Raw genomic sequence first — 144,179 nt, 5'->3', positions numbered from 1 at the left:
GCTGGATCAAAGGGTATGCACAGTTTGATAACTTTTTGAGCATAATTCCAGATTGCTCTCCAGAATGGTTGGATCCGGTCATAATTCCAACAACAATGTATTAGTGTCCCAGTTTTCCTGCATCGCCTCCAACATTCCGCATTATCTTTCTCTGTCATTCTAGCCCATCTGACAGGTATGTAGTGGTATCTCAGAGTTGTCTTAATCAGGGGTACATTTTTACAAGTTACCTCATCTGCTAAAATGATAGTAGTAAACTTCCAAGGTTACTTTTGGAGAGAGTAAGATGAGATGGTACAGGCAAGGTGCTTTGAAACTTTAAAGTACAACTAAATATATTAAATTAATGTTAACAATTTCTTATATGTCATATAGGACTCTTTGGGCTATGGCTATAGAATGGAAACAGCCTCAGAGGGTATGGAAGTACCATCATACATGTCACATCTTCTGAGATGTTAAAATCTTTGAAGAAGAATTTATTGTCCTTAGATTTGCTTCTTGCAGTGATTTTGGTTATGAAGGACACTAAGCATATTGCACTAATTCAGCATTAGATGACAGAATAACAAAAATGAAAAATAACATATAATGTGCTGCCTTTCATTACTTGACCTTTTTCTTGTTTTGGATGATGGCAGTGATTTTTCTTAGTATTTATTAATTCTATTTTTACCCAGTAGAGTTTCTTTTGGTTCTCTCTCCTAATTACTTTATGCCTGAGAAAGAGCAGCATCAATATCATTCAGATATGAAATCGCCTCTCATTTCACAGAGTTCAAAAAGATTTCCCAGCCAAAAAAAAACTAATTACAGTGAGTTTGCAAGAGGGTCTCCGTCTTCGTTAGAGCTGCCACTATAATTATTTCCCCAGTTACTTTCTAATTGCATTCGTTTTTATTGTTGACAAATTCAGGAGCGAGCAGCTCAATTATGGAGACGGTTTATTGATTGTGCTAGTGTCTTTATTATAAAGAATTAGCTGAACTGTCAGGTTTTGCCTCAGCTCCTCTTAAGAAGCATTCACTGCAAGATTCAGACCTCCCAGTATCAAATAAATTGTTCCTTTTCAATGCATTACCTTAAAATGGTTCTTGGGTTATCTACTGGAAATACTCTGATGCAATGGACTACAGCTACAGCCCCACAAATGCATTTTGGGATTTTTTTGGTAGACACCATCTGTCACTGTGAAACAATTCAGTAAGATGCTTTACTACAACACAAAAACAATTAATCATTTTAACTTGCTTTAAAAATGCCAGTCCAGAAATCGTCTTTTTATTCTGCAGGTGAATGTATTCTGAAAAATCCTTGATTGAAGGAAGAAGAAGACGACTGAGATTGATAGAAAGGTCCACCTGAAGATCAAAAGAGATAAGGGGTCTAATCCCAACTCTACTCTTACTGCCCGTGTTACTTTATATAATCACTCTTCCTCTCTGGGTCTCAGTTTCTCTTTATATAAAGTAAGGGGGCTAGACAACAATCTCCAAAGCTCCTTTCAGCTACAAATATATGTTTGTAGAGGAGAGTTTCCCAATTTGCAAAATAATATTGTTGGAATTATGATATGATAGAAAGTGTTCTATCTGGAGCTAGATAACTAGATTTTTGAATTTTGATATTTGACATTTGTTACCTATGTGTCCAGGATCACAAAGCTTCTATGTATCTGAGGCTACATTTGAATTCAGCTCTAACTTCCCAAACTGAGCTCCATCCACCGTAGTTCCACTAGCTGCCCTTAGTTAAATATCAGTGACTCCATATAATTTCTAGGATAAAAAACAACATCTTCTGCTTAGCATTTAAAGTCTTTGCTGGATGCTAGCCACATCCAGAGAAAGAACTATAGAGTCTGAATACAAATTAAAGCAGATTATTTTCACCTTTTTTTGGTAGTTTTTTTTTTTTCTCAAGGTTTTTCTTTAACCACATAACTAATGCAGAATGACATTTAATGTATAACCTATATCAGATTATTTGCCATTTTGGAGGAGGGAGGAGAGAGAAGGAGGACAGAAATGGAGGGAGGGAGAAAAAATGGAAATCAAAATATTATAAATGTTAAAAAATAAAAAATAAATAAACTCTGACTCTGGTTGCAACCTACCTTCCAAGATATACTTTACATCATTTCCCTTTCCATACTTCTTAGCCCAGCCAAAATGGTCATCTTGCTCGTCCTCACACATGACATTCTACCCTCTGTTTCTGAGCCTTGGCAATGATTATTCCCATGCCTGGAATGTTCTTTTTTACCTTTCTTTTAGACTCAATCCCCTCCAGAGTTCAGCTCAGGCATCACCTCCAATATGAAGACTTTGCTGATTCCCCCAGTGGCCAGTGCCCACTTTTCCCCCCAAAATTGCTTCATATTGACTTGGTATATGTTTTGTGTAAACAATATTTATATTAAGCATCTCTCTGATAAAACATAAGTTCCTTGAGGACAGAAATTTTTATTTTTGTCTTTATATTCCCTATACCTAGCCCAGTTCCTGGGACATAATGGACACAATAAATGCTTGTTGCTTGGCTGATTATTCTTGGGCAAATTGGTTTAAACCTTACAGTTTTCTCATCTGTAAAATGAAGAAATAGACTAAATGATCTCTATGTTCCCTTATAGCTCTAAATTTATAACCCTATAAATCGATCTCTCTCCCTCTCTTCCTCCCTCTCTCCCTCCCTCCCTCTCCCCCCTCTCCCTCTTTCTCTCTCCTTTCCCCCTTTCTCCTCTCCCACCCCTTTCAACTTTCAATCTTCTTGAAATGCATCCTATATTTCCATTATTTTCTAGATGTTACAAAATGGCTTTTATACCCCATCATTCTGCTATAACTGCTCTCTGCTAATTGCCAAATCCAAAGACTCCCCCCTTTTAACTTTCTTTACCTTTTCCCTCTATTTGACACTATCACCTCCTATTATTCTGTCTCTGTCTGTCTGTTTCTCTCTGTCTTGCTTTCTCTCTCTCCCCATTTTCTCTCAAAGCTTAATATCATTCATGGCTTAAACCATCAGTCTAGAGAAATAACTCTCAAATCTTTAAATTTAGGTCTCTCTGAGTTCCAGAAACATATCACCAACTGTCAATGAGAAATAGAACTAAACTTGGAGTCTGAAGACCTAGGTTTGAGTCCCAGGTTTGCCACTATTAGCTATGGGCCTTCGTTTTCCTTTTTAATAACTTTTTATTTTTCCAAATAAATGTGAAGATTTTATTTTTTTATTATCATAGCTTTTTATCTATAAGATATATGCATAAGTAATTTTTCAGTACTGACAGTTGCAAATCCTTTTGTTCCAACTTTTTCCTTCCTTCCCCTCATCCCTTCCTCCAGATGGCAGGCTGACCAATACATGTTAAATATGTTAAAGTATAAGTTAATACATGTAAAGATTTTAAAGGCAAAGAAATGGAAGAAAAAGTATGATATGCGAAGATTGGCAAGTTGGCAAGTAACACTGGATCACCAAGTCCATACAGAGACATAATTCAAAGTTCTCAAAAATCTAGCCCCAGTCCATTTTTTCTGACATCATCTCTTAATGTTCTCCTACAGTCTTAGCACATAGTCCAACCAAACTATACAATTCAGTGTTTCCCAAACAAACTGGGATTTCCTATACCAGTTCCTTTTGCCCTCAGAAACTTACTATCCTTTCATGCCTAACTTCAACATAACTTTCTCCATCTCTAATCCCCTTAGCTAAACATAATTTCTTCCTCTGATTAACTCCTGTTGTATTATGGGTAGTGGCAAGGATACTTTCCTCTATGTAACTTCAGGGCAAATTATAAATGAAAGGGGGGAAATTGTAATTTTTTAATAGGATCATAAAGCTTTAGCCTTGAAAGGAACCTTAGAGAAAGATCATCTAGTCCAACCCACTTATTTTATAGTTGACAAAGCCCACAGAGGAAAAACAATTTGCTCAGGGTAGCACAGTAATTAGATAGCAGAGCCAGTATTGGAACTCACTGTTTCTGTCACCAAGGCTTTTTTCTATTATACCGGGCTGCTTCTTTAATTACTGAGGTAAATTAAGGAAACATATTGATGATTACTAATTACACATATTTTTGTAGCTTTTCTCCAAGATAAAATTTTCTAAGTTTAGTTGAAATTGTGAATTTTGTACTGTAGCACTATAAAGTAACTTGAATAATTTTGTTAAAGATCATCTAAGTGATTTGGTAGAGGTAACTAACAAGGTTCAATCACTGGAACAGATGAGGCATATAACATAAAGAAGCAAACAAACAGAATAGAAGAGCATTTGATAAATCCCCCAAAATACATCTATTAGGGGAAGGGCTCACTATTTGAAAACAACTACTTGGAAAAATAGAAAGCTGTTTGACAGAAATTAGGTATAAATAGACCACTATCTCACATCATATTCCAAAATAAACTACAAATGGGTACATAATTAAATCAAAGAAGAGACATCATTTTTAAAAATAAGAGGAGCAAAAAAAATTACCTTTCAGATTTCTGGATCTCATGATCAAACAAATTGGGGGGGGGGAGAGAGGGAAGGAAGATCATAGAAAATAAAAAAAGATAACTCTAAACATATTAAATTTAAAAGGTTTTACACAAATCAAACTAATGCAGTTAAAAGGGGAACAAATGATTGGGAAAAAAATCTTGTCAGCAAATTTCTCTGATTAATATCTTATATCTAAAATATATAAGGAACTGATTTAAATGCATAAAACTAAAATTTGGACTCCAAAAGATAAAGGATATGAACAGTTAATTTTCAAAGGGAAAGAGCCAAGTTATCAATAAAAATATAAAGGAAATACTCTAAATCATTAATAACTAGAGAACTGGAAATTAAAACAACTCAGATTCTACCTAATACCCATTAGAGTTGCTGATGACAAAAAAAAATACAGGAAAATTATAATTATTGGAGGGTTATGGATCTTGGTGAGAATATGAATTTGTTCAGTCATTCTAGAAAGAAATTTGAATCTATGCCCTCCCCCCAAAATCACTGGATTGAGCATATCTTTTGATCCAACAAAAGCACTATTAGACCAATACCCCAAAGAGATCAAAGAAAAAGCAAAAGGACTAACAAGTACAAAAATATCACAGCAGCTCTTTTTTAGTAGTCCCAAACTAAAAACTAAGGGGAATACCTAATCAGATTACCACATATGAATGCTCTAGAGTATTATTTATTGTTCCATAAGAAGCAATGAAATTGACAGTTTCAAAGGAAACTGGCAAGAATTTTATTGACTGGAGTAAAGTAAGCATAACTAGGAAAAGAATTTCTATAATAACATTCTAAAAAATAAATTTGAAAGACTTTATAATTCTGATAAATGCAGTGATAAACATGAGTTCAGAGGAATGAAAAATGAAATTCACTACCCACCTCTTGTCAGAAAAGTGACTGACTTAAGAACAAGATGAGACATATAATTTGAGATACAGCCAATGTGGAGATTAATTTTGCTGAATAATATATATTTGTTTGGAAAAAAATTTTTTTCTTTGTTAAGTTGGTGCAAGGGTAGGGGTAGGGAGAGATAATAAATGCTTATAAAAACAAATAAATGAGTATCTCAAAATAGATACATTAACTGCTATGTAAAAATATCTGTAATTGTATGATTTCTTTAGTTTTTCAAGTCTTACAACTGAAAAGCTAGACTCAGATGGGTTCGGTGCGCCCAAAATGAAAATGTCTGTCATCTCATAACAGTATACTTAAAACTATAAGCACGTGGTGTAGAGAGACTGAATAGGGTCTTATAGAATAGATATTAGAGTTGAAATGGACCTTATTTACATATGAAAAAAACTGAAGGTTGGACAGTTTAGCAAATGTCACAGCTTAGAAATCTATTGTGATTTACTGTTTCAAAATCACAAAGACAAATAAAGAATACAATATGAGAGTTGACAGAACACAAGATTTGAAATCAGGAAGAAGTGGATTCATATACTACATATATCACAGCAGCAGAGGCAAATAATCGAACTTTTCTAAGCCTCAATTTCCTAAACTACAAAATGGCAGTAATGCCTGTATTACTTATTTCAGAGAGTTACTGGGAAACTTTATGGGATAATACACAGAGAAGGTGTCCCAAAAGTTTTAGTACAGCTTTAAGCTTTAAGAGCTTAAACTGTATTATACTAAGACATCTGGGATATCCTATATATGTAAAGTCCTCTATAAACATTACAGTACTATAGAGATGTCAGCTATCATTATTATACCCTCTTCCTTTGTGCTGATCCAATCATTAGGTTTCCATCTGCTATAATTAGCTACAATTAGTGAATCTCATTGTTTACCTTTTCAAGCTTTCACCCTGAAAAGCTAAGAAAAAGGCTCAGGGCCAGGGAAAGGCCCTGGGAGTGAGAGGATAAAAGCCTTTCTTTAGAAAGACAAAAATGAGAATGTTATTCATTTTCAGGTGAAATAGTAGAGCAGCAGGATTGATGGCTTTTCATTTGGTCCAGAATGAAACTGACAGGCATTCTTCCATTTAGATTTCTCAAATGAGACTGTGTGTATCTAAACCCCATCCTAGTCTGTTAAAAGGTTTATTCAGCACCTTTTCTAAAAACCCAATGCATTGTCAACAAATTAGGCCAGATAATGAGGTGTTCACATCAGGACTATTTTACCCTAATTCTGTTTTTTTTTTTAAATGGATTAAAAAAAAAAACCCTGTGCCTTTCTAATTAAGTCAGTTCTTTGAGACAGAAAAGAAAGATTATAATAACTTAGTGAGATGTTACCAAAAAAAAATAATTCTGAGGCTCTAAGTAACATCCACCAATAAGATAATGTCATTTTACTGAGACATTTAAGACATTAATTTTTTCAACCTTTCAAAAACTCTGTTTCCTGAAATTTTCTTCCCTAATGAATTTAAATTATATATAAAAAGCAGAGAAATTGCTTTCTTTCTATCCTAAAAAAAATTATAGTGAATAGATTCTTTCTTAACTTACCTTGTTATCTTTAAATGGTTTATCTTGCTTGGTATAAAACAAGATAAGCTTTCGGAAAAGCAGGTTAACAATCTACTTGGCTACTGAAGGCTAGTTCTTTTTTCTCATATACTTCAAGCAGTTAAGATTTTATTCACAAGCATCCTCCTTCTACTAACAAAGATGACAACATCCCTGTGACTTGGGTGGTTTTTGTGGAGTTGTTATTGTCAAACAATTGGTCACTGTGGCTGACCAAGTGATGAGTCTTGCTGAACTTTAGAGCAAGGTTGGTTCATGGATAATAGATTTAAAATGTATCCCTGGGCCTCTAAGAAGCAAAACTAGGGGAAAAATGTGGCAATTACAAACACAGTTAGATTTGATGTCAGGAAAACTGGGCTGCATCCACAGGTCATGGGTTCCTTTTCACTGAAGGTCTTCAAGCAAAAGCTGGATGACCACTTGATTGGCATTCTTTTGTGAATATTAAGTGAACTAAATAACTACTCTGGTCCCTTGCAACTGTAAGATTCTGTAATTATGGACCCAAACTCAGAGCCTCTACTTGCTAGACTCAGCCAGAACATGTACTTCTCTGATCTAGCCTTAGAAAATTTAAGCTTACATTATACCATGACAAGGTGTCAAACGTGAACTTCAGGGGGAATGTGTCATATTACCTTTGGGAAGCAAGACTTTGACTTTGTCATTCTGAGGATACACAAAAACTCACAGATGATAACTAGACCAAAAATACTGTAGTATCAGTGAAGAAGGCATTACATACATGGAAGAAGCTGATCCCACAACCCCAGACTAGGACTTAGTTTACCCATGCAGACTACTAGGTGGCACAGTGGCTACAGTGTGGCAGGGACTTTAAATCCAGCCTTGGACTCTTACTACAAAAGGGACCTCTGTTTGCCTCAGTTTCCTCCTCTGTAAAATATGGATAATAACAGCACCAACTTGCAGGATTACTGATGATTAAATACTTGTAAAGTGCTTAGTCCAATGCTCTGAATTTAGTAGGTAACATATAAATGTTTATTTTCTTCACCCAATTCTGCTCCAAACGATCTTGAGCCTTAACTTTACCAAAGTAACATTTCTCTTTAAGGGAATTTCAAAAGCTTAATTAATGTCTCTTATTGAAAGAAGACCAAGAACTACAACTATCTCCTCCCAGATGCTGTACATGCCTAATCAAACAAGGAGAAAGCCCTGGGAGTGAGGTAAAAGATGCATGTTGGAATGCTTCTCTCTGTTTAAACTATCCTAAGGCAATCTTCTTTGGCCAAAGTCACCAATAACTTGCCTATCTTCTTTTGCAGGGAATATACTTTGAAAGCACTCCTTTGCAAAGAAATTTAGAAATATGAGAACAAGGAGAAAGGAAATCTTTACCATTAATTTGCTTTTTACCTCCCAAAGTTGCCTGATTCACTTTTGAAACTAAAAGCACCTTTCTCCTAACCAACCGTACAGCCGGGAAAAACAAGTTCACTCTTCTTTGGGTCCAACGGATACCCGTAGTTCAACACAACTGCCACAGAGAAAGGCCCAAACAACCACTGGATCTCCTATAATCACTTTTAAATGCCAACCAAAGATCTAGAAATTGAAAGTTTAAACTTAGGATTCACTTTCCTATACCAATAAAATGTCTTAATCTCTATCTAAAATCTTTTGAACAAAATATTTCTTGCTGAGCTTAATATATTCAGGATGCCCCGGAGCCTGGCTTCCAAAATGCAGCATAACCTTTTGCAAAGCCACAGTTGGTAGAAAGACTGAGTTAGCAGGATTGTGGAGAGGGGCTGAAAGCATGGAGCTACCATGCTTGGAATGGCAGCGTAATAAGTAGGAAGCAAGTGGATGCAATTGCAAAAGAAAATAGGCCTATAACTGCTGCATCAGAAGAGTTTTTTGGTCACACAGAGAAGTAACAAGGATGTCCACAGAGCTAACATCTTCAGTTCAATTCAACCAATGTTCAGCTGGCACTTTCTATATGAAAAGGCACTGTGCTAGGTACTTGGGACACAAAAGCAAATCATGACCTTAAAATGCAGTGAGGGGGAAAGGGAATTGTAGGATGTGGAATTTTTCAACCAAGGAAATCCCAAGGCTCTCTTCTACTCCAGGGGCTCCATTATGATTATATAAGTGCTTTAATAATCATAATGGGTTACTTACAGAGAGACTACCTGGGGTGGCTGCCAAATAACTCATTGGATCTCTGGTGCCCACCATACAGTGAGAGGAGGTAGTTAGACTATTCAGGGGATTCTCACAAAAGACCCTTTAAAAGTCTCATAGTAATTATAGAAACCAAACAAAAGGAAGAGGATTCTCACTACAGAGCATCATTACATATGTCATTAGGGATTTGCATTATACTTATCAAGCACTTCTAGTTCTGGGCCTGCATCTCAGGGCTCAGGTATCATACCAGCACCCTTGGATGACTGCCTAGATACCCAAAGTTATGTGGTAGATACACTAAAGATTATGTTCTAGTCATAATGTCCATGTAACAGCTTTCACCCCCTCTTTGGAATGTCTTTTACCACAAACACATATACAAATAATTATGATATACAGAAGACTGTGAAAAGCACAAATGTATCTGTGAATCATATGCATAGGTAATAGCTGAATTAATGGGTGATGATGAAATCACAAAAATCCAGGGAAGCTTTCAAACAAGTAGGAAGAAAACTAGGAGAAGATAGTAGCATGAAACCCCAGAGAGAAGAGAGTATGAAGGAGCATTCAAAGATGGCAGAGAAGTCAAGAAGTATTAAGATGATTAAAGTCCATTATAATTGGAAATTAAGACATTACTGGTATGGTTGGAGAGAGCAGTTTCATCTGAAAAATAAATTCAGAACACATGCTGCAGTAAACCTCCTTTAAATTCAGTAGATGGACAAGGCTGACTTGGGAAGCCAGAAACATTCTGCCTTAAGAGACAGCAAAGGTTATAAAGCACCTGTGAAAGCACTACAGTCACAGACATCTTGTTTGCTAGAGCTCCCAAAGCTCTGCTCTTTTAACCCTGTGACTTCAGCCCCTGAAACCATTCTATAGCCTTCTAACACAACGTGTCACTCACCCTGGCCTGTTGACCAGCTTCCTTGATTATATTCTTGCCTTGTTTACTGTGCTTAAAGCTGGACTGGACACTGCATCACCCTTAGCTGCTGCACTGGCCTAGTATTCAGGGCCTTACATTACTTGCAAAAAAAGCTGCGATTCTCACTACATACCTCTCAGATTGGCTAAGATGACAGGAAAAAATAATGATGAATGTTGGAGGGGATGCGGGAAAACGGGGACACTGATGCATTGCTGGTGGAGTTGTGAACGAATCCAGCCATTCTGGAGAGTGATCTGGAATTATGCCCAAAAAGTTATCAAACTGTGCATACCCTTTGATCCAGCAGTGTTTCTATTGGGCTTATACCCCAAAGAGATACTAAAAAAGGGAAGGGGACCTGTATGTGCCAAAATGTTTGTAGCAGCCCTGTTTGTAGTGGCTAGAAACTGGAAAATGAATGGATGCCCATCAATTGGAGAATGGCTGGGTAAATTGTGGTATATGAATGTTATGGAATATTATTGCTCTGTAAGGAAAGACCAGCAGGATGAATACAGAGAGGCTTGGAGAGACCTACATGGACTGATGCTAAGTGAGATGAGCAGAACCAGGAGATCATTATACACTTCGACAACGATATTGTATGAGGATGTATTCTGATGGAAGTGGATTTCTCTGACAAAGAGACTTAACTGAGTTTCATTGGAGAAATGATGGACAGAAACAGCTACACCCAAAGAAGGAATACTGGGAAAGGAATGTGAACTATTTGCATTTTTGATTTTCTTCCCGAGTTATTTTTACCTTCTGAATCCAATTCTCCCTGTGCAACAAGAGAACTGTTCGGTTCTGCAAATATGTATTGTATCTAGGATATACTGCAACATATTTAACATATATAGGACTGCTTGCCATCCTGGGGGGGGGGGAGGGAGGGAGGGGAAAAAACGAAACATAAGTGATTGCAAGGGATAATGTCGTGTAAAAATTATCCTGGCATGGATTCTGTCAATACAAAGTTATTATTAAATAAAATAAAATTAAAAAAAAAAAGCTGCGATTCTGTAGAGCAATTTGGAAGTATAACCAAAGGGTTATCAAACTGTGTATACTCTTTGATCCAGCAGTATCTCTACTGGGCCTGTATCCCAAAGAGATCATAAAAAAGGAAAAGGACCCACATGTACAAGGCAAGGAGCTGGAAACTGAGTGGATGCCCATCAGTTGGAGAATGGCTGAATGAGTTATGATATATGAAGGTAATGGAATATTGTTGTTCTATAAGAAATAATCAGCAGGATAATTTTAGAGAGGCCTGGGGAGACTTACACGAACTGATGCTAAGTGAAATGAGCAGAATCAGGAGATCATTGTATGCAGCAACAATGGTTAAATGAAGAGCACACTGTCCTGAATGTCAGGGGACCTGAGTTCAAATTCCAGCCCTATCACTAATTTACTGTATGTCCTTGGGCTACTTCCTTTCCCTCTCTGAAACTCAACTTTTCTCCTTTGTGAAATGGTACAGTAATTCTGTGACTGGGTTCTAATCACCTCATTAGTAGTTCTTGATTTTTTGCAATATTGCAAAATGAATTGTTGTTAGAAGCAATATATTAGGCTGGTGCTGTATTTGAGGATCACTAGTGAACATGGATAGGTCGATCTTTCCTCAGCAAGCTAAAGTAGAGGGCTGAACAATCATACCAATTTAAGGGGGAAAGAGGATCATATGATACTTCAGGGCTGGTGAGGAGAATCAATCCCTGGCCTGTAACTAACAATTGTGGATTGCCTAGTTTCAACTCTGGGGAAACTTTACTTCTCAATAGAGGAAGTAGTTTTCCCAGTTTCATGACTATTAGCTCATCAGCCCAACCCAGAATCCTGGAGAAAGTTGATAATTACAATTGTTAAAGCTCAAAGTCAAAGAAGTTCTGAGAAAAAAGAAAAAAATTGTTGTTTTTTAAAAAATTTTCCAATGTACAAACATTAGTAAGGTATAGAATTGGGTCATTTATTCTTATACAATAAAGGGAATACTAACCTTAAAAGAATCATAGTATGAATTACAGAATTATTAGAACAGAAATCAGTAGCTTAATTTATTACTATTAGTACAATCATTAAGGAGGCTAATATTCAGTCTCTGTTGGAACATAAAAATTTTTGCAAGACTGATAACGAACCACATTGCATTTCACTTCTATTGCCATTGTCTGAACAAGCAGCTGAGTTTGATCTCTCTTTTTGATAACCCAAAGGTTACTTTGTACAAAGCCTGTCCTTTCTGTGACATTAGCCCATTCCTGCCACGGCTTAGGCACTTTCTCCCTGTGTCACTCGATGCTCAGGTATCAGGGAAGGGGAAGACACCAGTTGCCATTACTATAAACCTTTTAATGCTTGTCAAATTTTTTATAAAGGAAGGGGGAAAAAAGCCAGGAACCTGGTCTAAGCCCAGCTAGTTGAGTCTGTGCTCCTTGAGTATACCTTAAGACCTTACAACCACTATGTCAGGGTAGAAAAAGGAAGTTCTTCTCTATCCCTCACTAAGATCACATAATTTCATATGGTGAGCTGCATTTAAGAAGGAGCAACTCAGGAACTACCTCTCCTTTTATCAAATGCAGCCCCCTTCCCACTGTTGTCAGATATGGAAAGGAGTTAGGGGAGGGGGAGAAATAGGACCAAAGGCCCATTTATGGTCTATCACTTGATTCTAAAGTGTCAAAAAGCCTAGCACTATCAGACTTCAAACTATTCTACAAACAGTAATCATAAAAACAGTATGGTACTGGTTAAGAAATAGGGCAGCTAAGTGATTCAGGGGATAGAGTTCCAGGCCAAAAGGCAGGAAGACTCATCTTTCTGAATTCAAATATAGCCTCAGACACTTACTAGCTGTGTGACCCTTAGTAAGTCATGTTCATCTGTTTGCCTCAGTTTCCTTACCTGTAAAATGAGTTGGAGAAGAAAATGGCAAATCACTCCAGTATCATTGCCAAGAAAACCCCAAATGGGATCACAAAGAGTTGGACAAGACTGAAATAACTGAACAAGAAATAGGGAGGTCAATCAACAGACCAGATTAGATACACATTGTAAAGAAGCAAAGCTGCATAGTGGCCTAGTGTTCCATAAACCCACAGATTCCAGCTATGAGCAAGGACTCACTATTGAACAAAAACTTATGGGAAAACTAGAAAGCAGTCTGGAAGAAACTAAGCATAGACCAATATTTCATACAATGTAGCAAGATAACATCCAAATGGGTACATAAATAATTTAGAAGAGACAGGAAGAAATTACCTGTTAGATCTCTCAATAGAGGAAGAGTTCAAAGAACAGAGAGGATCACCAAAGGAAAAAATGGACAATTTTGATTAAATAAAACTAAAAAAAATTGTTAAAAAAATAAATAATGCAGCTAAAGAGAAGCAGGTAAATAGGCAGAAAAAATTTTGCACCTACTTTCTCTGACAAAATCCTCATTCCAAAGATATATAGGGAACTGATTCAACTCTAGGAGAGCGATAACTATTTCCAATTTAAAAATGGTCAAAGTATACGAACAGGCAAGTTTTCAAAGAAAAACCATATGTTTTCAACAGCCACAAGCAAAAAATGCTTCAAATCACTGATTAGAGAAATGAAAAGTAAAACAATTCTGAGGTTCTACTTCATACCCATCAGAGTGAAAAGTTGATGAAAACAAAGGAAAAACATAAAAGCTAAAGGGTTCAGGAATGGGGATGGAGGCAGAAAAATCAATTAGGCATAAAACTGATGAGAGCATTCTGGAAAGCAATTTCTATGCTCCCAAAAGTTCTTAAACTGTTCATGCTGTTTGACCCAATGATACAACTGATACCCAAAGAGATCAAATTTAAAAAGGACACACATGCACAACAAATATTTACAGCAGTTCTTTTGGTGGTGGCAAAGAATTGGAAACTAAGGTAATACCCATCAATCAGGGAATGACTGAACAAGTTATGGTATATAAATGTGATAGAACGGTACTACACTTTAAGAAATGATAAAGGAGATGATTTCATAGAAATCTGGGAAGATTTGTATGAACCAAAGGGTAGAACCAAGAGAACATAACAATTCCATAATAGTAATGTTACTTTAGTCAATAACAACATTATAAAAACAAAAAACTTTGAAACATTTAAGAACTCTTATCAAGGTAAAGATAAGTCGTAATTTTGGAGGATTCATGATGAACCATGTTATACATCTCCTTATAGAGAAGCAAAGGACTCAGAGTACATATTTGAGACATTTTCTAGATATGACCAATGTAGAAAGTAAAAATTTTGTCCTTTTCCTTTGACTTGTCTACATGTGACCAAACCAGACTTTTCTCTCTCGCCTTTCAGGAACTTGTGTCTGTCTTAGAAAGATTATAAACCCTAGTCTAAATCTTCTACATCCTACTTAATAAAGCTGAAGACTACAACAGCATCTTTATTCATGCTAATTCTAAAACCCTAAAAGGTCCCCCAAAAATGAAAAAAATCAGACAAGATCAACTGTTTACTGCTTTTTTTTTAATTTAGAAGATTAAAAAAGAATCTTTCTTTCCTCATCCAATACCAAAAAAAGAAGAAAGCCTCTTGAGCTGCTTTTTTTTTAGTATTTTAAGATCCCTATGAAAGTTTGTTTTGTTTCACGCTTCCTATTTCTTCTTATAACTTCTTACAATTTCTTTTTCAACTGGAAGAACAGAAAGATGAGAAGAAAAATGAATTTCAATTAAATAAGAAAAATTTAATGAAATGAGGAAAATAAGACTTTCCTTATTTACTATCAATTTACATAGCAATCACGTAGATCAAATGAGATAATGTATGAGAAAGTGCTTTGTAAACTATAAACAAAAAGAATCTTAATCTCAATGTGACTAAAACATTCTCTCATTTTTACCACCCCACCCCCACCAATTCTGCCCTATTACTATTGAGAACACCTCTATCCTCAGTCATTCAGCTTCACAATCATAGTGCCATTCATGACTTCTTCCACTTACTCTTCCCACATATCCAACCAATTGCCAAATCTTATTATTTCTATTTCTACGACATCCTTTGGATGAGTCCCCTTCTTTCCATTTACAAGACATTATTTCTCAACTGAACTATTGCAATAGCCTCCAAACTAATCTCCCTACTCCCAAGCCTCTCTTCCCATTAATTCAACCTTTACTACACTGCCAAAGTGTTTTTCCCCCTAAGGCAGTGACCTAATCATGGCACTCCACTCCTCAACAAACTTCAAGAGATCTCAATCACTTCTTGAACCAAATAAAAATACCTGTTTGACTTGTAAAGCTCTTTATAATCTGGCCCCACACAGCCTAGACACAGGATGCTCCATCTCCCATCTCTGCCTTTGTAAACTGACTGTTTCCCATGCCAGGAATGCCCCTCTCTTCAGCTACACCTTTTAGTCTTCCTTAAAGACATAGGCCAACCACCACATTCTGTAGAAGGCATTTTCCAAAGGCCCTAGATACAAGTGCCTTCACTTTGAAAGGTGTCCTATATCTGCTCTGCTAGCATTTTGTATATATCTATATAGGTCTAAGTCTCCCTCAGGAGAATATAAACTTTTTGAGGGCAGGGACTTTTTTTCCCTTATCACTTAGCACTAGGTTGAACAAATAGTATTGATTGGACTTTCTGATTGGTAGAGTCTAAAGGACCCTTAGAAGCCATAGTAGTCTTACTCCCTCATTTCATAGAAGAAAAAGACAGAGTTTGCACAAAGTAACACAGTTAATAAGTAGGAAAATCTGGAGTTTCAATCCAAGTCCTTCAGAACCAATGCACTTTTCACTATACTACAACCAGATTTTTATTTAGGGTGAGGAAAACAATTTTGCTCCACAGCACCAAAATTCAAAGACCATCAATGGAAACCTCAGTCCTTCAGCAGCCAGAAGCTATCTGACATAAGCATCTAGTGAGAAATAATAAGCTAAAACCTCCTGACCAATGAAAGAGTTTTGGGGTTTCATCTAGCCCATTCCCATGCCAACTGCAACACTAACATTACAAAGCAAAAAGATATGATTCTATTTTCCTGGCAAAGGGAAAACACCCTTGATTCTTCTCCATGTGAAAACAGGCCTTCTGCACTGACTACTACAGCACATTCAACATGAGGACTTGGCACAGCTCTGTTGCAGGATACAGGCTGTTTTCTGTAAAAGGGTTATTACTGCAAACACAAGAAAAATAAATTAAAATGCCAAATAAAGGAAGATATTAGAACCTCTGTGGAGCCATCTTTAAGAAATTCAATATTCTAAGATATTTTAGTTCCCCTGTATCATTTATAATCCAGACAAAGCAATATCCAGGAAACATCAGAAGTATAATTTGTATGCTAATTATCTTATAGATATTCAAGGCTTTATCATGTTTATTTTTATCCTATTTCTTGAGGGCTACATTTTAATTCTTCTCCCCAAAATGGGACCAAAACACAAGTATCCTTAAAAAGTTTTCCTAAATTCTCCAAAACCACAGAATCAGGGAAACATCTTCTCATTATTCTTACCTGGGCAAGTCCCCTCCCCTTTTGGGGGAAGGAAGGGAGGGAGGAAAGGAGGGAGGGAGGAAAGGAGGGAGGGAGGGAAGAAATGTGTTCTAATCTATACTCTTTTGAGTCCATCTGCTCTCTATCTAGAAGTGGATTGCATATTTCATCATGAGTCTTTTGGAACTATATGGGTTATTGTACTGATCAAAGTTATCTTTACAATATTTCTGTACTGTGTAAATTGTTCTCCTGGTTCCCCTCACTTAATCTTGCATCAGTTCATATGGGCTTTTCCAGGTTTCTCTCAAATCATCTCCTTCATCATGTCTTTCAGCAAAATACTATTGCATCACATTTCACACAACATAATTTGTTCAATTGTTCATAAATGATGGGCATCCCTTCAATTTCCAATTTTTTACCATTACAAAAAGAGCCACTCTACAGGGCATGAAGAATTACAAAGTTGCTTTGATTTGCATTTCTCTAATTATTAGCAATTTAGACCATTTTTTTCATATGCTTGTCCAAACTATATAGTTCCTCCATTGAAAATTGCCTTTTCATATTCTTTAATCTCTCATCTATGTAAATAATTTCATTTCCTTGCAGGGTATTTGTATAGTGTCCAACTTTCACAGGTACACAATGATGAGGTCAGCACAGTGGCTCTGTGGACCTTCAGTTTGGTGGTTAGTCTAATACCTCTCCTCTCCCACATTTTTCTTCAGAGCCTCCCATACTCTGAGCTAGCTCTGGCAATGTGTGTGTCGACCTCATTGTCAATGTGGACATCCTTGAAAAGTACATTGCCAAAGTAAGTGAACTTATCCCAGCATTCAACACTTCTCTATGTACTGTATTTAATGGTTCCACATATGGGTGGTGTATTGTTGTTCAAAACCCAATCTCTGCCGGAGTGATATCTAGTTTTCCCTGAATTTTTGTCAAACAATGAATCTCTTCCTTTGGCAATTATGGTCTTTGGGCTTATCAAACACTATGCCACTGTATTTGTTTACTTCAATATGTATATAACTAATCTATTCTACTGATCAATCTGGTTTTTTTTCTTTTTAACTATCTTTCAGATATATCAAACTAGACATCCAATAAGACATCTTATATCTGTTACGTCTAAAACAGAAGTCATCTTTTTCTCTCAAATCCTCCTCTTCTATCTACCCTTATACCAAAGAAGGCACTGAAATAGGGGAGACAGCAATGATTCTGAAGCCCTTTTGACCTAAGAGGACTCTCAACTGCAAATGATTGTAAAAGTCCTCTGGCCTAGGAATTTAAGTGCTCTGTGTTATAATTGTGAATAATTGTAAAATGTAATATCTTCCCTTAGGTTTTAGGGATGCTATATTAGTGAACCTGAAGCCCTCTGACCTTGCTCTAACAATCTGTCAATTATTTCAAAATCTTCTGGCCTTAGAATAGTCCTACAAACATTACTGTCAGATAGATAATCTGTTGGTCAGCAATAACCAAGTTCCAGAGGCAATAGCCAATAAGCCCACCCATGAAACTTACCTGAAAGCCATAAAATTAGCAAATAAGTAGCATGAAGCTTTAATACAATTCTGTATAAATCTATCCCCTTCTCTCTGGTTGCTTTCTAAATTCTCTTGGAAATGGCCCACTTGTAATGGTGTTATGATTACAATAAAACTTTGTCCCCTGACAAGGAAATGGGTTCAAACCTGCAAATTCTTTTGAGACATTCTGTAACACTGGTCTGGGTCCCCAAACTCTTGGGGTCTCCCCTTCCCAACCTCAATAGCACTACCCTCCTCCCAGTCACTGAAGCTTCCAACCTAGGAGTCATCCTGGATTCCTCACTTACCTCTCACCTCTCTTACCCTCTACCCCAAATCCAATCTGTTGCTAAAGTCTGCCGTTTGGACCTTGGCAACATCTCTCAGATAAGCTCTCTTCTCAGTCCAGGTTCTTACCAACTCATGCCTAGATTATTTCAATAGCCTTTGGGTAGAGTCACCTACCTCACGTTTTTCCCCACTTTGATTCATCCTACATTCAGTCATTCCACGGATTTTCAGATCATATCACCTGAATAAATTCCAGGCGCTTTCCATTGTCTCTAGGAGCAAATATAAAATGCTATGTTTGTCATTCGAAGTCTTTTTATAATACAGCCTCCTATTTTTCAAGTCTTCTTAAACTTCAGTCCCTGACATGTCTCTTCCATCCAATGACACTCCAAATCTTGGCTCCAGGCATTCCCCATATTTGAAACTCTCCCTCCCCTACTCTGCCTACTGACCTCCCTAGTTTTACTTAAAATTTTCCCTTCTCCAACACTTCTTAGTTCCACTACCTTCCCTCTGTTATTCCTATCTATCATGTATTCACATCTTGCTTCCACTCCTTCATTAGATTGTAACTTTCCTGAGATCAGCGGGGACTATTTATTATCCTTTTTTGTATCCCAAACATTAAGCACAGTGCCTACCACATAGTACCCATCGAAAAAATGTTTAGTGACTGATTATTTAGTTTTGGATTTTGAATTTGTTGTTTTTCAAGTTTTTTATTGCCTGCCCAATTCAATGATTTATTCTTAATTCTTTCTCTCTTCTTTTAATAAAAATGTTTAGAGATATAAATTTTTCCCCAGAACTGCCTTGGCTGCATTCCACAAGCAGCTAATTATATATATTGTCTCAATATTGTCATTTTCTTTGATTGTAGATTATATTGTTTCTATATTCTTTTAATCATCAGCACTCCATAATTATGTTATTTATTCTCCAATTACTTTAAAATTCTTTCTTTAAAGGCTCTCTATTGAATATAAATTATGATCCTAAATTATGTTAATATTTCTGCTATTCTACATTTTTGGTAAGATCTTTATGTTCTAATACATGGTTAATTTTTGTGAAGAGTAGCCAGATGGCACAATTGGTTCGGGAGTCAAGAAAATCTGAGTTTAAATCCAGCTGTGTGACCCTGGGAAAGGCAAACAATCTTTTCTTGCCTCAATTTCCTCAACTGTTAAATGAAGATAACAATTGCATGTATAAACTTAAAAAATTTTTAAAGGATGTTTTTAATCCTACATTTTGTTAAAAAGTTTAATTTCTTTGAAACTATTACCACTCATATGAAAGAGTGTTCCAAATCATTATTGATCAGAGAAATGCAAATTAAGACAACTCTGAGATACCACTACACACCTGTCAGATTGGCTAAGATGACAGGAAAAAATAATGATGAATGTTGGAGGGGATGCGGGAAAACTGGGACACTAATGCATTGTTGGTGGAGTTGTGAACGAATCCAACCATTCTGGAGAGCAATCTGGAATGATGCTCAAAAAGTTATCAAATTGTGCATACCCTTTGATCCAGCAGTGTTTCTATTGGGCTTATATCCCAAAGAAATACTAAAGAAGGGAAAGGGACCTGTATGTGCCAAAATGTTTGTAGCAGCCCTATTTGTAGTGGCTAGAAACTGGAAAATGAATGGATGCCCATCAATTGGAGAATGGCTGGGTAAATTGTGGTATATGAATGTTATGGAATATTATTGTTCTGTAAGAAATGACCAGCAGGATGAATACAGAGAGGACTGGCGAGACTTACATGAACTGATGCTAAGTGAGATGAGCAGAACCAGGAGATCATTATATACTTCGACAACGATATTGTATGAGGACATATTTTGATGGAAGTGGATTTCTTTGACAAAGAGACCTAACTGAGTTTCAATTGATAAATGACGGACAAAAGCAGCTACACCCAAAGAAAGAACACTGGGAAACGAATGTGAACTATCTGCATTTTTGTTTTTCTTCCCGGGTTATTTATACCTTCTGAATCCAATTCTCCCTATGCAACAAGAGAACTGTTCGGTTCTGCAAACATATATTGTATCTAGGATATACTGCAACATATCCAACATATAAAGGACTGCTTGCCATCTAGGGGAGGGGTGGAGGGAGGGAGGGGAAAAAATCGGAACAGAAACGAGTGCAAGGGATAATGTTGTAAAAAAAATTACCCTGGCATGGATTCTGTCAATATAAAGTAATTATTAAATAAAAATTTTTTTAAAAAAGTTTAATTTCTTTCCATAGGATTATACTTAATTTTGCCTGATAGGTTCTCTTTGGTTGTAAAGCTTTATCTCTTGCCTTTGAAAACATCATGTTCCAAGTTCTCCTCTTCTTCACAGTAGGAGAAATGGAATGGTTTGGGGGCCCTCCTTAAAAGGACTCCAGGGTTCTCGGATCACCTCCTGCTGTAGGCTGTCTAATGTGCTTTCCCACCCCCCTACCTCACCCTAGGCTCAGACACTACCACTTTGCAAGATGCCTACCATTACAAGGACTGCCTTTCAGAGACTATTCAGACCCAGGATCTTCCTTTCAAAGGTCATTCACTCAGCAAGATCAGTCCTGGGATAGGGTCCTCTGGTTATTTTTCCCAGAGTGCTGTGCAAGCCCTACCTAGAGTATCCTGAGGCTTCTTCCTTGTTTTCCTGCAACTACAGGACTCAGGGAAGTCCTGAGGGTGTGGTCAGTAAAGGGATCACTGGGACTGCCACTTATGCTCAGCCCTCCATGCCACCTGGGCTCTCAACCTGCATCCATGGGTCCCTTTAAGGATTTCAGGGGTGGGTATGGAATAGAGAAGAGATCCTTTCAGTCTCTTAGAATGGTACAGTTGATCACTGGAATATTTACAAGAGATATGAGATCTGGTATTTTAACATCCTAACACTAGTTTCCTCATTTGCAAAACAGGAGTCTTAATAGAACCTACCTCCCAGGGTTGTTGAAATGATAAAATAAGAGAACATTTGTAAAGAGTTTAGTACAGTAATTGGCATATAGCAGGTGCTCTATAAATGCCAGCTATTATTAGTATGAGGAGAGTGGTATCTTGATCAGAAAAAGTAAAGTTATTGAAAGACAGTAAGTTTAATCAGGGTCTTATAGAATTTGAAGTATTGGCAGGATATCTACATGGAGATATCTAAAAGGGAGATGGAAATATGGCACTAAAGCTCTGCAGAGACATCCATTCTGAACATATAGATTCAAAAGGCATAATCATAGTCAAAGGTATGGGCATAGATGCAATTACTGAGGGAGAGAAAGAAAAGAAGAAGAACAAAGGCAAATCTTGACTCACATTAAAAGAAAAAATTCTAATAAGCACAGTGTGTATTTATATGTCAAAATCATAGAAGATACTTTGAAAGAGGTAACAATGAAAAAATTTTTCACTGACCTTGTAATTCATGATAAATAGGAAAAGCATAAAACGGGGAGATGGATATTACCCTAACAGCTCTTCCAATGTCATGGAGGATGCCTTGTGAAAAGCTCAAATAAGACAGCCACTCCCTATAAATGATGAAGTCCTTCAGATGTCCCTGTTTGCAGATGATATCTTGCTTATTGCATCTGATCCTAGAACATTGCAGAGACTCCTGAGATTGATAATCACTCAGAAGATATCAACCTAACAATCCCTACAGGAAAAAACCAATTACATGAGAAATGCTTGTTGTCCTAAGTATGATGTGCAGCTGAATGTGAAGCCCTTAGAGCTCATCCATCATTACATATATCTTGGACAGACACTGAAAACAGACAAAAATGAGCCCCAAATTGGACATCAGGAAGAGAGCCAGCTGGACTGCTTTTAGCAAATTGCATATTTCTTCAAATAACCCTAAGTTTCTCCCTGAAATAAAGCTCATCTTTCTCCACACTAGTACTCTTCTGATGAGGATGATATATGACTGAATCACTAAATATTGTATACACCCCCAAGAAATGAAGTTGACTATTAACCAAAAGGCAATGATGAGGCAGGAACACAGTGAACCCGAACTGGCTATAACCCATTATAAAAAATTTATATCCTATATGAAGGATAGACCAGGAGAAACAAAAAAACAAAGAGTAAAGCATGTCATCAGAGAAGCATATGTCCAGAAAAAAACAGACTGGTCTGTTTTTTACATATGTGTATGTGTGTGTGTGTATTTGTGTATGTGTATATATGTATGCATGTTTATATATATATACATATATATATATGTATATTATACATACAAATATAACAACACTAAGAGATAACTAATGGATAGACATGTGTTTGATCTATACCCACATAATATCATAGAGAAAGACTCCCAATGTGAAAGTGGTATAAATTTCTCAGAATGGATTTACAGAAAAACAAAAAAGAATTAGAGTGAACGAGAGTAGATGGATTGCAAGCTGCATTGTAGGAGGAAATACTCTCATTGATGAGATGACAGAACTATGTTGAGTATTGGTACACAAACAATATTTCAATGGATCAGTCATCTCATCAATGAGAGTGTTCCCTCCAATGCCACAGATTATGACCTGCAATACCTGCCTAACCTGTGCCATGTTTGTCCATATCCAAAGTTCTCAGCCTAAAGGGATCAATGACACACATATGTATCTCTCGTGTTTGTTATTCAATCAGCCCCTCTAATTTTTTACTTAAATATTTTTTTGATGGCATCACATATGGCAGAGGCCTCCAGATGTTCCTGTTTCTGGATGACTGGCTACATCAAACCACCAAACACTATAGTCTCCTAAATTCGCTCCATAACCATTTCAAGATAGTTTAACCTAACTACCTCACAGGAAAAATCAAGTAAACGAAGAATGCCTATTTCCCAGAGTATGATGTGCAAGTGTAAGCATGTGCACGCACACACACACACACACACACACACACACACACACACACAGTAATAAATATAAACTGCTTTGCAAATCTTAAAGTGTTACATAAATGACATTGTGTGTGTGTATATGTGTCTTAGACAAGATACCACAAACAGACAGTGAATTGGACCCAGAATTGAACAGGAAGAGAGCAGGTTAGATTTCCTTTGAAAATATGCAACATTCTCATAACAACACTAAATTACTCTCTGAAACTAAGATGCACCTTTTTAATATCAGTATTCTACTGGTGTGGTTATATAGCCATGAGTAATAAAACAAAATATTCTCCAAAGAATTTAAAGCAAGTATTACCCAAACAGTAATGAAGAAGTGCATGATGAATATAAGTAGGCTGCAAAACCTTACAAACAAGGAATCAGAAAGGAAAAGATGGTATAAAGGCCAGGTTATATACTCAATTTTTTTTTCTTCATGGAAGAGAAGGTTGTGGGGGTTTTTTGTACATGATAATCTAACTATATGCTTCCATTTCCTAATTACACCTCTTCTTTATACAATTAAGATGCCAGGATGTGGTTAACGTCTACCATTTGGCTTATCTTCCATTTGCTGTCTGTCTTTTGAGGTAAGAATTCAATACTAACTTCATCAACCAGTTTTTCCCTTTGTTGTTTATTCCTATGGCAAAACAGGATAATAAACCTATTTTTAAATTTCAAAAACTGTCAAACATTTGGAATGCATGGCAATTGTAGTTGAACGATCTATGAAGACTAAAAACAAAATTGTAATATTCAGTTTGATAATAAACTAACAATCCCTTCCCTTGGAATCCTCCAATAGTTCAATAGCTGATCTTTCAATGACTATCCCATTAATAACACAGGCCACAAGGCCAAAACCCAAAGGAAATTACCTTATACCCTGATACAGTTCTGTCCATGAAGCAACCCACAATTGGGTTTTAACAGAATTGCCAAGCCCTGAAGCAATGTTTAGTCAGACATCCTCTAAATTATGAGATAAATGGAGATGAGAAAATCCACAATATCCCAGATAGTGGGCAGTATCAATTACTCCACAATGGACTGCTCTGCCCCGTTCTTAACTTATAACTTTCACCCCAACTCTTTACTCTAACCAAAACCCTAACCCAATACTCTAATCCAGCCCAAGACTAGACAGAATACAGATGGGACTTTGGATAAGATTTTAAATTTGGATAATTAGAATTTTCCTACAAATTCATGGGCCAGGGAAACAAATTGTATATATCAGACTTTTTTGCTTCTTATTAAAGTTCAAGAGTCCATGCTTATAAAATGCCTGTTCCCAAAAGATAGGCCTCTCTCTCCCTATGCCCCCCCATAAGAAAAACCTAAACCTACTCTATTTTCTTTCCTTTTCAATTTTTGAAACTAAAGTTTATTTTCGCAGCATCATCAATTTAGAACCTTAAAGTAATTTCAAAAATGAGGATCATGGATTTGGAGCCAAAACACAACTGAGAAGTCATCTGATGCAACTCTTCATTTTAAAGAGAAGAAACTGAAACCAAGGAAAATTATGTGATTTCTCCAAGGTTAGGTACATGGCAGAGTCAGAATTTGAACCTAGGGCCTCTTTTTATTAAAGTTTTTTAGTTTCAAAACATATGCATGGATAATTTTTCAATATTTACTCTTGCAAAATCTTGTGTTCCAATTTCTGCCCTTCTCCCCACCCCCTTTTTCTAGATGGCAAGTAGTCTAATATATGGTAAGCATGGTAGAAATATATGTTAAATCCAATATATGCATACATACTTATACAATTATTTTGGTGCACAAGAAAAATCAAATCAAACAGGGAAAAAGATAAGAAAGAAAATAAAACGCAAGCAAACAACAAAAAGAGTGAAAATGCTATGTTGTGATCCACCCTCAGTTCCCACAGTCCTGTCTCTCTGGGTATAGATGGCTCCCTTCATCACTAAACAATTAAAACTGGCTTGAATCATCTCATTACTGAAGAGAACCATGTCCATCAGAATTGATCATTGCATAATCTTGTTATTGCTGTGTACAATGATCTCCCGGTTCTGCTCACTTCACTCAGCATCAGTTCATGTAAGTCTCTCCAGGCCTCTCTGAAATCATCCTGCTGGTCATTTCTTACAGAACAATAATATTCCTTAACATTCACATACCATAATTTATTCAGCCATTCTCCAATTAAGGGACATCCACTCAGTTTCCAGTTTCTTGCTACTACAAAAAGGGCTGCCACAAACATTTTTGCACACGTGGGTCACTTTCTCTCCTTCAAGATTTCTTTGTAACCCAGGTCCTCTTATTGGAAGTCCAACATTTATAAGTTAACCAAATTAGAGATTGCCAACAAACTATGACCATTATTCACACCACTTTGTTGCCATCTTCCTGTACGGCATGATATGGCACCAGGTTTGCAGTAAAGGCCTGCCTCTCATGTGAAGAATAAAAGTGTTAGGTCCTGCCAGAGTTTGGGCCTGATTATCTGCCACTATGGTAAAAGCTGGAAAGTCAGCCTTGCAGAGCCTGCTTTGTGTTATGTGGAATTTTCATGCCAGAAGGTTGGTTGGTTTGTTAGGGCTTGGGGAAAAATCTGAAAAGCCCAGCAAGTTTTTTTCCCCTGGAAAGAAGCCCCCAGAATAAACATATAATTAAGTTGTGCTTGTTGTTCCTTGAACTCTTGTCCCTAATGCCAATTATGTTGTCTCCATGAAACTAGATCTGAATAGGGCCTTTGGAACTTCCTAATCAGCAGGAAGGCCAATGCCATAAGCTACATACATTGAAGTTTCATCTTCACTTATAACTGTCATAAATAACTTTATTCAGCAAGTAAAGTAAAAGCAAATGGCATTTGAACTCTTTGACACAGACTTCAAGGCCTTTCAGTACCTATATAGCCTTTCTAGTCTACTATCCCCCTTCCTAACTGAATTACTTGTTGCCTCTTGAACATATTCTGCTCTTCTCCATATCCATATCTTTTTTTTTTTTTAACCATTGCTCTTTCCACCTGGAAAATCCTTCCTCCCATACACATTCTAATTTAACCATCCTTCAAGGCTCAGTTCGAGAGATACTTATAGTAGTAGTAGCTACAATAATAATAATTTATGTATCATTTTAAGGTTTGCAACATTGCAAAGCAGATGTTACAATATTATTACCCCTTTTTAATAGCTGAGGAAACCAGAACTCAGACAATGAAATGAGGTACCCACAGGCACATAACATATCCCATTGAGCTTTGTAATATTGTCATTTGTGTCCAGTTTCTTCTTCCCTATGGGAATATAAAGTTTGCCTTGATTTCAGGGATTACATGTTATATAAAGGACCTTGAATGCAAGATTAGGGGTGTGGAATGGATGTATGCCAAAACGAACTGAAGTCCACAACTGGAGGCAGACTAAGGGTATATGCCATATTTGAGAACAGGTAGATCTTTTGGCTCCACTTTTTTTGGTAACTATTTATTTGGTTTACTATATGGGGAGGGGTAGTCCTAGAAAGAGAAAAAGGAGGGACAGATCAATGAAGAGAAGTGAATGGCAACAAAAGTAGCAACTGACTAATTAAATAGCAGCAAAATCAGTGACACAAAAGGGGAAATTCAGGAAAAAGAAAGGAGTCCACTGTTTTTGAGGGGAACTAATTTATACCTAGGTGGAATACATTTTAAAACATATTTACAGTTATGTTTTCAGAATTATTTCCATCAAATATATTGACTCTCAAGATTTTGTTTCCAACTGAAACTTTGTTAAATTGCTGACCTAAATTTCTGGATTTTCTTCCCCTTCCAAAGGAAGCCTGTTACAGAAGAAAGGTGAAAATATCATCATTTTTCTTCTGCCCATAATGGATCCTCAAATTCTTTGGGAAAAATATGACTTAACAAAGGACTTAACAACTTTCACATGAAGAAACTGAATCCATGTCTAGTCATATGAAAAGGAGCTCTAAATCACTCTGAGGTACCACTATACACCTGTCAGATTGGCTAAGATGACAGGAAAAGATAATGAGCAATGTTGGAGGGGATGCGGGAAAATTGGGACACTAATGCATTGTTGGTGGAGCTGTGAACTGATCCAACCATTCTGGAGAGCAATTTGGAATTATGCCCAAAGGGCCATCAAACTGTGCATACCATTTGATCCAGCAGTGTTTCTACTGGACTTATATCCCAAAGAGATCTTAAAGGAAGAAAAGGAACCCACATGTGCAAAAAATGTTCGTGGCAGCCCTTTTTGTAGTTGCAAGAAACTGGAAACTGAGTGATGCTCATCAGTCGGGGAATGGCTGAATAAGTTATGGTATAGGAAGGTAGTGGAATATTATTTTTCTATAAGAAATGATCAGTGGGATAATTTCAGAGAGGCCTGGAGAGACTTACACGAACTAATGCTGAGTGAAATGAACAGAACCAGGGGATCATTATACACAGCAACAACAAGATTATATGATGGTCAATTCTGATGAAAGTGACTCTTTCCAACAATAAGATGACTGAAGTCAGTTTCAATGATCTTGTGATGAAGAGAGCCATCTACACTCAGAGAGAAGACTGTGGGGACTGAATGTGGATCACAACATAACATTCTCACTCTTTTTGTTGTTTGCTTTCACTTTGTTTTCTTACTCATTTCCTTTGTTTTTTGATCTGATTTTTCTTGTGCAGCAAGAGAATTGTATAAATATATTTATACACATTGGATTTAACATATATTTTAGCATGTATAACATATATTGGATTGTTTGGCATCTAGGGGAGGGATGAGAGGAAGGAAGGGAAAATCTGAAACACAAGGCTATGCTAGGGTCAATATTGAAAAATTATTTGTGCATGTGTTTTGAAAATAAAAAGATTTAAAACAAACTAAAAGAGTGAGATGATTCAGGCCAGTTCCAATGGTCTTGTGATGAAGAGAGTCATTTGTACCCAGGGAGAGGACTGGGGGAACTAAGTGTGAATATTTTTACTTTTTTGTTGTTTGCTTGAATTTTGTTTTCTTTCTCATTTTTTTTCTTTTTTGATCTAATATTTCTTGTGCAGCATGATCATTGTGGAAATATGTATAGAAGAATTATACAAGTTTAACATATATTGAGTCATTTGCCATCTAAGGGAGAGGGTGGAGGGAAGGGAAGGAAAAAAAATTGGAACACAAGGTTTTGTAAGGGTGAATGTTGAAAATTATCCATGCATGTTTTGAAAATCTAAAGCTTTAAAAAAATTTTTTAAATGAAAATGTGACAAATGTATAAGCCACACTATAATATTATAATAATACAGATTCCTAAATCTTTTCTAGTTTGAATGGAATAAAAAGAAGATTTAGACAATTAAAACCACGACAACAGTTCTATCATCTAAGAAAAATTAGAAAATAGGATAATAGATTTAGAGCTAAAGTGTCCTAATCCAACCTTGTTTTACATCTTACAAATGAGATAATAGAAATCACACAGTAATAGTGAACATGGGACTTGAACCCTGACCATAGGAACACAGAAGTGAAAGGATCCTGAAGTCCATATAGTCTGATGCATTCATTTTAAAGATGCAACTAAGGCCTGAGAAAATGAAATAATCTGTGCAAGGTCATGTAGGTAGAAAGTGTAAGGAGTGGGATTCAAATCCACATCTGACAACAAATATATCACCCTTTCCACTACAAAATATATTTCAAATTAATAGAGAACCTCTAATCCCATCCTCTCATTTGATAGGTTAGAAAACTAGGGTATAGGGAGTTTAAGTGATTTGCCCAAGATCACATAGGCCTGGAGTCTGGAAGACTCATCTTCCTCATTTCAAATCTGGTCTCAGGCAGTTTCTAGCTGTGTGGCCCTGAGCAAAACACTTAACCCTACCTGCCTCAGTTTACTCATCTGTAAAATGAGCTGGGTCAAGAACAAACCACTCCTATATCTTTGCCAAGAAAACCTCAAATGGGGTCATCACAAAGAATCAGCCATGACTGAAATGAATGAAAAAGTATATAGTAAGCATATGTTTCTATTTGTCTTCCAAAGATACTTTAAAGAAATAAATTTTGGGGAAGATAGCACCATATAAGACAGTGAAAAAATTCCCAAATCTGTCCTACAAAGGTACAACTACAATTTTTCCATTTGACCCCCACCCCCTTGCCATTTTAAGTTCAGAACACTTCCCATAGCATGAAACTGGTCAGCTCTGATTCTTTATTCTTAATGGTACTAAGACCCCCCTGGGTGGCCCAAAGTACTGCATTAACCAAAGTCTGGAATTCAGGGGCTCAGGGCGACCCTGTAGAAGGTTAAAATTATAATGTGCATTCACTTTTAGTTTTTGTGTCATTTCAGTCATGTCTGACTCTTTGTGACCTCATGTGGAGTTTTCTTGGCAGAGATACTAGAGTGATTTGCCATTTCTTCTCTAGATCATTTTACAGATGAAGAAACTGAGGCAGAGTAGAGTGACTGGCCAAGGATCATACAGCTAGGAAGTGTTTGAGGCCAGATTTGAACTGAGGTCCTTCTGACTCCAGGGCAGACACTCTATCCATTGCTCTACTGAGCTGCCATCATTGCATTAGCGCTCACCCAAAACTAGATGGACTTCCTTTACCTGCTAGGTGTCTATATTCTATTTCACCTCTAACAGATTTAGCCCACTCATCCAGTGGTTTGTACCTATTTCCTCCTAGTTCCTGCATCACAACCCATCTCCACCAGGGATGAGATTGAGCTCAGCCAGCACGGTCTGCCAAGAAACTCTCTAGCAAAATCCAAGATACTTCTCCACTATTCAGCTTTAAAAGGGTACAGCCACAGGACTGTGAGTAAAGTGAGCATGACCAAGAGAAGAACTTATCAACGACTATAATAATGTAAAGGAAAACACATCCGGGAGACCTCAGAATTCTGCTCGATGAAATGATCAATCTGGACTTGATAAGGCTAAGAATGAAATTTACAGCCAAATACGTGAATATGTTGTGCTTGACTCTAACTTGGATATAAGATAGGAATTGTAGGGGGCAGCTAGGTGTCGCAGTGGATAGAGCACCAGCCCTAAAGTCAGGAGGACCTGAGTTCAAATCTGGCCTCAGACATTTGACACTTCCTAGCCGTGTGACCCTGGGTAAGTCACTTAAAACCAATTGCCTCAGCAAAAAAAATAAAATAAAAAGATAGGGATTGTATTTGGGTAGGAGGAGAAAAAAGTCTTAAGGGAGGAGTACTAGGGGAGATGATAGGGTTAAGGACTGCATGTACAATTTCACTGGCATTAGAGGGACACCTTACCTCTGCCAAATGCAGGTCAGCACCTTCTGTGCACTTTACAATCTTTAGAATTATCTAGAGCATTGAGGAAGTAAAATGTCTTGCCTAAGGTCTCAAAGAGAGAATATTTCAGAGGCAAGACTTGAACCTCAGCCTTTCTGCCTTCAAGATCTGCTCTCCATTCATTATACCATGCTGCCTCAAAAAAAAAGAACCAAAAAAGAACATCAAAAAAAATTAAATATATGAATGTAGGAGATAGTTCAGAAGGGGACTCTGATTAGCAAGACAATTTTATTACTATTATCTTAAAGTTAATAAACATTTTAAAACAAATTGGATGTAACAAAAATTCTATGCACTACTCCCAATATGGGACATTCAATTCTTGTATTTATATCTCCTATCATCTGAAATAAAAATGTATATAACTTAAAAAATTCCAATCACATGTAGAATGCCACAGCCAACCCAGAGGGATGCATTCACACTACTTATACTGTTGAACAACAAATTGTGCATACACAAAATAGACACAAGGAGAATACAGCCAGTACTGCAACTAAGCACTGCTCTGTTCTGGCATATTCTTTATATAGCCATCTGTCTGTCTGTCTTTCTGTCTCTATCTCTGTGTGTCTTTGTGTGTGTGTCTCTGGGTCTCTCTCTCTCTCTTTCTGTCTCTTTGTCTCTTTCCTTTGTCCCTCTCACTGTTCCCCACTCCTCCCTGTTCCCCCTCCTTCTCTTTCCCCTCTTTCTTTCCTCCCTCTCCCTCCCCTCTCCCTCTTTCATTCTTTCCCCCAACCATATGTTGGCTAGCTGAGAAAACATACTCAGGATGTGCTGGTAAATGTTTTAGCAACTGGTTCTCTGAAAAGAATTACACATATACACAACACACTTTTAAGTTTAATCAGCATCATTAACATTTTCTCTATGGCTTTCTTAAGTCTAGACAAAACAAATGAAACAATAAATGAAGCATTTGCTGATTTTCAAGGTGTAAATGCTCACACTGAAAACAACAATCAACTAGAGCCAGCTGCACAACCTTGAATATACCAGCACTGTCTCTAGCATTTTTCCTTATGAGCCACAGTCCCTTTTGCAGCTTCAATGAAAGCTGATGTTGCCAGGTAGGATCAAGTACCCTATCTACTTCATATATACCACTAGACTTCATCTATATTCCTTTCACCCTCTCCCCTTTTTCCATATGAACACTACCAATCTCCAAAGTAAAGTGATACTTTATCAGAATTTCATCTTACATGATATACAACCATCATTAATTAGATTTAAAAAAAAAGATAATTGGTTTCCTCCCATGAAAATGCATATAGAAAATGATGAGCCAATTAACACCATACAAAGTACACCACTTTAGGACTTCAAGCAAATTTGTGCTTCAAATCCTGATCAAACTCACCTCCTCCAAGTAGCCTCCTTTCCCTAATCCCAAGCAACAAAACAGGAACCTACCCATAATGCTTCGTTTAATTATACCAGACATCATATGATCTGAATTGTGTAGCATAAATGTAGTTAACATCTTGGCTCCCCTGTGCTGAGGGCTAAACAGCTGCTTAAAGTACAACACCATGCATTCCCTGAGGCAAAACACACTGTTCTGAGATTTCAGTTAACTTGGAACGTGGTACATATCATTATACTGGTCAATAACTGCCTTAGTCAGATAGCCTAATTAACTCCATTTCGAACTCTGCTCACTGTTTTTATTCTAGCCTTTTCAACATTTATATTCACTCAACAAGCATTTGCTAAATACCAATTAGAGAAAAAGCCAAGGCTAGAGAAAAAGCACCATTGCTAGGTGGTGCAATGGATTGCCAGGCCTAGAGTCAGAATGACCTGCGTTCAAATTGCTCTCATGTATTTACTATCTCTGTGACCCTGGGCAAAGTTATCTCACCATGTGCCTCAATTTCCTCATCTGCCAAATGAACTGGAGAAGGAAATGGCATACCACTCCAGTATCTTTGCCAAGAAAATCCCCGAATGGGGTAGTAAAGAGTCAAATAGGATTGAAAAATGACTGAACAACAAGAGAGAACCACAGGCACAAAAAGCTATCTACCTCTGTTTGTTGCCAGAGGAACATTTCAACTTATCGTTGGATCTTCATATTCAAACTTAACTATCAGAAGCAAATCTACAAGAGTCCATGAGACATACAGTGAGGCTTAGGGTTATGGGTCACTTGAGTTCTGGGATTCTAATGATAAGACTAATAATGATGGGACACACACATTTCGTGTAACATCAGTATGGCCAGTCCCTAGGAGTCAAGGGCCACCAAACAGGCTGAAAGAGAAGCAAAGCAGCCTAAAGCCAGAAATGGAGCTAAAACTTCAATGCAAATTGGCAGAAGGGTTTAGTGGCCCCTGTACTTCCAACCTGAGAAGGTTGGGAGATCCAGGCTCAGACAATAAGAACAACAACAGTCGGTGCTGTGTAGGGAAAAGAAGAACGAAGGACCCAAGTCAAGAGATCAAAATTCAAGTCCTAAAACTCCTCCATTTTGTAACTGTGGACAAGCCTGGAGTCTCTCTTTCCTATCTATAAAGTAGAAACACCCACAGGAATGTTTTAAGGGAATTGTTTTGTAAACTATAAAGTTCCAAAGAGACATAAATGGTTCTATTACTTGCTTTATGGACATTGCAAACTCCTCTTTACTCTCTATTCAGCTTGCTGTTCTATAAACTTTAATACTCTAAGAAGAATCACTTCTCTTTCAGAAAAAAAAAAAACTAAGTTAAAGCTGAGGTAGGCATTTTGCAATGTTTTCACTATTCTTAAATCCAATAAAGAGCAGGCTACAGGGTGTGTGTATATACTGGAGTTCAAAGAGAAAAACTAGACAGCTTCCTCACTCCTCCAGACAGGTTCCATGATTTTGTTTGCTGTGACTGTACATCAAATATAACCATACTCAAATGGAAGTTTTCAATCTGATATTGACCATGAATGGTGGGTGGATTACCAGCTACCTAGTGTAAACTTACATTTCCTCCAAGGCAAATTTTCAGGAACTGATTGCACAAACTGAATTTCATGCCATATCTGTCAAGGAGAGAAGATGTGTTGTGTAGACTTCCTTCATATAGTTCTAGTGTATATCATCAGAGGAGGAGAACAAATAAACAGTCACCGTCCTTTCTTTAGTCATTGCTATGGAAAAATCACATGGCTGTGTTGAGTACTATAAATCTGACACCAATAAGAACCATGACAAGTCCTGGCAAATGGTATCTTAGACAAAGCATTACTGAGAATGTACTTCAATGGACCCAAAAATGAGGGGAAATGTGTGTATCATATCCAGAAAAGAAGGATCTGGTCCATGAAAGTCTGTACATATCTTGCCCCAGGCCTCCACAGCTCAGAACATCTTTTTCATGTCTTACCTCCCACTGCTGCTACCACTGCATCCTTCCAGCTGAACATTGTGGCTGTCCTGGCTGTGCCAGCCTAATGAGTGAAAGGTGACCATGTCTAGGCCAGCACCACTCATCTAACAGATTCACCTTACAGACATCTTCCCTCTTTGCCAAAGTGAATGGACTTCCACCTTTTACTTGCTGCTGGGGTAATAATGATCAAATCAACACCACCATTGTTTCTGAAAAGAGTCGGCCACCTGATTGCTCTATGTCTCTACTCACCGTCCCTGTGCCTTTCCAAATAACAACTTCTTTTTATTACAGCTTTTTATTTTCAAAATATATGCATGGATAATTTTTCAACATTGATCCTTACAAAACCTTGTGCTAGCCATGATGTTCAGGAGCATCCATCAATTGGGGAATGGCTGAATAAGTTAGGGTATATAAAAGTAAGGGATCATTGTTCTATAAGAAATGATACACGGGTTGATTTCAGAAAAGCCAAGGACTTACATGAATTGAATCTGCGTGAAGCAAGCAGAACCAGGAAAACATTGTGCAGAGTAACAACAAGATTATGTGATAATCAACTAGAATAGACTTAGCTCTTCTTAGCAATTCAGTGATGCAAGGCAATTCCAATAAACTTTGGTTGGAAATGCCATGCACATCCAAAGAGAAAACTATGGAGAATGAATATGGATCAAAGCATACTGTTTTCACCTTTTCTTTTCTTGCATTTTTTTCTCTCGTGGTTGTTTCCTTTGTTCTGATTTTTCTCTCCCAACATGACTAATTTGAAAATATGTTTTTAAAAATTGAATTTACATGTATAACCCTAAAAATAAATAAATGAAAATGAAAATGAAAAAAGACCACGCTCCAACAGATTGCAAGATAAGAAAGGTCACTTTTCATCAGGCAAGTTGATAATGACAATATCTGATGATGCAGCAATGTACCACCTGCATGGTCTGGCCCTCTCCCTCAGAGAATCAGACTATATAGCCACCTCACGGTTCCAAGAGCTAACAGTGAAGGGTTGGGATGTTTTCCTCTACTGTCTCTGACTCAAACTGCACCAGCTACGTTTTCTCCCTTCTCTTTGTTAAGGGCTCCAAGAACACCCCGATTTCATTTAGCCATTTTACTTCTGGTTCTGAGTTTGCATCACACAGATCAAGCAGTCGGACACATTGTACTTTGATCCCAACATTGTGATGTCATTTGTACTCTAAATATGAAGAACAATTTGTTGTCTATAATTTGATAATGGGTTTTGTATTACCCATTAATACAAGTAAAAATAAGATGATAATTTTCATTGCATTCTGAGCATGTGTTTACTATCAATGAATACACCACACAGTGCAGAGGGACAACAGGGAATATGCTGAGCAACAGCCATAGATTTAACCATGAGCCTATATTGAAGTTCTCTTTTTTTCTCTAGAGACTCAAAGAGGGGTTTTTTACTTGTGTGTTACATGGTTCATCTAGAAAAGGCAGAGAGACAGCATCAAATAACAGATAGAGGACTGGACCTGGAGTCAAGAAGACTTGATTTAAATTGCACCTTCAATGCAGTACCAGCTGGGGGCCCGTCGGCAAGTCCCAAGGCCAGCAAACCTTAAACAAGTCACTTAGGTTGAGTTCTGCTTGGTGGGAGATCTATTCATAACAATGAAATGAGAGGACATGGAACACTGATATATCTAGCATCACATAGGATGAAGAATGGATAGCTTGCAATCTGTTCCACTAGAGGAAATACCTACATCAATGAGATCAAAGAACCCTTGAATGAGATACTGCAGTATTTCCAAGTATCTTCTCTGTTAGGCTTTCAGTTCCTTGAGGGAAGTGACCACGTCCTATCTTTCTCTGTAATGTCACATTCTCAAAACCCCCAGCATCCAGCCTATCATAGAAACTGCTCAATGGCTACTTGTTGGTGAATGTTCAAATTGAAGGACAGAAAAAGAGGAGAGAAACTGAGCCACGCTCATTGCAACTGTAACCACATACACCATAATATTTTGAGTCCAATATAGAAATTTTTCCTATTATCATGTATATGAATGTTTCAAATGCCAGTGTCTTAGCTATGGATATAATACTCCTCACACCTTATTCTCATAATTTAGTATGAATGATTTTATAGACTATAAGAAAAGCACAAAACCTCTTATATTTTAAATGAGCTCAAGAGCTCTTAGTACCAGAAAAATCACCTCAGATAAAAATTAGAAAAGGGAAGAAGTGGCCTCATGGGATTAGAAAAGCTAAAACCATCTTCATTTAAGTAATGACATTTTCCCCCCTCAATGTTCTTTAATTAACAATTGTTCCCAGGGCATATATAGTTGAAGGCCTATGATAGGTGAATAAAGATGACCACAATTGTTATTGGCCATAGTGACAATATAAATCCGGGCCAGAGTTCTGCTGAATTCTTATCTCTTAATGTGACAGTTGTTATGTTCAGGCATCAAAGGATTGTGGGTATACATGCATATAGATATGGGGAGAAGGGAGTTGGTGGGGTAAATACTTCCATCTTTCCATCTTATAGTTAGAAACATGGCTCCTACTTCCCAAAATAATGCTTGTTCTTGAATTCTCCTCCATCCACTGAAAGTAACCATTAATACCAGCCTTCTGTTGTCATCAGGATTTGTTTACTTCAGGGATTACAAAATATTAGTGTAGATGAATCACCACTAGATGTTGTGGCAAAAACAATTTGAAATCTATCAATAATCAGTCTTTACAAAGCAATTCAAGGGATTTTTTGCTTTTTCTTTTTCAAACAAACCATTTCTCTGAAGGCATGGGAAGAGATAGAGTAGAAGTGTGCTTTAACACTGATGACAAGGGAAAATGACCTTTTATACAATGGTGGCTAGCCAGAAGATCATGTTCTGATATATCCTGTCTATGTCTGGTCAGCTACATGAGTCCTTTGAGTCTTGCTTCCAGGCATGTGATGGCTCAACACTGGGAGAAATTTATATTTTGGCATAACAGTGTAAGCCTAAGTGAACCCAATGTCCTCTCTCTTCTCCATGCCATGACTCAAGTGTATGGGGGGGCAGGGTGGAGAACAGAAGTGATATATTAGTTAGGAACCAATTTCCAGACAAGGCATTTTGAATTTGACTTTTCCATGAGACAAGGAGTCTCTAAACTCCTCGCAATAGTGTTAGGGAACAGATGGTACTCTGTTGCTCCAACCCAATGATGCTTTCACACAGAGTTTAGACTCAGCTAGGTGAGGTGGAGCCTAGGTCCTTGACTGCCTTTTCTACTTTGTATTTCTTTTCCTAAGTAGTTGATTAAACACTGCTTTCAGTGTGGATGTGTCTAGTCTTGAAGGCAAGTGAGTTTGAAAAGACCCACAGGTTGGAGCTAGCTGGTATCCTAGAGGATGCCCACCAACAAAAGTATTAGGGAAAGGAATAAGCATTTACATAGTAACTACTATGTGCCAGTCTCTATGTTAAGTGCTTTCTACAAATTTTATCTCACTTGATTCTCAAAACAACACTAGAAGGTAGGTGCTATTATCATTTCACAGATGAGGAAACTGAAGCTAATAGAAGATAAGTGTCTTACCCAGTGTCATACTAAGTATCTGAGGCCAGATTTGAATTCAGATGCTCCTGGCTTAGGATCCAGCTCTTTATCCACTTATACCACCAGTCATTTAATATAAAATGCCCAATCAATAGTGCTGCAAACTTCTTTAAATTCTGATTATGTTTAAGGACTGGAATTTCCACAGATTATAACAGTAGTTATAGTTTAGTAAGTGAATCTGACTTTAGTAATTCATTTAATGTGTACTGTCTTATGTTTACTATTTCTTAGATTTGTAAAAATAAATTACCTTTGTCAAGTCTGATTTATATCATACAAGAATAGTTTTCTACTTTCCTTTTTTGCTGATATCCTAGATATCAGTCATAACCTAAGATAGAAATAAAATTGTCCCTGGGTTGCCAGTCAGGGTTTAATAAGCTAAACAATGTGAAAAAAGGTAGCTTCATCCCCCTGCCATTCATTAAAAACAAGGATCCCTGGGACTGAACCCCATACAAACTGGATATTGAGATACAGAATAGGAAGTAGGACCAACACCTAGCTCCTATGGACTCAGGATTTCTGCATAGTTAGTTATGGACTTATGATATTACACTGTATCAGAAAAGCCAAATTTGGTCCACAGCACAGAATAAGATAAAAGAACAGAATAAAGGGATTAAACATTTATAGAGCATCTACTATGTGTCAGGCACCATGCAAAGAACTTTTTTTAATTGTTGTTGTTTGTCCTTCATTCTCAAAGATGACCAGAACATCAGGGAGGTGGTGCCATGGCATGCAAGTGAACTGAATTTAAGTTAGGCAGGAGTGTACAAGGTCACCAACTTTACTTTCCCCTCCAGAAACATCTGGGTCCAATGGCCAGATATAAATCAAGACCACTGGAGATGGCCCTGGATGCAATGGGAGACCCTGGCTTTTTTAAACTAAAGTCTTCAACAGGCATCAGTGTGACTGAAGCTACACCCATTTAGTGATTAAGTCTGGGTAACAAAGAAGTATAGTATGGCCTCTCTTAGTCAAAAAATATCAGTCTAGGAGGGGAAGATCTTCAGGGTTTCTGGACAACACAGAAACAATTGCTCTTTACATTCACTGAGCCAATCAGGGCTCAAACAATGACCACTGGCCAATCAATGAGAAACAGAGTGATTTGGGTTTGAGGCAAGGTTCTTAAAAAAGTAATCTAGCCTGTAATCCCCAAGATATCTTGGGAGGTTTTCTGAGATCAAAATTTACATTCCTTTAGGCAGAGCACCCACAGCTAAGCTTATGATATCCTATGTGGACAGAAAGAAGGGAAGGGAGAGAAGGAGGAATGGAAGGAAGGAAGAAAGGAAGGAAGGAAGGAAGGAAGGAAGGAAGGAAGGAAGGAAGGAAGGAAGGAAGGAAGGAAGGAAGGAAGGAAGGAAGGAAGGAAGGAAGGAAGGAAGGAAGGAAAGAAGGAAGGGAGGAAGGGAGGGAGGGAGGGAGAAAAAGAGGGAGGAGCTGTGTTTTCCAGAATGACTAGTGTTGGAATTTCTCCATTCCACAAGGCTGAATCAATAGCCTGACAAGTATTTCCACAGCCAGAATAACCTGTCTGGAAGCCATATCTAGATTGTTGCTATAGACCTATATCAACCCAACATATAAGAAACATTTAAAATACAATCTTTTAAAAAATAATGTGCAGAGAATAGAGAGGGGAATTGTCATTCTGGTAGAGGAAGAAAGTCTTGCAAAGAGAAAATGGTGGCTTGGGATTAGAAGTAATTTACTGTTCAGTCACCCAGAGATCATGATGGATCATCACCTTCAGCAATGAACCTATCAGCTCATCACATGTAGCATGGTTTATGGGATCTACTACAGAAACTGATGGTATTTAGAATGGGATTCCTGGGCCTCCTGAAATAAAGGTGTACTGGCCAACATAGTTAAAAGGCTATCTGCCTTTGAATTTCCATCAAAAATAGGACCTGGAAGTCCACTATGTGAGTGGACATGCAGGATATAAATCTTTCCTGGATGCTTTCTCACTTGCTCTTGAAGTTCCTTAAAGAGCTGATATATATTAGAAGCTGCAAATTTTATTTGGGCTGTGGCAATGCTTTGTAACACACCTACTGAATAGGCTGAATCAGATATTATATTTATGTCGCCTGGGTAATAAGTGAGAGCTAGCATGATCGCATATAATTCGTTCTGCTGAGTGGACTGAAAAGGAGTTCTGACTACTCTTTTTACGGTTAAATCATGAGAGTATACAGTACAAATATTTTGTTTGGCTGCGTCTGTAAAAATAGTTGGTCTTTCAAGAGGAACCTTAGAAACCTTCTCCTCAAAAATCCATTGCCAATTATGCAGTAGTCTGGTTATCTTTAATGGAGATCCATGTGCAAAATTTGGAGCCATGGCCAATAAAATTTGCCACTCTGGGATGGTTTCACAGCATACATTAATTTGTGCATTTGTATAAAAGGTGTATATCTTGTCAGGTCTTGTCCCAGATAATTGTACTGCTCGCTTAATGGCCTTTAATAGAATCCTAGCCACAAGCACTGGGTAAGGCGTTAGGCTTTGTTCTGGTTGTGCTGGGAGGTTCACCCACTCTATCACACTGTCTCCTTGATGAAGGACTGCTATGGGTGCTTCTTTCGTAGCAAAAACTGATATTTCCAAGGGTTTTTGAGTTACTCTTTCAACTACATTGGATAAAGCCAGTTCAACTTCTCTCAAGGCCTCTTGAGCTTCTTTTGTAAGTCGGTATGGTGAATTTAAAGCAGTGTCTTCCCTTAAAATGTCATATAGAGGTTGCAATTGATTGGTAGTTAAACCTAATACTGGATGCATCCATTGGATATCTCCTATTAATTTTTGGAAATCATTTAAGGTGTTCAAACTCTCTGTTCTTAAGGACAGTTTTTGTAGTGTAAGTGCCTTAGGATATATTTCATATCCTAAATATTGAAAAGGAGCATGCCTTTGAATTTTTTCTGTAGCGATATGAAGTTTGTAGTATCTTAGCGTTTCTATGGTTTTTTGTAAACATGCTTCTAGCATTTGTTCCTCAGGTGCACATCCCAATATATCATCCATATAATGTAATAGCATAACTTTTGGAAATGCTTTTCTTATTGGAGCAAGAGCAGCAGCAACATACATTTGACACATAGTGGGGCTGTTCTTCATTCCCTGTGGCAAAACCGTACATTCATATCTTTTATAAGGCTCAGCTAAGTTAACGCTGGGCACCGAAAAGGCAAATCTCTTCATATCCTCCTTATCCAGAGGAATGGAATAGAAACAATCCTTGATGTCTATAACCCAAAGAGGCCATTCTCTAGGAAGCTGAGTAGGAGATGGAAGTCCAGGCTGAAGAGTTCCCATAGTTTCCATCTGTTCATTCACTTTTCTTAAATCAGTGAGCATCCTCCATTTTCCTGATTTCTTTTTTACAATGAACACTGGGGAATTCCAAGGACTTAGAGAAGGTTGTAAATGCCCTTGTTCAAGCTGCTCCTGTACTATATCTAATAAGGCCTGAATTTTATTGCTACCTAAGGGCACACTGGTGTATCAGTTTTCCATTGGATAGGAACAGGTGAAAGTGTTGGCAGGCCTTCAACAGCAGTCCTGCTTAAAAAACCGAAGTACTCATTTTTAACCCCAATTGTTGTAAAACGTCTCTTCCCCACAGATTGATGGGGAGTTTTTCAACTATAAAAGGAGTAAAAACTCCTGTTTTGCCTTCAAAAGTCCATCTCATAGGGGCAGCACTAACTTCAGCTGCTATTGATCCTCCTACTCCAGACATATAGGTGTCTGCTTTAATCTTTGGCCAGTGACTGGGCCAATTGGCACCTCTAATGACTGTACGATCTGCACCTGTGTCTACCAATCCTTCCAATGGTAGGCCATTTATATAGATAGTGAGCATAGGTCAGTCAGCCGTTACAGCTGCTGTCCAGTATATTCCTGGATTTTGTGGTCTGGAGTCAGAACCTGGGTGACTATCACCAGGCTGCTTATTAGGATTCTGTATGAGTAAACCTGATGCTACTACGTCTCCTGGGTGATAAGTCACACATTGTCTACCTGTATTAGTGACTGGGATATTATCTACACATTCCCCAGTTTCCCACATCAGTGTGTGGATGGACACTGTTTTGTACATACAAGGAGGTGAAATGGTCAAGCCTCCTGTGCCTGGAGGTAGGGGATCCATAGGCTGGAGAAGAACAGATTTCACCTCTCCAGGGGGTATCTCAGTTGTCCCAGCTGCATACAGCTCTATTCTCCCCAATTGTAATTCCCTTCTGCCATCAGGTTGCTTCCTGGCTGGTTGACTGTGTAATCCCCTTCTCCCATCATATGGCTTTCTGGCTGATTGGTCATGTCTGGGTACTGGACTTCTAGGCCCTCCCTGGGTGCACCATTGGCTGCCATCATGCCCCAAGTGTTTTTTGCCTTGGGCCCTGGGGCTGGGCCCCTCATCCCGTTTCCCTGAATCCGTCTGCATTCTGAGGCCCAATGGAAGCCTCTGTTGCATTTTGGACATGGGGTTTGGAGTCTTGTTCTCCCACCTTGTTTTCCCATTCTATCTCTATACCAACATTGAGCTTTCAGATGTCCTACTTTTCCACACTGAAAGCATCTACGAGTCTCTCTGGAAGTCCCTTGCCAGGAGCGACTCTGTCTTCTCATGTTTGGATTTTGGGAAGTCTGCATCATAGCCTGGGTATAAAAGGCACCTGTGCCCACTGTGGCACAGTGTCTTATGAGCTCCTCTAAAGGAGCATCCTTGTGCAGTCCTAGTATAATTCTTCTGCAAACCTCATTAGCATTTTCCTTAGCAAGTTGCCTTATCAAAATGTCTGTTATTGCATTTTCTCCATTTGTTCTTGTGATAGCTGTCTGCAAGTGTCCCACAAAGTCAGCAAAGGGTTCATTTGGCCCTTGTGTTATTTTTGTGAAGGCTCCCCCCCCCCTTGTCGTCTTTATTGTGAAGAGAAGCCCACGCTTTGATAGCATTATCAGCAATTTGCTGATATGCTGCTACAGAATAACTAATTTGTGCTGCAACATCTGCATAAGGACCTACACCTGTTAGTAGGTCACAGGTGATTGCAGTATGAACTCCACTTTGACTATTTTGTTGGGCTTGTATCCTACAGAGCTCACTACATTCAGAAAGCCACAAGTAGTTCTGTCCAGGTTCTAGGCATATTCTTGCTATAGATTTCCAGTCATTAGGGGTCAAGATTTCAAAAGACAAATTTTGTAATAGCATCTTAACATAAGCTGATGTAGCCCCATAAAGAGTGCAAGCTTTTTTCAGGTCTTTGAGGATTTCTATATCAAAAGGTGAGTATCTTCTACTTTCTTGACCTGAAGAATTAAACTGTTGAATTACAGGAAAAATGTGGTGTTGAAATTCTGATACATTTTTCCCTTCTTCTCTGGCCTTAATTAGTCCCTTTTGCAATCTACTCATAGGAGCAGCTGGATGCTGGGGGGGAGGTGCTGGATGCTGGGGGGGAGGTGCTGGTGCTGTCACTGCCCCCCCACTACCCCTCCTCCCTCCATCCCGGAGGGTGGAGTTGATGGAGGAGAGTCAATTACCTGCTCCTCAGGTGGGGCTGAGGCTGCCTCAGATTCACCCCGCCCTTGAGCCTCACTTAAGTCTCCCTGCCCTGTGGGGATATGGCCATTAACCTGTTCTTTATCTTCCTCCTTTATCTCAGGCTTCCCCCTTTGGCTATTCCTAGAGTTTTTTCCTTTTCTCCTAGCATCTGTATCGTATTGTATAAATAGAATACTTCAATGGAAACTGAACGAGGACCGTTTTCATTGTTATATGCGGAGATCTGTTGACCAACCAATGCCCAGTTTTTTAGAGAGATTTGCTCTTCCTCTAAGAACCAAGGGGAAGTGCGTTTTAATGTAGCCAGAAGTCTAGCTGCCTGTTCCCAAGTTACAAGTAGCCCTTGATCTTCTATCAGCTTAAGCAGGCTTTCTATAGCACCACTCCTGGGTGGGTCTGGGGTTGGGGGGGTTGGGGTGGGGGATGGAGAATCTTTACCTAGGATCTGTCCCATTTCAGCCAAAAAAGGTTGTACTCACTCACAGTTCCTGGTCACTGGAGACTTCTTCAGTGAAAGTAGGGTCCTTGGTTCCCACGCTTGGGCGCCAAATGTTATGAGTTCAAATGTTGGAGTTCTTGTTCTTCTCAAAACACAGGGCGTAGAGGCTTAGAGCCCTCCGAATATCTCCAAATCCAAAGGTTCTGTCCTTCAGCCTCTGCCTCTGCTTTCTTCAGCCTCCAACCAGCACAGAGATGGAATGTCTCTCTTGTCTCCTTCTGGGGAGCCCAGCCACCAACTACAGTGGTGTGAGATGAAGATGAATCTGGTTGTCCACTGAACTCTCCACTCGTAGCTTCTTCCTCTGTAAACTCTTCGTCTGCGACCAGCCAGCCAAGAGGAAAAATGTATTCTGCCATAGATCCCTCATTGCTGGCCTTTTATCTGACTCTTCTGAGAGAATGGGATTATGGGTTTTCTCCCATAGTGCTCTCTGGCCCAACGAGCTTTAAGGGAGGTGTGGACTCCCTTGAAGTTAGAAAGTATACTTTGTGAAGCTAGCATACTTGTGGACTCCAATGAGTAAAGGTGTGAACACAAGCCTTGTATTAATTAGTTCTACTTAGTACCTTGTTTCAGGTTCTGGCCAAAATCTTCTTGTAAGATTAGATCAACTCTAATTAGTTAGCAGTTAGTAAGGATTCCAACAGGAACCACATTTCGATATTCCTATATCTCAAAAGTCCCACCAATATCACACCTGCAGGTAGAAGTTGGTACCTTAAAAAAATCGTCTGAACATGCTAGTTGCACCACCTCTTCTACTGTATTTGTTTCCATGGTCTCATGAGACATTCTCCAGCCCAAAGTCTTATCTCTTCTAATAAAAAAAAAAACTTTTAAATAAACCATAACTTTGGGGAAAGTATTCCTTAATTTCTTCATGTACTTAGTGGCCTCTAAGAAAGTTGCATATATTAGTGGTGTTCAAACATTAATGATACTGATATGCTAATTGAGTTCAACCAAATGGCTTTGTTTTCCTGTTTATCAGCATGCCATATTCTTTAAAGATTGTTATTGCATTCCAAATAAAACCTGCATATAACTATGATTATACCCAGTTATTATACAATCAGTTGGTGATCAATAATGGTCTGACTAACTGATATTATTTCCCAGTTCAGTCAGAGGTTCACATTGAGTAAATTATTCCTCAACAATACATCAGTAACTTCGCAAAGTACATTAGCCCTTCAGGTCACTAGAGCACCTCTTAGTAAATGATTATGGAAGACTCCACACTTGCCAGAGTAATCTGGTACCTACATCACAAACGGATTAACTTTCTGACTACTTGAGATGCTAATGAGTGAACTGAATACAGTTCTATAATTCTTATGGATTACAGGCTATAGTATTCCTATGACCACAATCTACAAAATAGGTGATCAAGAGCTAAACAGGCATATAAGAGAGTCCCCATACAAGCACTTATTAAACAAACACCTATTATGTGCCAAGCACCAGGGATGCAAAGAAAGGCAAAAGGCAGTCCCTAGCTTCAGGGAGCAGAGTTAAATGGAATAGACAACATATCAACAACAAAAAGATATACAGAAGATCAACTGGAGATCGCTGCAGAGGGAAGGCACCAGCATTAGGCAGGCTTGGGAAAGGCTTCTTACATAAGGTAGGATTTTAGCTAAGACTTAAAGACAGACAAAAAAGACAGGTGGCAGAGGGGAGAAGAGAGAGAATCACAGGCTTGGAGGACAGTTACTGAAAATCAGAGTCAGGTGATTCTGGTCTGGTTCTAAGAAGAACAAGGAAGCCAAAATCACTGGTCCAGAGAGTACCAGGAAGGGAGAAGACAGAAAGCAAGGATTTAAACAAAAAACAAAGGATTTGGTATTTGATCTTGGATGCAACTGAGCCATAGGAATTTACTGAAGGCGGGGAGGTGGCTATATAGTTAGATGTTATGGTGGCAGTTGTTTGTACTTTAGGAAAGATCCCTTTAATAGCCAAATGGATGATGGACAGGAATGGGGAAAGACTTAAGGGAGGGAGAGCAATCAGAAGATGATATCTAGCTAATCTAGGCACGAGGTAATCAGGGCCTATACCCAGGTGGCAGCATGTTCAAAAATTTGTTGCTGATATGATTTTTATTTATTTTTAATTTTTTTTTAATTAAAGCTTTTTCTTTTCTTTTTTTTAATAGCTTTTTATTTACAAGTTATATGCATGGGTAATTTTACAGCATTGACAATTGCCAAACCTTTTGTTCCAATTTTTGCCCTCCTTCCCCCCACCTCCTCCCTGAGATGGCAGGTTGACCAATACATGTTAAATTATAAATTAAATACAATATAAGTATACACGTCCAAGCAGTTATTTGCTGTACAAAAAGAATCCAACTTTGAAATAGGGCACAATTAACCTGTGAAGGAAATCAAAAATGCAGGCAGACAAAGGTAGAGAGATTGGGAATTCTCTGTAGTGGTTCCTAGTCAGCTCCCAGAGTTCTTTTGCTGGGCGTAGCTGGTTCAGTTCATTACTGCTCTATTGGAACTGATTTAGTTCATCTCATTGCTGAAGATGGTCACGGCCATCAGAATTGATCATCATATAGTATTGTTGTTGAAGTGTATAATGATCTCCTGGTCCTGCTCATTTCATTCAGCAACTGATATGACTTTTAGAGAAATGTTTTACATAACTTCACATGTACTTCTCAATGGAAGGGAGGAGTGTAGTGGGGAAGGAGGAAGGGAGAGAATCTGGAACTCAAAATTTTAAAAACAAATGTAAAAAATTGTTTTTACAAGTAACTGGGAAAAATAAAATATTAAAAACTGTTGCCAAGAGTACTATGAGCTCAAAAAAGTTTGGAGACCACTGTGATCAAGAACAATGAGGCTCTTGGGATTATTACTTGTAGCTACCGTTGGATGTTCCCAAGGATGGCTTGTCTTGCCTTCCTGGACTTCTAGGACAGAAGTTCCTTTACCATGAACTGATCAAGTTAAAAAACAAACAGCTAAAATTCTCTTCTTGCAACAAGCATTGGTCTCTCTCATTTACATCTGACTAATACTACAGTGTGACCAAATGTCCTTAGCACCTTCAAATGAAACATTCTAGGATATACAGAGTAGTAGCACATAAACGAACTTTCTTATCCACTCTCTCCAGAATATCTATTTCCATTATGGATTTTTTTGCATCATATACAAAGACCAACCCTCTTTTTTTCCCCTGTATAAACATAGCAACGCTAAAGTCTATTTACAGCCCTGTTACAACTCTGGAAGAATTCATCAATAGATGGCTAAAATTCTCCTGAAGAAATAAATTAGAATTTTCATTCTATGCTAGGTTTGTTTTGGTGTTTCTTTCTCATCTAAATTTCAGAAATAAAATCATGCCTGTAATGCCTTCACTGAGCCAGATCAGAACCTCCAAAATCTATACCAGTACCAGTCTCTTCAATGCCAGATGTGGCAAAAAAATACAGTATACTTACTAAACCAAAAAGGCTTTTACTCTGTTGCTAAGAAAGCTTTCCTTTCCCCATTATCTTTGGCCTTAGGCAGGCAGAGAGAAAGCAGGATAAAGAAATTCAATGATTGATGACAAATAAGGACTTTTAACCCAGAATCTACTGAAGAGGAAATCAGTGACAACAAATCAGGATGAAACTAACGAAACCTTTTTTTACAGTGGAACCATTTATCTCCTTAAGAGATTAGTATCTAAGCTCAGATGAACCAGTTAATTCCTTCCCAAATATGTGTTTGTCATGATGAAGGCACAGCCTTGTCGACCATTTCTGAAGGAATTATATTATTAGAGTATACTTATGTTCAGGAAATAAAACAAATTGGCACCAGTCCATGGAAGCAGAAAACAATTTTCCCAAAATGCAGTTTCACTGGTATTACTGGATAGGCATAGTATTGGTAAATATAACCAAAACATTCTTTGACCCTACAGACAATACAGTGATCAAACTTTCTATTTAGTCCTTAAAAAGAGATAGACTTTAAGGAATATTTCATTTCAAGTGAAATAAGAACTTCTAAGCTAATAGCATTTCTGGAATGAATCTATAGCTTCCTAGACTCTTAAAATCAAAAGAGAGAGGAGCAATAATCTTTACAATTTCAGCAATGGTTTTGTAGGAATGATAATCCTATATTAATAAAAGTTATTTTATGAAAAATATTTCCATTCTTCCTTTAATAATATCAAAATACAATGATAAATAGAAAAGTAAATCTATTATCTTATTTCAGCTCTTTATACATTCATTGTATAACTCTACAGTTCAACACCATTTCAATGAGTCAGCTCCAAGGAGGCTTGCTATAAGAGGTGAATTAATCTAATTGTTCTGTCAATGCTTCTACATTTTATGTTAATATTGGAAAGCTTTTTCCATGAAAGTATCATGTTCTTTTTCCATAGGCTGACAAATCTTTTGAGTAAGTAAAAAAAATTTGACCCAAAAACTGTGAATGAATTCAAACTATTTGAATTTCTGAGCTCTGGAACTATTGTCAAATGGCAACACTGCTGATACTGCAATGGAATCAACCTCCTTATTCCCAAATTTCATCAGATGGTGCACTAAGATGCTCTATGCCACAACTATCTTTCTATACCTAGAACCCCATTATCAATTATTTCTCCCCAGCAAGCCCAAGTCTTTGCTCATTGGTACCTACTATAGGGTTCAATAAATCTCACATTCATCTTCACCTTTCCAGTTCTTACCACCACTACCCTCTTTCAAGCTGTCATTACTTCTTCCTCCTTGACTACTGTAATAACCTCTTAAAATAAATGATTTTCCTGCTTCTAGACCTCTCTCTCCAAATTATCTCACACCACTTCCCAAGCAATCTTCCTAATAGATCATTCTGATTATGTCACGCCCTTACTCAAAAAAACATCAGTGGCTCCCCACTGCTTCTAGGATAAAATATATATTGCTAAATCTGGTACTCAAGACTCCAATATACAATTTGGTTCCAACCTACCTTTCTAGTCTTATTTTACAGGACAGTCCTTCACCTAACTGACATTTCAATCAAAATGGACCATTCATTGTCCTGTGTTTTCATTCTGTCTTCTCCTTTCTCTATGACTTTGCTCATGAATAAATGAAAATTAATGAAAACTTTTTATTAAGAAATTGATAAGTACCAAACACTACACCTAGTGATGGTTATACAAATAGAAAAGCAAGAGAGTGCCAGCTCTTAAGAAACTCCCATTCTACTGGGGGAATCAACTCATTAGATGTCCCTCATTAAATTTGACAAATATTAATGACCTACAAAGACAAAAACAAACACTTTTTGCCCCCAGTGAGTTTACATTTTACTGTAATGATGACAATACATGAATAAAAACTGATAGCTTTTGAAGTTGGTATCCATGTCTAGAAAGGTCCACTTAATGAAATCCTTTCCTTCAAAATTCAAGGTGGATAACATTTTATTTCTTTAAAAGTATTTTTTCCAATTACATGTAAGGCTAATCTGTAACATTCTTTTTAAAATTCTAACTTTTCTTCCTCCTTATCTCCTTCCTCCATCCTCTACAAGACAATAAGCAATTTAATATAGGTTATATATGTGCACTCATGTAAAATATTTTCAAATTAGACATATTGTAAAAACTACCAAAAAATAAAGAAATTGAAATAGTATGTTTTGATCTGTATTCAGACTTCATCAATTCTTTCTCTGGAGGTGGAGAGAAATTTTCCATTATGAATCTTTTGGAATTATCTTTGATCATTGTATTGCTGTGAAGAACTAAGTCAGTTGTAGTTCATCATCATACAATGTTGCTGTTACTGTATACAGTGTACTCCTGGTTCTGTTCACTTCATTTTGCAGCAATTCATGTAAATCTTTCCAGGTTTTTTTCTAAAATCTTCCAGCTTGTAATTTGTTATAGCACAATAATATTCCATTACATTCATATAACACAACTTGTTCAACCATTCCCCAATTGATGGGTATCCTCTCATTTTCCAATTCTTTGCTACTGCAAAAAGAGTTGTTATAAATATTTTTGTAACGTTAGCTCCTTTTTTTCCTTTTCTTTCTTGCCTTTTTTTTGCTGAGGCAATTGGGGTTAAGCTGGGGTTAAGCAACTTACCCAAGGTCACACAGCTAGGAAGAGTTAAGTGTCTTGAGTGCAGATTTGAACTCGGGTCTTCCTGACTTCAGGACTGGTACTCTATCCACTGTACCATCTAGCTGCCCCACCTTTTTTCTTTTATAAGACCTCGTTGGGATACAGACTTAGTAGTGATACTGCTGAGTCAAAGGGCATACACAGATGGACTGCCTATTGGGCATAGTTTCAAATTGCTCTCCAGATGGTTACATCATTCAAAACTTCACCAACAATACATTAGTGTCCCAATTTTTCCAGACTCCCTCCAAAATTTATCATGTTCCTTTTCTGTAATTACAATTTACAATTACAATTACAAATTACAATTTTCTGTAATATGAGCCAATCTGATAGGTGTGAGGTGATACCTCAGAGTTGTTTTAATCTTCATTTTCTAATCAATAGTAATTTTCATATGATTGTAGATAGTTTTGATTTCTTCATTTGAAAATGGCCCGTTCATATCCTTTGACTATTTATCAAATGGAGAACAACTTATATTCTTACAAATTTGACTCAATTCTCTACATATTTGAAAAAATTAGGCTTTTATCAGAGACAATTACTATTAAAAATTGTTTCCCAAGTGCATTTCTTCGACAAAGAGATCTAACTCAGTTTCAATTGATCAAGGATGGACAGAAGCAGCTACATCCAAAGAAAGAACACTGGGAAATGAATGTAAACTGTTTGCATTTTTGTTTTTCTTCCCAGGTTATTTTTTACCTTCTGAATCCAATTCTTCCTGTGCAACAAGGGAACTTTGATTCTGCACACATATATTGTATCTAGGATATATGGTGACATATTTAGCATGTATAGGACTGCTTGCCATCTGGGGGAGGGGGTGAAGGGAGGGAGGGGAAAAGTTGGAACAGAAGTGAGTGCAAGGGATAATGTTGTAAAAAAAATTACCCAGGCATGGGTTCTATCAATAAAAAGTTATAATAAAAAAAAAAGAAGGTGGTATCTATTTATTAATGTGGCAATGGACATGCAATAAAAATCTACTTTCATTGAAAAAAAATTGTTTCCCAGATTTCTGCTTTCCATCTAATCTTGGTTACATTGATTTTGTCTGTGCAAAACCTTTTTTTTTTTTAATTTAATATGATCAAAATCATCCATCTTACATTTCAATACTCTCTATTTCTTTTTTGATCATAATTCTCTTCTCCAAAGATCTGACAAGTAAACTATTCTTTGCTCTCCCAATTTGCTTAAGGTGTCACCCTTTAAGTCTAAATCACATGGGTACCTTATTTTTCAGTAAATTGTCCCTGCTTAAACTCCCAAAGTAAATATGATCTGTTGCTCTTCAAATTTCTTACTTTGCTTTGTCTCTATTCTTTCTTTATACTTCATCACATTTTGCTAAGGATAAACTATGCTCTCAGAAATAATTAGCAAAATGATACAGGAAATTAACACAAATATGTAGAAGCAAAAACCATTTCCCCATAGAGAAGTAGTCAAAGGAGATAAACAAAGAATTCTCAAAAGAATACTTTTAAACTATTAACAATCATCAAAAAGAATGTTTCATTTGATAAAAATATGGAAATATGTTTTTGAAGAAATGCAAACATTTAACCTATATTGAATTATCTGCTCTCTAGGGGAGGAAGAAGGAAGGGAGGGAGGGAGAAAACTTTGGAACACAAGGTTTTGCAAGGGTGAATGCTGAAAATTATCTTTGCATATATTTTGAAAAGTAAAAAGCAATTATTATTTAAAAAAAAACTGCTCCAGACAACTAATAAGAGAAATTCAAGTTAAAATAAACCTGCGGTTTCAGCTTAGATTCAAGAAACTGACAAAACTAATATCAGAAGGGCTAAGGAATATTAAATATACTGAAGATTCCTCTGTGAATTGATACAACAATTCTGGAAGACAATTTGGAATTATGTTTTTGTAAAAAGTACTAAAATGTTTCTATCCTTTGACACAGGGATGGATCACTAAATGTATGCCCAAGAATGTCAGGGACAAAGAGAATGATCCTATGTACAATAAAATCTTCATAGCAGTATTTTGGGGGTTAACAAAGCACTGGAAACAAATATGATGATTATCAACTGAGAAACTGCTAAACAAGTCATGGTACATGAATACAATAGAATTTATTTCATCAAAAGAAAATGGAATGGGATGTCACTTTCCCATAAGAAAAAAAAATGAATATAAGTAACTAAAGGAACTACGGGAAGATTCATATGAACTAATTCCAAATGAAGTTAACAGAAGCAGCAAAACAAGCAATATACACCAACTAAAATAATGTATAAGGAAGCAACAACCACAAAAATCCTTGACTCAGCACTGAGTAATTAGAATAACAATGGTTGGCATGGAAAAAACAGATGAAAAAATACACAGCCTTCCTTTGACAGAGAAGAATGACTGATTGTGGAACACTGCACAAACTGTCAAATTTGGTAGATGTGCTGGTGAGTTTCACTAAATGGCTTTTTTCCCTTCTGTAATTTTTTTTTGTTATAAGTGTTCAGTGAGTATGGATATAGACCACTGAATCTGATTTCAATTGCTGGGGAAAACGTAGACCAGGTCATGAAAGAGATAGTTGATAAACATCCAGAAAGTCAAGTAGTGATTACAAAGGACTAGGAAAGATTTATGGAAATAGATAATGCCAAACCATATCTGTTTTCTTTCTGACAAGGTTACTAAACTAGTAGATTGGGGAAATGCTACAGATAAGAGTTAGCTTAAATTTTAGCAGAGCATTTGATAAAGTATTACATGTGATTCTTGGGGAAAAGATGAAGAGATTTGGACCAGATAATAGTAAAATGAGATGGATTTGGACCAGGTTGAATGTGACTGGACTCAAAGTGTCATAGTTAAGGATTTAATGTCAATTTGGCAAGAAGTCTGCAGTGGAGCCCTGGAGGTTTATGATTCACCCTGTTCTGTTTAACATTTTTGTTGATGACTTGGATAAAGGCATGGATAGCATGTTCATCAAATGTGCTGGTGGACAAAGACAGGAGAAAGAATTAATACACTTGGTTTCAGAGATTTTGATATACTAGGGCATTGGGATGAATCTGAGATAATGATATTCAATAGAAACAAGTGCCAAGTCTTATATTTGGGTTCAAAAAAAAACTAAGTTCATTAATAAATTCAATCAAAATGCACAAGTTTAAGATTAGGGGAGGCACAGCTAGATAGCAATCTGTCTGAAAAAAAATCGAGGAGTTTTGGTGGACTATCAGCTCAAAATGATGCTGAAATATGAGAGAGTAGCCAAAATAGCTAATGGGATCTTGGGGTGAATCAAAAGAACCATTACTTTCAAGACTGAGGAGGAGAGAGTGCTTCTGTAATCTGCCCTAGTCAGATTAAATATGGATGTTTGTGCTCAATTCTGAGGACCAGTTTAAAAAAGATACTGTTAAGCTCAAGAGCAACCAGACCAGAGCAAGAAAGCAAAGCGATTTGGATTTACTGCCATTTGAGAATAAGTTGAAGAAAATGGGTTTGTTTAGGCTGAAGAAGAGAAGACTCAAAGGGAACATAATAACTAGCCAGAATTTATAAAGTGCTTTATAAATATGACCTCATTTTATCATCACAACAATCCTAAGAGGTAAATACTATTATTATCTCCATTTTATAGATGAGGAAACTAAGGTGAACAGAGGTTAAGTGACTTGCCCAAGCTCACAGCTAGTAAGTGTTTGAGTCTTAATTCGAACTCTTCCTTGTGTCTTTATGTGTCTCTATCTACCTCTGTTCAATTATATAAATGACTATGTCCTGGAAAAGTAATTATATGTGTTCACTTTGTCCCCAGAGGGTAGAACACAAAGTCTGCAGAGATGATACTTTTTGTCAAGAAAAAACTTTTTCCTAATTAGAGTTACCCAAAAGCAGAATGGACTATTTCAGGAAGTTGAGGGCTCTTTTTAATCACAGATATTCATGTATGTTAGAGAGGGGATTACTTTTGGGTATGGCTTAGATTACTTGATCACTGGGGTTTCTGCCAATATTACAATTCTGGAATACTTAAGATACCGAAACCTCATTGAAAGTCATCAGCCTTGTTTCATCTTGATATCCAACACTTAGCACAGTGTCAGGAATATAGTAGACAGTAAGTGCTTATCTACTAAACTGAAGATCAAGAGATTCTATTGTTAAATGTTGTCTTCACAATACTAACAGATGGTAGTGTCATTCTTATACCTGACTCAAAGATGAGGAAACTGAAGGTCAGAGAGGTTACACAGCTAGATCAGTGCCAGAGGCACGATTTGTGCCCAGGTCTCCTAACCAAGTATTCTTTTCAATACACCAAGCTGCCTCTCTTCATGTGCTAATCACCATGTAGGGTGGCACAGCAGCAAGTGAATGAGGCAAAGTGGCCAAGAGATCAGTTCAGTTGTGGGATAAGGGTGACATCCAGAACACACATAAGGAATAATGGAACGAGTAATGAGATTAGGGGTCAGAGGACCTGGATTTGCATCCAAATCTGTGACCTCTGTTGCCCTGGGAAAATAATGATACTTCTTAGGGCCCCAGTTTCTTCTGCTATAAAGTAATGGGGTTGTGGGTGCAGTTGTACGCAGACTAGATGACCTTGAAAGTTCCTTCCAGATCTTAAACTATAAGCTTATTATTGTAACTTATCCTACCTCACTCAAAAAAAGTTGGTTTCTTTGGTTATTAAAGTGGGATTTTTTAAATAATAAGTGATACGAAACCAAATGGTCATGCAACAAGATTTACAATTACATTTTCCTTTTCCTTTATGGTGAACAGAAACAGAACAAAATGCTCATTTTCTTTTAGAGACCCATTATTTACCTCATGTGGAGTATTGGGGAAAGGGGCAATTTTATGGTTCCCAAATTGAAAATTAAAAGATAATGAAAAAGGATGATGTTTCTAGATTTCACATCAGCTTGTATGAAGGATACTCTATATAAATCAACTAGCTCATTTCATGTTGTATAGTAATCGAATTGATTGGAGAAGCAGTCAGAATTCATTAACTGTTTGCTCAATTATCATATTCATAAAATACTATATTAATGTCTTAGTGTTCAGGGGAAAACCGTCCAAACACAACTGATATATTTTGGGAAAGACATTGATGATTTGGAACACAAGCAAGAAGGTGAATGCTCATGAGCTTATACCATATCATCATTGACAAGGAACTAGGGAGTCCTCAGCCACTAAAAGAAGGCTTAGGAGTCGCACGAAAACATTCTCAAAGCATCTGAAATCAGTGATCTTTGTGTTTGGAGGTAGACATTATAAATAACAATCATCTTTCCACAAATTTTCCCCTGGTGCCACTCTCAGAGACAAAATATATCACCATAGGTACAAACGAGTATACCATTTGATAAAAGACGAAACTACATATTTGACTATAACTACTAACCCCTGTACTTTTTGAAGAAAAAAAAAGATCTCCCCCCCAGAAGTCCTTGTTGGAGTTGGAGGTATTTAGAGAATATGGAGAGGATAATCTGTTTGATAAAAAGAAAATCTTATACTTCCATTCTGAAAATCAACCTCACAAGTACAGTTGGAGAAAGCATCATTAAGGGTCTACAAACTCAATATGAGTCAGGGTGATATGACAACCAAGAAAACTCATGTATTTGAAGGCTATATTGAGAATCTTTGCACTCAGCAATGACCTGGATAGGTGGAAGCAACCTTAAGGAGCAGGTAATCCAATCTCTTCATTTCATAGAGCTGATGTTACTTGGCCAAAGTCACATAGAAAAGTATACTAATACAATCTACAACAGTGGTATCAAACTCAAAAATACACATCCATACACAAGGATCTCTGAAGGCCACATATTTTTAAAAATGTAACATTATCTATGTTTCATTGTATTTTAGTTATTTTATTAAATATTTACCAATTGGGTTTTAAGATGGTTCAGGCCACATGTGGCAATGTTGCAAGCTGTGACCTTCTCACAAAATATTATATTGTTTTGTGTCACATTGGCATTAGCTATTCTTCTACTTGGTTCCAATTAAAAGAAAATTTTAAAACTTCCCCTTCTCCATAAAAAAATCATAACATGTGAATACCAATTCAAGAAGTTATGGTTGTTTAGGCTAAAGAAGGAAAGACTTAGGAGAAAAATGGGAGCTGTTTTCAAGTGTTTAAGTGGCTGTGGTCACTTCAGAGGAGGAATACTCTTGCTTGGCTGGGCCCCAGACAACTGAATGATGGTAGAACTTCCACAGAGGCAGACTTCAGTTCAATGTCAGGGAAAATATCCTAGCACATTACAGCTATCCAAAGTGAAATGGGATGCCTTGGCATTGATTGGTGACCTCCAAGAAAATACTGCATGTATGACCACTTCAAGGGGAGTCAGAGAAGAACTCATTTATCAGGCATGGACTGAACCTGGATGATCGCTGAGGTCAATTAATCAATCAAGATGTATTACATGCCCATTATGTGCCAGGAACTGGAGGGACAAAGACAAAAATCAGTCCATGCTTTCAGGGAACTTATATTTTATCTGATGCCACGATACAAACCTATAGCAGTATATGAAAAACATACCCCAAATTCAAACTAGATACAGGAGTAGGGGGACAAGAAGCTGGCAATAAAAATCAGGCCAAACAATATGTAGAAAGTGACAACTGAATAGAGCTTGAAACTAGGGACATGTAGGAGTAGAGATAAGAAGGGAGGGCACTACAGGTATTAGAGACAGCATTACAAAACAAGGACATGGGAGATTCCTTCTAATAATGAGATTCTGTGATGTTGTGCTTTATTAGTGGCTAAGTTTTATACTGAGGAGAAAGGATGGGAATAATTATTTATATAGTACCTACTATGCTCCAGGCATTGTGTTAGAAATATTATTGCATTTGATCCTCATAACAACTCTATTAGCTACTACTCTCCCCCTTTTTATGAGCAAAGAAACTGAGGCAACCAGAAATTAATTGACTTGCCCAGGATCACATAAAATTAGTAAATATCTGAGGTCACATTTGAACTCAGATCTTCTTAACTCCAGGTGCAATTTTCTATTCATTCTACCACCTAGCTGCCACTGTAGTTTGAAATATGGCCATATTGCCCAAGATGCTTCTTGGTTTTTTTCTTAAGAACGGGATCATTGGATGATAGAAAGAAGTGGGAGTGACTCTCAGTTCTCTGGTTAGTGAAAGAAGGCCACGTTAAGAAGATGTGAAGTTTAGGAGAGCTAGGAGTCCACAGAGGCAAGTCAAAATCCTGGAAAACTCCAATTAGAGAGGAACAGAAGTTGTCAATGAGCAAAACTAGAGTTGTCACAAGCCTTGACTCATGGCAAGCCCAGTCAGCTGCCACATCTTTGGATATTTAAAGCACCATCTCCTTTGGCTTTATCTGCTCTGGGAATCTGGTCGATTGACAGTTTTGTTTCCCAGTTCTTTAAACCCAGGTTGTAGAGAAACTTAAGGGTAATCCACATCCTTCAGATGTAAGGGTCTTCCAGGATACCTTAAGAAATTGTGTTGGTTTCTCAGGATCAGCCTCCATTATGGGGATTATCAACAGGGGCTGAGAAGAATTTCAGGAAAGAAAACTGAGTTTACCAGAAATTTTTCTTTTCTAATTCCTTGATTCTTTACTAGTTTAGTTGTTGGTTTTAATTTTTAGAATGGGCATACAATTACCTGGTATGAGATATCCAACAAATCAGCAAAGTTAATTTACAAATTTAATACCTCAAAACACTTTTTTGCATAACTTATCCTTATTATGTTTCTTTTAATGGTTGCAGCGAGGCAAATTAGCAGATGCACTCCAGCTGTTGTCTGCACCCAATAGCCAAATCAATACAACAAAAGTCAACCTAATATACAAATTCATTAAACATGCCTGGAACTCAAATGAATTAAAATTATAAACAACGCAAACTGCCACAGAAAGCTATACAATAACAAGAAGTGAAATACATAGAGTACTTTAAAGTTTTGTAGATGGGATCTAATTTGAACTTCATAAAAGCCCTAAGAGATCAGTACTAATATTATTATCCCCATTTGACAAATGAGGAAACAAAGTCCAGAATTTAAGTGATTTGTTCATGATCACAGAGCTACTAATTTTCAAGAGTGAAATTTGACTCCAGAGCATCTCGATTACAAGTCCAAAACACTACTCACTACTACAAGAAGGTAGTCCTTATGGTAGATACACAAGAAAGAAAATGTAAAGAAAATAAAAGGTAACTCAAAAGGCTTCAAGCAGTCTTAAGTTTGTTGTTCAGTATTTTTCTGTCATGTCCCAAGTCTTCAAGATCCCATTTGGGGTTTTCTTAGCAGAGATAATGGAGTGGTTAGCCATTTTCTTCTCCAACTCATTTTAAAGATGAGTAAACTGAGGCAAACAGAGTGAAATGAATTGCCCAGAGACACTCAGCTTGTAAGTGTGTGACATTGGATCTGAATTCAGGAAGATAAATCTTCCTAACTCCAGGTCCAGTGCATTATCTATTGCAGGGCTACCTAGCTCTCAAAGTTTTAAAATATTATGTGTTTAAATCTCACTCAAACTTTTGATACACCTAAATATGATCAGAAAAAAGATTTGTAAAAAGGAAAAAGCTTTACACTCTATTGGGTTGTCCCTTAAAGAAAGATGAATAAAAACATGAGCAAGAATAGCATGGGATTAGAGGAATTACTGGAGGGGATACCCACACTGAGATCACGAACCCTACAAAGTATCACTTCTTAAAGACAGAGACTATTTTTATTTTGTTTGTTTGTATGCCTCAGGTACCTCGAATGGAGCCTGGCACATAATAGGAGCTTAATAAATGATTTTTGAATATATATGACCCTCCAAAGTAACAAAGGTATTGAACCAAATCCCCCAAAATCTGGGATTTCCTGTTACAGATGCATTTTGTTTTCTATGCCATGTAATCAGTGAGAGAACACAGATTGGGAACATTTTCTTAAGCAAAGCAGAAATGTATTTAGTAAATAAGGTCTTTGGCATCCAATTTTCCACATGATTTATACCTTTAGAATAAAGCCCTTCATGGAGGCGATACTTCTAAATAAATCAAGGCTGTTATTTCCTCCTATGTGCTTAAGGACTAAGAAGAATTTATATTAACTGTGCATATAAGACTCAAAAAAATTGGATAGTTGGGTAAGTCACTAAGATGTGTTGGCCTATGCCAGGCAGAAATTAAGCCACTAAAAGTTCAAAAGACACTTGGAGGTTCTAACAATATTTACAATGAAATATAGGTTTCTCCACCCTGGGGTCTTGAAATCTAAAAAAAAAACATTTTTGAATAACTGTGTTCCAATAGAATTGGTTTTCTTTGTAATCCTAAGTATTATGTTTTAGCCATGAAAAATATTATTCTGCAAAAGGGGTCCCTAAGTTTCATCAGACGGCCAAAAGGGCCCATGATGCAACAGAGATTAAAAGTTCCAGCTTTAAGAAGAGATACCTAAACTGATCCTTGAAGAAAGCAGGACCTTTTAAGTGGTGATGGCAAGGAGATTCTAGGCTCAGAGACAGGTATGAACCGAAGATGTTCATTTCCCTCTATGTACCAGATAACAGTAAACTTAATTTAATTGAACAAGAATTTAATTGATGCCTGTTATGTGCAAGGTACTTGGAATATAAAAACCAAAGGTCCCTGCACTCATGAAGTTTACTTTCTTTTGGAGAACACAACATGTACATAAATAAACAAATGCAAAATACCCTAAGGAGAGAAGAAAGCCCTGATAATTAGGGAGCTCAGAAAAGGCTCCCTATAGAAGTGCCTATATATATTATATATAATAAGCAGCCTGGTGATAGTCACCCAGGTTCTGACTCCAGACCACAAAATCCAGGAATATACTGAACAGCAGCTGTAACGGCTGACCGACCTATGCTCACTATCTATATAAATGGCCTACCATTGGAAGGATTGGTAGACACAGGTGCAGATCGTACAGTCATTAGAGGTGCCAATTGGCCCAGTCACTGGCCAAAGATTAAAGCAGACACCTATATGTCTGGAGTAGGAGGATCAATAGCAGCTGAAGTTAGTGCTGCCCCTATGAGATGGACTTTTGAAGGCAAAACAGGAGTTTTTACTCCTTTTATAGTTGAAAAACTCCCCATCAATCTGTGGGGAAGAGACGTTTTACAACAATTGGGGTTAAAAATGAGTACTTCGGTTTTTTAAGCAGGACTGCTGTTGAAGGCCTGCCAACACTTTCACCTGTTCCTATCCAATGGAAAACTGATACACCAGTGTGCCCTTAGGTAGCAATAAAATTCAGGCCTTATTAGATATAGTACAGGAGCAGCTTGAACAAGGGCATTTACAACCTTCTCTAAGTCCTTGGAATTCCCCAGCGTTCGTTGTAAAAAAGAAATCGGGAAAATGGGAGGATGCTCACTGATTTAAGAAAAGTGAACGAACAGATGGAAACTATGGGAACTCTTCAGCCTGGACTTCCATCTCTTACTCAGCTTCCTAGAGAATGGCCTCTTTGGGTTATAGACATCAAGGATTGTTTCTATTCCATTCCTCTAGATAAGGAGGATATGAAAAGATTTGCCTTTTCAGTGCCCAGTGTTAATTTAGCTGAGCCTTATAAAAGATATGAATGGACAGTTTTGCCACAGGGAATGAAAAATAGCCCTACTATATGCCAAATGTATGTTGCTGCTGCTCTTGCTCCAGTAAGAAAAGCATTTCCAAAAGTTATGCTATTACATTATATGGATGATATATTGGGATGTGCACCTGAGGAACAAATGCTAGAAGCATGTTTACAAAAAACCATAGAAACACTAAGATACTACAAACTTCATATCGCTACAGAAAAAATTCAAAGGCATGCTCCTTTTCAATATTTAGGATATGAAATATATCCTAAGGCACTTACACTACAAAAACTGTCCTTAAGAACAGAGAGTTTGAACACCTTAAATGATTTCCAAAAATTAATAGGAGATATCCAATGGATGCGTCCAGTATTAGGTTTAACTACCAATCAATTGCAACCTCTATATGACATTTTAAGGGAAGACACTGCTTTAAATTCACCACACCGACTTACAAAAGAAGCTCAAGAGGCCTTGAGAGAAGTTGAACTGGCTTTATCCAATGTAGTTGAAAGAGTAACTCAAAAACCCTTGGAAATATCAGTTTTTGCTACGAAAAAAGCACCCACAGCAGTCCTTCATCAAGGAGACAGTGTGATAGAGTGGGTGAACCTCCCAGCACAACCAGAACAAAGCCTAATGCCTTACCCAGTGCTTGTGGCTAGGATTCTATTAAAGGCCATTAAGCGAGCAGTACAATTATCTGGGACAAGACCTGACAAGATATACACCTTTTATACAAATGCACAAATTAATGTATGCTGTGAAACCATCCCAGAGTGGCAAATTTTATTGGCCATGGCTCCAAATTTTGCATATGGATCTCCATTAAAGATAACCAGACTACTGCATAATTGGCAATGGATTTTTGAGGAGAAGGTTTCTAAGGTTCCCCTTGAAGGACCAACTATTTTTACAGACGCAGCCAAACAAAATATTTGTGCTGTATACTCTCATGATTTAACCGTAAAAAAAAAGTAGTCAGAACTACTCTTTATATATATATATAGAAACAATCCTTGATGTCTATAACCCAAAGAGGCCATTCTCTAGGAAGCTGAGTAGGAGATGGAAGTCCAGGCTGAAGAGTTCCCATAGTTTCCATCTGTTCGTTCACTTTTCTTAAATCAGTGAGCATCCTCCATTTTCCCGATTTCTTTTTTACAATGAACACTGGGGAATTCCAAGGACTTAGAGAAGGTTGTAAATGCCCTTGTTCAAGCTGCTCCTGTACTATATCTAATAAGGCCTGAATTTTATCGCTACCTCAGGGCCACTGTTCTATCCACACTGGTGTATCAGTTTTCCGTTGGATAGGAACAGGTGAAAGTGTTGGCAGGCCTTCAACAGCAGCCCTGCTTAAAAAACCGAAGTACTCATTTTTAACCCCAATTGTTGTAAAACATCTCTTCCCCACAGATTGATGGGGAGTTTTTCAACTATAAAAGGAGTAAAAACTCCTGTTTTGCCTTCAAAAGTCCATCTCATAGGGACTTGGAACCAAGAACCCCCACTGAGACCAAGCTGGTCTGAAAGACTCACCAGAAAGCTAGCCAAGCCCCAAGAGAAGGAAACAAGAGATTCATTCCATCTCTGTGCTGGTTGGAGGCTGAAGAAAGCAGAGGCAGAGGCTAAGGGACAGAACCTTTGGATTTGGAGATATTTGGAGGGCTCTAAGCTAAACCAGCTGTGTTTTGAGAAGAACAAGAACTCCAACATTTGAACGCATAACTTTTGGCGCCCAACGTGGGGCCAGGGACCCTACTTTCACTGAAGAAGTCTCCAGTGACCAGGAACTGAGTGAGTACAACCTTTTTTTGGCTGAAATGAGACAGATCCTAGGTAAAGATTCTCCATCCCCCACCCCAACCCCCCCAACCCCAGACCCACCCAGGAGTGGTGCTATAGAAAGCCTGCTTAAGCTGATAGAAGATCAAGGGCTACTTGTAACTTGGGAACAGGCAGCTAGACTTCTGGCTACATTAAAACGCACTTCCCCTTGGTTCTTAGAGGAAGAGCAAATCTAAAAAACTGGGCATTGGTTGGTCAACAGATCTCCGCATATAACAATGAAAACGGTCCTCGTTCAGTTTCCATTGAAGTATTCTATTTATACAATACGATACAGATGCTAGGAGAAAAGGAAAAAACTCTAGGAATAGCCAAAGGGGGAAGCCTGAGATAAAGGAGGAAGATAAAGAACAGGTTAATGGCCATATCCCCACAGGGCAGGGAGACTTAAGTGAGGCTCAAGGGCGGGGTGAATCTGAGGCAGCCTCAGCCCCACCTGAGGAGCAGGTAATTGACTCTCCTCCATCAACTCCACCCTCCGAGATGGAGGGAGGAGGGGTAGTGGGGGGGGGCAGTGACAGCACCAGCACCTCCCCCCCAGCATCCAGCACCTCCCCCCCAGCATCCAGCTGCTCCTATGAGTAGATTGCAAAAGGGACTAATTAAGGCCAGAGAAGAAGGGAAAAATGTATCAGAATTTCAACACCACATTTTTCCTGTAATTCAACAGTTTAATTCTTCAGGTCAAGAAAGTAGAAGATACTCACCTTTTGATATAGAAATCCTCAAAGACCTGAAAAAAGCTTGCACTCTTTATGGGGCTACATCAGCTTATGTTAAGATGCTATTACAAAATTTGTCTTTTGAAATCTTGACCCCTAATGACTGGAAATCTATAGCAAGAATATGCCTAGAACCTGGACAGAACTACTTGTGGCTTTCTGAATGTAGTGAGCTCTGTAGGATACAAGCCCAACAAAATAGTCAAAGTGGAGTTCATACTGCAATCACCTGTGACCTACTAACAGGTGTAGGTCCTTATGCAGATGTTGCAGCACAAATTAGTTATTCTGTAGCAGCATATCAGCAAATTGCTGATAATGCTATCAAAGCGTGGGCTTCTCTTCACAATAAAGACGACAAGGGGGGGGGAGCCTTCACAAAAATAACACAAGGGCCAAATGAACCCTTTGCTGACTTTGTGGGACACTTGCAGACAGCTATCACAAGAACAAATGGAGAAAATGCAATAACAGACATTTTGATAAGGCAACTTGCTAAGGAAAATGCTAATGAGGTTTGCAGAAGAATTATACTAGGACTGCACAAGGATGCTCCTTTAGAGGAGCTCATAAGACGCTGTGCCACAGTGGGCACAGGTGCCTTTTATTATTTATTATTAGATCAACTCTAATTAGTTAGCAGTTTGTAAGGATTCCAACATCTCCCCCTTTCTTTTGTTTTGGAACATAGGATAGTCATGACCTCCCTGATTTCTCAAGGAGGTGAGAACCCCACCTAAAAGGTGATTACGCCTTCCCTGACACCTCAGGAAGGGAGATGAAAACACCAAAGGAAATAGGAAGTCAAATCAGATTAGCGGGTTTCTGAAGGGGCTCACTTGAAATAGGTACACATAAATCCATGAATATGGGCCAGAACTTTGAAATGGATATACATGGTATACGTAAATCCATCAATATGGGAGGCATTATACATAATTTACAATAGCACATAGCAATATAACACAGGCTAGTCGTAATGTAACAAATAACATGAATCATCCTGAAAATTTACAAATGTCCATAAGTCCTAGAAATAGTCCATAAGGAATCCATTGTCCATTAGTTCTTGTGCCAGGAATCTAATAATTCCTGTAAGCCCTGAAGTACTGCAAAAAGTCTCATCAACAATTTTTCATCTCAGGGAATCCAATGATTCTTGCTGGTTATATATATATATATATGTTTATATAAATATATATGTATATATACATATATATCATATATACATATATATATATACATATATATCATATATACATATATATATATACATATATATATATATATATATATATATATCAATCTTTCCTGGATGCTTTCTCACTTGCTCTTGAAGTTCCTTAAAGAGCTAATATATATTAGAAGCTGCAAATTTTATTTGGGCTGTGGCAATGCTTTGTACCACACCTACTGAATAGGCTGAATCAGATATTATATTTATGTCGCCTGGGTAATAAGTGAGAGCTAGCATGATCGCATATAATTCGTTCTGCTGAGTGGACTGAAAAGGAGTTCTGACTACTCTTTTTACGGTTAAATCATGAGAGTATACAGTACAAATATTTTGTTTGGCTGCGTCTGTAAAAATAGTTGGTCCTTCAAGAGGAACCTTAGAAACCTTCTCCTCAAAAATCCATTGCCAATTATGCAGTAGTCTGGTTATCTTTAATGGAGATCCATGTGCAAAATTTGGAGCCATGGCCAATAAAATTTGCCACTCTGGGATGGTTTCACAGCATACATTAATTTGTGCATTTGTATAAAAGGTGTATATCTTGTCAGGTCTTGTCCCAGATAATTGTACTGCTCGCTTAATGGCCTTTAATAGAATCCTAGCCACAAGCACTGGGTAAGGCGTTAGGCTTTGTTCTGGTTGTGCTGGGAGGTTCACCCACTCTATCACACTGTCTCCTTGATGAAGGACTGCTATGGGTGCTTCTTTCGTAGCAAAAACTGATATTTCCAAGGGTTTTTGAGTTACTCTTTCAACTACATTGGATAAAGCCAGTTCAACTTCTCTCAAGGCCTCTTGAGCTTCTTTTGTAAGTCGGTATGGTGAATTTAAAGCAGTGTCTTCCCTTAAAATGTCATATAGAGGTTGCAATTGATTGGTAGTTAAACCTAATACTGGATGCATCCATTGGATATCTCCTATTAATTTTTGGAAATCATTTAAGGTGTTCAAACTCTCTGTTCTTAAGGACAGTTTTTGTAGTGTAAGTGCCTTAGGATATATTTCATATCCTAAATATTGAAAAGGAGCATGCCTTTGAATTTTTTCTGTAGCGATATGGAGTTTGTAGTATCTTAGTGTTTCTATGGTTTTTTGTAGACATGCTTCTTGTATTTGTTCCTCAAGTGCACATCCCAATATATCATCCATATAATGTAATAGCATAACTTTTGGAAATGCTTTTCTTACTGGAGCAAGAGCAGCAGCAACATACATTTGGCATATAGTAGGGCTATTTTTCATTCCCTGTGGCAAAACTGTCCATTCATATCTTTTATAAGGCTCAGCTAAATTAACACTGGGCACTGAAAAGGCAAATCTTTTCATATCCTCCTTATCTAGAGGAATGGAATAGAAACAATCCTTGATGTCTATAACCCAAAGAGGCCATTCTCTAGGAAGCTGAGTAGGAGATGGAAGTCCAGGCTGAAGAGTTCCCATAATTTCCATCTGTTCATTCACTTTTCTTAAATCAGTGAGCATCCTCCATTTTCCCGATTTCTTTTTACAACGAACGCTGGGGAATTCCAAGGACTTAGAGAAGGTTGTAAATGCCCTTGTTCAAGCTGCTCCTGTACTATATCTAATAAGGCCTGAATTTTATTGCTACCTAAGGGCACACTGGTGTATCAGTTTTCCATTGGATAGGAACAGGTGAAAGTGTTGGCAGGCCTTCAACAGCAGTCCTGCTTAAAAAACCGAAGTACTCATTTTTAACCCCAATTGTTGTAAAACGTCTCTTCCCCACAGATTGATGGGGAGTTTTTCAACTATAAAAGGAGTAAAAACTCCTGTTTTGCCTTCAAAAGTCCATCTCATAGGGGCAGCACTAACTTCAGCTGCTATTGATCCTCCTACTCCAGACATATAGGTGTCTGCTTTAATCTTTGGCCAGTGACTGGGCCAATTGGCACCTCTAATGACTGTACGATCTGCACCTGTGTCTACCAATCCTTCCAATGGTAGGCCATTTATATAGATAGTGAGCATAGGTCAGTCAGCCGTTACAGCTGCTGTCCAGTATATTCCTGGATTTTGTGGTCTGGAGTCAGAACCTGGGTGACTATCACCAGGCTGCTTATTAGGATTCTGTATGAGTAAACCTGATGCTACTACGTCACCTGGGTGATAAGCACCTATATATTTACCACGTGGTGGTAAATTCATCATTAGACTTGGAATCACAAAGACCTTCAAACCTTGCCTCAGAGAGGAGCTATGTGGCATTGGACAAATCACCACTTCTGTCTCAGTTTTCCCATCTGTAAAATGGAGATAGTAATAGCTCTCACTTCCCAGGGTTGGTGTGCAGATCCAATGAGATAGTGATCACACTTGTAAAGTACTTTGCAAACCTTAAAATGTCCTATAAATCCCCAGTATTATTATGGGCCATAGCACCTGGGCTGAACCTTTTTATGCAGCCAAGGCTGTGAACTCTGAGAACGGTGCCCTACTAAACACACACAGAGCACACATTCAATCAATAAATCAACTAATTAGAACTGAGAATTCAAGTCTAATGTCTCTAAGAGCAATGAGCACAGCTTAATATATAGGTGTTCAATATAAACAAACACCAAGCAGCACGTCTGGTGGGGAATGTATATACACAAGCAATAAGGTTTGGCTCGCCTTCTATATACACCCTACCCTCAAAACGTCACATCTTTTTTCAAAAGGACTAGCTTTAAAGTAAGGATATCTAGTAAGACCTTGTAAGACTTTAGGAAAGCTACTTCTGTGGGCCTCAGTTTTGGTCTCTCTAAATTGGATGATTTCAAAAGATCCTTCTAGCCCTTAGACAGTCTAGTCTGTTTTCAGATTCTGAATCTTGGCTCATGTTGATCGATTAGTGCCTCTCCTCTTTTTAGGGGGAAGAGATAGTAACCAAACCCCATTATTAACATTCGATTGCAAATCCTACAAGAGATTTGCCTGGCTTTTGCAGACTTCATTTATGATAGACCATGTACAATATGAGCCCTTGGAAAATAGTCATCGGTTTCTGCATTATATCTGAGTTTGTCTATTAATTCCATGTTCTGTTCACATAAAATGCTTTCCCCAGAGTGCAGAATCTTATTCCAGGTGTATTTGGTAATAGCTCAAGTCATCAAATGATCAGTCAATATAAATTACTATTAGTAAATTACTAATATTAGTATTAGAATATTATTTCTGGTTGCCTCAGTTTCTTTGCTCATAAAAAGGGGGAGAGTAGCAGCCAATAGAGTTGTTATGAGGATCAAATGCAATACTAATTAGTAAATTAGTATCAGGATCATTTAAAGATCTGCCATTTGATTATACAGGTCAGATTTTCAAAATAACTCCATTTAAGAACCATAGAAACTTTGTTGGTGCCTCTAGAAAACTACTTTTGTGTATTGCTGTAATTATTTGCTTATGCACTAAGGTAACTATAACTTGAGCTGGAATAATTGAAGTTCTATATAAATCCTACCTGGAAGAATGCCAAAGGTCAACCTTTTTAGATTGGTCCCCTGTACATACAGGGGTGGTAAGATTTAAATTGTAACTGATTAGTTTTTGTATCTATAAAAATTCAGAGATGACTGAGCATATTACAAACTCATTGCAATGAGTAATTTGAATAGCAAACATTCATCCTGATGACCATTCTTTGTTCCACACTTCTACCTATTAACTAGTATCCAGGTTGTATTAAGACTTGGCAAAGAGTGGGCTCCAGTGTGTCTTTTATTGTGGCAGACCCTAATGTTATATTTTTTGCTGAGGCAATTGGGGTTAAGTGACTTGCCCAGGGTCACACAGTTAGGAAGTGTTAAGTGTCTGAGGCCAGATTTAAACTCAGGTCCTTCTGACTTGAGGGCCTGCATGCTATCCACTGTGCCATCTAGCTGCCCCTCCCCTGATATGTTCTTAAAAGTGTGACTATCCTCTGAGAGGTCTCCATTGATTATTAACCCTTACAAGGTGTCGCTGAGCATCTCATCTTCTTACTCTGCTTGTTTCCTGAAACAGCTAAGTGGCACAGTGGAAAGAGTGCTGGGCCTGAAGTCAGAAATACCTGAGTTCAAATCTAGCTCGGATATTTACTAATTATGTAACAAATCAATTAACCTTTGTTTGCCTCAGTTTCCTCACCTATAAAGTAGAGCTAATAATAACATCTACATTTGTTATGAGGATCAAACGAGGTAACAATCATGAAATCACTTAACACAATGCCTAGCACATAGTAAGCATTATAAAAAGTATCAAAAATTGGTACTAAATTTATTATTACATCTAATGTAATGAGCAAACAGAAATGCTGCAGACCCAGGGACTACAATGGAGCCACCAGAACAAACTTCCATAAATCTGTTTTGCTAAACTTGAGCATCAGGACTTTTTAATTAATACAAAGCTATCTAATTAAGAAAGTGTAAAGCATGCTAAATCTCCCTGATAAAAATGCATATCATCTACCTTATGTCTTCCTGAAAAAGATAATCAATAGTTGAATTAATGGGAAAGATTAAATAGCTGCAGAAATAGTTTGGAATTTAACTGTTTTGAAAGATAAAGTAGTTGGTAAATAGAAGAACAAGAAGATAGAGCGTTTTCTTTTAAAAGCTTTTTCAGAAAGTTCAGGAATACATAAAATCCATCAATCTGTCATCTCCTAGCTACACTGATATATTAGCAAAGCTCTGTAGAGAGACAAATAGAGCAAATAGAATCAAATGTGTGAACCTGGCCTGAGAGTAGAGCTTTGGTACTCTGTGTTCTATAAAGCAACTTAGATTAGCAGTTTAATTATTGAGTTGGCTGAGGTTTCCCTAATTTGTTTTGCCTCTCTCAGTCTGGATAGTGCTCCTGATAAGACTACAGAGCTCATGCAAGACATTCAGAATTCGTGTTTCATCCCATGATAGTCACCTAGCTAGAGATAATGGTAAAATCTAGTTGACCTTCTCACTCATCAGTGCCAGCCCCATAGGTAGAAGAACCAGATCGGAGGAATCCGATCCAATTCAATAAAACAAAGTACCAGAAACACAGGTTAGATCATATGTCTATTGGCTGTCCTAGATAGAGTGTGATCAGATCAGATGACATGATCAGGCCAGACCATGTTCCCAGAAGCAGACAGTGATGACAAGAGGACACTCAGGCACCAGGAAGGCTGGGTAGAGCTACAATCCAAGCAACTGTACCTAGAGAGATACAAAAAACAAGGGGGAGACATTTGGGTAAAACATATTTTTTCTGAGGAAGATGGACTTACATGGGAATTGCAATAAAATATCTAAAACATGTTTCAAAGTACTTTATGAATGTCATCTATTACTATTATTATTAATAAATCAATATCATAATGGGAGGAGACTAAGCTTCATGTCCAAGGAACAAACACACCATCAGAGGATAGGAAAAGTCTGTCTCACTGTGGTGAGAATGGAATAGAGTCCAGCATAGGCTTTACCTGGAAAATCAGCAGCAGGGCTTGAGGGCAACTGAACCAGCAAGTAGCAGCTTCTAGAAGTCTCAGACTGCTGGTAAGGAAGTCAAATAAGTGGTCAGAAGGACTAATTATTATTTTACTGTTTATTTGCTTGTTTATTGTTATATTTATATTTATTTATTTTATCATTATTATTATAGTGAACTCTTCGCTTGTACTGGGAAAGGGACTATGTTGCACTGATCATATGTGGTTCAGGGTTGTAGTCCCAGGGTGAGGAGGAATACTAGTACACTACAGTGTGCAGGTGATGGAAAGCAGGGACCCTATTCACAGTTCCAGGGTACAAAACCATGCTAGTGCACAGGCCAGAAAAGCAGTAACCACACCTCTTCTGGAATTTTTTTTTAATTACAGACTCCCAAAAAGAGTTCTAAAGACAACAGCAACCTAAAGATTGAGATAGTTCCCCTTCAACTTTGAGAGCAGGGCCTACTTTGACTTAAAAGTCAAGAAATAGTCTGGGAGAATGAGCAAACAACCACCACCAAAAACCCTGATTATAGAAAATTACTATGGTAATGGGGAGGAGCAAAACACAAACTCAGAAGACAAAAAAATCAAAATACCTACTTCCAAAATCTCATCCAAAACTGGATTTGGTCTCAGGCCCCAAAACAACTTTTTGACAACCTCAAAAAAGATTTTAAAAATCAAATAGGAGAGAGAGAGCAAAAATAGGAAAAAGGAATGAGAATGATGCAAGAAAATCATGGAAAAAATACAAACAACTTGGTAAAGGAGGCTCAAAAAATACTGAAGAAAATAACACCTTAAAAAAACACAAAAGCCCAAATGGTAAAAGGCACAAAAACTCACTGAAGAGAAGAACTTCTTAAAAAGCAGAACTGGCCAAACAGAAAAGGAGGTACAAAAGCTCACTGAAGAAAATAATTCCTTACAAGTTAGAATTGGGCAAAGAGAAACTAATGACTCCATGAAGCATCCGTAAACAATACAATCAAGTCAAAAGAATGGAAAAAAAAAACAGACGAGAAGGTGAAAGACCTCATCAGAAAAACTGAACTGGAAAATCAAGAAGAGATGATTTAAGGATTATTGGGTAGAGCACTAGCCCTAGAGTCAGGAGGATTCTGTGTTTAATTCTGGTCTCAGACATTTACTAGCTCTATGACTCGAGGCAAGTCACTTAACCCCTATTGCCTCCAAAAAGAATCATTAGGCTACCTTAAAGCCATGATCAAATAAAGCTCCTAGATATAGTTCAAGAAATTACCAAGGAAACTCCCCTGATATCTTGAAACTAGAGGGCAAAATATAAATTGAAAGAAGATACCAATCTGCTCTTTAAAAAGATCTCAAAATTCAAACTCCCAGAAATATTATAGTTAGGTTCCAGAGCTCCCAAGTCAAGGAGAAAATACTGCAAGCAGTCAGCCAGAAAAGAATTGAAATATGCAGTCAAGATTTAGCAACTTCTACATTAAAGGATCAGAGGACATGTAATAATATGAGGGGCAAAGGAGATGGCATTACAACCAAGAATCGCCTACCTAACAAAACTTAGTATAATCCTTCAGGGAGAAAATGGATATTTAGTGATATAGAGTTAAGTGAATAGAAAAATTAAATTTCAAATATAAGACTCAAGAGATTAAAAAAAGACAAAGAAATCAATTGGGGAATGACTTGTATTCTTATAAATTTTACTCAGTTCTCTCTATGTATTTGAGAAATGAGGAAAGAGAAATCATAAAGGATTCAATAAGGTGAAACTGTTTACATTTCTACATGGAATAATGATACTTGTCAATCCTAAGCATTTTATCTTTATTAGGACACTTAGAAAAAATATACACAGACAGAGGGCATGAGTATAAATTGACTGTGAAGGGGTGATATTTTTTAAATAAAATTAAGGGGCAAGAAAGAGGGAGACCCAAGAAGAATAGGGAAGGCAGAGGTAGAATGAGGTAAATTATCTTGTATAAAAGAGTTTTTACATTGGAGGGGAAGATGGTGAGTAGAGACAACACTTTAACCTTACTCTCATTGGAACTGGCTCAAAGAAGGAATAACATATATACTCACTTGGGTATCAAAATGTCTTACCCTACAACAGAGGTAGGAAACCTATTTTCATCCAAGGGCAACTTGGGTATTTATAACATCATTCACAGGTCATACAAAATTATCTATTTGTAGAATTCAAGCAGTGGGAGGTTGTTGTATCTAGCTTTCAGCTCATCATTGTCTGCAATCGTCTCAGCAAATGATTTTGCCAGTCAGATGTTACCTATCCCTGTCCTACAGGAAAGTAAGAGGGGAATGGAAGGAAAGGGACAATAGAAGGGAGAGCAGATATGGGAGGCTGTACTGAAAAGAAAAAACAATTTTGAGGAGGAATAGGGTGAAGAGAGAGAACTAGAAGAATAAACATGGAGAAATAGGACAAAGAGAAATAGTTTGTAACCATAACTGTGAAAAAAAAAGTTTACAGTAAGTTTCTTGGCAAAGGCCTCATTTCTCATAAAGAGGACTGAGTCAGATTTATAAGAATACAAGTCATTCCCCAATTCATAAATAGTCAAATGATATAAATAGGCAATTTTCAGGTAAAAAAAATATAAGCTATCTATACCATATGAAAAAATGCTCTAAATCATTATTGATTAAAGAAGTACAAATTAAAACAACTCTGAAATACCACATCATACCTATCAGATTGGCTAATATGAACAAAAGGAAAATGACAAATGTTGGAGGGATATAGAAAAAACGGGACATTAAAAGCATTGTTGGTGGAGTTCTGAACTGATCCAAACATAGCAGAGAGCAATTGGGAACTGTGCCCAAAAGACTATAAAACCATGTTTATTTATGCTTAAACCAAAGTTATTACCTTTGACTCTAATACCATTATTAGATCTGTATCCCAAAAAGATTTAAAAAAAGAAAAGAACTTATATGTTCAAAAATATTTATAGCTCTTCATGTGATGGCAAAAAAGTGGAAACTGAAGGAAGGTCCATCACCTGAGAATTGGATAAACAAGTTGTGGTATATGATTTGATGGAATGATACTTTGCTAGAAGAAGCGATGAGCAGGATGCTTTCAGAAAAACCTGGAAAGACATATATAAGCTGATGCAAAGTGAAATGAGCAGAAGCAAGAAAACCTTATACAAAGTAACAGCAATCTTGTATTTTAACCAACTGTGAATGGCTTAGCTCTTCTCAGCAATATAATGATCCAAGACAATTCCAAAGGATTTATATTGAAAAATGCTATCTACCCCCAGGGAAAGAACTAAGAGAGAATGAATGCAGAACAAAGCATCCTTTTTTTTACTTTATTTTTCCTTGGGGCTTTTTATGATCTGTGTTTTCTTTCATTACATGACTAATATGAAAATATGTTTTGCATGACTGCACATGTATAACCTATGTCAAATTATTTGCCTTCTCAATGTGGGAAGAGGGAAGGAAAAAGAATTTGGAACTCAAACTTTTTTTTAAAAGAATGTTAAAAACTGCTTTTACATATAATTGAAAAAAATTTTTAGAAATATATAAAAAAGGAAAAATCAAATAAGTCAACACTATTTTGTATCCACAGAAAAGATTAGAATACGACTTCCGGCCAAGATGGCGGAGAGGAAATACACTTCTGTGTAATCTCCGTGTTTTTCTCTCACTATTCATTTCATTTCATGCCTCTGAATTAATGCTCGACTGAAAAAAAAACCATACAATTACTTACCAAGAGAAACCATCCTTGAGACTCGTCAAGAAAGGTCTGTTTTTGCGCGAGGGCGGGGACGGTATTTGGAAGCAGTCTGCGGGCAGCAGCGGCAACCAGAGCACAGATAGCAGTTCAGAACCGGGTGGAGCGGAGAGGGGGTAGGACGCGATCGCAGCCGTCTCTGCGGTGAGAGCTTTGCTATAGGAGCAAGTCAGCAGCCCAGCAGAGAAGCTAAAAACACCGGGGGTGAAGAATACAATCCCAAACAGCTGGAATTTCTCGGGACCTGGCCACCCCTCCCCCACAGTGTCTTAGCCCGCTGGGATCTCAGAGCGCTCGGATCTCAGTGCGCAGGCGCCATAGCACAGTAGGACCTGTGCCTCACGAATACCCTGCCCCTCCCCCAAAGAAAGCAGCCTCCATTCAAGGGGTTTTTTTTTTCCTTCTGTTTCTTTGATAGTTTGTCTTTGATAAATAGACAGAATGAGCAAGAAACTGAAAAAGAATTTAACCCTGGACAGCTTTTATACAGATAAAGAGCAGACTCCAAACCCTGAGGAGACTAAAAACAAACAGTCCCCAGGTGAATCCCCGAAGGAAGAGACCTTATGTCCCTCAGCACAGATGAATCTCATGGAGGAAATTAAAAAGGCTCTCACAAGGGAGCTAGAAGAAAAATGGGAAAAGGAGAGGGAGGCTCTGCAAAAGGAGAGGGAGGCTTGGCAAAAGAGCCTGGAGAAGTCAGTTAAAGAGAGAGTGGATAAAGAAACCAAATCCTTGAAAAATAGGATTAGTGAACTGGAAACAGAAAACAGCTCTCTAAAAAACAAAATTGGCGAAATGGAAAAAAATTCCACAGAACAAAAGAACTCAATTGGACAATTAGAAAAAGATCTTAAAAAAGTGAGTGAAGAAAATACCTCACTGAAAATCAGGGTCGAACAATTGGAATTGAATGACTCGAGGAGACAAGAAGAATCAGTCAAGCAAATCCAAAAAAATCAAACAATGGAAAAGGATGTGAAATACCTTCTGGGGAAGACAACAGACCTGGAAAACAGATCCAGGAGAGACAACCTGAGAATCATCGGACTTCCAGAAAAGTATGATGAAAAAAAAAGCCTGAACACTATCTTCCAGGAAATTATCAAAGAGAACTGCCCAGAAGTCATAGAAACAGAAGGTAAAATAGACATTGAAAGAATTCATCGATCCCCTACTGAAAGGGATCCTAAAATCAAAACACCAAGGAATATAGTGGCCAAATGCCAGAACCCTCAGGCAAAGGAAAAAATACTGCAAGCGGCTAGAAAAACCCAATTCAAGTATCAAGGAGCCACAATAAGGATCACCCAGGATCTGGCAGCATCCACATTAAAGGATCGAAGGGCCTGGAATATGATATTCCGAAAGGCTAAGGAACTTGGTATGCAACCAAAAATAACTTACCCAGCGAGATTGAGCATCTTTTTCCAGGGAAGAAGATGGACATTCAACGAAATAAGCGAATTTCATCTATTTCTGATGAAAAAGCCAGAACTTAACAAAAATTTGATCTACAAGCACAGAACTCAAGAGAAATCTAAAAAGGTAAAGATTAATCTTGGGAACTATATTTCAGCTGTAAAGATGTATAAAGAATACATGTATACCTTGTTCTAGAAACTAGTTGTGGAAAGGACATTGTACTAGAAAAAAGGGAAAGTGGGGGTACTACATTTCATGAAGAGGCAAAGAAAACCTAGTAAATCTGAGAGAAAGAATGGAGAGGAATGAAAATAGTGAGTATTTTACTGCTTTCAGAATTGGCAGTAAGAGAAGAATTTTAGACATATTCAATCTATGGTGAAACTTCTCCCACCTCATTGAAAAGTGAGAAGGGAAAAGTGAAAAAGGAAGGAATAAGCTAAGTGGAAGGGAATACGGTAACTGGGAGGGAAAGGGGTAAGTTGGGGGGGGGAACTCTAAGGGGGGGGAGGGATACTGAAAAAGGGAGGGCTGTGAGAAGCAAGGGGAGCTCACAAGCTTAATACTGGGAAGGGGGGTAAGGGAGGGGGTAAGGGAGTAAGAAGGGAGAAAAGCATAAACCGGGGTTAACAAGATGGCAAGTAATACAGAATTGGTCATTTTAACCATAAATGTGAACGGGGTAAACTCCTCTATAAAGAGGAAGCGGTTAGCAGAATGGATTAAAAGCCAGAATCCTACAATATGTTGTATACAGGAAACACACCTGAAGCGGGGTGATACATGCAGGTTAAAGGTAAAAGGTTGGAGCAAAATCTACTATGCTTCAGGTGAAGCCAAAAAAGCAGGGGTAGCCATCCTGATCTCAGATCAAGCTAAAGCAAAAATTGATCTAATCAAAAGAGATAAGGAAGGGCACTATATCTTGCTAAAGGGTAGAATGAATAATGAAGAAGTATCTATATTAAATATATATGCACCAAGTAGTGTAGCATCTAAATTCCTAAAAGAGAAATTAAGAGAGCTGCAAGAAGAAATAGACAGTAAAACTATAATAGTGGGAGATCTCAACCTTGCACTCTCAGAATTAGATAAATCAAACCACAAAATAAATAAGAAAGAAGTCAAAGAGATAAATAGAATACTAGAAAAATTAGATATGATAGATCTCTGGAGAAAATGTAATGGGGACAGAAAGGAGTACACCTTCTTTTCAGCAGTTCATGGAACTTATACAAAAATTGATCATATATTAGGACATAAAAACCTCAAACTCAAATGCAGTAAGGCAGAAATAGTGAATGCATCCTTTTCAGACCATGATGCATTGAAAATTACATTCAATAAAAAGCCACAGGAAAGTAGACCAAAAAATAATTGGAAACTAAATAATCTCATACTAAAGAATGATTGGGTGAAACAGCAAATTATAGACATAATTAATAACTTCATCCAAGAAAATGATAATAATGAGACATCATACCAAAATGTATGGGATGCAGCCAAAGCGGTAATAAGGGGAAATCTCATATCTCTAGAGGCCTATTTGTATAAAATAGAGAAAGAGAAGGTCAATGAATTGGGCTTGCAACTAAAAATGCTAGAAAAGGAACAAATTAAAAACCCCCAATCAAACACTAAACTTGAAATTCAAAAAATAAAAGGAGAGATCAATAAAATTGAAAGTAAAAAAACTATTGAATTGATTAATAAAACTAAGAGTTGGTTCTATGAAAAAACCAACAAAATAGACAAACCCTTAGTAAATCTGATTAAAAAAAGGAAAGAGGAAAATCAAATTGTTAGTCTTAAAAATGAAAAGGGAGAACTCACCACTAACGAAGAGGAAATTAGAGCAATAATTAGGAGTTACTTTGCCCAACTTTACGCCAATAAATTCGACAACTTAAATGAAATAGAAGAATACCTCCAAAAATATAGCTTACCTAAACTAACAGAGGAAGAAGTAAATATCCTAAACACTCCTATCTCAGAAAAAGAAATAGAACAAACTATCAATCAACTCCCTAAGAAAAAAACCCCAGGACCAGATGGATTTACATCTGAATTCTATCAAACATTTAAAGATCAATTAACTCCAATGCTAAATAAACTATTTGAAGAAGTAGGGATTGAAGGAGTCCTACCAAACTCCTTTTATGACACAGATATGGTACTGATACCTAAACCAGGTAGGCTGAAAACAGAGAAAGAAAATTATAGACCAATCTCCCTAATGAATATTGATGCTAAAATCTTAAATAAAATATTAGCAAAAAGATTACAGAAAATCATCCCCAGGATAATACACTATGACCAAGTAGGATTTATACCAGGAATGCAGGGCTGGTTCAATATTAGGAAAACTATTAACATAATTGACTATATCAACAACCAACCAAACAAAAACCATATGATCATTTCAATAGATGCAGAAAAAGCATTTGATAAAATCCAACAGCCATTCCTAATAAAAACACTTGAGAGCATAGGAATAAAAGGACTTTTCCTTAAAATAGTTAGGAGCATATATTTTAAACCTTCAGTAAGCATCATATGCAATGGGGAAAAACTGGAACCTTTCCCGGTAAGATCTGGAGTGAAGCAAGGTTGCCCACTATCACCATTATTATTCAATATTGTATTAGAAACACTGGCCTCTGCAATAAGAGTCGAGAAAGAGATTAAAGGAATTAGAGTAGGCAATGAGGAAACCAAACTATCACTCTTTGCAGATGATATGATGGTATACCTAGAAAACCCCAGAGATTCTACTAAAAAGCTATTAGAAATAATTCATAATTTTAGCAAAGTAGCAGGATACAAAATAAATCCCCATAAATCCTCAGCATTCTTATACACCACCAACAAAATCCAAGAGCAAGAGATACAAAGAGAAATTCCATTCAAAATAACTGTTGATAGCATAAAATATTTGGGAATCTACCTACCAAAGGAAAGTCAGGAATTATATGAGCAAAATTACAAAAAAGTTTTCACACAAATAAAGTCAGACTTAAATAATTGGAAAAATATTAAGTGCTCTTGGATAGGCCGAGCAAATATAATAAAGATGACAATACTCCCTAAACTAATCTATTTATTTAGTGCTATACCAATCAGACTTCCAAGAAAATATTTTAATGATTTAGAAAAAATAACAACAAAATTCATATGGAACAATAAAAAGTCGAGAATCTCAAGGGAATTAATGAAAAAAAAATCAAATGAAGGTGGTCTAGCTGTACCTGATCTAAAATTATATTATAAAGCAGCAGTCACCAAAACCATCTGGTATTGGCTTAGAAATAGATTAGTTGATCAGTGGAAAAGGTTAGGTTCACAAGACAGAATAGTCAACTATAGCAATCTAGTGTTTGACAAACCCAAAGATTCTAAATTTTGGGATAAGATTTCATTATTTGATAAAAACTGCTGGGATAACTGGAAATTAGTATGGCAGAAATTAGGCAAGGACCCACACTTAACACCACATACCAAGATAAGATCAAAATGGGTCCATGACCTAGGCATAAAGAACGAGATTATAAATAAATTAGAGGAACATAGGATAGTTTATCTCTCAGACTTGTGGAGGAGAAAGAAATTTGTGACCAAAGATGAACTAGAGACCATTACCAATCACAAAATAGAAAATTTTGATTATATCAAATTAAAAAGCCTTTGTACAAACAGAACGAATGCAAACAAGATTAGTAGGGAAGTAACTAACTGGGAAAACATCTTTACAATTAAAGGTTCTGATAAAGGCCTCATTTCCAAAATATATAGAGAACTGACTCAAATTTATAAAAAATCAAGCCATTCTCCAATTGATAAATGGTCAAAGGATATGAACAGACAATTTTCAGATGAAGAAATTGAAACTATTACCACTCACATGAAAGAGTGTTCCAAATCACTATTGATCAGAGAAATGCAAATTAAGACAACTCTGAGATATCACTACACTCCTGTCAGATTGGCTAAGATGACAGGAAAAAACAATGATGAATGTTGGAGGGGATGCGGGAAAACGGGGACATTGATGCATTGTTGGTGGAGTTGTGAACGAATCCAGCCATTCTGGAGAGCGATCTGGAATTATGCCCAAAAAGTTATCAAACTGTGCATACCCTTTGATCCAACAGTGTTTCTATTGGGCTTATACCCCAAAGAGATACTAAAAAAGGGAAGGGGACCTGTATGTGCCAAAATGTTTGTAGCAGCCCTGTTTGTAGTGGCTAGAAACTGGAAAATGAATGGATGCCCATCAATTGGAGAATGGCTGGGTAAATTGTGGTATATGAATGTTATGGAATATTATTGCTCTGTAAGGAATGACCAGCAGGATGAATACAGAGAGGCTTGGAGAGACCTACATGGACTGATGCTAAGTGAGATGAGCAGAACCAGGAGATCATTATACACTTCGACAATGATATTGTATGAGGATGTATTCTGATGGAAGTGGATTTCTCTGACAAAGAGACTTAACTGAGTTTCATTGGAGAAATGATGGACAGAAACAGCTACACCCAAAGAAGGAATACTGGGAAATGAATGTGAACTATTTGCATTTTTGATTTTCTTCCCGAGTTATTTTTACCTTCTGAATCCAATTCTCCCTGTGCAACAAGAGAACTGTTTGGTTCTGCAAATATGTATTGTATCTAGGATATACTGCAACATGTTTAGCATATATAGGACTGCTTGCCATCCTGGGGGGGGGGGAGGAGGGAGGGAGGGGGAAAAAACGAAACATAAGTGATTGCAAGGGATAATGTCGTGTAGAAATTATCCTGGCATGGATTCTGTCAATGCGAAGTTATTATTAAATAAAATAAAATTTATTATAAAAAAAAAAAAAAAAAAAAAAAGATTAGAATACTATCATCCCAAAAAGTAGGGGAGGTCAAATTGCAACCAAAAATGGCATACTTTATAAATGTGAGCCTATTCATCAAGGAAAAACTTGAATGTGCAATAATAGTGTGACATTTAAAGTGTCTCTGCAAAAATGACCAGTCAGGAGCAGAGTGTTCAAACTTCTAAACATCCCCAAACAACAGAAAAACAAGAAAGGTAATATAGCTACCAATAAAAACACAAGTAATGAAATGAATTACATCATTGCTGGAGACCTGAAAAAGGCTCAAAAGAAGAAGTTATCTATTAGTTTAAAAAAGATACAAAGAAACTATTAAGAGATTTATTTCTAAAAGAACACAAAGGAATAAAAGTTGAAAGTGGAATTTAAGGAAATAAAAATAGTGGTAATAGAGGAATAGGTCTTAAAAACCATGAACTCATTCACGCTCACTTGTATGTATACACATATGTTGTGCACATACAGACATATATACATACATGTGTCTACTTTGGAAGTTGAGGTAAAAAAGGGGCCATATGTGTGAAATTAATGAGAATAGAAACTTGACTGACATAAAAGCAGAACATTTGTAGGGATGAAAATCTTCATCCTTGGGCCTCCATGAATGCTGCAGAATCAACCTTCCTGTTAGAATGTACTTTGTGAGCAAAGTGTCCTAAAAGATGAAAAGTTGACCAGCATTATAGTTATATACTAAGGGAATGATAGATTTGGATCAAAAAGTCCTCTGGTACATTGTACAAGTCTTACAAAGTAAAACCTGAACCCAGTGAATGACCAAGTCCTGTAGCATATCTTTTCTGGTCGATATCTATCACCACGACTGGTTTTAGCAGCTCCCTAGTTAGAGCAGGAACTGGGACAGAAGTAAAACAAACTGTGGGAGGGAGGAAAAAGCACTAACTGGGTTTAGAATCTGAAGAACTTTGTGCCAAACTCGGCTCTGGAACAAGTCATTTCACCTGTGGGTTGTAGTCTCAGTTTCCTCTCCTGAAAAATAAGGGGTTAGGGCCAGATGAGCCCTAATGGCCCTTCTAGCACATGATTATCATTTGCAGAAATATAAAACTCCATCAGTTTTATGATGATTCCAAAAGAAATATTTAGGGAGTGAAGGGAATGATAATCATCCAGGGGATCCACATGGAAAATTGCCTTGAGGTTTTCTTTCACAGGCCCAGAAAGAAAGGACTGAAACCACAACCAAGAACTAGCTAAATGTGCTTGGTGAAGGCAACTGTGCAGGCTGAGCTGATTTTATTCCCGGGGAGATGGTAGGCCAGGCTAGCAAAGGAATGATTTGTATAGACATGTGGTAATTAACAAGTAGGGAAGCAATTTCCTTGCTCAGTCTCAGATCTGAATAGCATGGAATACAGATGAAATATCTGATAATACAAAATATTTTATTGTCTAGAAACACACAAACATTCAGCAGATTTCACTGAGCTAATTGCGGTCTCATGAAAAACATTAGTTTGTACATGGTGATGGTTGTTTGTCCTTCATTCTCAAAGAGGACCATGACACCAGGGGGGTAATGGCCATGACATGCAAGAGAATTGGATTTAAGTGAGGGAGGCTGGGTGAGGGCACTTGTCTCACTTCCCCCCCTTCAAAGCCCTCTGGGTCTAGGGGCCAGATATGGATCAAAGATGATTGGAGATGGCCATAGGGTAAGAGATAAAGAAGGTGCAGGACAAGGAGCAAGGTGAATGTCTCAGAAATGTATGACAGCTTCCATCATGCTCAGAGCCCTGGGATAAATTTCTGCTCTAGCTCATGACTACACAGTCAGGTCAACTCAACTCCACGAGAGAGTTACAAGACCAATATTTCTGGATGAACCAAGGCAACTTTACACCTGATCACAGAGACTGTGACAATTTATTTCATCAATGGCAGCCAGGGAGATAAAGGGGCAATCCATGGAAATTGATCAGTCTCCAACAATCAATGCTAAAGCAAGGATCTGACAGGGCTGGAGCACTGACTCGACATGCCACTGTGCCCATCCAAATCAATGTTGACTATGCTTCCCCTATTCCATTCCTTCAGTGTGGACCCACAACTTTTTGGATGACTTGTTAAAACTTTTGTGCAAAGGAAAGGGTGCTACTGGCCTTAGCATCTCAAAATTGCAGCTCTGGTACCCACTTTGCCACTTTATTAACTACATGACCCCTAAACAAAGCTCTAAGCTTTCTTTTCTTCTTTTTTTTTTAAATTTTATTTAATAATTACTTTATATTGACAGAATCCATGCCAGGGTAATTTTTTTTACAACATTATCCCTTGCACTCGTTTCTGTTCCGATTTTTCCCCTCCCTCCACCCCCTCCCCTAGATGGCAAGCAGTCCTATATATGTTAGATATGTTGCAGTATAGCCTAGATACAATATATGTTTGCAGAACCGAACAGTTCTCTTGTTGCACAGGGAGAATTGGATTCAGAAGGTAGAAATAACCCGGGAAGAAAAACAAAAATGCAGATAGTTCACATTCGTTTCCCAGTGTTCTTTCTTTGGTGTGTAGCTGCTTTTGTCCGTCATTTATCAATTGAAACTCAGTTAGGTCTCTTTGTCAAAGAAATCCACTTCCATCAGAATATGTCCTCATAGAATATCGTTGTCGAAGTGTATAATGATCTCCTGGTTCTGCTCATTTCACTTAGCATCAGTTCATTTAAGTCTCACCAGTCCTCTCTGTATTCATCCTGCTGGTCATTTCTTACAGAACAATAATATTCCATAACGTTCATATACCACAATTTACCCAGCCATTCTCCAATTGATGGGCATCCATTCATTTTCCAGTTTCTAGCCACTACAAACAGGGCTGCGACAAACATTTTGGCACATACAGGTCCCTTTCCTTTTTTTAGTATTTCTTTGGGATATAAGCCCAATAGAAACACTGCTGGATCAAAGGGTATGCACAGTTTGATAACTTTTTGGGCATCATTCCAGATTGCTCTCCAGAATGGTTGGATTCGTTCCCAACTCCACCCATCAGTGGATCAGTGTCCCAGTTCTCCCGTGTCCCCTCCAACATTCATCATTATTTTTTCCTATCATCTTAGCTAATCTGACAGGTGTGTAGTGGTATCTCAGAGTTGTCTTAATTTGCATTTCTCTGATCAATAATGATTTGGAACACTCTTTCATATGAGTGGTAATAGTTTCAATTTCATCCTCTGAAAATTGTCTGTTCATATCCTTTGACCATTTATCAATTGGAGAATGGCTTGATTTCTTATAAATTTGAGTCAGTTCTCTATATATTTTGGAAATGAGGCCTTTATCAGAACCTTTAACTGTAAAGATGTTTTCCCAGTTTGTTGCTTCCCTTCTAATCTTGTTTGCATTAGTTTTGTTTGTACAAAGGCTTTTTAATTTGATGTAATCAAAATTTTCTATTTTGTGATCAGTAATGGTCTCTAGTTCATCTTTGGTCACAAATTTCTTTCTCCTCCACAAGTCTGAGAGATAAACTATCCTATGTTCCTCTAATTTATTTATAATCTCGTTCTTTATGCCTAGGTCATGGACCCATTTTGATCTTATCTTGGTATATAGTGTTAAGTGTGGGTCCATGCCTAATTTCTGCCATACTAATTTCCAATTATCCCAGCAGTTTTTATCAAATAATGAATTCTTATCCCATTAGTTAGGCTCTTTGGGTTTGTCAAACACTAGATTGCTATAGTTGACTATTCTGTCTTGTGAACCTAATCTTTTCCACTGATCCACTAATCTATTTCTTAGCCAATACCAAATGGTTTTGGTGACTGCTGCTTTATAAGATAATTTTAGATCAGGTACAGCTAGGCCACCTTCATTTGATTTTTTTTCATTAATTCCCTTGAGATTCTCGACATTTTATTGTTCCATATGAATTTTGTTGTTATTTTTTCTAGATCATTAAAATATTTTCTTGGAAGTCTGATTGGTATAGCATTAAATAAATAGATTAGTTTAGGGAGTATTGTCATCTTTATTATATTCGCTCGGCCTATCCAAGAGCACTTAATATTTTTCCAATTATTTAAGTCTGACTTTATTTGTGTGGAGACTTTTTTATAATTTTGCTCATATAATTCCTGACTTTCCTTTGGTAGATAGATTCCCAAATATTTTATGGTATCAACAGTTATTCTGAATGGAATTTCTCTTTGTATCTCTTGCTGTTGGGTTTTGTTGGTGATGTATAAAAATGCTGAGGATTTATGGGGATTTATTTTGTAGCCAGCTACTTTGCTAAAATTATGAATTATTTCTAATATAAGCTTCCTTTTCTTCATCTGCAAAATGGGGATAATAATCTTGGCACTATTTCTCTTCCATTGTGATAAAAGCATTTTGTAACCCCTAAGAGAAGGGGAAAGGGAAGAAGACATACATTTATCAAGTGCCTACTATGGTATCAGGCATTGTCTTTTACAAATATCTCACCATGGAGAATGGCTGAATAAATTGTGGTATATGAATATTATGGAATATTATTGTTCGGTAAGAAATGACCAGCAGGAAGATTTCGGAAAGGCCTGGAGAGACTTACAGGAACTGATGCTGAGTGAAATGAGCAGGACCAGGAGATCATTATATACTTCAACAACAATACTCTATGATGATCAATTCTGATGGACCTGGCCACCCTCAGCAATGAGATGAACCAAATCAGTTCCAATGGAGCAGTAATGAACTGAACCAGCTACGCCCAGCGCAAGAACTCTGGGAGATGACTAAGAACCATTACATTGAATTCCCAATCCCTATATTTTTGCCCGCCTGCATTTTGGATTTCCTTTACAGGCTAATTGTACAATATTTCAGAGTCCGATTCTTTTTGTACAGCAAAATAATGGTTTGGTCATGTATACATATTACGTATCTAATTTATACTTTAATATATTTAACATGTATTGGCCAACCTGCCATCTGGGGAACTGGGTGGGGGGAAGAAGTGGAAAAACTTGAACAAAAGGTTTTGCGATTGTCAATGCTGAAAAAGTACCCATGCATATAACTTGTAAATAAAAAGCTATTAAAAAATAAAAACAAAAACAAATATCTCACCAATGGTGGTACACCTGAATTAAATGAGATGTACAACAGCAAAATCTCCCATGCATGGAACACAAAGTGCCTAAGAAAATGAAAAAAAACGGACCAGTCCTCAAATTCAAGTCTGAAAATTTCATCCTCCTCTAGGTAGAAACTCATGGTGTGCAGTTACAAAACTTCAGGTCAATTAGTGCAAAGAAGTGTCAACTCAAGTATAGGCCCTTGCCAATGGTGAACTTTGCATCCCTTATAAATGGCAAAGAATGTGATAACTTCATCCCAAATAAGCTCATGAACAAAGCAGGAAAGAACAGGTGACTATCTACATGTAGATATGTGTGAATGCATGTGGTGTATATGTGTGTGCATATGTATATGTATAGATAATACTTAGAACATTTAAATATATACACATATAGCATAGGTGGAATTTTTATGTGTTTGTATGTGTTTATTTTCCAAATGACTAATAAGGGAAAAAAATCAAACCACAATAACTTTGGGGTTCTGTCCTACATTCATCAGATTGGGAAACAGGACAAATAAATGTCTGGAGGGGCAGTAGGAGGTCAGGCATACTAATGTGCTGTTGGTAGAATTGTGATTAGTCCAATCATTCTGGAAAGCATTCTGAAACACTGCTGAAAATGTCACAAAGCCATGAATATCCTTTGACCTAGCAATATAGCTACCAGGTCAAAAAGTGGCAAAGATAGAGGGCAAAAGACCTATATAATAACAGCTAGCATTTATACAGCACCTACTGTCTATCAGGCACAATACTATTTCACAAATATTTCATTTGATCCTCACAGCAACTCTACCATTATTATTATTCCCATTGTACAGACGAAGAAACTAAAGCAAATAAGCATTTAAGTGACTTGTTCAAGTTCACCCAGCAATTCAGTGTCTGAGACTGGATTTGAACTCAAGTCTTCCTGACTCTATGCCTGATCCTCTACCTAGTGAGCCACCCTAGCTACCTCTGTGAAGCAAAAAGATTTAAAGCAGTTCAGCTAGATGGTGCTATAGTAGATAGATCACTGGCCCTGAAGTCAAAAGGATGTTGAGTTCAAATCTGACCTCAGACACTTAACACTTACTAGCTGTGTGATCCAGGGCAATTGCCCTCTCCTATATATACGGCAATTTATTTTTATAATACCAAAGGACTGGAAAGTAAAGGAACACCCACCAGATGAGGAATGGGTGAACAAATTATACTATACACACAACATAATATTATTGTACCAGAAGAAATGAAAAAAATAGATGAATTCTGAGAAACCTGAATCAACTTCTAAATTGATGCCCACTGAAATGAGCACAAGCCAGAGAACAATTTGTACAATGACCACAATAAGGCAAAGGAAAATCTCTTTTAAAAACTTCATAACAGAGGGATGTGGCCAACCAGTCTTCAAAAACCTGATGATGACCCTTGGCAGAGATGTGATGGACAAGAGAGGCAGAATGGGAGACATTTTTAGACACAATGTGGTGACTTACTTTGACAAAATTTTAGGATATCAATAATATCTTCTAATATGAATAACAGGATCCGGGAGGGGGAGTTGGTAAATAGTGAGAATAGTATAAAAAAAGAAAAAATGTCAATGAAACTTTTTTTAAAAATATATAGAAGAAAGAATGGCAAAATTCAGAAAGGGAAATACACAGGCTGGGTAGTTTTGTTATTATTATGTTAAATTTCAAATTTAAGAAAATAAACTACACATAATAAAAGTTTATAGTTTCATATATAGTTATCTTTTCTGTTTATATATATATTTTTTTCAATTCAAGTCATTGAAAATTTCATCCTCCTCTAGGTAGAAACTCATGGTGTGCAGTTACAAAGCTTCAGGTCAATTAGTGCAAAGAAGTGTCAACTCAAATATAGGCCCTTGCCAATGGTGAACTTTGCATCCCTTATAAATGGCAAAGAATGTGATAACTTCATCCCAAATAAGCTCATGAACAAAGCAGGAAAGAACAGGCAACTATCTACATGTAGATATGTGTGAGTGCATGTGGTGTGTGTGTGTGTGTGTGTGTGTGTGTATATATATATATATATATATATATATATATATATATATATATACACATATATATGTATATATATGAATGATCATGTTTTTGATGCTTAAATTCATAATAAATAAGAAAATTAAATTATATGTATTAGTTGACACCTTTTTCAGACATTCATTTCTGAATATTATCTTCCCCCTTCCAGTGAACTCCTTCTTATATTGTAACAACGAACAAAAATGAAAGGAAAAAGTAGTTTAATAGAGCCAAATGGCATCATCTGAAAGAATATGTTTTCCCATAGTCCCTCATATCTGCATAAAAGAGGAAATGTATCAAGTCTTTAGCAACAAAACTCAAAAGCTCCTGACAAAATCTAATGAGCAATTCCCACTACAAGTTTAGTCTTTTGTTAGGAATAATAGAATACTTTAAACTGCAATTAGGGTATATGAATAAGGATGCTTTTCTGTTCCTACAGATAGCCTACAATGTAGACTCTACACTATCTTTATTAACTATGAATGAGTCAAAGGAGATGGATTTTGCAGCTTCTCTGAAAAATCCAATCCAAGAAACATTTTTAAGTGCCTACTATATGCAACGAACATAGTAGGCCCTATAAAGCAAAATGAAATGAAAAAAGGTCCCTGTTACCAATAAGCTTACATTCTACTGAATGAGAGACAGAAACAGATGAAGATGGAGAGACAGTGATGGAATGGAGCAGGATGAGAAGAGGTGGGAGTAAACACAGCATGGCCCAATAAGTCTAGAGGTGATCTTGGATTTTAGAACTGAGTTCAAATTTCAACCTTTGCCTCACATTGCCTGGTCACCCCAAACAAATCATCTCATACAATCTAGGCAATTCTCTCCAGTTCTGGAGTCTATGAATTTTTTGAAAAGAACTTGGATGACTATTTTAATAATTAGTTTCTTCTGTAATCCACCATATTTTATTTTATGTATTAGAAACATGATTCTGTGAAAGGGGCATAGGCTTCACCAGCCTACCTACCAAAGGGATCCAAGGACTCCAAAATAGTTAAGAATTCCCGTACTAAGATTATAAGTTGCAGGGAATTCTCTACAATGATGAAATCACAGTGTGTGTTTCTCTCTGTGTGTGTATAATTTTATATATATATACACACACACATATATATATATCCACACACTTACGTATTTCTATGTAACTTACCTATTTCTATACATACACGTGTGTGTATATACACACATACACACACACACGTGTGTGAGTATGTGTATCCTGAAAGCCTGCTACTATAATGATTTGAAAATGCTCAAGGATAAATGGTAGCCCCAGTATTATTTCTGGACATGTTGCTATTCTTCCTACTTCCCTGACCCTCACCCCACCAAGCTGTCAATGAAGTCCTGACCCAGCAGAATCCCATTAAGATAATGCAATCTTTTGGAAGGATGACAGAGTCATTGGCAAACACTGCTTATAGCCCTGCAAGACTTTGTCACTATGAATCAAAGTTAATTTATGCACCCCTCACTAGTCATTTTTGCCTCAGTAAATATATTCTGCATATACAGATTTCCCTCAAGCCACTCCCTCCCCCAAATTAATGCAGGTTTTCAATTGGATATTTCCATTTCTGTCTCAGGGGAGGCATTCTTTATTTAATCCTATGAAGAGAATATTCATCATAATCAATAAGCCAGAGTATCCCAAAGGTATCCCTCTACCATTCCAGCCTCATCTCATACTGTACTTCTCCATTGATACCTCTCTGATAGTAATATATAGGAATCATGGTATTTTAGAGCAAAAGAAAAAGCCTTAGAGATCTAAAGTAATGCTTTTATTTTACAGATGTGAAAACTGAGATTCCCAGAGGGACAAGGTCATAAGCCTATGGTCATATAAGTGGGATGGCTGAACCAACAGGAAAACCCAAGTCCCTTTGGCTAAAAATCCAGTGTTCTTCTAGTACTGATGCTGTTCCCCAATTGCTATCCCTAATTTGGGGGGGGGGGAGTCGGCCATAATCACATTTTCTGAGGCTTCTTGACATCTTCCCCAGAGCACTGGAAGGAAGCAATTGCTGATGCCAAAGTCTCTATGGAGAAAGAAGACAGGTGCCTGCCATATCTCCAATACCAATTCTACTTTCCAAATTGCCTGTGATTAGGCAGCTAAAGCTTGTCCCCTCCTCAGGCACTAAGACAAAAAGGATGGTTCCCCAGGCCTCAAAATTCCTTTTTTTCTGGGCTTGTCCTTGGACTCAGCATTGTTAGCAATTGCAGGAAACTGACCCCTTTGGCCAGATGCCTGGACACGGTTCTGGTAAAACTGCACAAATACCTTTGGAACCAATGAGTTCAGCAGATGTTCTGTGGGGATCATGGGTCTGGATACTCACCTGCAAGGAGTTGAATCTGAGATCTTTGATAACAGAAAGTGTCTTTTACCTTTCTTTGTATTTCCAGCGCTCAGCACTAGCATACAGTATTGCTTAATAAATGCTGATTGAGAAAGAAATTAAAGGCATAAAGAAAGATAGGTAAAAAAGAGATATAACTATCCCTTTTTGCTGACTGATATGAAGGTATACTTGAAAAATCCTAGAGAATCAGCAAACATATTGAGACAATGGATTCATTCAATTTGCAGGAGACAAAATAGCCCCTCTCATTCAAATACCTTCCTATATAATAACAAAATCACCAAAAGGTGATAATATAAAGGGAAATCCCATTCTGAATAACCATGAAATACGTAAGTCCTCTGAAGATCAATCAACCAAAGCACAAAAAAGATTTATACTTCATTATAATACTTTTAAATGTCCCTTAAAGAAATGAAGAACTCGAATAGCTAGATGAATACAGAGAAGTATGGAAAGATCTGTATAAACTGATGCAGAGTGAATAAAAAGAGCCAAGGAAGCAATATACCCAGTGATTACAACAAAGTAAACAAATCCCCCACAGAATCAGAACTGCGTGTTATAGATTATAAAGAACAAATATGACTAGAAACTATGAGAGAACATACCCTACCTGGCCTTCCTAAGAGACAGGAGGTCCACAGGTGTTACACAACGCACTTGCTTTTGATTTTTTGGTATCCAGCCGTTGTACAGATTTTTTTTTCTCCTTTTTTCTTCCTTTTTTGGTTTTTAAAAAAATTCTATTTATCATGATGCATTGATTTATGGGAAGGGCAGGAGAGTGATACGGAGGAAAACTAAGATGACAAAAAAACTTGGAAAAGACAACAAAAACATATTCAAAATGACTGAAGAGAAAATGGATAGGAGAAAAGGGGAACAACTTTTTGAAGACATTTAGCAGTAAAAGGACTGGGGACAAAAGGGCTAAACGCATTTTTTTTTAAGGAAAAAGGAACCCGAACACGTTTACAGGCAGATTCTAAATGATAACAAGAGACCCCGAAAGGGTTCAAGCGTTGAGGTCCTTGTCCGTCGGAGGGGTAGGAGGAGAGAAGAACTGGAACTGTCCAAGAGCGCTTAACTTTTCGGAGCATGCGTGGTGTGCTTTTCCCGCCAGCCGGCTAACGGCAACACGAGCTCGTGCAGCTGCGGGAAGAGTTTTTCCACGTGAAGTAGTGGAGACCTTTGCCAGCCAGCCCCTTCCGAGGCAGCAGGCAACCCAAAGGCTCCGTCCCTCCACGTGACCAGCCACCTGGCAACAACTCACCTCGGGGGTTGTCAAAGCCCAACCCCTGCTGAAAGCTAGGGAACGGCCCGTTTTACAGATGAGGGAACCAGCTTTCAGCAATTCAATGATTAGCCGTAGATCAGTCCGTTAGGAACCATCAAACCTGTTCCTCACATTTTGCCTCCGATCCCTGTACCACAAAAATGCCCCCAAAGGCTCCATTTTCAAGCACTTTGTATGTTTTGCCACCTTTACCTACATCAGCACAGTACTTATTATTCCAAGTGCCAGGATTTGAGTTAAGGTTATTCTTCAGGGTAGGGCTGTGGCTCAGAAGGGTTCAAGCAGATGATCAGCCCAGTCACGTAGAAAAGCTTTCCCTGACTCCTCGGAGAGCCTTCTGGTTTGCTTCATGCACAGCCTCCAGGTGAGCCCAAGACAGGTTAAGTTGTTTTTTTTTTTTTTTTTTTTTTTTAAATTTTTTATTTAATAATTACATTATATTGACACTCATTTCTGTTCTGATTTTTTTTCCCCTCCCTCCCTCCACCCCCTCCCCTAGATGGCAAGCAGTCCTTTATATGTTGGATATGTTGCAGTATATCCTAGATACAATATATGTTTGCAGAACCGAACAGTTCTCTTGTTGCGTAGGGAGAATTGGATTCAGAAGGTATAAATAATCCGGGAAGAAAAACAAAAATGCAGATAGTTCACATTCGTTTCCCAGTGTTCTTTCTTTGGGTGTAGCTGCTTTTGTCCGTCATTTATCAATTGAAACTCAGGTCTCTTTGTCAAAGAAATCCACTTCCATCAAAATATGTCCTCAGACAATATCGTTGTCGAAGTGTATAATGATCTCCTGCTTCTGCTCATTTCACTTAGCATCAGTTCATGTAGGTCTCTCCAAGCCTCTCTGTATTCATCCTGCTGGTCATTTCTTACAGAACAATAATATTCCATAACATTCATATACCACAATTTACCTAGCCATTCTCCAATTGATGGGCATCCATTCATTTTCCAGTTTCTAGCCACTACGAACAGGGCTGCTACAAACATTTTGGCACATACAGGTCCCTTTCCCTTCTTTAGTATTTCTTTGGGATATAAGCCCAATAGAAACACTGCTGGATCAAAGGATATGCACTTTTTGATAATTTTTTGGGCATAATTCCAGATTGCTCTCCAGAATGGTTGGATTCGTTCACAACTCCACCAACAATGCATTAGTGTCCCAGTTTTCCCGCATCCCCTCCAACATTCATCATTATTTTTTCCTGTCATCTTAGCCAATCTGACAGGTGTGTAGTGGTATCTCAGAGTTGTCTTAATTTGCATTTCTCTGATCAATAATGATTTGGAACACTCTTTCATATGAGTGGTAATAGTTTCAATCTCATCCTCTGAAAATTGTCTGTTCATATCCTTTGACCATTTATCAATTGGAGAATGGCTTGATTTCTTATAAATTTGAGTCAGTTCTCTATATATTTTGGAAATGAGGCCTTTATCAGAACCTTTAACTGTGAAAATGTTTTCCCAGTTTGTTGCTTCCCTTCTAATCTTGTTTGCATTAGTTTTATTTGTACAAAGGCTTTTTAATTTGATGTAATCGAAATTTTCTATTCTGTGCTCAGTAATGGTCTCTAGTTCATCTTTGGTCACAAATTTCTTTCTCCTCCACAAGTCTGAGAGATAAACTATTCTATGTTCCTCTAATTTATTTATAATCTCGTTCTTTATGCCTAGGTCATAGACCCATTTTGATCTTATCTTGGTATATGGTGTTAAGTGTGGGTCCATGCCTAATTTCTGCCATACTAATTTCCAATTATCCCAGCAGTTTTTATCAAATAATGAATTCTTTTCCCAGAAGTTAGGGGCTTTGGGTTTGTCAAACACTAGATTGCTATAATTGACTATTGACAGGTTAAGTTGTTGACCTGTTATTTCATATACCTTGAGAAATGGCCCCTGTACTGACTGCACCCCCAGCAGATTGCTATAGTCTTACACTTATTTACAAAAGAGCAGCAGCAACTGCACCAGCACAAAGCTCTGGGGAGTCAACAATAGAGATGCTCCCAGCGCCAACTGACCTGGGAACCAGCCACTCCACACACTTGCCAGCTCGCCAATCCCAGGCTGCTTTGGGTCTGCTTCTGACCCAGATTTGTCTCTAGTGAGCTGGACCTCCTATTTCCCAGACTCTACCCTGGCCTCCCTTATCAGCATGTAGCAATCCATTCCCCTTCTTGTTGTTGGGAACTGCCCCCCCCCACCCCCAGCAAGTAAAGGAAGCTTCCTCTTTTTCTAATAGACTGCTGGGCCTTCCACTTTCTTTCTTTTTTATTATAGCTTTTTATTTACAATATATATGCATGGGTAATTTTTCAGCATTGACCCTTGCAAAACCTTTTGTTCCAATTTTTCCCCTCCTCCCCCCAACCTGCTCCACCAGATGGCAGGTAGTCCAATACATGTTAAATATGTTAAAGTATATGTTAAATACAATATATGTATACATGTCCATATTTTGCTGCGCAAGAAGAATTGGACTCTGAAACAATGTACAATTAATCTGTGAAGGAAATAAAAAATGCAGGCAGACAAAAACAGAGGGATTGGAAATGCTATGTAGTGATTCACACTCATTTCCCAGAGTTCTTTTGCTGGGTGTAGCTGGTTCTATTCATTATTGAACAAATGGAACTGATTTGGTTCATCTCATTGTTGAAGAGAACCACGTCCATCAGAACTGATCATCATATAGTGTTGTTGTTGAAGTATATAATGATCTCCTGGTCCTGCTCATTTCACTCAGCACCAGTTCATGTAAGTCTCTCCAGGCCTTTCTGAAATCATTCTGCTGGTCATTTCTTATAGGACAATAATATTTCATAATATTCACATGCCACAATTTATTCAGCCATTCTTCAAATTGATGGGCCTTCCACTTTCAGTCCCTCCCTCATTTAACTCTTGTTTGAATCCCAGACTCACTTGAATTATTTACATGGATGGTAATTGTGTGCAGCACTTCATTCTATTGTTTACTGTCCAAAAGGCTGAAAATTATTTCAATGATACTATATATTTTCATGGACACTAGGTTGTAAAAGATGGCATTTTTGTTGCCACAGAGCCTTCTGTTTTGAAAATGTAAATATTGTGAGAATATTCCAAGCTTGGGCAGAATATGCCTCAGTGAGTGATTGGTAGGCACACGTACACACACTGTGAATTGCATATGATAGAGGGATTTGCTTGAGAGAGGAGACTGAAACAGAAGAATTTCAGAATCCCATTATCTATATGGTGTTCAATGAGCTGTTCTCAAAGGCCACATAGCTCACTATAGAGTTGACATGTGGGTCACGGGACCTCTTCCTAGAAATCCAATGTCTGTCTGATTTATTTAATGAGAAAATCAAGAGAATAGGGAATGCTCCAAAATAGGAAAGCAGTAACAATCCACTGCTGTCTGCCTAGTCCTTAACCTCAATTTGTGCATATTGTGGAGACTAGAAAATTTTGATTGAATTGATTTCTTTCCTTTATTCTCCCTGTACCGACTAAGAAGAGATGAAATTTTTACCCTGTTTCCTGGACTTGCTGCCTATCACCTGGCTTCTTGAAGCACCCCAGAATGGGCTCTTGCTCTGACTGACCCCCAGAAGGAATTTTTTATGGAGAATCCAGAAAAGTCAGTCACCCCTGTCCCCTGTTTCTGCCTAATATTCACTTTCTGACACATGCCTACACCCTGCTTTGTAAATTCATTTAAGCCAGGGATTCTTAAACTGGCAGGGTCAACGGATAAATTTCAGGGCATCTCCAAACTTGGATGAGGAAAAAAAAAAAGAGTCCAGACTAACCTCATCTGAAATTTAGCATTTCCTTGGATTATAAATGTAGGTGATGATCCATAGTAGTATTAGACTTCCCCAGACTACCAAAAAAAATTCCATAACACAAAAGAAAGATTAAGAAAGCTCATTCAAATTTATTTACATTAATCCCTATTGAATTTCAATAGATTTGACTCAAGGTTAGTACTAGCCTGTCAAGATCTTTTTAAAATCATGATCAGTAAATGTCTTAATCTCTTCCAGCTTTTTGTCAACTGGAAACTTGATGAGCATGCATCGATGTCTTTATCCATGTTATTAATAAAATATTAAAGAGCACTGGGTCAAGCACAGTTACCTGGGAACTTCACAACTGACCTTCCAATCTGACATTGAACCATAAATGACTATTCTTTGGTTCTGGCCATTTAAGAATCCCAGAATCGACCTAAATGTCCTATCTTGTGTCACATATCTCTCTAACCTTTCTATAAGAATAACACATGAGACTTTTCTAAATTTATTCAGCAAAATCTGCCTAAACTATATATAGATAAATATGTACATATATGTATATATAAACAGTATATTCAATCTCCTTCACTGACTCATCTCCCCTATTACATGGATGTCCTTAATTAAGATCTTCTCTTTTCCTCTCTCTATATTTTCTCTCAATGATCTTATCGGTTTCTATGGGTTGAACTAGCCATGATTCCAGATATCTATATCTAGCTGTAGCGTTTGCTCTGAACTTCAGGCCGCCATCACCAGCTGCCTATTGGACACTTTATTTTTTTTTAACAAGTCAGAAATGTACATTTATTTCTTTTTTTCCTAAGAATATTTTTATTTTTTTTATTTTTCATAATTATAACTTTTTATTGGCCGAACCTATGCCTGGGTAATTTTTTACAACATTATCCTTTGCACTCCTTTTAAAAAAATTTTTAATAGCTTTTTATTTATAAGTTATATGCATGGGTAATTTTACAGCATTGACAATTGCCAACCTTTTGTTCCAATTTTTCCCCTCCTTCTCCCATCCCCTCCCCTAGACGGCAGGATGACCAATACATGTTAAATATATTAAAATATAAATTAAATACAAAATAAGTATACATGCTATTGGGTATTTTAAACTGAATGTCCCAGAGATCTCAAATGCCAGATTACAAAACACGTCATTAGACTATCTTTTCCCCCATATCTTCTCCTCTCCCAAACTTTTCTATTTCCATTAAAGGCATGTCCACTCTTCCTGTGACTCAGGTTTTTAACCCTGGCTTCTTCCTGGGCCCCCTCTATCCTTTATACCATATATCCAATCTTTTCCCAATCTCATTATTTCTGCCTCCAGAAAATCTCTTAAATCTGCCTCTTTCTCTCCATTCACAATCTACCCCCTCAGTTCAGGACCTTATCTCCCACTGACCACAATAAAAACAGCCTCCCAATTGGTCTCCTTCCCTCAAATCCATTAACTCTTCAGTCTGTCCTTCATACTGTTGCCTAAGGAGTTGTCTTTAAGCATAGATCTGACTATGATTCCCTTCTCAACCAGCTCCTGTAGCTTCCAATAGCTTTTACAATCAAATATAAACTCCTCTGTTTAATTTTCAATGCTGTATGCAGCCTGATCCCAACATCTCTTTCCTCCCTTCCTCTTTGTACTGGCCTAAAACCAGTGCAAAGCCTAAAATGTACTCTCTACCTAATCTCTGCCTCCTTGTCTCTTTCCTTTAAAATGTAGCTCAAGTATTATCTCCTGTGTGAGCCCCTCAAATGTTGCTACCCTCTCTCCTAAAATTATCTTGTATTCAATTTCATTGCATACATTTGTATTTATTCACTTTGCATTGGGGCTATATCTGTTTATATATGTACTTCATGTCTCTCTCATTGGAATATAAATCCCTTGTGAGCAATGATTGTTTCATTCTTCGTATGTATCCCCAAGGCCTAGTATCTGGCACATAGTGGGCACTCAATAAATTCTTATTGATTATCTACTGGTCCTGATCTATTAGTGTAAACAGATCATCTTTCTTTCATCCCTCTATATTTACACCATCAAATGCAAAGGAAAAGCCTTCAGGATTATTCGTGAATCAAACAACCCAACCTTATGGAGAGCCCACCACATCCAGGACTTGTATTATCTTCCAGTCCTCTAGCACTACTCTAGAGGTGCCAATTAGTATTCTCTGCATCTTTGTCTTTGAATCCTCCCATCCTTCTGCCCTTTCTTTAATTTTTTCCCTTATGTGAGTCTACAATCATACATATAAAGCTCAAAGGGATGACACTTCTGTCTCTTAAACTCCCTAATTTTCCTCAAGAATCAGTTCAAGCACCATCTACTTCAAAAGGCCTTTTCTGGTCATCTTTATTTCTCCCCCATCTAGGTACTGATGCTGTCAACTCACCAAGATTACCTTGAGTTTCATTCTGTCTCTGTCTCTCTTTGTCCCCCTCTATGTCTCTCCTTCCCTTCCTCTCTCTCTCTCTCTCTCTCTCTCTCTCTCTCTCTCTCTCTCTCTCTCTCTCTCTTTCTCTCTCTCTCTCTCCCCTTCTCTCTCTCTCTCTCTCTCTCTCCTCTCTCTCTCTCTCTCTCTCTCTCTCTCTCTCTCTCTCTCTTTCCTCTCCTCTTCTCTTCTCTTCTCTTCTCTCTCTTCTCTTCTCTTCTCTTCTCTCTCCTCTCTCTCTCTCTCTCTCCTCTCTCTCTCTTCTCTCTCTTCTCTCTCTCTCTCTCTCTCTCTCTCTCTCTGTCTCTGTCTCTCTCTCTCTCTCTGTCTCTCTCCTCTCTCTCTCTGTCTCTCTCTCTGTCTCTCTCTCCTCTTCTCTCTCTCTCTCTCCTCTTCTCTCTCTCTCTTTCTCTCTCTTCTCTTCTCTTCTCTTCTCTTCTCTTCTCTCTCTCTCTCTTCTCTTCTCTTCTCTTCTCTTCTCTTCTCTTCTCTTCTCTTCTCTTCTCTTCTTTTCTCTCTCTCTCTCTCTTCAACAGATTTCAATTCAACAATTCAAAGATTGTTCATTTTCAAAAATGAGAAAGCCATAAAATATATTTAATATTAAATTTACGCTGAACATAATATGATCCCTTCTGATAGATTGATATGGTAACTTAAGGTAATCCTTTATTTTTGTCCATAGGCCCTCAGGTTTTGTTGCTATAAAGAGCTTCAGGTAAAGAAGCTCTTTCCCTTCTCTACAACTTAATTGGGACATTAAAAGATGAAGTTTCTCTATCAGGGTCACACAGTCCATTTGTGCCAGAGAGTGTTCTTGTACCAAATTCTTTCTTTTCTTACCTGAATCTACTGCCTGGTTATACAGCTCATGCTCATTAGAAAGAACACATCAATTTTCCTTTTATTAAAGATGTACCAAAATATTGATTTGGAGATCTCCAGGAGATAGAATTGCCAAATAAAGCAACTTGGGCTAATGCTTACTCAATACTTCAGATATTGTGCATTCATCTCTAAAGGCACAGCCTCCCTTTTTACCTTAGTAAATGCTTGCAATGCATTACTGTGGATAAAAGATTCAACCTCTGGCGGCCAAGCTGGAACTGAATCTCTTTAAATTTAGGCTGATCTGGGTATGACAAAGAGGGTCCTTCACTAGGACTACACTTAAAGTCCGTCCAGCCTAGCCTCTGCACAATCTTTAAGGCCCCAAGATCACTTCCCTGCCACAAAAGGTTTAGGAAGAAAGAAGAGATTGACTATAATATGATCAATGAAATGAGAAATTCTTTTGATGAAGTTATCCTTTTTTAGGATTTCACTCAAAAAATAATTGGGGAAACTTTTTTTTTAATTGTATTGTTAATATTTTCTTTTAATTCCCAGAACAAGTTTTGAAAACTATATATAACCTAGTTACATACTGTATGCACATATATATGTACAGCTCTGAAAATGAATTTCTTATTTTATAAATTCTTCCCCATGACTTCAAATATATTACCTAAAGAATCAGAGATCACATTCCCAGATTCATTTGTAGGTAGAAAGAGAAATTTGCAATTGTTTACAATTTGGATGTTCATCATATAAAGAACTCACATTCTTCCACAATGAGCTCATTTTTTCTTTTACTTTGAAGATTTTTTTAAAAACTAAAGCAAAACTTACCCATAAACTCGATTATTTAAAAAAAAAATGTTTCTTGACTTTTGGGGTGGAGGGGAGTAAAAATACAACTCAGATAAAAGAAATGGTGAAAAATAGGATGTTGTTTTTTGTTTGGGGCTTTTTGCGGGGAGGGGGTCTTTTTTTAGTAGCACAAGTCAATCATTAGCATCTGTAAAAAGTCAGGACCATTATGTATTCCAAAATGACTCCTGTGGAGTCACAGTGCCCCCAAGAGGTTTGATGTGGAATTGGGAGAGGAACAAAGATTTTCCTGAGCAAAGATCTGATTTACAAAGGGGATTGGGTTTTTCTTCCTGATCTGTTTTTGATGGATTTGATTTGGAAGAATGTGCTCTCTCTGTTTAAGCAATTCTAAGTACTGCTTGAAAAATGTGACCGACTTTCCATAAACTAACAAATCTCAATATTTTTTTTTCCCAAAGCAAAAACTTTTTCCTCCCTAAAATTCAGACAACAACAGGAACAAAATATCACGTGGAACACTGAAACAGTATCATTTTTATTAGGCAGGCAATTTTCCCAAATATTTAAATCTTCTCATTAAAAAAGCAAGATGTGGTCTGGTTTGAAATGATCTGAAAAGTTGGGGGAGGAGTGAGTGGGGACAAAACTCTCCTGGGTAACTATGCAAAAAGTGATATTTGTACATAAAAGAGGGAAACCAAACTTTCTCTAAGAAGATCACATAATTCCTTTGCTTACTTTTTTTTTGTCAATTACCTAGAAGTTCAGGGCAGGAAATCTCTTCACTAAACCACAGTCCCTACATATCATATAATGTTTAAGAGCTGCCTGAGGACCAAGGAGGTTACATTTACAGCTACAAAGCTTTAAGGACTACCTTTATGAGGAAACTGAGGTTTAGGTGGGTTAAGTGATTTATGCTTTAAGTCACACAGGCAATAAGTGAAATTCGATAGTCTTTCCAAAGGATTTATCAGCTCCACTGCTCTGTAAACTGGGGAAGTACTCCCCGATACCACAGCTGAGCAGGAAGTCTACAAGTCTGTTCTAGCCTTTTTGAATGTGCCATGAATAAAAGAGGGGATGGGGCAGGTCTTAAAGGGAAAGATTGCTTTTCTTAACTACTCTGGGAGAACCTAGGAGATTCTGAAACCTAACTGAATGAATCCTAGGAATTGTGGTCTCTGACAGATAAACAACACTGTCATTTCCCTGCTCTGGGAGAGAGATTCTCACAGTGTTGCACACGGGAGTGTCAGGCAGGGGCTTAACAGAGCAAAAAAAAGACTCAAGAGAAGCTGAATCAGAATTGGGGTACACAGGAGTAAAAGAAGCAGCAGAAACAGAAAGACGTCCTTGCTGACTATTTCTAATTCCTTATTTGTTTCTTATAAAAACTAGGATTGGTGAGAACTTCTTTATGATTCATATAATAACTTTGGTGACTTGATTGTGATTGATTAGAACTTCTTTGGGACTTGTATCTGTTAACTCCATCTTGAAAGACCATGCCCAGGACTGACAGTGCCCATTTTGAGTGTACTACTTCTGAAATGGACCTGAAGTCATTTGACTTTAGGGATTTCTCAGAATCCCTAGCAAAAGAATGAAAGGAGTGGTTGTGTCAGAAACTCAGCAAGAGCATAGGCCTACTCTCTCCACATGAGTGAAACATGGCCTACACCCAAGGAACAACTCATTTTACCAGCTCCCAACTGTTCTGGGAAAGATCTAGGAAAATAATTTGGGGATGGAAGGTCTCAAACACCATCTGAATAGCAGACAATCTGATAAACTGATGTATCCTATAGGTTATCTATATATCACCTATATCAGTAGTGTTGAAGAATGAAGTACAATCAAATGTATATAGACCACTAGACTTTGAAGAAACAAAAAAACTCCACAGTATATCAATTCAGCGTGCCAAGAATTCAAAATGTCTGGTAGCTAGTGGTTTTCAGCATTACATTTGTACAGAGACTTTTTTCACATTACCATGGCTGAGGAAGGCAAGAAGATTGATTTTATCTGCCAGTTGAATTTTGCTAGATTTATCATATTCCCTAAAACATCTTGGGGGTCATCTACCATTTTCAAATGACCAATGGAAAAAATAACTGGGGACGTGGATGGTCTACATGTATTGTGGGACTTTAATGTTATCGCTGTATTTGTGAAGATTCTGGAAGAACAAAAGGAAAGACTAATCAAATAAATATGATTATTAATTTATTATTATTAAATAATAATATTAAATCTTATTTTTATTGGACTGACAACAGGACGATGGACCGAAGCTTTCAATTAATGAGTGCTGTACTCTGTCATATTATACATCAACAAGGCAATAACCCAGGGAAGATAGAAGTGTCCCTAATTTGGTGTCTTTTAGAATTTTTGAGGTCTCAGAACTTTTCTAGGATTTGGTGGTTATTAAAAATTTGTCACAAACTATGTTGCTATTACTAAGCCACTGAATGACTTCGTTAAAGCATACATGAGGTAAAAAGCACAGAAGAGAATGGGCAAGAAATAGGAAGTTTCTTAAAACTCTTTAAAGCCTTTGGAGTCCAATGGGCAAAGTGTGTGAACAAACTTCATGCCAGAGATGTGCTTCATTGCCTCCTAAGTCATGCAGCTGTGTTGACCTCCACAAACCCCAATAAACCTTTTTTATCCCACATATAGATGCCAGGTTGGAAGACTCTGGAAGAATTTCATATCAAGACAGTGATGGTGACCATAGCCAGAGGTCTTGACTTTGAAGCAGGCTCTCAATGAGAAATCCAAAAGCTATGTGTCTGGAATGAAGTTGCAAGTGGAAACTGACAATAATCCACTACCTCTTATTCTTACCTGCACCAAGTTAGTTCCCACTTGACAGAGATGGGTAGCATTAGCAGCTGAATAAAAATTCAGTGTTCACTTTTTTAAACAGTTGAATATAAACTCAGTATTTTTTGGGGGGGGCTAAGGCACTTGGGGTTAAGTGACTTGCCCAGGGCCACACAGCTGGACCGTGTTAAGTGTCTGAGACTGCATTTGAACTCATGTCCTCCTGATTTCAGGGCGGGTGCTCTATCCACTGTGCTACCTAGCTGCCCCAACATTCACTTTTAGCCAAGGAAAATTGTTGTACATTCAGATGCCGCTTAACAATTCTGGTGATACCTAAAGAAAGGGGAGGATTCCAAGAAAAAGGCAGTACAAGTAGAAGTTTAAGGCTTCCTCCAGCCAGTAGTCAGTAGCATATGAGAGCCTCACTTCATAGAATCTACATTATTGGCCTCAATTGTTTGTGGATGACTAGGAGAAAGAGCAGATGGCTGACAAAGGACTGCTAAAAGTGATACGTCCAAAGGAGCCCCGAGAAGTGGGATGATCGTGTCAAATGCCTCAAGTGCCAGTCCCTTGAAGCCACCGCAATGTTGAGACAGTGACAGAAGCTGAAACTATACAACAGAGCACTGTACCAGACTGTCAATGAGCCCACACACGGTATCGGGAAGCAGTTGGTACTGCCGAGCACATATCATTTTATGGCCACGAAAGAGAGGATCCTAAAGTGGCTGAGAAACAGACTCTGTTGGCCAGAAATTGGTGCCGACGTGTCCAAGAAGTGAGAGGCTTGTGATTGTTTACAAGTGCCACCACGTCATGCAGCAGATTTAGAGAATATAAACACTAGCAAACTTTTGGAACTTGTCTATATTGACTTTGTGGTGTCTGGAAGAATAAAGCAAGAATATAAGCCACATAACAGTTGCCACGGATCACTTCAGAAGAGATGTGCATAGGATATACAACTGGGAGTCCAAAAGTTTCCGTGGTCGCTAAGGTACTGTGGAAGAAGTATTTCTTAGTGTATGGACTTCTCTCCAATGAGCAAAGGGGCTGGCGACTAGAAGGAGGTTTCAGGCTGAGGACGTACCAGGTACTGAAGAAAGTTCCAGGTTGAGAAGGCAGTTGAGACATGGTGTCAAAATCCAGAGTCAGAAGGAGAACTGGGAAGGAAAAAAAGGAATGGGTGAGAACTGAGAAGCTTGGGAATGAGTAAGAGACAACTGAAATTGAAGAGGATGTGATCATTCTTCTGTGGCCAAGGGTTCAATATCTAAGGGAGAGGGAGAATAGGAGAGTATATGAGGATGCTGACTATTGGAGTTCAGGCAGAGTAAGAGTGAGGTCCCTTGGTGAAAGCAGGTGATTAGGAGGCTCACGTTTGAAGATTTGTGTTAGCGCAGCCCTCAACTGCCTGCACTATCATGTTGCTATGGATTGGGATAAGCCTAGTGGTGTTGTAGCCCTAAACTTGTTGTAGAGGTGGGATACCTAAGGAGGAGGGAGATGGTTTATCCCAGCCCAGAGGCCTACTCCCATCCCTCTCAATAGGACCTTGGCTTTTCTGTGACCTTGCTGAAAGCCTTGTGAGGATGCTGTCTCCTGTCTCCTCATCCGAGTGTTATAAGAAATACACCTGAGAATCAAGAATTTTCTCCCACTCTATTACATCATATTATATGATTGTATTTTTCCAGACACAGTATAAGGAACTCAGACCATTTGGAAATGGAAAGAGAAAATAATCTCTTTGGGGGGAAAAGATTAGTATTGGGCTTGGAGTTCCTATACTGCCTCAAACACTTAGAAATTGTGACTCTGGGCAAGTCATATTCCTGGCCATATCTGCATAATACCATTCTTATGTATTCCCTCCTTCACTTGTAATTTGTCAAGAGGAAGTTTCAAGTTACAAGTTAAAAGAAGTTGCACTCATTTCAGTAATGTCTGACTCTTCCTGACTGGGATTTTCTTAGAAAAAGATATTAAAGCAGTTGGACGTTTCCTCCTCCTCCTCCTCCTCCTCCTCCTCCTCCTCCTCCTCCTCCTCCTCCTCCTCCTCCTCCTCCTTCTGCTCCTCCTCCTCCTCCTCCTCCTCCTCTTCCTCCTCCTCATTCTTCTTCTTCTTCTTCTTTTTTACAGATGAGGACACTGAGGCAAACAGGGAAAAGTGACTTGTCCAAGGTCCCAGTAAGTGTCTTAAGCCGATTTCATCTCAGGTCCTCCTGACTCCAGGCCCTGGAATTTTATCCACCATACCACCCACCTGTCTCTTACAAGACACAGTCAAGTTTACAAAAACAAAATAAGCACAACAAAAACCATTTAGAATAACAATGAAAAACCCCATTTCCTGACAATATCTTGTTCCTTGTTAAGACAGTCACTAATCAATCAAAACCTGTGTGACACACACACACACATGCAAACCTTCTGAGGTTTGATGAAGTGATAAAGATCCAAGTTGTCAGTTGAAAGCTAATGAAGCACTATCATCTTCTCTTTCACTTTCTCCACAGTCAAGACAAAGAAGGCTACTGTTTGTGAGGTTTCCCAAGTCCACTCCCCCTCTGAGGCAACAATAATTCCTTGTTGGCAATTGTTGCCAACAACTTTGTTGGGGAATGGGTCTATATTTGTGTATGGCTGTATCCATCTATATATAAATATGAAATTGTAGCAAGTAGTATCTCCAACTATAGACATCTTGTCCAAGAGATATCTTAAACTCAGTATGTCTAAAACAAACTCATTGTTTTTTCCCCTAAACCCTCCCTCTCCCCCTAAGCCTTCCCTATTACTGTAAAAGGTAACACCATCCTCCTAGTCCCTCAGGCTTGCAACCTAGAAGTCAGCCTGGATTCCTCACCATCTCTCCCTGCTTCATATCCAAGCTGCTACCAAGGCCTACTTATTTCACCTTTGCAACATCTCTGCCCCTTTCTCACCTTGGACATTGCTACCACTCTGGTACAGGCCGCCATTTCCTCCTGCCTTGATTATCACAATAGTCGGTCGGTGGATCTGCCGGTCACAAGTTTCTCCCCACTTCAATCTATCCTCCATTCAGTCATTACAGTGATTTTCCTAAACCATGTCACCTCAACCCACTACTCAGTAAACTGCAGGAGCAAATACAAAATGCTCTATGTGGCATTCAAAACTTCACAATCTAGACCCCCTCCCACCTTTTCAGTCTTCTTACATCTTACTCCACAACACACACATACTCTTTAATCCAGTGAAACTGGTTTCATGGCTGTTCCACAAACAAGATGCTCCATCTTTCTATTCTGGGCATTTTCTCTAGCTCTCCCTCATGTTCTCCTTCCTTTGTGCTGACTCCTGATTTTCCTGATTTCCTTTAAGTTCCAACTGAAATCTGACCTTCTACAGGAAAATTCCTCTAACCTTTCTTAATTCCAGAGCCTTCCCTCTTTTAATTATTTCTTATTTATTGTGTAAAGAGCTTCCTTTGTATATATTTCTTTGCATATTGTCTTTCCCATTAGATCATTAGCTCCTAGAACTGTCTTTTGCTTCTTTTTGCATCCTCACCACTTAGCACAATGCCTGATAGGTAGTAGGTGCTTAATAAATTTTTATTGCTTGATTAAACAGAAAATTAAAGGTTTAGAAATAGAGATGGTACAAAAGCACATTTTGATCCTCTTCTTAAATCCAATTTTTAAATTCAATAAAGATTGCAACTTTGTCTGTTGCAAAAATGATTTCAATTTATTCCCCCAATAAATCTATGTTACTGATATTAACTCAATCCATAATCATCACCCAATTGAATTCTGGGAATTGTTACCTATAGACTTCTAGGACACTTTCCTGCTTCCCCAAAAAAGGTACAAAGCAGAAAACAAAAGAACAATTTATAAGGAAGTAAAGAAAAGAGGGACACTCATGAATATAATTTTATATATATATATTTACTTTCTTGAACTAGTAATTTATTGTTATATATTTTGAATCCTCTCTGATATTCTGCTGGATACATGGCACATGACAATGTTCTCTTGTTTTATTTTGCTTTGTGTTCCTTTTCTATTTTTCTTTTTTCTTATTCATTTTTTAAATAAAATAAAATTTTTAAAAATTTAACCTTCCAATCTAGTTCACTATCTCAGCACCCTCAGCTACTCTAATGGCATTATGATTACAGGATTGCAAAAATATTGGTTTATTTTTAATGATCAAAACTGCCACCTTTGTTCCACCCCCCCAAAAAAAGTTCAGTGCCTAGCTCAGCCTTCTCCTCCTGAAATCCTGCTTTTATACTGAAAGACATCAACATATATTTAATATTCCCTCCCAGATCCTCCCAAATTCATTAACTTACTCATTTCATGTTATTTATTTCTTTGTCCTACTACAGCTATACTCAGAGAAGTGATTCTACTTCTTTTCCTTTTGCTCTCTTCTTTTTAATATTATTTTATTTTTTTGTTACATTTGAGTTCCAATCTGTTTTCCTCCCTCTAGAGAAGACCAACATTTAACACAGACACACATGGGAAACTATACAATATATAGTTTCATATATCAGTTCTTTCTCTGGAGGTAAATTGCCTCTTCCTTCATAGGTCCTTTGTAGTTAATTCGAATCTTCATACAACATTCTCTTTGTTCTCCTTGTTTTACTCTTCACTATTTCATGCAAATCTGTCCATGTTTTCCTAATATCAACCTGCCCATTATTTCTTACAGCACAGTGTCATATTCATATACCACAACTTTTTCAGTCATTCCCCAATTGATGAGAATCCTTTGAATTTTCAGTTCTTTGCTGCCATAAATAGCTGCTATAAATATTTTAAAACACATAGGTTCTTTTCCTTTTTCCCTGTTCACTTTGGGAACAAACTTAATAATAGTATTATTAGGTCAAAGGGTATACACAGTTTTATAAATCTTTGGGCATAATTCCAGATTGTTCTCCAAAATGACTGGATCATTTCACAATTCAATAATGAGTGTTCTGATTTTTCCACATCTCCTCCAACATCTTTCATTTTCTTTTTCTATCATTTTATCCAATCTGATAGGTGTGAGATTGTATCTCAAAATTTTCATCTTCATTTCTCTAATCCATAATAAGATTATTTTTTCATATTACTACAAATAGCTTAGATTTCTTCCTCCAAAAACTGCCTGTTCATATATTTGACTATTTTAATTGGAAAATGATTCATATTCTTATAAAGTTGACAAAGTTCCCTATATAATTGAGATGTGAGACTTTTATCTGAGAACCTATCTATAAAAAATTCCCCCAGTTTCTGCTTTGCTCCTAATCTTTGCTATATTGGTTTTATTTGTTCAAAAACTTCTTAATTTAACCAAATCTAAATTATCCCTGTTATAAACCACAATGTTTTCTATCTCTTGTTTATTCCTAAATTCTTCTCCTTGCATAAATCTGATAGAAAATATGTTACATATCCTTCATTTATTTCTATCCCCCTCTATGTATAGCCACATGTCCACTTTGACCTTACCTTCGTAAATGGTGTAAGATATTTATCTATATCTAGTTTCTTCCAGACTGCTTTTCAGTTTTCTCAAGAATTTCTCAAATTCCTACCCACAAAGCTTAAATCTTTACATTTATCAAACAAGGTTACTATAATAATTTATCACTGTATTTGTATATCTACTCTATTCCACTAATCCACCATTCTATTTCTTTAGCCAATACCAGATAGTTTGATAATTACTCCCTTATAATACTGACTAAATATATATGTTTTATTAATATATACTAATCTAAGATTCCTCTACTACCTGCCCTCCATCTCAGTCTCTCCTTTACTATAATTTTTACCATTCATGCCTCTTTTGGATGAGATGATTTGCTCCATTTTACTTTTCCCTATCCAATTTTGTTTTTAGGACCATTCCAACATAATTAACTCAATCCCAAGCTTACTAAGTATACTCTTTCAAACTATCCTCATAATGACAATATTAAGAGTTACAAATAATCATTTTCCCATATAAGAACTCAACAGTTTAACTTTATTAAATCCCTTATAATTAGACTTCCAAGTTTATCTTCTTATGGTTTTGCTGATTACTGGAAGTCAAATTTTCTTTTCAGTTCTGACCTTTTCCTCAAGAATGCCTGAAAGTTCTTTAGTTCAGTAAATATCCTTTGTTTTTCTTTCCCTTTGCAAGATTACATTCAACTTTGTTATTCTTGGTTGCAAACCCAATTCCTGGAATATCATATTCCACTCCCTTTGGTTTTTTAATGTAGAACCTGTTAAATCCTGTGTTATCCTGACTATGGCTCCACATATTTAAATTATTTCTTTCTAGTCGTTTATATTTTCTCCTTGACATGGGAGCTTTAAAACTTATCTATAATATTCTTGTGAGTTCTCATTCAGATCTCTCTTTCAGGCAGTGAATTTTTCAATTTCTATTTGTACCCTTTAGTTCTAAAACTTTAAGGCAATTTTCTGTAGTAATTTCTTGAACCATACTATCTAGATGTCTTTTTTTGATCATGACTTGTACTTCAACAATTCTTTTAGTATCTCTCTTTTTATCTGTTTTCCAGGTCACAGTTTTCTAATGAGATATTTTGTGTTTTGTTCAATTTCTTTCATTCTCTTGATTTTTTTTTTTGGATATCTTATGAAGGTATTAGCGTCTTGTCATCCAATTCTAATTTTTAAAGAATAATTTTCTTCAGTAAGTCTTTGGATCTTTTTCCATTTTTTGACTTTCTTTTCAAATTTTCTTAATTTTTTTGCATTAGTCTTATTTCATTTCCCAAGTTTTCCTTTACCTCACTTATTTGCTTTTTTAAAGTCCATTTTAAGGTCTTCCAAAAACTTTTTTTGAGTTTGTGACCCTTTTAAAATTTTCTTTCAAACTTTACAAGTGGCTGTTTTGACTTCCTCATCTTCTGGTTTGAACCCTGGTCTTATCTGTCATTAAAGTAATTATCTAAGGTCAAATTCTTTCTCTGCTGTTTACTCATTTTCTTTCTTAATTGCTTATTTCTTTATATTCAGAATAGAGTTCTGCTTCTGGGATGTGGGGAATAATTTCTCAGACCAGGCTTTTCGAGATGCTGTTTTCTGAACTCTTATCTTGAGATCTTAGAACTCTTGGTTTTTCCAGTGTCCTCTGTTTTAAGCCCAGCTGTGATCATTGTTCCTCTGGCTCAAGCCTTGGTTTATAAGTGGCCTCAAGTATTCCTCTCCACCATTGAGGCAAAACCACGGTCCCCAGCGCCTTTTCCACCACAAATGCTCTTGCTCCCTCTGGTCCCTCAGGCAGCCACAAGTGCCAGGTCACTCCATCCCCTCTGCCCCAGAACCAAAATGAGAGATTCCAATCTCCTTCAGGGTTCAGGGTCAGCATTCACAGCATGTTCTCTCTCCTCCTCCCCTGCAGCCACATCCTGGGACCACTTTCAGTCAGCGCACCTGGGCCTCTCGGCCAGCGCCAATGGTCCTGCCCCCCCAGACAGTGCCCTGTGCCCCACATCCAGTGCCAGCAGAGGGCCCCTTCAATCCTCCCTGCTCAGCTGCCTAACCCCTCTATAAAGCCTGTGGAATGAAAATTTATGAAGCCTTGTCCACACAGCTGCCCCAGGGTTTATACTGTTTGTTGACCTTTGTTCCTGGTGTCTACCATCCTGGTAGTTCAGATCTTTCCTGAAGTCCTCCCAACTTGTCTTGAGTTAGACCAATTCTTTTTTTGAGAACAGAAAATGATTTATCTTTTTAATGGTAAACATGTTAAAATATGTTAAATTCCATATAAATATACATATATGTATATATATATATATATATATATACACATATACAATGATCTTGCTGCACAAGAGAAATCAGATCAAAAAAAGAAAGTAAATGAGTAAGAAAACAAAATGCAAGTGAACAACATTAAAAAGAGAGAGTGTTATGCTGTGATCCACATTCAGTTCCCACAGTCCTCTCTCTGGTTGTAGATGACTTTCTCCATCACAAGATCATTGAAACTAGCCTCAATCATCTCATTGTTGAAAAGGGCCACGTCGATCAGAATTGCTCATCACATAATCTTGTTGTTAAAGTATATAATGATCTCCTGGTTCTGCCTATTTCACTCAGCAGAGGTTCGTGTAAGTCTCTCCAGGCCTCTGTGAAATCATCCTCCTGATCATTTCTTATAGAACAATAATATTCCATAACATTCATACACCCTAACTTGTTCAGCCATTCTCCAACTGATAGGCAGCCCCACTTTCTTGCCACTACAAACAGGGCCGCCACAAACATTCTTGCACATGTGGCTCCTTTTTCCTCTTTTAAGATCTCTTTGGGATATAAGCCTAGTGGAAGCACTGCTGGGTCAAAGGGTATGCACAGTTTGATAACTCTTTGGGCATAATCCCGAATTGCTCTTCAGAATGGTTGGCTCCATTCACAATTCCAGTTTTCCCACATCCCCTTCAACATTCATCATTACTTTTCCTGTCATCTTAGCCCTTCTGAGAGGTATGTAGTGGTATCTCAGAGTTGATAAGACAATTTCTTCACTATGACTTTTAATTATTTCTGTTGCTCTAAAATTTTACGTTATTTGAGGAAAGCCAGGTAGTATACTGCCTTATATTGCTTTCTTCCCACAATTCCCTCACCAGTGATTGCATAATCTCCAAAATCCAATGGTTGTTTCTTTTTTTCATTCCTCATCCCTCATGGACTCTGCAGCCTTTGACAGTGTTAATCACCTGATCACCACCTTCTTGATTCTCTCTTTTCTTTAGATTTTCTTAACACCTCTCTCTTGGTTTTCCTCCTCCCTATGGGACCACGCCTCAGTCTTCTTTGCCAGATCTTCATTTAAATCACACTTACTAAACCTGAGAGTTCACCAAGGCTCTATTTTGACCCTTTTATTGTTCTTCTTTTCTCTCTCTATGCTAGTTCACTTTGTGATCTCATAAGTTTCCATGGATTCAATTGTCATCTTGATGCTGATGATTCTCAGATCTACCCCTGACCTCCAGACTTGTATCTGCAATTCCCTATTGGGCATTTTGAACTGAATGTCCTATAGGTATCTTAAATTCAACATGTCCAAAACTGAACTCATTATCTTCCCTCCTCCCTATACCTTCTGCGTTTCCTAACATTTCTCTTATTATGGAGGGCACCTAATCAGATGCATTTCTTTGACTGACAGACTTTAAACAAAGTATGGACACAGGACACAGTGATGGGAACAGAAAGGAAGTGCCCACATTCCCTAGCTGATAAACGGGCAAAGGATATGAACAGGAAGTTTTTGGAGGAAAAGAAATAAAATTTCACTAGTCATATAAAAATGTTCCAAATCACTAGTTATTTTTGTTGGGACCTCATTTGTGACCCCATTTGGGGTTTTTGGGTCAAAGATGCTGAAGTAGTTTGCCATTTCCTTCTCCAGCTCATTTTACAGATAAATAAACTGAGGCAAACAGATAAGTAAACTGTGCCCAGGGTCACACAGCTAGTAACTCATGAAGATGTCTTTTTGACTCTAAGTATGGCACTCTATCCACTGTACAGCCTCACTAATAGAGAAATGAAAATTAAAGAACCTATGAGATTCTACTTCATGTCTATCAGATTGATAAAGTTGTCCCCCAAACTGGAAAATGACAAATGTAGGTGCTATGAGAAAATGGGTATATTAGTGCATTGCTCATGAAGTTGCAAATTGGTACAGCCAATCTAGAAATCAATTTGAAACTATGCCTCCAAAGTTATTAAACTGCATACCTTTTGATCCAGAGGTACTAAGCCTGTTCCCTAAAGAGAATAAATAAAGAGAAAAAGACTCATGTGAACAAAAATATTTATAGTGGCTCCTTTTGTGGTGGCAAAAATTGGAAACTGAGCAGAGATGTTGCCCATCAAATGGGAAAGACAAATTAAGGTATATAGAACATAGTGGAATCCTACTGTGCTACAAGAAGAGTGATGGTTTCAGGGAAATCTGAGAAGACTTGTATAAATTGTATAAATTGGACCAGAGTGTCATGATCAGAACAATTTATAAAATAACATTATAAAGACAAACAACTTTGAATGTCTTAATAACTCTGCTCAACAAAAAGAGCAACCATGATTCCAGAAATGCTCCCTACCTCCTGACCAACAGGACTCACTGAGCAACTTGAGATATGTTTTTATATGTAGCTAATACAGGAATTTGTTTTGCTTGACTATATATGTTTATTACAGAGTTGTTTGGGGTTTTCTTCCAATGGGGGTGGAAGAAGAGAAATAGCTTTTTTTAATTGAAAAAAAATTAATACTATACCAGATAAAGAAAGGGCCAAATTGGAAGAGTTCTGAAGAAAGTAATCACAGGGCTTAGTAACAGACTGAATGACCATGGAAGAGTAGAAAGAGTCTAAAATGATAGCCTCTTCTTGGGGCAACTATGGAGAGAGTACTGGGGCTAGAGTCAGAACGATCCAACTTCAGACCTTTACTAGCATTGTGACCCTGAGCAAATCACTTCACCCCACTTGCCTCAGTTTCCTCAGCTATAAAATGAGCTGGAGAAGGAAATGGTAAACCACTCTAGTATCTCTGCCCAAAAAAAGGGAGGGGCATGAAGCATCAAACATGACTGAAAAAACTGAATGACAACAATAAAGCAAAATACCATACTGGTATCAGTAATCAGAAAAGGGAAGGAAGTTTGTTGAGGAAGCAGGTTCAATATAGTATTTTGCTTTGTTTATACATTCAGCTAGGCAGGTTATACAAATTAAAATATTAGAACTGGAATTCAAATTAGAAATTAGGAATAGCATAATCTTCACAGAAATGAAAACGGAAGTTATGAGAGTAGAAGAAATTTTCAAGGAATTGGGTCTAAAAATAGAACAGAGAACAGAGCCTTAAGGAACACACACCCACATTTAAGGAATGGGAAATGAATCAACAAAAATAAAAAGTAACATGTGCAATGATTACAATAATGTAAACATTTTAAAAGTCCAGTGTTGTATAATTGTAATCACCAATCTTTGTCCCTTGAGAAGAGAAGAGGATTCACTATACAGAACTCTTTTCCTTGGAGATCCAGGGACCTGTGGGTAAAGGATGTTGTATATACTGTCAGATAGTCACTAAGCCAGATGGTCTTGTTTAACTGCTTTTCTTTGCATTATAGGAAGGCTCACCAGGTGGAACGTGTATGTCTGGAAATCGTTACTACAAAGTTAAAAGCAAAAAGCATAATAAAACTTTTAAAAGCAATTCCACTGGGTTTATTTAAGATGTTATTCCCTATTTTGGATGTTTATTTGTCTTTGTTGATGGTTATTCAAATTTATAATAAAAAGTTGAAAACAAACAAGAAAAAACACCAAAGAAGACAAAAGGAATGGATGGAGTGATAAGAAAAAACAAAACTGGAATCTTATTGGTGCATTTAGGGGTCACAGCTCCATTTAGGGATTCCCAAGCTCTAGACGTGTGATTTAGGAGCAAGAACACTGGATTTGGAGGCAAGTTACACGTGGACTCATTATTGCCTTGTGGTCTTGGCCAAGCCACTGATGTCTGAGGTCTAGCCCTCAGTTTCTCCATATGTAATAAGAAGACTATATGGCCTTTGAGATCCCTTCCAGCTCTAGATCTAGGATGCCAAGCCACTTCAGCTTTCTAGACCTCTATTTTTTCCTCTTTAGGATGAGAGGATTGAACTAGATAATTTCTAAGGTCCCTTATGGCTTTAGAGCTATGATGCTATGCTCCTAAATCATTTCATCTCTATGGGCCACCTGGGCAGGTCATTTAATCTGGATTTGCCTCAGTTTCCTCAACTATGAAATAGGAATAATAATATTATTTATCTTGCACTGCTGTTGTAAAGATCAAATGAAATGGTTTTTGAAAAGAGTGTTTAGCACAGGACTTTCATCCTTTCCACAGCAAAGGGTTAGATTTCAGACTTTACAGCAATGCAGCTGTGGTCCCAAATCCAGTTGAAATTTTTCATCTTTGATCATTAAAACTAACCTTCCATCCAATCCACTAGTTCTCAGCACCCCCAGCTGCTCTAGAAGCATTATGCTCGCAGGATTGCAAGAATATTGGTTAATTTTTAATGATCAAAACTGCCACCTTTGTTTTTATTTTTTTTATTTTAATAGCTTTTTATTTACAAGTTATATGCATGGGTAATTTTACAGCATTGACAATTGCCAAACCTTTTGTTCCAATTTTTCCCCTCCTTCCCCCCACCCCCTCCCCTAGATGGCAGGATGACCAATACATGTTAAATATATTAGAGGATAAATTAAATACAAAATAAGTATACATGTCCAAACCATTATGCTGTACAAAAAGAATCAGACTCTGAAATATTGTACAGTTAGCCTGTGAAGAAAATCAAAAATTCAGGCGGGCAAAAATATAGGGATTGGGAATTCGATGTAATGGTTCTTAGTCATCTCCCAGAGTTCTTTGGCTGGATGTAGCTGGTTCAGTTCATTACTGCTCCATTGGAACTGATTTGGTTCATCTCATTGCTGAAGATGGCCACGTTCATCGGAATTGATCATCTTATAGTATTGATCTCTTGGTCCACCTTTGTTTTTAAATGCCTTCTGCTGGACTAGATGAACAGAAAATATCTGGGACAAGGAAAGTAGTCATTTCAGAGCAAAGGCAGTGGAGTTGGGAGAGCTCTAGGTCAATCTCTTCCTCTGCAAGGAAAATATCCATCCAAGATCCCAAGACAATGGGTAGCAGGGCCATGATCTGAATCCAGGCTTCCTGGTTCCAATTCCAGTGTGATTTAATTCTGTGGCCAATACCTTAAAAGTATCCTTCCTAAACAGAATTTCTCTCCACTAAGAAACCAGGAGAAGGAGAAAATGGCTTTGAGGTCCCTTCCATTTCTATGTCTATGGGCTTCTGTTTCCTTTTTAGTAAAATGAAGGGGTTGAACTAGATGGGCTTTTGAGGCTTGATATGTGTCTTCAAGACAACATTCCCCATGAGTTATTGGGGAAATCTCTCCATAAGGAGGGCAGAGGATCCTGAGTTCAGAGGGTTAGGAAAGAGAGATTGAAAGTAGAAATAGCAGGTGAGTTCTACACATTTAAGGCATTAGCAAAAGGAAAGAGGAAAATAATGGGACAGTAGCAGGATGGGGGAGAGGTGGGACTGAGTCAATTGCCAAAGCTCATAAAAATCTTTGTCTTATGGTGAGGGCAATCGATTTTCACTGGTAACTTAACAAATAAAGGCAATCCCTGTTTGTGCCATGAAATTCAACTGGAATTTCATTTTTAAACATAGAGGCAGAGCCATGTCATAAAATTCAAATAGATGGCAATATTATTTTGTTGCCCTCCTCTCCCTCACCCACCCCAGTGATGATTGGGAAGAGGAGATACCGAGAGCCACTTTTAAAACTTATTACTTTTTATTTTTTAGCTACAAACTAACATTAATGAAGTCAAATGAAAAATGTTTTCCAGTGATTTAAGATTGGCTTTATCACTTCTTTGCAAATTACACTTAAACCTCTGCCCTAAAATAGAATTTAACCCTCTGCTAGTTTAATTACCTTGGAGGCATGTGGCTGATAGCAGGATACTCCAGAAATGGAGCACAGCCCCAGTGGTTTCTGGGGAAAGCCTCCATCACTCACTGAACCAAAAATGTTGTTTCTCATTTCCCATATTTATCTATAATTGCATTCATTATGTTTTCAGAAAGCTCTGTTTTCTCCAATGGCCACCTACCACTAAGTCTGTATAACAAAGGTATATTATCAACAGGAAGAAGCAGTATAGACTTGGATTCAATAAGATCTGAATTCAAATTATGCTTTAGAGATTTACTAGCTGAAAGTCACTTAAGCAATCTGTGCTTCAATTCCTTCATCAGTAAAATAGGGAAATTAATATCACCTATCTCACAGGATGGTTTCCAGTCTCAAATGAGATAATAATTGTAAGATGCTTTGCATATCTTAAAATGCTAAATAAATGCTAATTAATCTAATTATTATTACTATTGTTATTATTATAAAAATCAACACAGCAATGGGAATCCAAAAACATGGGGGCTTTTTCTAACCCTGACTGTGCCCCCAGAGAGTTTTGAGCACTTCACTTTCCTTCTTGGGTTTGTTTCCTCATCTATAAAATGTCAGATTGGAATTATTTGATCTCTAAATTGCCAGTTCTAAAATTATATGGTTTTGTGTCATCAAAACCAATACCAAAATTAAAATCCAATTGGAAGGGGGAAATCAGCAGTAATAATAATGACATTTCTGCTTTCTTAAGAAGCACCTTTTTTTTGGTATGGTGATGTCTTTTGAGTTGTGTAAATTGGATCCGAGTGAGGCAGATTTGCACAACGTCATCAGCTTTGCTCTCTCTTCTAAAACCACCACTGTCCAATGGCAGAACAGGATCAAGATGACTGGTAATGATTCGAGATGCAGTGGATGACCTTGGTGTCCTGGATGGATAACCAAGTTCAAAGCGCTCCACAATACCTGCTTCACCTGCCTTCCTGGCCAGTGGACCAAATTGTTCTCATCTACCCATTCTACTTGGGGAAGTCTTTAAGTGCTTGGGGTAGACACACCCCTAACTCTAACCCTAACCATAGGATTTGAGATGCTTTGGTTATCTTCAATCTGGTTTAGCCTATCTGCCAAAATGCTTTACCAGAGTGTGGTGCAGCTTCTTGGAGCTGTGAGTTAGGTAGATCAGATGGATACCAAAGTTGGAAAGAAGCCCTGTTAAGGGCTTGGCAGCCTTCACACCAGAGGTATTAGTAAACACACCCTATGTTGTCTGATGCCTTCAATAAGGAAGAACACTATAAGAACACAATAAGAAATGCAACAAAATATGGAGCAATTCTCTGCCTCTTTTGTTAATGTTGGCCTAACAATTAACATAAAAAAAAAAACCCAAGTACTCCATGAGCCAGCATCACACCATCCATATGTGGAATCATCAGTTACAGTACATGGAGAAGTTCCGAATGCTGTGGATAAGTTCCCTCTCCTTGGCAGTATACTTCCCAGGGATGTCCACGTTGATAATGAGACTGCCACACACATTGTCAGAGCTAGCTCAGTGTTTGGGAGGCTGCAAAGGAAAGTGTGGGGGAGGAGAGGCATTAGACTGACCACCAAACTGAACGTCCACAGAGCCGTCGTGCCGACCTCATCACTGTATGCATGGACAGCACACCAGCACCAAGTTGGGAAACCAAATAGCTTTCATTTGCATTATAGGAAGATTCTGAAAATCATCTAGCAGGATATGTTATCAGAAACTGAAATCCTTTCAAGAACTAAACCTCCCAGCATTCCAAATCTACCGTAGAGAGCACAACTCCATTGGGCTACCCACATTGTTCAAATGACAAATGTACGCCTGCCAAAAATATTATTTCGTGGAGAACTCACACGGGACAAGTGCTCACAAGGTGGTCAAAAAAAGTGATACAAGGAGACTCTCAAGGTCTTTCTTAAGAACTTTAGAATCAATTGTGAGACCTGGGAGACACTGGCCCGGGACCGCCCAGCATGGCGGACCCTCATCAGAGAAGGCTCTGTGCTCTATGAGCAAAGCAGAATTGAACTAGCCCAGAAGAAACATGAGATGTGCAAAGTTAGAGAGTGCACCCCAAATGTCCATAGGGACTCTGTGCCCAGCCTATGGCAGAGCATTCTGAGCTTGTATTGGTCTGATCAGGCATAGTTGCACAACCTGTAACTCAACTCTAACATAGTGATGTCATTTTGGTCCTCCGCAAGAATGAAGGATGACAACCAACCAACCAAGGGGCACCTAGATGGTGCAATGGATGGAGTGAAAAGCCTTGAGTCAGAAAGACCTAAATTCAAATATCTGGGATCTCAAGCAAGTCATTTAACTTCTTGTTGGCTCAGTTGCCTCAATTGTAAAATAGGAGAAATAATGGTACCTATCTCACAAGGTTGTTGTGAGGATCAAATGAGATATTTGTAAATTTCTTAGCACAATGCCTGGCACATAGGAGGTGCTGTATGAATTGTTAGCCTCATTAGATTATGAACTCATTGAAGGCAGAGACTATATTTTGTCTTTATTTGTATCCACAATGCTTAGCACAATGACTGGTACATGGTAGGAATTTAATAAACATTTATCAACTAGTTGGTTGACTGCAGTATCTCTTTTATGTTTTTATTTTTATAGTATTTTTCTTTTCTAAATAATGCAAAGATAGTTTTCAACATTCACCTTTGCATAACCTTGTGTTCCCAATTTTTCCCCCTCTCCCTCCTTTCCTCCTCCCCAAGACAGCAAGCAATCTGATATGGGTTAAACATATGTAATTCTTCTTTTTATTGAAGTTTTTATTTTCAAAACATATGCAATGATAATTTTTCATCACTGACCCTTGCAAAACCTTGTGTTCCAATCCCCCTTCTTCCCCACATTCCCTTCCCTAGATGGCAAGTAATCCAATATATGTAAAACATGGTCAAAATATATGTTAAATCCAAATTTGTTTAGAAGAATTGCACAGGTAATTGTGTAAATATGTATTTATTTATTTATACAATTTCATTTTTCTCATCGGTGAAATGGAGAGAAAATTGCCTGCCCTATTTACTTTATAGTAATGTTGTGAAATTTTTATCATTATTATTAATTATTATATTACAGTTATATCAAATTTCAGTTAGCATCTAATCTGGTCCTTATAACAACAGTGGGAAGATAAATTTGCCCTGTTTTATGGATGAGGAAACTGAGGCTGGAGAGTAATGAAATGACTTGATAGGTGGAAGGGGAGTCTCACAATTGTTAAGGAACAGGTAGAATTTGAAGCCAGGTCTTCCTGACTCCACATCTTGTGCTCTAGTCACTGTTACCTAGCTACCCAGGTCCTCGATGGTAAAACACCTTGAAAACTTAAAAACAGTATACATATTCAACATGAGTGTCACACACATAGTAAAGACTCCAATCACACTTCTGGGGCTGGTAATCAGAAGCCAGTGTTTTTCCAAAAAGATTCTGTAGCCTCCTGGTGGTACAGAAGGATATCCCAAATATCCTATAAACTGCTATAAATATAGATACTGGCATTACAAATTTTAAAGTCATCATTTTCATGTTACTTTGGTACTATATTGCTTATGGTTTTCAGAATTTGGGGATGAAGAAATCTTATATCTATTTTACAGATGTAAAAACTGATATCCATGAGGGTTAAACAACTTGCCTCTGAGCCACATAGCTATCAAGTATAAGAACTATGGTTCTTCTGATCCTAAATCAAATATTCTTTCCATTTTACCACCTACTAGCATGAATAAATCATTCAAGCTATCGTGGGAACATTTAGTTTCCAGAGAAATTGTGAGAAATAATATTTTTCTCCAAAGCCCTTTGGAGTATCTTGAGAAAAGCCCCTTGAAAAATGGGTGATAGGGTAGGACAAAAAGGAAAAAAATGGTCTTTCATTAGTTGAGTGGATTAAAGGTAGCAAGCAGAAATTTGACAAAGAGTACCTATTTGTTCCCATACCAGAAGGGACTGAACTCTTGGCACAGGAAAATACCCTCTTCAATTGAAGAGACAATCTTGATTTTTCTTGCACAACATGGAAATATGTTTAAAAGGATTGCACACATATAATTTATATCAGATTGTTTGCTGTCTTGGGGAAGGAGGAAGTGGGAGAGGGAGGGAGAAAAATTTGGAACAACAAAAGTCTTACAAAAATGAATGTTAAAAACTATCTTTACATGTATTCAGAAAAATAAAACTATTTTAAAAAGGAAAAGGGGAAAATCTGCTCCTTCCCTCCCCTCTGTGTGTCTCTTCTGTCTCTCTCCCTCAGCCTCTCTCTCTCTCTCTCTCTCTCTCTCTCTCTCTCTCTCTCTCTCTCTCTCTCTCTCTCTCTCTCTCTCTCCTTTCCTCCTCCTCCCCCCGCCCTCCTATTAAGTTAGATTCTCAATATTGTACCCTAGGTGGAGACCCATTGATTCTTTAAGTAGCACGATCTAGGAAGAATGAAATAGAATGTTAACATAAAGTATATTTTTCCCTTGTTCAAAATTCCTATAAATGTTACCCAAAATCCTCTTGGGGCAGAGAAATGTCAGAGGGCATGGGGGACTCTGCCAATTTGGACATCTGTCTCTCCCAGCTAGAAATGGCTTGAATACATATTAATGTTAAATTTAATAATATTGTTTCTGGCAGACAAGTCTAAAAACTCCAAGTTCATTATTAGTATTAATATTTTTGACACTATGACCTTTAATAATAAATAAATGATATCACCTCATTTGTGTCTCTTAAGTTTTTGGCTCTCATTTCCACTCTCCCAGAATATTGCAACAGGCTCCTAAGTTGTCTCTCCTCTTTCATTCTTCCCCCAAATCCAATCCACCCAACTCCGAAATTAACCCTCCTTATACCTAGTTCCAGTTAGATCATTCTTCTGCTCAAGAGCCAGTGTTAGCTATTGTCAATAGCTAACAAGCAGAACATTCAAAGTTCTCCACAAACTGGCATCTCCAGCCTACTCTCTTGTCAATTTCCCTTCAAATATATTCTGTAGGGGCCAGCTAGGTGGTTCAGTGGATAGGGCACCAGCCCTGAAGTCAGGAGGACCTGAGTTCAAATGTGACCTCAGACACTTAATACTTCCTAGCTGTGTGACTCTGGGCAAGTCACTTAACCTCAATTGCTTTAGCAAAAAAAAAATTATATATATACACACACACACTTTGTGGACTCCAAGAAAACCAAACTATTTAAGATTATGTAATTTTGAGCTAGAAAGAATTTGTTGTGGTCCTTGCACATATCCCATACTTTCTTACATCTATACCTTTGCTCATATTGTTCTCTTCGTCTGCATTATGGTTAATGGGTAATTATATATTTTTGGCATTCCACTGACCCATGACTGCTAGATTGTAAGTTCTGTGAGGACAGGTGCCATTCTTTTGTATGTAACACATATGTGTACATGTACATCCATACATATGTATATACATATGTAAACTTTTCTGTAATGGAAATTAGACACTTTAAAAACAGATGTTGAACAAATGAAAATCCAGATCTCGCTTCTGATTTGAATAAATTGTCTCAAGTGAAAAGAGTGCTTGTGAGGTGATCCATATGGACTTGGCTTTTGTTAGTCTAAGTCAGTGGTTCTCAAACTATGTCTAGAGAATCCTGGGGATCTCTGAAACCCTTTTAGAAGGTCTACAAATTCAAAAATAGTTTTTATTTCCAATATGGTAAATGTCTATAAATATAATCCAGATATACAAAAATGCTTTGGAGTGATCCTCAATTTTTAATAGGATAAAGATACTGAAAATAAAAGTTTGAGAACCACTAATCTAACTGATGAATTCCTAATGGCCTAAAAATGTTTCTAAGATATTTCAGTATCAGTCATCAAATAGCATTCACCTTATGTCTGAAACAAACAGAAACATGTTCTATTAGCTAGAAAAAGAAGAGAACTTCTTGTACTTTTCTTATCTTGGAGGGAGGATGATGTCCAAATCTATGAGTTCAGTGTGGGAAGTCCCACATTGAAGAAAATAACAAAATTTCCTTCCACCGATGCAGATAAAGGCAACTTTTCCACCAAATGAAGTAGCAGAGATCAAAATCCAAGAGCTCTGACAGCAAATAGAGTTCTCACTGTATCACCCTGATTCCTGTACTATAATCTACTCATTAGTAGGGACTCAGTAGTCCCTGACTTTCTTCAGGATCCTGGTGAAATCCCACTTTCTGTAAAAAGCCTTTCTTGACCCCTCATCCCCCCCCCACAGTCTAGTGCCTTCCCTCCATTGATTATTTCCAATTTATCTTGTATAGAGTTTATCCATACATAATTATTTACAGATTGTTTTTCCTATTAAGCTCCTTGAGAGCAAGAATTATCTTTTGCCATATAAGTGTTCTCAGTATCTTCAATACTTCTAACTTTTGAGGGTCCCACTACTCTTCAAGTCACTTCAGGTTCCAATCTCAGTATTGTTGCCTATTCTTCACTCACTCCACATATCTAGTAGATTGTCTGATCTTGTTGTCATCTCTCCCTTCCCAAAATCTCTTCTATACGTCTCTTCTCTCCATTCATATATCTGCTCTTCTGGAAGAGGCTTTTATTACCTCATGCCAGGACTGCTACCATGCCCTACTGGTTGTTATTTCTGCATCGATCTCTCCTCACTCCAGAGCATGTTCCACTAAGCCACCAAGTGATTTTCCTAGCAGTTCTGACCATGTCACACCCCTACTTAGAATATTCCAGGGGCTGCAGATTACCTCCAGAACCAAATATAAAATCCTGTGGTTTCTAAAGCCCTTCCCAACCACAAACCTTCCTACTTTCCTGGATTTATTATACATTACTCCCATCCAATAGGCTCTGTGGTCCAGCAGCAGCTTTTTCCTTGCACGGGACACTCCATCCCCCAGTTCTGTGACTTTTCACTGACTCTCCTTCTAATCTGGAATGCTCTCCCTTCCAACTTCCTCCTGGCCTCCCTATCTTTCCTCAAGACTCAGTTCAATTGTTACTCTCTGCAGGAAGCCTTTCCCAAGTTCCTTCTCTTTCCAAGTTGTAGTCTCGAAGAACAACAACTAACAATATGTATAGTTATTTGTATGTTGTTTTCCCCATTTGAACAGAAGCTCCTTGAAGGCAGGACCCTGATTTCCCCCTTCTTTGAATTCCCTTAGTCAGCTAAACTCTTAATATGTATATGCTAACTAATTCTCATTGCATGTATTTTGGCCTTTGGATCACTAGCTATTTAGAAGTTGCAAGAAAATGTTTTATTCCTAAATCAATGCTTGCATATCATAGTGAATAGCCAAGAAATGTCATAGAAGGAAAACCAATCTTTACTAAATGTTGTTATTGGTTTAGCATTAACAATATAAGAGTAGCCCATAGATGCTATTACCGCTCTTCCTATTTATGTTAATTCTAGATTCAAATAAACTATTCTTTTTTAAATGTAGCACATGACAGCCAAAAGTTTTATACTTTACATTTGAGTCGAATGACATAATAGTTGACACAATAGGAATACACACTGTCTTTGGAGGTCCTCTTGTGGTATGATGCAATCACTGCAGTTGTGATCTTAGATAACATAATAAAGTAGATTTTCCAAGGGGAATTTGTAGGGGTGGAAAATAACATGAAAAAAGTCTGGGAAATGCATGAATAACACATTTTTGATAAAATGCTTATTTTGCAGAATTAAGTAGTTCTACATAGTCTGTAGTCTAGCAAAAGAATTTTCACTGCTTGAATTATGTAGCAAACATATAAACAAAACATCAGCACAATGTTTCACCTTATAATTCTGTCATGAAATTCTCAGGTGAAAATTGAGCCTTAGCCCTCTGGCCAAGATAGCCAACCTCTACAGATAGATAGCTACCTCAACAGATTCAAAACGCATAATTTCCACATACTACTTCAGCAAACACTTGAAATTCATACTTGACTAAATAATAATCCTTTAAATAATATATATATGTATATTTCCCCCATTTACCTTTCTATGTTTCTCTTGAGTCCTGTGTTTGAAGATCATATTTTCTATTTAGTTCTGGTTTTTTTTTCTATAGAAATGATTGAAAGTCTCACATTTCATTGAAGATCCATCTCCTCCCCTGAAAAATGATGCTCAGTCTCACTGGGCAGTTGATTCTTGGTTGTAATCTGAGGTCTTTTGCCTTCTGGAATATGGTGTTCCACACCCTCCAAGCCTTTACTGTACAAGCTGCCAGATCTTAGGTAATCCTGACTGTTGTTCCTCAACACTTGAATTTTTTTCTGGCAGCTTGCAGTATTTTTTCCTTGAGATTATCGTTCTAAAGTTTTAGAACAATGACTCAAAAGGCAAAATATATTTTCAGAAACACATATCGCTTTAAAGCTTTATGTCCTTGTCTGACAATTATGATCACAGAATATCTGGTAGCTTCTATTTTGAATGAAAGGAAATCTTGGAATAAAATAGTTTTCTTTAAATGCAAAAGATATAGATTCTTGCTTCGCAAAACTGAGTATAAACCTACAAGAAAAAATGGATATTTATTGAATGAGAGGACGTTTGAATGTTTTTAATGAAGAGCATAGTTGAGTAGGAACTTGAAAATGCACCTCTTTCCAGAGGTGATTGATGGGTTCTTTCAATGACTATTTCATCTTCTGATTCTAATATATCAGGGCAGTTTTCCTTGATGATCTCTTGAAGAATGCTATCTAGGCTCTTTTTTTTTTTGGTCATGACCTTCAGGTAGACAAATAATTTTTAAATTGTCTCTCCTGGATCTATTTTCCAGGTCAGCTGTTTTCTTCCATTTTTTCATTCTTAGTTTGTTTGACTTATTCTTGATGTCTCATAGAATCATTAGCTTTCATGTGCCTGGTGCTAGTTTTTGATGTGTGATTTTCTTCAGTTAGCTTTTGTAACTCTTTTCCCATTTGATTAATTCTACCTTTCAAGGTATTGTTTTCTTCAGTTTTTTTTTTTTTTTTGCATTTGGCCAATTGAATTTTTTAAGTAATTGGTTTCTTTAGTCAATTTTTGTCCTTCCTTTTCCAAGCTGTTGACTCTCTCTTGCATATCTTTCATTTCTTTTCCCAGTTTTTCTTCTACCTTTTTTATTTGCCTATTAAAAATTTTTATGAGTACTTCCAAGAATCCTTTTTGGGCTTGGAACCAATTCATATCATTCTTTGAGACTTCTCCTGTGGTCATTTTGTCCTTGTCTGAATTGGTGTCTTGATCTTTCCTGTTAACATAGTGGCTATCATTAAGGTTATTTTCTGTTTCTTGCTCATTTTCTTTCTCTCTCTCTTTTCCTATTTTGTGACTTTTTTGGTGGAGCTCTGCTCCTGGGATACAGGGGACACTGTCCCAAGCTTCTTGTGCAGCTTTACCAAATAATGATCCAAAAATTCAATGAGAAACTAGAGTGAGTGGCTTCTTTCACCCATGAATTTGCATGAAAAGCCATCCAGAAGCTCACCGGCAATAGGAAAGGGGGCCTCCTGCAAAGTCAGTATAAACACAGGCAAACAAATGAGCATAATCAAAGATGATTCAGAAACACATCGCTTTAAAGCTTTATGTCCTGGAACAGCAAGAATAGAATGTCATTCCAAAGAAGATCCATAGAGGTCAGAAAGCCCCAAGATGGGGACTTTGGAAACCTCAAGATCACCAAAGTACTGCACTGTTCAAAATGGAATATCCAAGTTCCAGAGTCTATGAGGTCCCTAACATTCCATCTGAGATCCAAGAGAGAGCTCGAAAAATCCAGGGCTCTAAAACTCAAAGATCCAGAGCAGTCTACTTCTGAAATATGAAGGTTAGTGTGGAAATCTAGGTAATATAGGATAAGACCATCTTGGGATGACTCCCCTACCCCAAAGAACAGTGGGAGGTAGAGCCTGACCCAGGCACTAGGCCATAATTCAGGGGGGAAAACTGGAGAGATAAGTAAATCAAAGAAAACAATGATCAATATCAACAATTATTGAAAATCTTAAGATTCTCCCAAAGGCAAGAGTAATTTTGTAACATCTTCAGGCAGAGACTCAAAAGGCAAAATATATTTTCCACAAGGACTACTTGAAGCTAGAGAGGAAAAATAATCTCTAGAAGAAAGAATTGGAAGAAGAAATTGTTTTGAAGAGAACCTTTCCCAAGAAATGAACTCCCCAAAAAATAGAATTAAGCAAAACCAATTATCCTGTGACTACAGTAGAATTAGCAAGAAATGTTAGAACAAATTCAAAAGATTAAAAATATAGAAGAAAATCTAAACTATCAGATATCATAAACAACTGACTTGAAGAATTCAAGCAATGATAATTAAAGAATCCTTGAAAAAATTACTAAAAAGATTTTTTTTAAAAAGTCTGGAGACTATATTTCAAAGAATCAAATGTGAAAACTTCCTACATCTAATAGAAAAAAAGCATAAGAGAGGATCTACCAATCTCCTCTGGAAACAAACCTTAAAAAGAAAAAATCCCAGAAATGTTGGTCAAAAAAGTTCCTATATCAGAGGGAAAAAAATGTAAGCATCTATAAAGAAATAGTTCTGAGGGCAGCTAGATGGCTCTGAAGTCAGGATGACCTGAATGAACCTAGAGCCTCAGATACTTAGTAGTTACTAGCTGTGTGACCCTGGGCAAGAATCTTAACCCCAATTGCTTTGGGAAAAAAAATAGTTCTTATTTCCAGGAACCACAATTATGATCACAGAATATCTGGTAGCTTCTACTTTGAATGAAAGGAAATCTTGGAATAAAATAGTTTTCTTTAAATGCAAAAGATATAGATTCTTGCTTCGCAAAACTGAGTATAAACCTACAAGAAAAAATGGATTTTTGAGTGTTTTTAATGAAGAGCATAGTTGAGTAGGAACTTGAAAATGCAAACAAAGGAATCAAGAGAAACCTAGGAAGGTAAATTTATTTGAGCAAACTGGAAGGGGAAATATAATGATGTAATGCTAACATTATAACAGGGAGAGATAAAACAGCTATCTTTTCAAAACTTTAATGTACTTAAAAAGTATTGAGAGATTTAAATAACAAAAAGATGTACTGAGAGAAGAGTGGTTCAATTCTGAGGATTTGAAGAGAAGAGGAAAAGGAACATGCTAGTGGAGAAAAGAAAGTGAAGGTGATGTAACTTTCTATTTTTCATAATTGACCTGTACAAGAAAAATATATACAAAGTTAAGGAAAAGATAGTGGAGATAGAGGGTATCAATTGAAGCTTACTTTTATCTGAAATGGACAAATCAAAATCTCTCACTCTCTTCCTTTTCTCCTTTCTCTCTCTCTCTCTCTCTCTCTCTCTCTCTCTCTCTCTCTCTCTCTCTCTCTCTCTCACACACACACACACACACACACACACACACACACACACAGAGTTTGGTATAAAAATACCTCAAAAAATCAACAGTGCTATGTTTGGGACCAGGAAATAAAGGGAGTGGGGGGGGGAATAGAATAAGAAATATATACATTTCCTACTTTTTAAGCAATTTGATTAAATTAAACAATAACAGCACAAACACCAGACAATAGGTAACCAGGTATAGGTAACCAGGTATACCCTTTAAGATAGTCTTCCTAGATCCTACTGAGCAAAAAGGAAGTGGGGTGGGTGGGAAGGAAAGTGGGAATGATACTACTTTAGCCACTAAATAAAAGAAATGTTAAAAACCCCACTCTTACAGACCAAAATACTTTATGACAGACAAGGTTTTATTCACATGGATGACTGATCATTCTTAAAGAGAAGAATGAGTCAAAGAATAGGACAATTGTATAGGTATAGAAGACAAATTACCCCATAGTGAGCAGTCTCCATTCGATTGAGCAGATCAGTCTCTGGCTCAGGTGTTGGGATTCTCAACATCTTCTTGATGGAATTCCAGATCCAGGTAAACAGATCACAAAACAAGTCCAAGATATCACTCTTGAGATGCAAAGTCTCTCCACAGAACTTCTGAGCCAGAATGAGCATCATTCCTTTGCTGATCTGCATGCTTTGGACAAAATAGCAAGTAGAAATTGATGGTCAAAATGTAGATGTGCTGGGAAATAATATCTCCTGTGGTCACTGAGAACCTGAAGTGCAGCATGGCAATTTTATACACAGAAGGATTGGAACAAATAGAAACAGTTCAAGTCATGCATGAGCGATGAAAGGCTCTGGATCTCAGGGTCTGTAGGGCATCGCCCCTTTGGCTGATGGAAGTCAGAAGTTGAGGCCTTCAATTCAGAACTTCTCAGGAGCCAAGGCTGGGAATGTGCTGCCACTTTCCTTCCCTTAGTCCATCTGATTTCCCACACTGTCTGACCAACAAATGACTTATCAACAACCCAGGACTTCACAAAAGCCCTGAGAGTTAGGTCATCCTCAAGGAAAAGGCATTATTTCCCCAAAAGAGAGGACTCTCTAGTGATTCTCTTACCTCCAACATGAAATATAAAATCTTCTGGCATTCCAAGCTTTTTGTAACCAAATCTACCCCATCCCACCCCAACATTTCCAATCTCCTTAAATTTTACTGTCCCCTATATACTCTGTGATCCGGTACACTGTCCTCCTTCTTCCTTTTAATAAGACATCTCATTTCCTGACTCCATGAATTTTCACCCACTATCTCTCATGCCTGGGTTGATTTTTGGTTTTGGTTTTGTTCTCTGAATCCTTTCCAGATATCTTGGGGTTTACTGGCTAGATTTCTTTCTTAAGGGCAGTGCCTCAAACTCAAATCACTCTGGTCCTCACTGATTGGCCAACAATAGGTCCCAGGCCTAAACCTACTTGGTCTTTGGGCCCAGATTGCCTCAGAGTGAATGCAAATAGCATTTGTTTCTGATTTGGCCTGAAATCCTGAGGGTCTTCCTCTCCCAGATTGATGGATTGATTTTTCTTCTTTGACCATTCTTTACCTCATTTCTTACCTAGCCATAATCACCAATCGGGAGCTGCCTCAGACCAACTGAGACCTGTTGAAGACCTTAACTTAAAAAGGCCAAGGTCTCTCACCACATCCAGGGCCATCTCCAATCGTCCTGATCTATATCTGGCCACTGGACCCAGATGGCTCCTGAGGGGAAAGTGAGGCAGGTGACTTTGCACAACTCTCCCACATTTAAAATCAATTCACTTGCATGTCATGATCCTCTTCCAGGATGAAGGACAAACCACAGCAACATGTCTGAGACTTTCTTCCTCCACACGTCCACCTCCTGACTGTCTTGGCTACCTTAAGGCCCAGCAAAAGTCTCAACCTGTACAGGAAGCCTTTCCCAACTCCTCTTCATTCTAGTACCTTTCATCTATTGATTATTTCCTATTTATCCAGTTTGTAGTTTGTTTACACATATTCATTTGCTTCTTGTCTTCCCCATAAGACTCTGAGCTCTATAAGGGCAGAGACTGCCTCTTACCTATCTTTATATCCTCAGTACTTAGCACAGTGTTTGGAACATAGTAGTTGCTTCCTAAGTATTTAGGGACTTAATGAAATAGCATATCCCTCTTGCTGATCATGCCCCTCTTCTGTGATGACCTTGGAAATATTTCATCTCTCTGATCCTGTTTCCTCATCTGTAAAATGAAGGAGCAAATGATCTTTAAACTCCCTTCTATTGCTAACTCCTAGGATCCTAAGTCCAAAACTTTACTCATTCTCTTTCTCCCTAAATGTATTTCTCCTCTTGGCATCATTATTTCTGCTTTTCCATTATTCATTAGATCTCCCATGTTTGTAGCCTTTGGGTATTTCAGAGTATTTTTTTCTTCCTCACTGACTGGATCCCATCAGTTACCATATTCTGTGGCTTCTACCTCCACATTGATTTCACAAGTTCTCCTATCCATGCTCTTTTCTGTTCCTTTATTTTTTCCCCACAGAGGCAGCATGCTGCCAAATCCTGTTAATTCTACCTCCCCGACATCTCTCAGGTATGTCCCCTTCTCTCCTCTGACACTGCCACGACACTGTTGTAGGCCATTGTTACTTCAACCGTGGACTACAATAGTCGGCCAGTTAGTTCTTTTGTTTTCTCCAAGATCAAATCCTCTCTTTGGCATTAAAATTCCTTGCTGACCTGCTTCCCTTCCAGTGTCTTCAATTTTACTCTCTACGATATTCCCTTAATTCCAGTGACACTGACTTTCTTCCTGTTTCTCTCACAAGATACTTCATCTCCTATAAGAATGTTGTGGAATCAAGACAGAATAGTCAACTATAGCAATCTAGTGTTTGACAAACCCAAAGCCCCTAACTTCTGGGATAAGAATTCATTATTTGGTAAAAACTGCTGGGATAATTGGAAATTAGTATGGCAGAAATTAGGCATGGACCCACACTTAACGCCATATACCAAGATAAGATCAAAATGGGTCCACGACCTAGTCATAAAGAACAAGATTATAAATAAATTAGAGGAACATAGGATAGTTTATCTCTCAGACTTGTGGAGGAGAAAGAAATTTGTGACCAAAGATGAACTAGAGACCATTACTGATCACAAAATAGAAAATTTTGATTACATCAAATTAAAAAGCCTTTGTACAAACAAAACTAATGCAAACAAGATTAGAAGGGAAAGCAACAAACTGGGAAAACATCTTCACAGTTAAAGGTTCTGATAAAGGCCTCATTTCCAAAATATATAGAGAACTGACTCAAATTTATAAGAAATCAAGCCATTCTCCAATTGATAAATGGTCAAAGGATATGAACAGACAATTTTCAGAGGATGAAATTGAAACTATTACCACTCATATGAAAGAGTGTTCCAAATCATTATTGATCAGAGAAATGCAAATTAAGACGACTCTGAGATACCACTACACACCTGTCAGATTGGCTAAGATGACAGGAAAAAATAACGATGAATGTTGGAGGGGATGCGGGAAAACTGGGACACTAATGCATTGTTGGTGGAGTTGTGAATGAATCCAACCATTCTGGAGAGCAATCTGGAATTATGCCCAAAAAATTATCAAATTGTGCATACCCCTTGATCCAGCAGTGTTTCTTTTGGGCTTATATCCCAAAGAAATACTAAAGAAGGGAAAGGGACCTGTATGTGCCAAAATGTTTGTAGCAGCCCTGTTTGTAGTGGCTAGAAACTGGAAAATGAATGGATGCCCATCAATTGGAGAATGGCTGGGTAAATTGTGGTATATGAATGTTATGGAATATTATTGTTCTGTAAGAAATGACCAGCAGGATGAATACAGGGAGGACTGGCGAGACTTACATGAACTGATGCTAAGTGAAATGAGCAGAACCAGGAGATCAATATACACTTCGACAACGATATTGTATGAGGACATATTTTGATGGAAGTGGATTTCTTTGACAAAGAGACCTAACTGAGTTTCAATTGATAAATGACGGACAAAAGCAGCTACACCCAAAGAAAGAACACTGGGAAACGAATGTGAACTATCTGCATTTTTATTTCTTTTCCCGGGTTATTTATACCTTCTGAATCCAATTCTCCCTATGCAACAAGAGAACTGTTCGGTTCTGCAAACATATATTGTATCTAGGATATACTGCAACATATCCAACATATAAAGGACTGCTTGCCATCTGGGGAGGGGGTGGAGGGAGGGAGGGGAAAAAATTGGAACAGAAACGAGTACAAAGGATAATGTTGTAAAAAAAAATTACCCTGGCATGGATTCTGTCAATATAAAGTAATTATTAAATAAAAATTTTAAAAAAAAGAATGTTGTGGAATATTATTATTCTATAAGGAAGGATCAGCAGGATGATTTCATAGAGACCTGGAGAGACCTACATGAACTGATGCTGAGGGAAGTGAGCAGAACCAGGAGATCATTGGTACATCCCAGGAGATCATGGCAACAAGACTATACAACAATCCATTCTGATGGACGTGGCTTTTTTTGACAAAAAAAAGTGATTCAGATCCATTCTAATACCTTGTGATAGAGAGAGCCATCTGCATCCAGAGAGAGACTATGGGGGCTGAGTGTGGATCACACCATAGTATTTTTACCTTTCTGGTTGTTGTTTGCTTGCATTTTGTTTCCTTTCTCATTTTTTCCCTTTTTGATCTGATTTTTCCTTCTGCAGTGTGATAATTGTGGAAATATATTTAGAAGAATTGCACATGACTGATATGTATTGGATTACTCGCTGTCTAGGGGAGGGGGTGGGGAAAGGAGAAAAAATGTGGAACACAAGGTTTTGCATGGGTGAATGTTAAAAACTACCTTTGCATATATTTTGAAAATAGAAAGGTATTATTAAAATAAATTTTAAGAAGATACTTCATCTTCTACCACCATACATTTTCACTGGCTGTCATCCATGCCTGGGACTCTCTCCCTCGGAGGCTCAGCTCAAACCCCACCTTCTATAAGAAGATTTTTCCAGGTCCCCCCTTAATGTTAGGGCCTTTCCCCTGAGGCTACCTTCTGTTTGCCATCTACATAACTTCTTTGCACATAACTGTTGTTATGTTATCTCTCCTATTAGCCAATGAACTCATCTTAACTTAAGTACAAACATAATAAGTGCATATTAAATACTTGTTGACAGGACAGGAGTCAGAAATATCTGGGTTTGGATCCTGTCTCCAACATCATTCGCTATATGACCTTGGAAAACTGCTTAGGCTCATTTCTTCAGTTGGAACATGAAGATAATGATAAGACTTCCTTCTCAGGGTTGTTGTGAAGATTGAATGAGATAATGTATGTCAAATATCTGGCAACCTTAAAGCACCCAGCAAACTCTGTTATCATTATTATCCACAGTGTAAGTCAAATCAAAGTCAGAATTGACTTCTACTTTTGGAGAATTTCATTACCAAATTGTGCAAAGGATTGATTTTTCAATCACAGCAACTCTGAAAGACTTCCTGGAAACCAGAAAGATTTAAGTTAACATTGATGGGGGCGGGGAGGACCACGCGAAACTAGAAGAAACCTCCAGATCATCTGGTTCATAGATGAAGAAACTGAGGTCAAGAGCCCAAGAAGGGATGATGAGATACCTCAAACCCCTCAAGTACCAAGTAACTCTAACACTAAGCTGGCCCCCAAGAGGACACACCTTGTAAATGGCAGAGCTGAGATTCCACTTTACTCTTCCAAGTACAGTTCTGGGGCTCATTGCCCTTTCCCAGACCTTCTGTAGTCATTAGGTATTTCTTGAACTCCACTGAGCCAGATTAGTACACCAATAAGATCAGAGCTACTTTCCCCAAAACAGGGTGGGGAACGTCTGGTCCGTGGGCCATACAAGGTCCACAAAGTCATTTGCTAAGGCAACTGCAGGCAATGATGAGCAGAAAGCTAGGTACAACTTCCCGTTGCTTGAATTCTGCAAGTTAATAATTTTTCACCAGTGATGTTATAAATATCCAAATGATCCTTGACAGAATAAAAGTTCCCCACCCCATCCTAAAACAACAAAGCCTTACTATGAAAATCAGACCCCAAAGAAACTGAGGAGTTGTCCATCCAGTGACCTTATCGTAAGCTCTGTGCCCAGTTCCAAGCTAGAGCTAATCACCTGACTCAGGTTGACACCACCTCTCAAATCAGCCTATACTTTTTGGTGAGTGCTCTTTATTGAAATTGTTTGGAATCATATCTTACACATAGTAGTTTAGGGAGCATTTGTCATGTTCCTCTTTGAGAATGAAGAGCAAACAACAATGTTCATAACTATTCATTTGAGCATCACAATAACTCTTTGAATTAAGCCCTGCAAGTATTATCATCCCTACCATAAAGATGAAGAAACTGAGGAAAGATTTGCAATTTGCTCAAGCAAACAAGGCCAGAGGAAATAGTCTCTCTTGGCACACTCTTTCAACTATCTAGACTAGAAGACTGGGTTCCCAGAAGGTGACTACCTTTTGATCCCTCAATATAATTCAAGAGATGAATATTCTTTTACAAAACGATATTTACTAAGAAGTTATAACAAAGAGAGAAATGATAAAATATTTTCCCAACAAGGAGAAACTCTCCATTGTACATATTCAGTCCTTAGGAAGAGTGGGCTCAAGCTTTATGGTACAAATTAAATTAGAGTGTCTTCTGTCTCCCCAATCTTTCATATACAAGATCCCTGGGTGGAGAGCCCTCAAGTCTAAAATACAAAGATACACATTAAAGACGAGGAAAGGAATAAGCATTTATATAGCACCTACTATGTCTCAGGCACTGTGCTTCACATTTTTCACAAATATTATCTCATTTGATCCTCACAACAACACTGCAAGGTAGATGCTATTATTAGCTCTATTTTACATTTGGGGAAATCAAGACAAACAGAAGTAAAGTCATTTGTCCTGAGTCACACAGCTAGTATCTGAGGCTGTTTGAATTCAGTTCTTTGTGAATTAGGGCCCTGCTTTCTATCCATTGCACCACCACTGCCCTCAAAGCCAAGGTAATATCTTTCAACTCCTGCTTCTAGAATTCTTTTTTGTCCTTTGGAGGAGTACTAAGTTCACTTTAGGGTATGGCATCAATGATGCATAATCATTCCCAGCAGGATGTGGTATCTTGGCTGATGGGCCAGTTCTCTGCTAGGCAGGTTCAAGCAGCTCACTTGACTGCTGTCCTGGTTCTGGTGGGGCTCTCTCTCTCTCTCTCTCTCTCTCTCTCTCTCTCTCTCTCTCTCTCTCTCTCTCTCTCTCTCTCTCTCCTCTGTTTCTCCCCCTCTCTCTCTGCCTCTCTCTCTCTCTGTTTGTGTGTGTGTGTGTGTGTGTGTGTCTTTGTCTTTGTCTTTCTCTCACACACACACATAGACAGAGAGACAGAGACAGAAAAAGAGTCAGAGAAAGAGAGACAAAGAGACAAAGAGAGACAGAGAGAGAGATGACAAAGAGAGAAAGAGACAGAGAGAGACAAAGACACAGAAAGACAGAGACAGAGAGATAGAGAGAGACAAAGACACAAAGACAGAGATAGAGAGATGAAGAGACAGACAGACTCAGAGAGAAACAGACAGAGACACAGAAAGACAGAGAAACAGAGATAGAGACACACAGAGAGACAGAGAGACAGAGACAGAGACAGAGAGAGACAAAGACACAGAGAAAGACAGACAGAAATAGAGACACAAAGAGACAGACTCAGAGAGAGAGAGAGAGAGAGACAGAGAGAGACAGAGAGAGACAGAGAAAGACAGACACAGAGAGAGAGAGAGACAAAGAGACAGAGAGAGGCACACACAGAGAGAAACAGCAAGAGAGACAAAGACACAGGTAAAAAGAAACAGAGACAGAGACAGAGACAGAGACAGGGAGGGAGCAAGTAAAGTGAAACAATTTGAAGTCCCAAGACGTTTGATCTGAATATTTCAAGAAAATGAGCATCCTGGTCTCAACTGACCAGTGTGAGATAGTAGAAATCAGACTGGCAGAGGTGGGTTTTGGTAATCCTGCAACCTTTTGGCTGTGTAAGTAGCTACCAATCCACTGAATTTCTCTGAACCTTTGTCTGTAGGTAGTATATATGTGATCTACCACTGAGCAGCAGGTGGCTAGAGGCCAAGGTATCACACCCACTCCCTCCTCTGTACCCAGACATCTTGTTTCACACAGTGTCGGGCCCTGGAAGCCTACTTCTAACCCAAGGATTAGGCCCCCACTGTTCTCACACTCCTGGCTTCATCAGACTGTTAGGACCCAAGGGAGACCCCCAAAAGGTTGGGATTCTAGACCTGAGTTGCAAGATGGCTCCAAAGAATTAGCAGGAGCCCATCCAAGTGAAGGGGCAAAGTTTATTATCATTGCAATGCTAATTAAAGCTGGCTAAGTTCCAAAAGAAGTTCTGCAAAGAACCAGAAGTAGAAAAGATAAATTTATAGATAAAAGGTAGGGAAGCCAGATGCTTCATGTCACTGATATGCTAATTTTATGTCTTAGAGATGGTGTTTAGGAGTGGTCTGGTTATGCTTTTGCACACAGGTGTTGTACCCATAATTCTCTGGGCAGAACTCATGAGGAGGGGGGGAACCTTCCAGAGGTGTGTTTTTAGGCCTGAAACATCACTAGATCAAGTAACAGATAGCCAATTTTGTTCTGAGCCTGCGTCATCTTTAAGCACCCCATTTTGTTGCTCTTAGTTCCAGAAGCTCTTTTTTACTGCCCCTGTCATCTGGCTGTTATCTGTCAGCCATCTCTGTCTCTCTCTGTCTTTCTGTGTATCTGCCAATATTTGTAGCCTGGTCATATAGAGTAAACTGGGACAGGATAACCTAGAGAAAGAAGTATGTCATTTCCAACTATATCACTCCCAAGGCTGAGTGGCTTCAGAGCCACTGCTACCTCATCCCTAGGAGCTGCACCACATTGAGTCCCTCAGATCCAGTGCCCCAGGAACAAGTTCCCCTATAGTTTAGGTTATGGAACATGGCTTAAGTTTCCTCAAAACTCAAGGCACTCAGTATGAGTCAGGTAGGAGATAGGTCATTTAGTTCAAGCCACATAAGAAACGCTAAACATAGAACACAGTATACATGGAAAGTATTTCTGAAAACAGAACTCTGAAACAAATTGTAACTGTTACATCCTCCAAAGAGGCTGATGTTTAAATTTCATTGAACATAAGGCAGTTTGTAGCATTGCTAATTAGGCATTTTACATGTCACCAAGATTCTGTAAGGTCTGAACATCTGGCAAATTTTGCTGATTAAAAGTCCAGACTAGGCCATCAAGTCAGTAGCCATCCTAATCCAAGAACACTAGGACTTCTCCCCTCCTGCCATTCAGCTCCGACCTAATAGGACCCAAGACCTCCAAATCTGTCAAACTCCCAAACTTCCAAAGGTTGCTTTCAAGCTTGGGCAAGTTCATCTCACTCACCTAAGATCAGGAAATGCACAAAGCAAGCTCAACCCAAGTTCAGTCATGCCTAGGCAGGACACACGCTTTAGACATCATGTGCTCATGGCTGCATGGGGGCCAGGGTGGATGATAGCATGAGCCCTGTATTTCCCTACCTACCCTCTGGAGAAGCAACTTGAGATAATTCTAACCCCATTCACAGATGGAAAAGGAAAGAACACTGAAGATGGTGGGGTGCCTTTTTGAACATCCACTAGACTACCAGGTCTTTTGGCTCCACAATCAACAAGGGTGACTCTTGCATCATCTTAGAGCCTTTTAGTCCCGGAGTCACCTGTATGCAGAAGCAGGCCCTACAGTACCCACATAGTCAACAAGAACCACAAAGGGCAACTCTGAGCATGTTCCATAGTCCTTATAAGCCAATTCAGCATATCTGTATTGGGATGGCCTTTTGGAAGTTGAAGTATATAAATGCTTACTACTGCTATTCATGGTTTCCATTATCCATTTGCTTTGGAAATCTAGATGCAAAAAAATTAGGTAAAGATATAGAGCTTAGAATGCTTTTAATATCTTGAGTAGTGGTAGTCTTTAACTATTTTTCCTTAGCCTCTTAGATAAAAAGTCATACATATTTTGTTTTTTACTTGAAAACTGGCACTGTTGGAAACATGTATGGGGAAATGTTCCATTACTAGCTAACATAAAGTGCCAATGCATGTAATCATAGAAAATATTTTATTTTATTTATCTATTATCTAAATTATTGACTTTAATGAAAAATAAATTGTAATATGATCCAGATTACTATTTTGTTCTTTTTTTAACTTTGCTGTTAGTCATTTTGGGTAATACCATCAAAAGGTAAATATTTAAATGTAATTTGCCAATTGAATTAAGCACTTCAGGTTCCACCATTTAATATAGATTTCTTTACTTTTTGCTATAGTAAAATTTTCAAATAAAGTAGGACCATTTGTAGAGAATCCACATTGATAAGAGCAAAGGTATGACTTTTACTAAGTGTAGAATTGTTCATTATTCCAAAAATAGTCTCAGATTAAAGAATTTACAATTTAATGTAAAACACTGTCAATTTAACATATGTTAAATTTTTTTGTGTGGTTTCCCTCCTTCCCAGGAAGATAAATAAGAAACAATAGCTCTTAGTTTTAGATGGGCCAGATCTTTAACAAGTTGTTCAGAAAAGGACAAAGAAGAAAATGGAGAAAACGGCTTAAATGGAACTCATGGATCATTTCACTTAATTTAGGTAGATCAAAAAGAGAAGTACAGTAATTCCAGTAAAAGGATTATTACCTGGGACTTTGGCTGCTCAAAGAAACATAGAAGTTTTTATCTTTGGACATTATCTCTAGTCTGAGAAAATATGAAACTAACATAAAAGAGACTGGGGAATGTGGGAGAGAGAAGCCTGAATTAGTTTTTCATTTATGACTTAGGGCTAGAATAGGAAAAAATAATTTCACAAATGTGTAACCATATTCATAAGTCTACTTGCTTTTTGCAAAATGCAAAAATGATCATTTCTATTTGCTTTTTAGTTGAACAAGTGAAGGCAATGTTACATAGCAAGAAAATATGAACAAATGTAGTAGCTTCCATACTTTTTTGGTTGCATACTCTTTTCAGTAAAAAGCTTTTAAGTAACCTCATACACACTTTAAAGAAATACATTGGACACAAAATTAGTATACTAATAAGTGTGAACATCATAAAATTTCCATAAAATGGAAATTTAAAAGGATGAGATAAACATGAAATTATATTTGATTCTACTGTTAATGGGAAGACATTGGCGCTAACTGAGGAAAGGAGGACATGGTCAGGTGAACCAAATGGAGAGAGACCAACCCAAAGTTCTACTGCAATAGTCCAAGCATGAGGTAATGAGGACCTTCCTTCCAAGACAGCTTCCTGCAGATTACCAACGCCCATGTAACTACTCTAACACAACATAGAAGTTCCTATAAGACCAAATAATTTTCAATGAGAAACTACTGTGACTTCTTCCACATCCAAACTACAGAAAAAAATCAGCCATAAACCACAGATGTAAGCCATTGCCAGCATAGGATGGTTTCCCAGGGCAACCGGGGGCAGAAGCTGGCATCAGAGTCAGCAAGATCAAAGGTTATCCTTGAGAAAGCCACAGAATAGGGACTTTGGAAGACCCAGGAAGTGGCAGAAGGGCTTGACCCACACAGTCCTACAGAGTTCAAAGTGAGACATCCCAGGTAATGGAGTTCTGAGGTAGCTAACATTTTTTCCTAAAATGCCATAGAGGCCCCTGAAAATCCAGTATTCTGAATCTCAGAAACCCAGAGTCTTAACCTTACAAAGTAGAGGTCAGCATAAGAACTCAGGAGATGAAGGGTGAAACCAAGTAGGGTCAACCATCCCAGGCAAATGTATAGCAGGCTTCATAGAGCCTTGCCCTGGTATAAGATCCCATTTGGAAACTAAACCTGGAGAAGTGGGAAAACCAGAGAAAACATAAGTTAGTATCAAAAATTATTGAAAATCTAAAGACCCCCAAAGGCAAGCCATATTTTTTACCTCATGATTACTCTCTTACATATCCCTTGAAGTCAAATCATGGTACTTTTTGGATTTATTCAACACTCTTTGCATGTATTTTGAAAATCAAAAGCTATTATTAAAAAAGATTTTTATTGAGAAAAAAATTAACTAGGGTAACTATAATTGAAAATTTAAATTTGCTCCAAAACTAAAGAAAAAATAATCTGCAGCATTCTTCTCCAACATATTAGATGATTACTACATATTCCTAAAAATAAAACATGCAAATATATATATTGTTAAAATGTTTTTATGATAGTTGAAGATTAGAATATTATTGTATTGGATTTTTTCCTATTTCCTAAGTCGAATTACTTATGTATAATTCCTGGAAGAGTACATTTCTCAGTCATGGAATCAATCATAATTTGTCCAGAACATTGTCATTCTATTTTAAAATAGGACTTATTTTTACAAATTTAGTAAAATGAGTAAAATTATTAATTAAAATTATTTTTAAAATAAAAATTAAATTAAAAATCATAACAAAAGGGGGGAAATGAGAAAGAAAAAAAGAGCAAGCAAACAACGACAAAAAAAGTGAAAAATACTATGTTGTAATCCACATTCAATCCCCATAGCCCTCTCTCAGGATACAAGTGACTCTCTCCATCACAAGTCTATTGGGAAATGGCCTGAATCACCTCATTGTTGTTTAGGTTAATACTGAAACTACTTTGTCCTCACTAAGCACACGCCAAAAGGTGAAAGGTGATTCAGAAGCATTCTGGGATGTTGGGAAAATAGCATAGGATTAAAAGTTTTGTCTTCAACTTCTGTTAGTATCTTTCCAATCTCTACTTATCAGCAAATATGATAAACACTCCATTTATGTCTTCATCCTAGTGACCAATAAATAGGTCAAACTTCATAGGAACAAAGACAAGTTTTTGTGCTATTCACTAAGGGGTATCTGATATAAATCTTGAACAAAGACAAACCTGGGGCTTTGTCTCTGGATTCCTTGCCTTTTATTATTCCTAGTAGCGAGGTCTTTAGTCTTCAGTTTTTTGTGGTTCTTGCTCATAGAGCTTAGGGCAAATTCTTTTTTTTATTATAACTTTTTATTTACAAGATATACGCATGGGTACTTTTTCAGCATTGACAATTGCAAAACCTTTTGTTTTTTTTTTTTAATTTTTTTATTTAATAATTACATTATATTTACACTCATTTCTGTTCCGATTTTTTTTTTCCCTCCCTCCCTCCACCCCCTCCCCTAGATGGCAAGCAGTCCTTTATATGTTGGATATGTTGCAGTATATCCTAGATACAATATATGTTTGCAGAACCGAACAGTTCTCTTGTTGCATAGGGAGATTTGGATTCAGAAGGTATAAATAATCCGGGAAGAGAAACAAAAATGCAGATAGTTCACCTTCGTTTCCCAGTGTTCTTTCTTTGGGTGTAGCTGCTTTTGTCCGTCATTTATCAATTGAAACTCAGGTCTCTTTGTCAAAGAAATCCACTTCCATCAAAATATGTCCTCATACAATATCGTTGTCGAAGTGTATAATGATCTCCTGGTTCTGCTCATTTCACTTAGCATCAGTTCATGTAGGTCTCTCCAAGCCTCTCTGTATTCATCCTGCTGGTCATTTCTTACAGAACAATAATATTCCATAACATTCATATACCACAATTTACCCAGCCATTCTCCAATTGATGGGCATCCATTCATTTTCCAGTTTCTAGCCACTACAAACAGGGCTGCTACAAACATTTTGGCACATACAGGTCCCTTTCCCTTCTTTAGTATTTCTTTGGGATATAAGCCCAATAGAAACACTGCTGGATCAAAGGATATGCACATTTTGATAATTTTTTGGGCATAATTCCAGATTGCTCTCCAGAATGGTTGGATTCGTTCACAACTCCACCAACAATGCATTAGTGTCCCAGTTTTCCCGCATCCCCTCCAACATTCATCATTATTTTTTCCTGTCATCTTAGCCAATCTGACAGGTGTGTAGTGGTATCTCAGAGTTGTCTTAATTTGCATTTCTCTGATCAATAATGATTTGGAACACTCTTTCATATGAGTGGTAATAGTTTCAATCTCATCCTCTGAAAATTGTCTGTTCATATCCTTTGACCATTTATCAATTGGAGAATGGCTTGATTTCTTATAAATTTGAGTCAGTTCTCTATATATTTTGGAAATGAGGCCTTTATCAGAACCTTTAACTGTGAAAATATTTTCCCAGTTTGTCGCTTCCCTTCTAATCTTGTTTGCATTAGTTTTATTTGTACAAAGGCTTTTTAATTTGATGTAATCGAAATTTTCTATTCTGTGATCAGTAATGGTCTCTAGTTCATCTTTGGTCACAAATTTCTTTCTCCTCCACAAGTCTGAGAGATAAACTATTCTATGTTCCTCTAATTTATTTATAGTCTCGTTCTTTATGCCTAGGTCATAGACCCATTTTGATCTTATCTTGGTATATGGTGTTAAGTGTGGGTCCATGCCTAATTTCTGCCATACTAATTTCCAATTATCCCAGCAGTTTTTATCAAATAATGAATTCTTTTCCCAGAAGTTAGGGGCTTTGGGTTTGTCAAACACTAGATTGCTATAGTTGACTATTCTGTCTTGTGAGCCTAGCCTTTTCCACTGATCCACTAATCTATTTCTTAGCCAATACCAAATGGTTTTGGTGACTGCTGCTTTATAATATAATTTTAGATCAGGTACAGCTAGGCCACCTTCATTTGATTTTTTTTTCATTAATTCCCTTGAGATTCTCGACTTTTTATTGTTCCATATGAATTTTGTTGTTATTTTTTCTAGATCAATAAAATATTTTCTTGGAAGTCTGATTGGTATAGCACTAAATAAATAGATTAGTTTAGGGAGTATTGTCATCTTTATTATGTTCGCTCGGCCGATCCAAGAGCACTTAATATTTTTCCAATTATTTAAGTCTGACTTTATTTGTGTGGAGACTTTTTTATAATTTTGCTCATATAATTCCTGACTTTCCTTTGGTAGATAGATTCCCAAATATTTTATGGTATCAACAGTTATTCTGAATGGAATTTCTCTTTGTATCTCTTGCTGTTGGGTTTTGTTGGTGATGTATAAAAATGCTGAGGATTTATGGGGATTTATTTTGTAGCCAGCTACTTTGCTAAAATTATGAATTATTTCCAATAGCTTTTTGGTAGAATCTCTGGGGTTCTCTAGGTATACCATCATATCATCTGCAAAGAGTGATAGTTTGGTTTCCTCATTGCCTACTCTAATTCCTTTTATATCTTTCTCGACTCTTATTGCCGAGGCTAGTGTTTCTAATACGATATTAAATAATAATGGTGATAGTGGGCAACCTTGCTTCACTCCAGATCTTACTGGGAAAGGTTCCAGTTTTTCCCCATTGCATATGATGCTTACTGATGGTTTTAAATATATGCTCCTGACTATTTTAAGGAAAGGTCCATTTATTCCTATGCTCTCAAGTGTTTTTATTAGGAATGGATGTTGGATTTTATCAAATGCTTTTTCTGCATCTATTGAGATGATCATGTGGTTTTTGTTTGTTTGGTTATTGATATAGTCAATTATGTTAATAGTTTTCCTAATATTGAACCAGCCCTGCATTCCTGGTATAAATCCTACTTGGTCATAGTGTATTATCCTGGTGACAATTTTCTGTAATCTTTTTGCTAATATTTTATTTAAGATTTTAGCATCAATATTCATTAGGGAGATTGGTCTATAATTTTCTTTCTCTGTTTTCAGCCTACCTGGTTTAGGTATCAGTACCATATCTGTGTCATAAAAGGAGTTTGGTAGGACTCCTTCAATCCCTATTTTTTCAAATAGTTTATATAACATTGGAGTTAATTGTTCTTTAAATGTTTGGTAGAATTCACATGTAAATCCATCTGGTCCTGGGGATTTTTTCTTAGGGAGTTGATTGATAGTTTGTTCTATTTCTTTTTCTGAGATGGGACTGTTTAGGATATTTACTTCTTCCTCTGTTAGTTTGGGCAAGCTGTATTTTTGGAGGTATTTTTCTATTTCATTTAAGTTGTCGAATTTATTGGCATAAAGTTGGGCAAAGTAGCTCCTAATTATTGCTCTAATTTCCTCTTCGTTAGTGGTGAGTTCTCCCTTTTCATTTTTAAGACTAACAATTTGATTTTCCTCTTTCCTTTTTTTAATCAGATTTACTAAGGGTTTGTCTATTTTGTTGGTTTTTTCATAGAACCAACTTTTAGTTTTATTAATCAATTCAATAGTTTTTTTACTTTCAATTTTATTGATCTCACCTTTTACTTTTAGAATTTCAAGTTTAGTGTTTGACTGGGGGTTTTTAATTTGTTCCTTTTCTAGCATTTTTAATTGCAAACCCAATTCATTGACCTTCTCTTTCTCTATTTTATACAAATAGGCCTCTAGAGATATGAAATTTCCCCTTATTACCGCTTTGGCTGCATCCCATACATTTTGGTATGATGTCTCATTATTATCGTTTTCTTGGGTGAAGTTATTAATTATGTCTATGATTTGCTGTTTTACCCAATCATTCTTTAGTATGAGATTATTTAGTTTCCAATTATTTTTTGGTCTACTTCCCCCTGCTTTTTTGTTGAATGTAATTTTCATTGCATCGTGGTCTGAAAAGGATGCATTTACTATTTCTGCCTTACTACATTTGAGTTTGAGGTTTTTATGTCCTAATATATGGTCAATTTTTGTATAGGTTCCATGAACTGCTGAAAAGAAAGTGTATTCCTTTCTGTCTCCATTACATTTTCTCCAGAGATCTATCATATCTAGCTTTTCTAGTATTCTGTTTACCTCTTTGACTTCTTTCTTATTTATTTTCTGGTTTGATTTATCTAATTCTGAGAGTGCAAGGTTAAGATCTCCCACTATTATAGTTTTACTGTCTATTTCTTCTTGCAGCTCTCTTAGTTTCTCTTTTAAGAATTTAGATGCTACCCCACTTGGTGCATATATGTTTAATATAGATAGTGCTTCATTATCCATGCTACCCTTTAGCAAGATATAGTGTCCTTCCTTATCTCTTTTAATTAAGTCAATTTTTGCTTTAGCTTGATCTGAGATCAGGATGGCTACCCCTGCTTTTTTGACTTCACCTGAAGCATAGTAGATTTTGCTCCAACCTTTTACCTTTAACCTGCATGTATCTCCCCGCTTCAGGTGTGTTTCCTGTAAACAACATATTGTAGGATTCTGGCTTTTAATCCATTCTGCTAACCGCTTTCTCTTTATGGGGGAGTTTACCCCGTTCACGTTTATGGTTAGAATGACCAATTCTGTATTACTTGCCATCTTGTTAACCCCGGTTTATGCTTTCCTCCCTTCTTTCCCCTTTCCCCCCCTTCCAAGTATTAAGCTTGTGAGCACCCCTTGCTTCTCACAGCCCTTCCTTTTTAGTATCCCTCCCCCCTCCTTAGAGTTCCTCCCCCTATCTTACCCCTTTCCCTCCCAGTTCCCGTATTCCCTTCCCTTAGCTTATTCCTTCCCTTTCCACTTTTC

Source organism: Antechinus flavipes, chromosome X, assembly GCF_016432865.1.
Source record: "Antechinus flavipes isolate AdamAnt ecotype Samford, QLD, Australia chromosome X, AdamAnt_v2, whole genome shotgun sequence".
NCBI classification, from domain to species: domain Eukaryota; kingdom Metazoa; phylum Chordata; class Mammalia; order Dasyuromorphia; family Dasyuridae; genus Antechinus; species Antechinus flavipes.
The sequence above is the reverse complement of the archived record's forward strand: the minus strand, read 5'-3'. Positions refer to the sequence as shown.